The sequence below is a fragment of the Phascolarctos cinereus genome, unplaced genomic scaffold, assembly GCF_003287225.1.
Source record: "Phascolarctos cinereus isolate Bilbo 61053 unplaced genomic scaffold, phaCin_HiC Scaffold_5;HRSCAF=322, whole genome shotgun sequence".
Classification (NCBI taxonomy): Eukaryota; Metazoa; Chordata; class Mammalia; order Diprotodontia; family Phascolarctidae; genus Phascolarctos; species Phascolarctos cinereus.
In genome coordinates this window covers 354842335-354986513 of record NW_027555958.1, presented here as the reverse complement: position 1 = coordinate 354986513, position 144179 = coordinate 354842335, and the positions used below count along the sequence as shown (strand labels likewise).

At 39.2% G+C, this 144179-nt stretch overlaps 1 long non-coding RNA gene across 1 annotated transcript; it reads left to right on the top strand.

Moving 5' to 3' along the window:
- The first annotated feature begins 70629 nt into the window (after positions 1-70629).
- LOC144457790 (uncharacterized) lies at positions 70630-138269 on the top strand. The gene is made up of 3 exons (XR_013487296.1): positions 70630-70675; positions 72797-72949; positions 136134-138269. It is a non-coding gene; the product is annotated as an uncharacterized LOC144457790 (long non-coding RNA).
- Positions 138270-144179: the final 5910 nt, after the last annotated feature.

Here is a 144179-nt window from a genome sequence, read left to right as displayed (position 1 = left end):
CCATATCCTGTTTGTAACATACTTTACATATGTTATCTCATCTCATCCTCAAAACCACCCTTAAGCTTTATTATTATTTCTATTTTACAGATGAGCAAACTGAGGCTGAGAGAAGTTAAATGGATTAGCTCAGGGTCACACAACTAGTTCCTGAGATGTGATTTGAATCCATGTCTTCTTGAAAATAAAACCAGTGCAGGATTAGATAGACTTCAGGGGGTCCTTGAACTTGAATGGGAAAAATTACATCTTTATTTCAATCTAACTGGTTTTCTTTGTAATAGTTTGTATTTAATTTCATGCATTTTAAAAATGAGATTCTGAGAACGGGTGTATAAGCTTCACCAAATGGTTAGAGGGGTCTGTGACACACAAAAAAGGTTAAGAATCCCTGTTCTAAGATTATGAATTTTAGAGAAGTTGCCGATCTACCTAGACAGATGGCATTTCTTCACCAAGGATTTCACTATATCAGTGAAATCATAGGTCCAAGTCTTATCCCTATTCTCATTTAGAAAATAAACACGCTAAAAACCACATTGAAATTATTACAGTTTGCACTGCTCATGTGGACTTAATTTCAATAAAAATAGAGAAATATTATTGGTACTTGACTGAAATTAAATGTATTAAATTTTCTTTTTAACTTTTGTTTACTTATTCATCCAAACCCCTAATATGATCTATTTGGACACCCTTCCCTCTAGCTCTCATTTGTTTAAATTCATCAAGGGGATAAAGGGTAAAATGACATTCCTATTTATTAACATTCAAGAGTGGATAAATAATTAATAGCACTGGGAGCCCCTATGTAGAATCTAGACAGCAGGCCCTTCTGGGCTGTCTTACATATTCTTGATTTCACATCTGCTGCTCAACTTTCATAAAGAGCTGTGTATCCCTATGGTGTTGTAGTAATAAGTAATGATTAATGGTAAAAACATCACTAAGTACCAAGTTAAATACTCATTTAAAATTAAATCATATTTTTTAGTAAAATATCTCTGTGTATGCAATACATACAAGCCACATTCTACATAGCAATAATAAAATTTGATTGTTAATTAACAGACTTCTTTCAGTTTAGAATCCTAAAGCCAATGGTAGTTTCTTTTCAATAAAGACAAATATGTTGAAAGGACTGTGGATGTTTTCCAATTAACTGGTTTCTTAAAAATCCAAGTTGAGCTTACTGTTAAATAATACTATGTGTGCATATGGCAATGATAAATTACAATAAGATAAACTTTTAGGAAATAATATCAGGAAGATTTGAATAGTTTTCACTAAGAAAAAAATAGTAACTCTTTATTACTATACAGTTCCAGTATACTAAGTCTCTACTGATCAGTATTTGAAAAACTTTCTAAGACATGCTTGTTGACTAAAGTCTAATGAACTTTTGTGTTCTGAGATAAAAGCAGCTTTCTTCTATGATCTTTTTAAGTGACTTGCCTGGGGTCACACAGCTAGTGTCTAAGTCTGGATTTGAACTCAGGTCCTCCTGAGTCCAGGGCCAGTCCTGTGTCCACTGCGCCACCTAGCTGCCCCTATTTTATGATCTTCTGAAAAGGACTAATGTCTACCCCTTACTACATAGAGAATGTGACCTTCTATCTCCATTTCATCAGAGATAGAAAGCTGAAAATAGATGGATAGATATGAATAGATGTAGATATGGTAGATATAGATAGATGTAGATATAGATGTATAGAGATAGAATTAGATATAGATAGGTAGATAGGTAAATAAATATAGATAATGTGTTTCCTTGCTCTTTATTTCTTCATCTTATTGGTTGTAAAGCAAGTATTGTATAGAAAATGTGTGTTATATAAGCAGAGTCCTGAATCCTAGGACCTTCAGTTGGAAACCCTGGATTTTAGGGGGAACCTAAAATCACTAACCCTTTTTCCCCCATTATTTTTAGCAGAAATACTGCTGCATTTGGATGAAGATCTGGGTTTGAATTAGGCCTCAGGCAGTTACTAGCTATGTGGTCATAGGCAAGAGAACCTCTTTGAGCTTCAATTTCATCTACAAAATGAGGATAGTAATAGCACCTACCTCACAAAGATGTTGTAGGGATCAAATGAGATAATGTCTATAAAGTACTCTGCAAACCTTAATTAACAGCAATGGGTGCCCTTCTGTAGAATCCAAACAGCAGTCCCTTTTGGTCTGTCTTACTTATTCTTGGTTTCACTTCTGCTATTCAGCTTTTATAAAGTGCCGTATAAATGTCAGCTATTATGATTATTTCTACTTTTGTCACCATACTCATAGATACTGGAGACAAAACACTGCTGCATTAAATTAAGTGTTAATGCGGCCATGTTATGTATATGTAGTAGCTTGGTCCTTCATCTCTGAAGACTGGTAAGTGGCATTGCATCAGCTCTCCTAATAGAGTCAGTCATAGCTAAATGAAGGGATTTTCTCCTACTGAGGTCCCATCAACTTTGAAGGGACAAGTTCCCTGGGTGAAAATGAATATGTCTTTTTCTTCATCTGTAAAATGTAATTAGATTCCTTGATGATCTTTAAGGGCCTCCAACTCTGAATCTGTGATCCTGTGACCTCTCTGGGCCTCAGTTTTCTCATCTGTAAAATGAGAGAATTGGACTTCACTGGACAATATCTTAGGGTCCTTCTAACTCAGACATTCTATGCTTCTACTATAATCACATTAAAATTTAGGGGCAGGAGACCACTGTCTATCGATCTTTTGTTCTGCCTCCATCTTTGTATCAGTCTCAGTGTCTCTAGGTGTCTCACTCCAACTCTTTCTCGGTCTTTGTTAATATCTCAGTCTGTTTCTGTCATGTCTGTCTCCCCCCCCCATGAATTTAATTGGTGAAGTCATCTGTCAATCATCGGGCCTGCTGGTGATAGTTCTCATTAATTGTCATATTGACAATGGCTGATCTGATGGTGATTGACAGCTCAAACAGCCAGTGACAGGAGAACCAAGGCACATGGTGGCCTTCCATGTCTTTTTCCTTGGCTTCTTCCTTTCCCTCCTTCCACACAAGAACAGAGTTGAGTGGCAACTTGAAAAGGCTAAAAGTCAGGTTATTGTTTGGGAAAGGCCAGAGCAATAGTGGACATTTCTTGATCCAAGAACAACTGCTTGGTTTCTCCCTTCATACCTAGTAAATAGCTAGGGAGGAGAAGGAGTGAACAAGAATTTATTAAACACAGACAATGAGCCAGGCACTGTGCTAAGCCCTTTACAAATATTATCTCAGGTCCAGGGGGTTTTAATGGTGCCCATGCCTGTGCAGTGTCATCATGGCCCTGGAGCAAACCCTGTTGGTGGAAGGACAGGTGATGCCCCCTTGCAATGATTTTAGAGATTCCAAAAAGCCCACCTGCCTTCCACTAGGCCCTAAGGGACAGCCATAATGCCTAAAACTCTCACCATCAGACTGATATCATTGAGTTGCCATTGTTTGTAGAAGGCTCATGTTAAAATGTAAATATTTCCCTTGGGAAAAGTTGACATATTAAGTCCTTAGCACCTAATAAAAAGATATCCAGATCTGGGAATCATCTGCATAGTGAGGATAATTGAACCCATGGGAGCTGATGAAATCATCCAGTGAGAGAGTATAGAGGGAAAAGAGAAGAGGGCCTAGAACTGAGTCTTGGGATTCATTTGCCACGTTAGTTAGCAAATTTTGGAAAACAGAACAATAGAATACGTTTTATGGGACAGAATAGTAAGATTTAGAATCTGAAGGCTACTTTAGATGTCATTCTAGTTTTCAAATAATTGGAAGTAGTACTTAAAAAAAACCTCACATCTTTCAAGAGTTAGTATTTTGTTGAAAAGGTTGTCTTTGCATATTATACCCATGTCTTTTCATTTTCTCCCAGAATCCTCCTCCTTGCCCAAGTTGGTTTCACCTCCAAGAATATACTGTTCCTTTAACTTTAAAAAATTATATTAGTAGGGTGAAACAATCAATTTAACCATTAACAAGCATTTAGTAAGTGCCTACTATATGTACTATACTCTGGGCTGGGCTTTGGGGATACAAGTACACAAGGGTATGATGTTAAGTTGCAGACCAGGTGTCTCTCATGGATGGAGGGAGTTTCCTGAACAGTGAGTGACCCCAAGGTTCTCTTCTAGTCTCTTTCCTTTTTGATCTATACTATCCCACTTGATGACCTCATCAGCTCCCATGGTTCAGTTATTATCTCTAAGTAAATTATTCCCAGATCTATATATGCAGGCTTAGTCCCTCTCCTGAGCTAGAGTTCTGCATCACCAACTTGTCTTTTGGACATCTCAAACTGGATGTCCTGTGGACGTCTGGAACTCTAAATGTCCAAAATAGAAATTATTATTTTTTCCCCTAAAAGCCTCTTCTTTACCAACTTTCCTTTACTGTCAAGAGCACCACTATCCTTCTAGTAACCAAAGATTGCAACCCAGGGTGTCACCCTCACCTCTTTTCACTCACTCCACATATTCAGCCTGTTTTGAAAGCTTATCATTTCTATATTCACAACATTTCTCATACACTTTCCCTTTTCTCCACTCACACAGTCACCGCTGTAGCTCAGTGGTTCTCATCACCTCTCACCTGAGCTATTGCAGGAGCCTTCTAATTGATCTCCCTGCCTCATATATTTCTCCTCAGCCTAATCCATACTCCACTTAGCTGCCAAAGTAATTTTTCTAAAGCCTGTCTGATCATGTCATCTACTTATTCAATAAATTCTCCTTCAAGATCAAGTACAAAGTCCTCTGGCTGGCATTTAAAGCTATTCATAATCTAGCCCCTTCCTACCTTTCCTAGCCTTCTTTTACTTTTGCTCCCTCCCATGAATAACATGATCCAACTATACAAACCTATTTGCTGCTCCTGTCTTAACGTCCCTGACCCTCTTGGAGACTGAGTTCAAATTCTAAATTCTGCAGAAGTCCTTTTTTTGGTCCCTTCAGCTGTTAGTGTTTTCTCCTTTGAGATGACCTTCTATCTACTCTGTATATAGCTTGTATATATCTAGATATTTATGTATTGTCTCCTCTTTTAGAATGTGAGGTCCTTGATGACAGAAACTGTTTTTGTCTTCTTTATATCCCTAGAACATAGCACAGGGCCTAGCATATAGTAAATGGTTCATAAATAATTGTTGACTAATAGCAAGTTCTCTGCATGAAATCATGGGTCTGATTTTTAAAAAAATGCATATACACACTCCAGCCTGCAAAGAAACACTAGGATATTGTTCTAATCTGATCTTTATCATCTCTATGTAGTATTACTTGTAAACACATATTGACTCTAAGTTAAACGTAGTTGTATAGCTGTCCCTCTATTGTAGTACAGAAAGAACTGGAATAAAAAATTCTTTTGCTTCTTTTTCTTAAAATAAATGTTATTGATGTCTTCTTTTTCTTATATCATCATAGCTATCTCCAGTATCCCTTCTCTTTCCCTCTCATATAACTAATAGTATTTTTTAGGATCAATAACTGATCAATATATTGAAAAAGTTCAAAAACATGTACAATGCTTAATACCTGTGTCACTTTTGATTTGATGTGGTTGTTCTTTCCATTTATGCAGTTGAAATTACTGCATATATTGTTTTCTTGACTGCTTACTTCACTCTGCATCAGTTCATATTGATGGTTCCATGCTTCTGTGTATTCATCACGTACATCAGTTCTTACAGCATAGTATCACAATTTGGTTACCCTTTCCCTAATTGAAAAAATACTGCTATGAATATTTTGGTGTATATGGGGACTTTCTTATCAATCAATCAATATTATTAAGTGAATCAATTAAATATTAAGTGCCTACTATGTGTCAGGAACTGTAATAAGTGTTAGGAATAAAAAAAGAGGCAAAAGATAGTCTTTGCCCTCAAGGAGCTCACAATCTAATGGAGGAGATAACATTCAAACAAATATATACAAAGCAAGCTTTGTACTGGGTAAATAGGAAATAATTAACAGAGAGAAGGCTCTAGAATTCTTATCAATGATTTCTTTGGATTATAAACCCAGCAATGTAATTTCTGGTCCAAAGGGTATTGACATTTGTCACTTTATTTACATAATTCCAAATTGCTTACCAAAACCATCGCACCATTTTGCAGCTCCAGCAACAATGTATTGATGTGTTCATTATTTTACAACCCCTCCAACATTGACTGTTGCCATTTTTGGTCCTCTTTCTCAATTTGCAGGGTGTGAGGGGAAACTTCAGGGTTGTTTTGATTTGATTTCTCTTATTAGTTGTGATTTAGAGCATTTTTTAGAGCATTTTTTTCATGTGATTATGAATACTTTGCAGTTCTTTTGAGAACAGTTTGTTCTATCCTTTGACTAGTTTTTTACTGAGGAATGGCTATTAGGTATTCATTCATTTGTTTATTTGTTGTTTAAATATCTTGGATACCAAACCCTTATAAGAGAAATTTGATACAAAGATTTTTTCCCCATTCAACCATTTCCCTTCTTATCCTATGCACATTAATTTTGTCTGTACAAAATATTTTCAGTTTCATGTAATCAAAGTCATCTATTTATCTTTTGTAATTGCCTCTATCTTTTGTTTGGTTAAGAACACATCTCTTACTCATAGCTGTGAGAGGTATATCATCTGCTTCTCATCTAATTTTTTATAGTATGATCTTTAATGTTAAAATTATATATCCACTTAGAGTGCATTATGGAAGGTATAATATTTTGGTTGAAGCCTAATTTCTGCCACACTGCTTTTGAGTTTTCCTTAAAGTTTTAATTAAATAAGAAGCTTTTTCTTAGGTAATTTATGTTTTCCGCTTATATCAAATACTGGGTTATTGAGTTCCACTGTTTCTGGTTCTTTCTTGTCTAGTCTATTGTAGACTATTCTAGCCTATTTTGTAATTTAAACCAGTTGGTTTTGATGACTGCTTTATCATTTAATTTGAGGTCTGAAAGTGCCATTTCCACTTCATTCCTCTTTCTTTTCGTCATTTCCTTTGATATTGTAAATCTTTTGTTTTTCCAAATGACTTTTGTAATTATTTTATCAGCTTCTAAAAAGTATACCCTTGGTAATTTGGTTAGTACAGTATTAAGAGTGTAAATTAACTTTGGTATATTGTCATTTTTATTATATTGACACAGCCTAACCAAGTTTTGTGTGATCCTATCTGTGGCTCCATAGTACTTCAGTGATTTATTTCTGACTGCTTGAAGTATTTTCTCTTCGACTTGGGAACTCTGGAATTTGGCTATAATGTTCTTGGGAGTTTTTATTTTGGGATCTCTTTCAGGTAGTGATTGGTAGATTCTTTCAATTTCTATTTTACCTCCTGGTTCTAGGATATTGGGGCAGTTTTCCTTGACAGTTTCTTGAAATATAATGGGTAGGCTCTTTCTTTGATCATGACTTTCTAGTCTAATAATTCTAAATTATCTCTCCTTGATCTGTTTTCCAAGATGGTTTTTTAAAATGATATTTAACATTTTCTCCAATTTTTTCATTCTTTTGACTTTGTTTTATTGTTTCTTGATATCTCATGGAATTATTAGCTTTCACTTGCCCAATTCCAATTTTTAAGAAATGATTTTCTTCAGTGAATTTTTGTGCTTCTTTTTCCATTTGGTCATTTCTGTTTTTTAAGATGTTATTTTCTTCAGTATTTTTTTTTGCCTCTTTTAACAATTGTCTTTTTATAATTTTCTTCCTTCACTTTCATTTCTTTACCTAATTTTTCCTGTACCACTGTTACTTGATTTTGAAAATCCTTTTTTAGCTCTTTCAGGAAATCTTGTTGGACTTGTATCCAGTTCACATTTTGAGCTTTGCTTGTAACTATTTTGGCTTCATTGTCATCTTCTAAGTTTGTGTCTTGCTCTTCCTTGTCACTAGAGTAGCTTTTTATGGTCAGATTCTTTTTTGTTTTTGCTCATTTTCCCACCTTATTTCTTGATTTTGAATTTTATGTTAAAGTTAGACTCTATTTCTGGTGTGGGGGTGGAAGGGCATTATCTCAAACTTTAGGCTTTTTACCATTGCTATTTTCAGAACTCGTTCTGGGAGTTTGGAAGTTATTGGTGCTTTCAAGGTGGTATAATCTGGGGAGAGGGTGTGGTCACTACTCTCCTGGTCAGCACTCTGGTCTTTTTCCAAGAAGGATCCCTGAAACTTTAGGACTGGAAATGATACTGTTCTTCAGGCTTCCAGATCCTTTGGGCCTAGAAGGGGTACTGTTCCTCAAGGTCCTTGATCCCTTGTGACAAAATCTATATTTCCTTCCCCTTAGGGTTTTTACTCTCTCTTGACTGAAAGTGCTTCTCTTAGCCCTTGAACTATGATCTGGAAGTGGATATAGGCAGTGGAGTTGCCAAACAGCATCTGTTCTTATGCCCTGTGCTAGCACAGGACTCCCTGGTAATCTCTTTCTAATCAGTTGCCACATCTTCTTATTGTCTCTGGCTTGAGAGCTCCCAAAGCTGCTGCTGCTTCTGTTACCACCATCTAGTCCCACTACTGGTATTTCATCCACTTGGGCTCTGGGTCAGCCTCCACCCCCCATGTCACAGATCTCTCTTTCAGACCTCCTAAGTTGTCTTGGGCTGGAATAATATCTTACTCTGACCTTTTGTAGGCTTTGCCACTCCAGAATTTGATTTGAGGTGTTATTTTAAAATTGTTTGGAGGGGAATGTTGAGAGAGCTTGGCTGAGTGCTTTTTCTACTCCACCATCTTGGCTCAACCCCCAGAAAACTGGCCTTTGTTTTTTTTGTTGTTTGTTTGTTTGTTTGTTTTTAGGATTGAGGAGACCTGAGCATATTTGTAGTAGATGATGATGAGGAGCCAGTAGAGAGAAAGAGATTGATGATTGATAAGAGGAGGGATCATTGTTGCACTGAAGTCTTGGAGAAGAACAGAGGAGCTAAGATGGAAGAGGGAACATAGAGGAACTAACTTTCAATAGAAATAGGAATACCGCTTTCTCTTAGATTCAAAGAAAAGAAGAAAGAATGCTGACTACGTGAAGAAATTTTGAAAAGTGTGGGGGTAGAATTGAAGGATTTCTTGTTGAATGACTCCATATTCTCAGTGAAGAAAGCTGGATCCTGTGAGGTAGACAGAGTGATACAGGACCTTGGAATTATCACAAGTTTGTACCTACAATCGAATGGACTTGTGTTTCTTGGCCTCAGAGGACACAGCTAGGAGCAAATCAGTGGTAGAGTTGATGGATAGGTGGTGGAGGAATGTTGAGGGCCCAATTTGGGTTCCATGTAGGGAGACATTTCTTGGTAATTAGAGCTATCCAAAAGGAGGCAGATCCCCTTTGCTGGATGGCTCTAGGTAGAGGCTTCATGAACATTTATGATGTTATCAAGGGAATGAATGCTTGTTCAGATGTCATTGGCTAGTGAGGTTCATTCCAACCCTGAGATTCTGTGATCTAGTCTAACCCCTTCCTAATAGGGATGAGAAAACGTTTTTTGTTTCTGGCTTTGTATTTCTACACTCTAGCATAGTGCCTGGCATGTACAAGGCACTTAATAAATGCTAGTTGAATTGCAACCATGGCCTGGGATGGTTTAGTGACGTGGCTGAGATCACATAAGTATGTACAAGGTAGCAGAGCTGGGATTTGAACCCAGGTCCTCTGATTCAGGGGCTGGAATGGTTAAAAACTACCTTGGAAGGAGAACTAAGATGGTTGGCATTGGGCAACCCAGGGCTAGGATGAAGATGCTAAGAGTCTGATCGGGTTTGTAGTGAGAGAGGCTGTGAGGATATTAAACAACAGGAACAACAAAACCCCAAACTTTCCTTCCCTCCCTGGGGCTAGCTCTGCCTGCTAAGCCACTTATGGCCTCAGAGCTCAGCACTGAAGTAAGAAAGAACTCTTTTTGGTGAAACACTATTTATTCTTACTCTTCTAAATTGCCCTGGCAAAGGAGGTTGGGGGAAGGGTCGAAGAAAATAGAAATGGCAGTTGTCTCCCGAAAGCTATTCATCATTTCTTCTTGTCAACCACTTCCATTATTGTGGTGAGGATTACTAAACTGTGTGGATCTGTAATAGAGTAGAGGATCCTAGGATAAGAAACAAACAGACTTGACTTACATAGGCCTCCTCACTTTATTATCTAAACTCCATTAGTAGCTCTAGCCAAGTCAGCTGGCAAAGGAAGCCACTGCTATAGATATCTGACAGAGATAGAGCTAGATAGCTTCGGCTCAGTATCTGGAACCGACGTCCAGGTAGGTTATGGAAACTCTTATTAGGAGTCTGCCACTCTCCTAGAACAGGGATTCTTCACCTAGGGTCCCTGAACTTGTCTAAAAAAATAAATAACTGCATTTTAATATAATTGGTTTCCTTTTTAATCCTATGCATTTTATTTTATGCAAAGATATTATTCTGAGAAGGGGTCCATAGGTTTCACCAGATTGTTGAAGAGGTGCCTGACACAAAAATAGTTAAGAACTCCTGGTCTAAAAGGTGCATCCAGATAACTTGAAGTGCCCACACGGGCATATATGCCAAGGAATGCAGAAAATAATTCTTGAAGGCCTCATCTTTTTCTTGGCACCCATACTTGCTCAGCCTAACATAAAACCTACAGTCAAGGCAGCTCTTTACACTTGCACTGTTGTGCATTAATTAAGGGTCTTCCTAGGACCTTTAGTTAATAATACCCTTTCAGTTGTTTCATTAGGTTATTCACTAATGAATGAGCATATTGTATCTTTATACTCAGGCAGGTGTGCAAAACGGAATTTAGATTCCCACATGGGATAATTTAGAGTGCAGGTCTACTTATGGGGTAGTGGATAGAGCCTTGGGAATCAGGAAAGCCTGATTTCAAAATCACCTCCAGACACTCAGCAGCTGTGTGATCTTGGACAAGTTATTTAACCTCTCTCACCCTCCGTTTCTTCATCTGTGAAATGGGGATAATAAAAGAACCTACTTTCCAGAGTTGTGAAGATTACATGAGATAATATGAGTAAAACATTTTGTAAATATTAAAAGTGTTATGCTGATGCTGCATATTATCATTATGGCAGGGGGATGGATTTGATGGCTTTTTATGGTCCTTTCTAATTTGAGGATTTAAAGGTTATATCTGTTCAAAGTCATGAAATAAACTATTTTTTAATTGATTAAATCTTTTGGTGAAAGGCCTCAAAAGCATAATAAGGCAGCTGACCCCCAACCAGAATTCTACTCTAATGCCTTATTATGATGTAGATGTGATACTTACCAAATGTGAATTCTGGCAAGTCCTTCCAACCTGGAAAGGCTTTTAGTGCAACTCGATTATATATTTGCATACATGCAAATTAGCTGGTATTTTCCATTCACGTGTAGGCTATCATTCTAAATTTTAACATCATTATTACACATTAAAAGTCAACCAGAGTCAATAATAGTACTGAAGGCCAGCTTTGAAAACTGGTAGAAACCTAGCAAATCTTGGTGAAGGATGAACATAATAAAGATGATGATAATACTTTAACATGTTAATATATGTATCAAACCAGTTTGGGAGCTGCCATCTTCAGGCCAGGTTGTAACTCCCTATACTCGGGTTCATTGGCTGAAATCTCTAAGGGACCTCAGAGACCATATAAGTTGATGAGGAAGTCGAAGCTGAGAGAGATTAAGTGATTTGCCCAATATCACACATCCCATGGGAAGTATTGGAGGTAGAATTTGAACCCAGGTTCTCTGACTCCAGAGCCAATCTTGTTTCTGATTTTTACCTCCTTAACCTCTGTGGTTCTTGTCCATGTCTTTCTGTAAACCCTCCATAAACTACTCTTTGCACTGGAGATCTTCCCCTGGATATTTTTTTTTGTTTTTTAACATTTCATTATAATACTATAAATCAATCAACAAGTATTTTTTAAAATGCCTACTCTGTGTCAGGCACTCTGTGGAGGATATAAGTACAAAGAATGAAACAGTCCTTTCTTGAAGGAAACTTACATTCTAAATGGGGAGATAACAAGCAGATATAGAAATAATACAGCCTAAATATAAAGTGACTAGATAACTAATATGTTCAAAGTAGCTCAGGAGAGAGGTCACTAGTAGTTGAGGGAATTAGGAAAGACATTACACAAAAGATGGTGCTTGAACTTTATCTTAAAAGAAAAGGGAGAGGAGAAAGTAACCCTGGTGGCTTTGCATAGCCCTCCCTCAATTCAATCCAATTCACTTGCAAGTCATGGAATCACCTTCCTGATATCATGGTCTTCTTTAAGAATGAAGGACAAACAACAACCTGTGAGTAATCCAAGCTGCCTACTGGGAACCCAACTAGCCAGTTCCAGGTGGGCAATGCAGCTCCCTCCTTCTTCCCTTCCCTCCCTCCTCTCCCTCTGTCCACATAGGGTATCATACCCTTCCCTGAGGGTGTTCTACATAAAGGAATGTAAATTTTGATGGCTGAAACCTCACAAGATATTTTGGGGTTTACAGGCTAGATTTCTTTCTTAAATACTGTGTCTTAAACCCAATTCACTCTGGCTCTCATTGATTGGTCAGCAATAGGTACCAGCCCAAGCCCCACTTAGTGGTCATTGTTTGGCCTTGATGGCTCAGAGTGAATGTAAATATAATTTTGGTTTTGGTCAGAAACCCAGAGGGTCTTCCCTGCCCAGATTGATTTTTTTTTTGGATTAGGTAAAAGAGGCCATTCTTTGGCTCATTTCTTACCTAGCCTTAATCACTGAATGGGTGTTGCCTCAGTCAAAGTGAGAACTGAGAAAAACCTTAGCTTAGAAAGGGAGACCCATTAGGAGGTTGCTGCAACAGTATAGGTGAGAGGTGATGAGGGCCTGAACTAAGGTGGAAGCTGGATGAGGGCAAAGAGGAGGTCTGATGCAAAAGATGTGGTGAAGAAAGAAATGGCAAGATTTGGCCACTGATTATGCAGAGTAACCGTGAGACACTGGAAGGATGGTAGTGACTTGGAGAAAAGGAAGGACATTTGAAAAGAGGAGAGGGTTTAAGGGGAAAGCTAATGAGTTCAGCCTGGAATATGCTGAGTCTGAGATGTTCCGGGATAATCAGTTTGAAATTTACAATCATCAATTAGACCTGGATACATAAATATGTATAGCTGCTACCACCATAAATATGTGTGCATTTATATATATATATCTATATATATACCTATATATATCTATATATATATATCTTTCTCTTTTCTCTCTGTCTCTCTCTTTTGTCTATGTCTTTCTCTCTATTTCTCAATCACCTGAGAACTCAATCATCTGAGAGCTCCCAACCCATGGGAGCTGATGGGGTTACTAAGAGAGTGTACTAAGATACAATGCAATGCAATACAACATGAAATACAATATAATACAATACACATTTATTAATCGCCTACTATGTGCTAGGCACAGTGCTAAGTGTTGGGGATACAATTAAATGACAATCCCTGCTCTTAAGGAGAGTAAACAGGTGAGTGAGTGGATAAGACAATACACAAAAGGAAGCTGTAAAGGGTTAGGAGTGGGGCAAAACAATGTTCCCAGCACAAAGGCATGATATTAGTAATGGCTGACACCAAGCTGTGCAACTGTTGGAAATGAAGAGTTGGATGGGCTTCTTGAGCCCTTTATTTAAATATGGACTTTGGGAAGAGAGTTTTGTTCTACCCTCCAGCCCTTCATTCAGAGGGGCAGAGCGAACTGTGAGGTGTGAGTACCAAAACTGATGAAATCTCCGAGATGATGAATGTCCTGGTGATGAGCTTTTCCTGGAAGGGGACAGGGATTATGAGGGATAAGTAGGGTGTTGAGAAAGAAGAGAAGGCCTAGGATAGAACTTTGGGGCACAAGGTTAGAGGATGTGATATGATGATGAGTTAGCAAAGAAGACTGAAGAGAGGTCAGACAGGTAGGACTAGAACCAAGAGAGCACAGTGCCATGATAACCCAGAGGAGAGAGTATGCAGGATGACAGGCTGGTTAACAGCATCAAATGTAGCAGATAGGTCAAGAGGAATTGGGATAGCTAGGTGGTGCAGTGGATAGAATGCCAGGACTGTAGTCAGGAAGGCCTGAGTTTAAATCCAGCCTCAGACACTTAACTAGCTGTGTGACCCTGGGTAAGTCACTTAACCCTGTTTGCCTCAGTTTCCTCATCTGTAAAATGAGCTGCAGAAGGAAATGGCAAACCACTCCAGCATCTTTGCCAGGAAATAGGGGCACAAAGAGTTGATCACAACTGAAAACAACTGAGCAATAACATAAAAGTCAGGGCTGAGAAAAGAGTACTAGACTTGGCAACCAAGAGATCATTGATAGCTTTGGAGACAGTAGCTTCAGTTGAATGGAGAGGTGAGAAGCTAGATTTTAATTAATTAATTAAGGAGTAAGTGAAAGGAGAGTTAGGGAAGGCATTGAGTGCAGACAGCTTTTTCACAGATTTTGGCTAGAAGAGGTAAGATACAAGAGGATAACTTGAGAATGGTAAGGTATAGTAGAATATAAGAATATATGAAAAATGTATGCATTTGTTAGCATGGAGAACTTCTGATATGGGCACATCCTGCATTGGTACAGATTATATCCCCACTTTGACTTAATTGATAAATCCTAGGTTTTTGCTTGAGGGACATGGAGATCAAGTAACTCATCTAGAGTCACTTTGTCAGGAGCAGAATTTGAATCCAAACCTCGCTGACTCTAAGCGTACCCACTCTATTATGTCTTGCTACCCCTATGTGAAGGTAATAATGACAAAAATAATAAATTAGTGTTTATATTGTAGGAATTTATTAATTACTGATATATCCTGCCTTCAGTCTTCAACAGAGTGGGGCTTGTCCCACTGCATTTATGCAAATATCTATGCTTCTGTTGTGCCATATCAATATGTATTTATGGAATGGTAGTATATTGATATATTGTGTATAACTGTATAGCAAAGATAAATCACTAACATATAGATTTGATATTTGTATGAAGGTAGCTTTCTGTATACCTTTATTTAATAAGTAGATGCACCTAATACTTATGATAGGACAATTAAACTGCCATTTAGGCAAGAATCCAAAAAATCAAATGACCTTTAATCCTTATCCTTGCCTTTAGGCAAACAGATTGATACTCTGCCAGAGCATAAGCACGAATGTTCTACTTCTCCAACCTAGGGCTTGAGGACCATTCAAGGACACACTTTGGTCATTTGTAGTTATAATAACACAAAGAAGAAAATGGCCCCTGAATTGTCTGAATTTAGGGGCCTATACAAAGCTTTGTGGTCAAAGATGTCTCAGTTTTACTGGTAAACCAAGATCAGAGGAAGAAAGCATGTTGATTAGCATTGCTGCACAAGGGTGTGGAGCAATGTGGACCCTTTACCATTCTCCTTTTCCCCTTGAAACCTAACTGCTTGCCTTCAGAAAGATGGCCAGTGAATTTATCTCTAGTGTGACAAACCTGACTGGTCTCAATATTTTTTGGCTTTTTTGCTTTTTTACATAGCTTTTTGATAAAATACATTTTATTTAAAATGTTCTTCATTTCAACATTTAACTGGAGAAAAATCTATTAATTTCCCTGTTCCTGTCACTTGCCCAATAAACAGTTATTCATTATTCCCTTCTTTCCATAGAAAAAGATGCTGGTCCTGACATCCATTGAGTTTTTGGCCAGAGTAAGTCCTGACATCCCAGGTACACATGTTACCATCTAAGAGTTATGCATTAAGAACCATCCTGAATGAATAGTATCCTCAAAAGAGATTACAAATATGAGAAACTCAGAGAAACTTGTATGAAGTGATGCAGAGTGAAGTAAGTAGTCCCAGAACAAGATACATAAGAATTACAAAATATAAATAAAAAACAACCCAAAAGGCAACTGAACGCAGGATAAATCCAGTGACCAATACTGAATCCAGAGGTGAGATTATATTAGAGATGCCAAATACAACAGAGAGTTGCTCAACAACAGTTTGCTCTACTGTTGTTCTTTGTTATCAGGAAGGGTGATGGAAGGTGAGAAATAATATACAGAAAAATTATTGAAGTGTAAAAAAATAATGATATTTGAAAAATTTTTTTTTTTAGGCAGTTGGGGTTAAGTGACTTGTCCAGGGTCACACAGCTAGTAAGTGTCAAGTATTTGGTCTGAGGCCTGAGTTAAGCTCAGGTCCTCCTGACTTCAGGGGAAAATTTTTAAAAAAGTATATTGTCCTGAGTGATAGTTGCATGAGGTCTCATGTTTAGATGTAGCTGATTCAGCCAGGTTTTCTCTGAAACAAATGTTAGCTTCAAAATCTGAGTCCAAAAGACCGAAGGCAATTCTGCAAACAATTTAATTCAAATTAATTCAGTCCAGTCATGGTGTAACAGAGACTACTAGTGGATCGGTAACAGGAACTACCTATATTCTCATAGATACATTAATTGTGTGGAGGAACCATGCTGATGTCTAGGTTATGGAATAGACTCTATCATTGTGCAGTTTTTTTTTTTTTTGCTGTCTTCACAAGTTTTATGTGTATGTAAATCAACTTATATCCATTCGTAAATTTATATGTATGTGTAAATCAATTACCTAAAAATCTAATTCAGTCTTTTTTGGGGGAGGGAAGTGGGGAAAGAGGGTTTGAACCTGTGATTTCATCAATAGAGTGAACTCCAATTATGGAGATTTTTTGTAATGATGTTGATGGACAACTCTTCTGTAATTTATAATCTTAGAGAGCTGCCTGGTTGCATTGAGGAATTCAGTTACGTAGCCAGTATGTGTCACCGGTAGGACTTGCATACAGGTCTTCCTAATTCCAGTGCTGGCCCTCTATCTGCTATGCCTTTCCAATTCAGTCAGTAAGCTATATAAAATAACCTGGCCGGTGTAATCATTATTTCCTCATAATATTCTGGAGGTACTTCTAACAAGTTTGAAACAGTAGCAATAATGACAGCTAGATTTATATAGCACTTCAAGATTCACAGAGTTCTTTCCATGTGTGACCTTGTTTGATCTTCACAACAACCCTGGGAGATAGGTGTTATTATTTTCTCCCTTTTATAGAAGAGGAAACTGAGGCCAGTCAATGATGAGTGACTTACCCAGCATCACACTGCTAGTAAGTGTTGGAGGCAGTATACGGACTCAGGTCTTGTTCCCAGGCCAGTATCTTATCCACTGCTCCACCCAGATTTCTCTGTAATAATAGTTTTAAGGTTTGCCAAATGCCTTACATATGTTCTCTTATTTGATCCTCACAGCAACTCTGTGAGGTAGGTGGTATTATTATCCCCCTTTTACAGATGAGGAAGCTGAGCTAAGTTGGCACGTGCAGGACCACATACCTAATAAGTGTCTGAGGCAGGATTCAACTTCAAGTCTTCCTTAGTCCAAATGCAGCACTCTATGGACTGTGCCATGTAAGGGGCCTAGATCAGCACTTTCACATTTTGATGGGGATACCAGTACTGGGAAACAACAAACAAATGTTGCCCTTCTCTAGATAAGAAAACCTAGAGTCAGAAAATTAGAACTGGAAGGGACCTTGGAGGTTGTCCAGTCCAACTTTATAATCTTATAAAATGAGAAACCCAATGCCTTGAGAGGCTAAGTGAATCATTCAGATTCATGTAGCTATTAAGGAGAAGAGCCAGGAATAGACTTCAGGTTTTTTTTTTTTTGGTTAGGCAATGGGGTGAAGTGACTTGCCCAGGGTCACACAGCTAGTAAGTGTTATGTGTCTGAAGTCAAATTTGAACTCAGGTCCTCCTGACTCTAGAGCTGGTGCTCTATCCACTGTGCTACCTAGCTGCCCCTAGACTTCAGATTTTCTGACTCCATCGCTTGTGTGGTTTCCACAACATAACATACCATGGCTTCCTTTTAGAAATGAAATAGGTTTGTTTTTATTTCAAATTGAGTTCTGTGGAAAGGCTTTGTGTGTATTTAGGAAGTTCTGTGTATTGACCTTAGGCACAAACAACTCAAACTGGCTTGACATTAATAAGTCTTTTTTTTTTTTGAAAGACAATGGGTCTTTCAAGAAAGTATAAACCTAAGGGTTCTTCTTTATTGTCCCATTTATTTTGCTGTGTAACTTTGATAAATGATTTCAAGGACCTTGTATCCTTGTCTATGAAAAAGCAATGACAGCAATGGTAAATTGGAATGAGTATTGGATTTGGACTTGGGATCTTGTGTCCAAATCTTAGCTCTGTCTTTGAGCAAGTTTGTTGGCCTCTGTTTGTTTATCTATAAAATGAGTGATTTGGCTTCAGGCATTCTTAACCTGGGGTCTGTGAATTAAAAAAAAATTATCAAAATATTTCAATATAATTGGTCTCTTTTGTAATCCTATTGGATTTATCTTACGCATTTAAAAAGATTACTCTCGCTGGGACCTAGGACATCACCAAAAATTTCATGATGGAAAGTGCTATCCATATCCAGAGAAAGAACTAGAGTTTGAATGCAGATCGAAGCATACTATTTACTCTTTTCTTTTTCTTCTGTTTTGTTTTGTTTCTTCTTTCTTGTGGTTCCTCTTATTGATTCTACTTCTTCTTTATAACATGACTAATGTGAAAATAAATAGGAATGTATATATATATATAAAGCCTATACCAGATTTCACTCTGTCTTGAGGAGGTAGGTGGGGAGGGAGAGGGAGAAAATTTAAAACTCAAAAGCTGGAAGTGATTGTTGAAAACTAAAAATAAATTAATTTAAAAATTAAAAAAAAAATAAAACAGGGGACACTAATACCCTTCAGAGAAAAAAAATACTACTCTTAAGGAGTCCATAGGCTTCACCTGACACTGCCAAAGGGGTGCATCATTACAAAAAATGTTAAGTCTGTTGGATGGATGGCCTCAAAAGTTCTGTCCTGCTCAAAATGTATGATTCTAGTGGAGCTCTTTAAAGAAGAGATGACATAAAAATCTGGGCAAAAAGGTAAGAACCTTTACCCAGTCTTAGTGTTTCAGATGCTCCAGTGAGTGGTGGTGTTGCCATTTTATCATTTGCAAGTGACATGACCAAGATTTCCAATTAATATTGTTTGTGTGTGGCTTCACACATTGAAGAATTTCAGTCATTCTTCAATTCTGTCTCATACTCTTTGTCATAGGCTGGAGGCTTCTTAAGAGGTGAAAAAAAACTCAGCTGTATTGTGTTAAGCTTAATTAAAACTTTACAAGCCATTTAGAGAGTGAGACAGCAGAAGAACCAGTTTTTGTTTTGCTTCCATTGGGGCTAATATGTTTACCCTTCTGGTACCAGTCATTGGGGTTTGGGTTGAAAGACCTGGTCAGGAATGTTTGCTCCGAAGTTTCGACAGGCAGGAAAGGCTTTGGAAGCTGCTCTGCCACAGGTTGAGACTGAGAGGCAGCTTAGGAGAGGATTAATTACAGCTGATGATGAGTTGACTGACTGTGTGGACTTTCAGGGTGGCCTCACTCTGCTTCCATCCTCACATCTGATTTGGGGAGCTCTCCTTTCTTAAGTACTGATACCTACTGAACTAGTAAACCTTGGCAAGAAGGGAGGCAGCCTCTGGCCCACATAAAGAGAAATCTGCCTTTGGGGATACTACCTAAGGTGGATATTTTGCCCTCCCAAATGAAAGAGAATATACAGTGTTGTGCAGTCAGGACCAGCCTGGAGAGAGGTTCTAGCTATTTGCATACTTGTGCAAAATAACAAAAGCAAATGCATCGGTCCACCTGACCCCACTGACTCACTAGCTCTAAATGAAGGTGGAAGTGGGAGTGGCAAATAGATGGTTGGATCATTGAGGCACACCTCATACTTGTCTCCTCCTTTGCCAGAGGGCAGGGAAGTCTGGAGGAATCCAAGGACTGGACTGAGGCACTAGTTGACAGTCATAATTGTTTCAATTGTTTCCTCTATTATTAAAATAGCAGCACCAGGGGGAACCTGCTGTCAAACCTTTCGGGGTTTGGGTTGTTTTTGACAAGTCAGGCTTGGTCTGAGACTCCCTTCTTGTGGTCCATAAACCAAACTGATTCTGTCTAGTTCTCATGAGGTCTAGTTAGAACCGTCACTGTGCCTAGTAAGCCCAATGACTGTTTAACCTGCTGCATTTTGGTTTATACGATCCTTTCTTGGGGCTTGGGGGTGAGGCATTACAACCTAAATTGTCCCCCACCCCCCAAGCATTGTGAGTATGGACTTTGAAATAAATAGCAAATTTAGCCATGACATAAGGGAGCTAGATTCTCATTTAAAGTCTGTTGTCACCTTTCAGTCATTTAGTCAGTAAACATTTATTAAGCACCTACTGTGTGCTAGACACTATGCTAAGCACTGGACTTGCTGTAGTGAAAAAAGCTTTGGACCTGGGGTTGGAAGACCTGGATTCAAATCCCAGTTCTGATGTTCATTAGCTGTGTGACCTTGGGGCAGATTGTTTCAGCCTCTCCAGCTTCTGTTACCTCATCTGCAAAATGGGCCTAATAATACTTTTATTACCTACCTTACAAGGTTCTTGTGAGGCTCAAATGAGCAATGTGTGTGTGTAAAACACTATATAATTTTTATTACTTTTGTTATTGAGCCCTTCCCTCCTATTTCTTCATAAATAGAGATACTATAATAATATTTCACTTTCTTCCTATTTTGCAATTCCTGTATTAAGGAAGAACAAGATATGTGAATCCTTTCAAGGTCCTAAGAAAAAAAAATTATAACAAATCTAATCTATTTTTTTTAGCAGTATTATCTTTATTATACCTTTGAGTCCTTCTTGATGAGCCAATAAGATTTATTGAGACCCCACTATGTACAAGACAGTCTGCCAGACACTGGGGGATACGTCAGTGCTACAGTGGTTCTGTGATTTCATCAAGATAGGTGTATCCTAAACCAGTAAGGATTGAAACCCATCCATACATTTTTTAATCCTGTTTGATTCTTTTTTAAAAAAATTAATTTATTTATTTTTAGTTTTCAACATTCACTTCTATAAGCTTTTGAGTTTTAAATCCCCCCATCTCTCTCCCCAAGATGGTGTGCAATCTGATATAGGCTATACATATACATTCCTATTAAATATATTTTCACATTAGTCATGTTATAAAGAAGAATTAGAACCAATAGGAGGAGCCACAAGAAAGAAGAAACAAAACAGAAGAAAAAAAAACAGCAAATAGTATGCTTCAATCTGCATTCATATTCCATAGTTCTTTCTCTGGATGTGGATAGCATTTTCCATCATAAGGCTTTTGGAGATGTCTTAGATCCTTGCATTGCTGAGAAGAGCTAGGTCTATCAAAGTTAGTCATCTCATAATGTGGCTGTTGCTATGTATAATGTTCTCCTGGTTCTGCTCACTTCACCCAGCATCAGTCGAGACAAGTTTTCCCAGGTTTTCCTGAAGTCTGCCTGCTCATCATTTCTTATAGCACAATAGTATTCCATTACATTCATATACCACAACTTGTTCAGCCATTCCCCAATTGACGGGTATCCCCTCAATTTCCAATTCTTTGCTACCATAGAAAGAGCTGCTATAAATATTTTTGTACATGTGGGTCCTTTTCCCATTTGTATGATCTCTTTGGGATACAGCCCTAGAAGTGCTATTGTTGGGTCAAAGAGTATGCACATTTTTATAGCCCTTTGGGCATAGTTCCAAATTGCTCTCCAAAATGGTTGGATCATTTCACAACTGCACCAACAATGCATTAGTGTTCCACTTTTCCCATATCTCTAATATTTATCATTTTCCTGTTTTGTCATGTTAGCCAGTCTGATAGGTATGATATGGTATCCTGTTTGATTCTTATTCATCATCTTTCACAGATTATCAGCCAAATGGAGAGAGACAGTTAGGTGGTGCAGTGCATAGAGCACTGGGCCTGGAGTCAAGATAGACCCGAGTTCAAATGTGGTCTCAGACAGTTACTAGCTTTTTGACTCTGGGCAAGTCATTTAACCTCTGTCTGCCTCAGTTTCTACATCTGTAAAGCGAGGATAATAATAGCACCTACCTCCCAAGGTTGTTGTGAGGATCAAATGAAATAATATATTTTTTAAATTTTTTAAAAGCAGAATCTTTAAAAATTTTTTTCAAATTCTCCACTTCCATACCCTCCCCCAAGGACAAGAAAACCAAAATCCATTACAAATATATGTACATATTATATACACATACACACATATTTTACATATATACATATACTCATATTTTATTTATATATGCATGCATGCAAACATACATATGTATGTATGTATATATGTATATATGCTGTATGTATGTGTGTGTGTGTGTGTGTGTGTATGTGTGTAGTTTTAACAAATATTGGAAGGGATGTAGAAAAATTGGGACACCACTGCACTGTTGGTGTAGTTATGAAATGGTCCAGCCATTCTGGAGAGCAATTTGTAACTATGTCTAAAGGTCTATAAAACAGTGCAGATCCTTTGACTCAGCAATACCACTGCTAGGTCTATATCCCAAAGAGATCAGAGGAAAAGGAAAAAGATTTATTTGTACAAAAATATTTATAGCAACTCTTTTTGTAGTGGTAAATAGTTGGAAATTGAGAGGATGTCCATCAATTGGGGAACTGCTGAATAAGTTGTATTGAATTATTGTGATGGAATACTTTTGTGCTGTAAGAAACGACAAGCCGGATGGTTTCAGAAAAACCTGGGAAGGTTGGATTTGAACTTAGGTCTCACTCACTCCACCATATCCAACAGCTCTATTCACTTTACCACTTTTATTGGACTCTTTTATTGGACTATGAACCCCTTGAGAGCAGGGATTTTCTTTTGCCTTTCTTTGTATCCCCAGTGCTTAACATTGCCTGACACATAATAGGTGCTTAATTAAATGCAGTTGATTTACTTATTTGAAATATTCCTTAATGCTTTCTCCCCTCCAATCTCTTCATGTAAATCTCACTTATTTTTCAGGAGTTAGCTAAATTTCCACTTCCTCTATGAGGTCTTTTTTGAATATCCCAACCCACTGTAATCTTACCCTCCTAGAAATTCTTGTAGTATTTGTTGTCTGGCATTCATTTTGTACTTAACCTATGCTGCCTTTTTATTGCTGTAGCTGTCCTTTTATTTGCATGTCTTGTCTTCTCAACTAGATTGCAAGCACTCTGAAATCAAGGACTCTGTATTTTATTTTTGTGTATTCCCCAAATATGATGATTATTGGAGTTTATGGTCCAACAATTGTTATGTAGAATAAGGTAGGAAAAACCCTATAAAAATTAAAATGCAGTTTCCCACAGAAAGGGGAATATATTACATTTGGCTGGGTTAGTAGCTTCTTAAATAGTTACCAGGCACTGCACTTTAGGTTTCTTTAATGTAAAATCAATCTTTACCCTGACAGACAGTTGGGAATGCCAGATACTTCAAATCTGGGCTACCTCTGTTTGCCTCCTACCAAATAAGGCTTGTAAATAGTCTATTTGATAAGAATTCTTCACCTATCTGTATTTGTGAAAGAATTGATCTGGTTCTCTTCTAATTTTTTTATGGTGTGAACTTTTTTATAAAAAATTAAAAGAGCATGAGATTAGATATCTTTAAAACTGGGGAGAATTATTAACAGGGAATAGAAGAGATCATAAAAAAGATTACATAAAATTAAAAAGCTTTTGCAAAAATAAAATCAACGAAAATAGAATTTTAAAGAAATGTAGAGTGGGAAAATATACTTGCATCAAATATCACTAATAACAGTCTAATATCTAAAATATATAGAGAATTTACACAAAAATATGAGACTAAGAACTATTCTGCCAGTAAGCAAGTAGTCAACAAATATAAGTAGTTTTCCAATAGCAAATTACTGTGACTATGTGAAAACATGCTCCAGATGATAAATTAAAACATATAACTGAAGTTTTACCTCATACCATAAGAAATGGCAAAAATGACCAAAAAAAATGGGAAGTTTCAACAAACATTGGTCTGTTGAACGACAGGCACACTAATAAATTGTTGGTAGAGAACTGTGAATTAGTCCAACTAGTCTGGATATCAGTTTGAAATTATAAATGGAAAATGACTAAACTTTCTTTTTTTTCTTTTTAAAAATTAATTTATTTTTAGTTTTCAACAATCACTTCTATATACTTTTGAGTTTTAAATTTTTCTCCCCTTCCCTTTTCGCCTACCTCCCCAAGACAGCATGCAATCTGATATAGGCTCTACATATACATTCCTGTTAAACATATATTCACATTAGTCATGTTGTAAAGAAGAATTAGAACCAATAGGAGGAACCACAAGAAAGAGGAAACAAAACAAAACAGAAGGAAAAAAAAGAGCAAATAGTATGCTTCGATCTGCATTCAAACTCCATATTTCTTTCTTTGGATGTGGATAGCATTTTCCATCATGAGATTTTTGGAGATCTTTGCATTGCTGAGAAGGGCTAAGTCTATCAAAGTTAGTCATTGCCCAATGTGGCTGTTTCTGTGTACAACATTCTCCTGGTTTTGCTCATTTCACTCAGCATCAGTCCATATAAGTCTTCCCAGGTTTTTCTGAAGTCTGCCTGCTCATCATTTCTTATAGCATGATAGTATTCCATTACATTCATATACCACAACTTGTTCAGTCATTCCCCAATGGATGGACATCCCCTCAATTTCCAATTCTTTGCCACCACAGAAAGAGCTGCTATAAATATTTTTGTACATGTGGATGACTAAACTTTCTATCCCTAAATATCCCACTATAGGGCATATACCATAGTGAAATTAAAGACAGAAATAAAAGAAATGTATACCAGAATATTCATAGCCAGGCTTTTTGTGGTAGCAAAGATTTGAGGATGCCTATCAACTAGGGATTAATTGGGGGAGAAAAAAAAGGAAACTGTTGTTGCTAAGTTGTGTCCAACCCCAAGTCTTTGGGATTTTCTTGGCAAACACACTGGAATGGTTTACTACTTCCTTCTCCAGCTCATTTTACAGATGAGGAAACTGAGGCAAACAGGGTTAAGTGACATGCCTAGGGTAACACAGCTAGTAAATATCTGAGGCCATATTTGAACTCAGGAAGGTGAGTTCCTGACTTCAGGCCCAATGCTCTATCCATTGTGACACCTAGCTACCCCCTGGAAAAAAACTGTGTTACAGGAATTTAATGTAGTATTATTACGTGATTAAAAAATGATGAAAATGAGAAATTTAGAGAAACCTGGGAAGATTTAGATGAACTGATGTAGAATGAAGACAACAATGTGCACAATCACTGCATCAATGGAAATGAAAAGATCACCCAAAGGAAGTAGAACTCTGAGTAAATGAAAAACCAGTGATGGTCCCTGAGACCACATAATGTCATATATTTCCATCCTTTATGACAGAGAAAGAAGGAAGACTATTGGGACAGAATATTGTATATAGCATTAGAGGCAGTCACTGTTTTGGATATTTTTGTTTAATTGTTTTTCTTTGTCACAAGTGGGAGTTCAATCTGGAGTGGGAGAGGATTGATATAACTGTGATATAAAGATGAAAGATATCAATAAAACATGAAAAATAATTCAAAATTTTATGTACAATCTTCTTTTTCTATTTTATGCATATGGAAATGCTCATTTTATTTAATGTTTCTTAAGAATAAATTTTTTTTAAAAATCTGCTTGGAACTTTGTATTACCCAAACTTTGTGCCTTCCCCAACTCCCAGCATTGTATTCTCTAAACAGCAGATGCTGTAAAATGTTTGTTGAATTAAGTAGTTGTTGATTTTGCAGTATGTTAAAGAATTGAAAAATGTATATTGACAATATAATAGATGTGCTAGTATAATATGCTTTGTATAATGTACAAAGGAGAAAACTACCCAATAGTTTTTATTTTTTAACATCATAAGAGGAGGATTCTAGACAAAGAAACAGGTTTAGGAGGAATCTCAGGGAAGTGGAATTTACCTTGTAATCAAGGACATTGAAGTGTAGTTGAAGAGATAGTTGCAGCAGAAATCATTTTAAAGAGCTTTGAATAGGTTGTTTTGGATAGGTTCAAGGGAGAGTGTTTGACAAGGGCAGATTAGGGAGATGCCTCTGAATCAGAGGCTTTTGGGCTTCTCTTGTGTTTTACCCTATTAGCAGGGATTCTTTCTAGTCTGCATTTATGATGTCGTGGCAGGCAACAAAAAAATTCTTGCCTGTCAGACCTGTGTAGGCCACATGAAAGCAGGTCATTATTTCAGTCATGTTATGTTAATGCAAATTCAAAATAAGAAGTATATGTATAGTTTCCCCTTTGTTTTAAAGTAGTTAGCTTATACTTACATAACTCACCCCCAAAACCATTAATTATAATGCATAGTCACATGAGGATAAGTACGCTACCAACATTTTAATGATTACTCTGACTTTTTATTATATGTATGCCATCACAAGTATATATACAATAGGTGTAATTTTAAATTGTGTATGGACCATTTCAGGTGTGGATTGACTAAAAAAATTCCTGTTGTTTCATGTGGCATACCCAGAATGTGCCATCTTAGGGTATAAGATCTTATATCATCTCATCTAGAAGGTCAAGTTAGTATACCCATCAGACTTACTGGGAACCATGAAACTAGGAGAGGGTTTTAAATAATAACATCGTCCATGAAATATTGAGTCTTTTCTTTTCCTTTGCCTGGTGTCCTCTTACATTCTAATAAGTGGTGAAGAGGATGATGTTCTTTTGGTGTGCATAAGTGCAGTGTGACCTGGCATCTCTGAGTCCAGTGCTTATGCAGGTCAGGTAGTTCAGAACATGCCAACTATAGGAGCCAGTTCTGGAGTGCTGTAACTAACTCTGTAGTCTTTTTGATATGCTATCCTCCAAGATATGCCTTAATATGCCTCCTGTAAGAGGAATAATTATGATTACTTAGAAGGAATGCTAATGTATTGGAGACATGCCAACAGAAGTAGAATCACACCCTAAGTCCTCAATCTTTTGGGATTTGCAGGAAGCTTAAGAATGCGTAGAGAAGGAAAGATGGAAGATGCATATGTAGGGAATTCTAAGTAGGAGCTTCTGGGTTGGTGACTGTGGGAATAAGGCTGTACCTTGGAGTGGCTTGGGATACCATGTATGAGAGATGAGATCGTGGTTCAGGAGCTGGAAAGCTGTGTTGAGAGAGTCTGGCAGTAAGGCCAACCATACATCTGACTGATGGAGGTATAGCTTACTAGTGCCATACTGGCTAAGGACCCATTGCTATCTGCTGGAGTCATGCTAGAGGTTAAGGAGAGGTGCTAACTTGGTCTTGCACTAGAAATATTGGTCCATGCAACAGAACCATGATTTCACTCATGATAAAGGATCTTCACTAATTAATGCTGTGAGTTTGTGGAAATTCTGGGTGGGAGAAACAGAGCTTACTGGGATAGGCTTACTATTGTTCTACTGAGGACTTGAATCCAAAACTTTTACATACTTGCAAGGGATCTAGGCCGCTTGAGAAAAAAATAAGCCAGATTCTGCCCTTTCCAGGGAAAACTCTGGTTGGGGGAATGATTCATCAAGAATTATTTTAAGAGAGAGGGTCCTGAATTTGAATGTTATCTGTGTTATCAGAGGCTACACTTACTATTCTCTTTTTACATTAGTTGTATCTTGACTATCTCACCAGTAAAGCTACAGGGGGTGTGGATGACAGCCAACTCAATAAACATTTATTAAGTGCCTTCTCTTTTTCAGGTGCTATGTTAAATCCTAGGGTTACAAAGACAAAAACCCCTACAACTCCTTGCCCTCAAAGTTTACATTGTACTGTGGAGAAGGGGTGACACGTACAAAGATAAGAAAATACAAAACATATGCGAACTAAATAGAAAGTATGAAAGGTAGTGAGGGAGAAGTATTGCTAACAACTGGGACAATCTTTAAGGAAAAGAGGTTTTAGATAATATGTTCCATGGAAGGAACTAGGAATTCTTAAAACACATGAGTGAAGAGGGACAAGAAGATTGCCGACTCTTTCTGATTCTTTTGGGAGCCTCCTGGAGTTCTCTGAGGTTCTCTCATCTCTAGGAACACTGCTGTTTTCTTCCAGGCAATGAGAGGCATGAAGTGTCTGGCAGGCACATCCTGCTGAAGTGGAGAAGAAGCAGGCTACATAGACACCCCTTGCCTCCAGTGCAAAAACGAGGGAGCACAAGGGAAGAAGTGGGAGGAGTAGTACACTCCTAGTTTCCAAAAATTCCAGACTTAATAGGAAAGCCTCTCCTGAGCTCATACCCTCTCTGATAGTCTCAATCTTCAAGACTAAACCAGCAGGTTTGGGGTTAGATAGGAGCACACCAGGGTGTAGCCCATTTGTGAGGGAGTCAACTTTTCAGTGAATAAGGAACTGTGTAAAATAGGCCATGAGGTCAAAGGTAAATAGGAATAAATGATGACTAAACCCATTGGAAGGAATTTAGTTATATACTCTTGAACCCTAGGGGTAGATAAGATTCTAGTTTGCTGGAGTGCAGCACGCAGTGCAAGGCTGTGTGGAGTATAGTTCTTCTCTGCAAACACAGGGCAATGCTAAGCACATGGCTTTCTGGATATTGGCTTCTCTTGTCCTTGTTGATTGATTGGACAATCGTCCAGTGGGAGAGGAGAGTGAACTAGCTTTAGCCACTATTAAGAGTGTTGGATTTGGAATTAGAGGACCTCGGTTCATATACCAACTCTTTCACTTGCTTACCTGTTTGATGTTAGACAAGTCATCTCAGGCCTACCTGGGCATCAGTTCCTTCATCTCTAAAACAAAGGGTTTGGTGACCTTGGGTAGATCATTTATCCTCTCTGGGCATGTTTCTCCATCCGCAAAATGAGAAAGTTGGTTGAAATTACTTCTAAGGTCCTTTTATGTCTAAGACTATGTTCTTATGAACCTCACAGATGCTCTAAGGGAGAATCAGCTTAATCATTTTATAGCTAACATTAATTTTTAAAAGCTTGGTTAAAGATCCAGAAGAATATAGTAGGGTTAGGACTCAATTACTAAAAGAATTTTAGATTTTGAAAAATCTGGTTTTGACTTCTAGACAAGGCAAACTCTCCCTAAACAACATTGTCTTTAGTCTTGTCTTTATTTTTAAATTAAAATTTATTTTTTATTATGAAGGTAATAGACATCAATGAAAAATGTTAATGTAGAAAAAGAGGATTGCGTATGAAACTAAATTTGTTATGTATAATTTTTTAAAAGTGTATTTTAGTTTTAACATGAAGCAACAGAGCTACCTTGCTTGTCTTTGTACCCTTCTGAATTTTTCTGTGCTTTTCTGTGTGCTTTTTTTTTGGTGGGGAGGAGGCAATTGGGGTTAAGCCCAGAGTCACACAGGTAGTAAGTGTCAAGTGTCTGAGTCCAGATTTGAACTCAGGTCTTCCTGAATCCAGGGCCGGTTGCTCTCTCCACTGTGCCACCTAGCTGCCCCTTTCTGTGTGCTTTTAAAAATGTCTCATTGAGGGGCAGCTAGGTGGCACAGTAGAGAGAGCACCGGCCCTGAAGTCAGGAGGACCTGAGTTCAAATCCCACCTCAGACTAAACACTTGACACTTACTAGCTGTGTGACCCTGAGCAAGTCACTTAACCCCAATTGCATAAAAAAAAAGAAAAATGTTTCATGGTATTCTTTTCTTTCTTTCTTTTTTTGCATCACTGTCATTACCCACTAACTGCCTCCCCCATGAATTACCCCTCCTCAAATAGATACCCTTCCTTGTAACAAATAAGTGTAGTGAAACAACAAAAAAAAATCAACAAATTGGCCATTAAAAAAATGTAATTATATTTTATTCTGAACCTCAAATTCATCACTTTTATTGACAGGAGGTGAAAAACAAGCTTCACCAACAGTGTTTTGATGTCACAATTGGTCATAACAAAATTCTTTCTGTTCTCTTTTACATTATCGTAGTCATATAAATTGTTCTTGTGGTTCTGCTCATTTATATCTGCATCAGTTCATAAAGATTTCCCAAGTTTCTTTGAATCTATCATAGTTGTGATTTCTTATGGTACAGTAATTTTCCATTACGCTCATATAGCATAATTTGTTCGTATCTTCTCCAACTGATAAGTGCTCACTTTATTTCCAGTTCTTTGTTACACCAAAAAATACTGCGATAAATATCTTTGTACATATAAATAATTTACCTCTATCTTTGGATATAAGACCTTAATTAGATATATTTGCTTTAAATATTTTTCCCATTTAACTGTTTTCCTTATGATTATTTTTTAAGTTAAATGTTATTTTGATCAAGGGAAATCTACCTTCTCTCTCTTCCTTATCCCTCCCCCAACTGAAAAAGAAAGAAAAACAAACTCCCTGTTACAAATGTGTAACAAATCAAATTCCTGCATTGGGCGTGTCCAATATGTGTATGTATGTATGTGTGTATATATACACACACATACCTATAAGTGTGTATGTGTGTGTGTGGGTCTCAATCTACACTGAGTCCTTAATCTGTCAGCATGTAGGTAACTTGTTTCATCATGAGTTCTCTGGAATTCTAACTGGTCTTTGAAATGATCAGAGTTTCTAAGTCTTTCAGAGCTGTTTGTCTTTACAATATTGTTGTTATTGTATAAATTGTTTCCTAGTTCTACTTGCTTTGCTCTGTGTCAGTTCAGGCAAATCTCCTCAGGTTTCTCTGCAATCATTCCTATCATTTCTTATAGAACATTTTAACAAATTAATTTCTTATAACACAGCCCTTTCACCATTTTTTATAGCATTTAGATGCTATGCCATTTGATGTATGTATGTATCTATCTATATCTATATATGTGTATGTACATATATGTGTATATACACATACATATTTGGTATTGATATTGAATCATTGTCAGTGGTACCTTTTAGCAAAATGTGGTTTCCCTGTTTATTCCTTTTAGTTAAGTCTATTTTTACTGTAGCTTTGCTTGAGAACGTGATTGTTACCCCTGCCTTTTTTTAAAATTTCAGCTGAAGCATAATACATTTTGCCTTGGTCTTTATTTTAATTCTGTATGCATCTGAAATTATCACTAAAGCAAGTTAAGAAGTTATTAGCTGGTCAGCTTTTGACAGAGTGAACTCCAGCAGATGTGTGGATAACTGAAACCTCCCCATCACTTCACTATCATGCCTCTGTGCCAGGATTGTGATCCCTTTCCCAAAGACTTCTATTTCCTCTTTCAGTCATTATGTTCTGTAGTATGCTTCCGTGACAAAAATAATTTATTTCTCCATCCTTTAACTTTCACCCAAATATTCTGTTATGAATATACTTTCTTAATATTCAGTGACACCCTTTTTATGTATCTTCTTTCTTTCAAGTTAAGTTATAGCCTTTCAGAACCATAGTCATCTAGTTACATGGTTTCATCCTATCAAGTCTCAGTGATACTTTTGAAATCAAAACCTGTAGTTTCTTTTGTATGTTATCTACACTTTGGGCATCTGTGTATAAACATTTGAGGTCCTGGGTTTTACTACTGGCTTCTTTCTTGGATTTTGCTTCTATGTATTTCCTAGGTGTCTCAGCTACTATTCTTTCTTCTTTGTGGCTGATCTCTGTAGGAGATTATACATATATATATAGTCTTTTCCTTCTCTTTTAAAGATTTTTGTGTAAAGCCTTTTAAAATGAAGTTTGTGAGACACCTGGCAAATATATTCTTACCATTCTTGGTTAGGTGGACTCCATCTTGGGTCAGGAATCTTTGAACTCTCTATTGTAAGTTGTGATGTAGAAATGCAAATCTTTTCTGAGCCATCTGTTCATTTCTCAAATCAATTTTTTCTCTTCTACATCCCTTGCTTTCAGTAACAACAGTGAGGAAGACACAGCCTGTGCTTCTATGGTGTTCGGTCTGTTGCCCAAGACTTCCTAGTCATTGGCAATATTTTTTAACTTAAATTTTTTTTTATTTGGAACTTTATTTGGAACTTTGAATGGGTATTTCTATATACATAGTAAAACAGAAAAAGAGGATTGTATATGAAGCTGTAGGTCTCTATTATGTACAGATTACTGTTCTTTTAAAGTGTATTGTAAGATCAAGCTATAACTTTCAATGCTGCTGACCTGTCAGATTGATCTTCCTAAAACACAAGTTTGACCACGTCAGTTCCCTATTCAATAAACTTTGGTGGCTTCCTAGTGCCTCTAAGGTGAAATATGAAATCCTTTGTTTGACTTTTAAAACTCTTCATAACCTGGCCCCTTCCTACCCTTTCCAATCTTCTTGCACCTTACTCTGTCATCCAGTGACACTGGCCTTTTGGGTGTTCCTTGCAGAAGACCCTTCACTTCCCAACTTTGAGACATTTTCACTGACTGTTTCCTGTGCTTAGAACTATCTCCTGCTTAATCTCTGTCTCTTGGCTTCCCTGGCTTTCTTCAAGTCTCAGCTAAAGTCCCATCTTCTGCAAGAAGTCTTTCCCAGCCTTTCTTAGTCTAAATTGCCTTCACTGAGATTGTCACTAATTTATCCTGTATATGTCTTCTTTGTACATGGTTGTTTGCATCTTGTCTCCCCCCATTAGACTGTGAGCTCCTAAAAAGTGTGACTATTTTTTGCTTTTCTTTGTATCCTCAGCACTTAGCTTAGGGCCTGGCATGTAGCAACTTAATAAATACTAGTTGAATGACTGATTGTCTAATCTTTCTGGCCTTCCTTTTATTCTTTTCTCTCCATCATCATCAACAACAAGAACAAAGATGCCTCAGTGACTCTCTTTTATTTTTCTTTCTTTCTTTTTTGCTACCCTATTGCTATTATCCCCTCCTAATCCTGACTAGAAAAACAAGACCTTGTAACAAACATATATAGTCAAACAAAACAAATTATCACATTGGCTATGTCTGAAAATGTGTATCGCATTCTGCATCTTAAGTCCATCACTTCTGTGTCATGAGTGGGGTAGCAAGCTTCATCAGTTCTCTGGAATCATGGTTAGTCATTGCGTTGATCAAAGTTCTCAGGTCTTTTTAAGTTGCTTTTCTTTTGTGGTAATTAAAAAGGTTTGAAAGATATAATTTCTGGGTAATTTAATCATTTTATTAATGAAGCCAGCACATTATTAATAAAAGGATGGTCATTTGGCCATTATTAATCAAAGGATGGTCATTTGGCCATTATTAATCAAAGGATGGTCATTTGGTCATCTCCCTTAGACCAAAGACAAAGAATGGCTGCCAATTCACATCTTCACCAACATATATTAATATTCCTATTTCCCAAAGCTCCTCCAATAATTGTTAATTTCCTTTTTTTTTAATCCTTTCCAATCTGATGAATGCAAAGTAGAATCTTACAGTTATTGAATTTGCATTTCTCCAATTATTAGTGATTTGGAGCATTTTTTCATATGGCTATTGATAGACTGTATTTCTTCCTTTGAAAGCTACCTGATAATATCCTTTGAGCATTTGTCTATTGGAGAATAGCTCTTAGTTCTATATATATATCGAATGTGAGACCTTTATCAGAGGAACTTGCTATAAAGATTTTCCCCTAGTCAAATTCTTCCCTTTTAATTTTAACTGTATTGGCTTTATGCAAAATCTTTTGAATTTTATGTAATCAAAATTGTTCATTTTATTTTCTGTGACCTTCTCTGTTATATTGGAAACACCCTTTAGGTTCTTTCTGTAAGTGTCATTTGTGAATCACAAGTTAGAAATTGTCATCTGTTTTGATAAGTTTTGGGAAGTTTTCTGTTATGTATTGGATACATGCCCCAGGAAGACTCTAAAGGAAGACTATTTTGTTGTTTTTATCAAATGGACAAATAGCTGCCTCAGTACCACTGAGAAGAGACTTACCAATTACTACTATTTCTCTCATCTTCCTCTGCCCCTTACTGTGTGATTTCTAAGCTGAAAACTCTTGTGGCTCTGTTTCATTTTTGGAAGGACAAGAAACTTCTTCCTTTTTAGCGATCTCCTCTTAAGGAAGAGCCTCAAATCTTATTTTAAGCTCTAATTGTGTAGTTGTCCTTTTCCTGATGTTTTTAATGGGTCTGTTTTATATCTTATTACTTTATTGAAGTTATTGTTTCAGTTTTTGGTTGTATCTTTTGGGTTTTCTAAGAAAAACGTATCTATAAAAATGATAATTTTATTTCTTCTTTGCCTATGTTTATTCACTTATTTTTTTCTTGTCTTATTATGATAGCTAGCATTTATAGAAATATAACAAATAATAGTGTTAACAATGGATTTCCTTGCTATACCCCTGATCTTATTAGAAAGTCCTCTAGTATTTCTTAATGACAGATAACGCTAGTTGTTGGTTTTAGAGAGATACTCTTCACGGTATTTAGATATATACTCTTTACCGTTTCCTTTTTTTTTTAAACATACTTGCTTTTCACTTTCTCTCAGATGAGGACGTGGCTTTTTACTGTACTGAGAAACTTGGGACCATTAGAAATGAGTGCCTCATTCTCTCATTGTCTTCGTCCCAGAACACATTGACATCATGTCCCACACTCTCTTCTTCCCCTCCAAAGTCTCTGACAAAGAGGCGGTCCTTCTGTTTGCCAAGGCTAGCTCCTCTATGTGCATACTTGATCTATACCCATTCTGTCCCTTCCACTAGATTGATACTTCTCCCATTTCTCTTTTGAATCTTCAACCTCTGACTATATACTGGTTCCTTCTGTACTGCCTACAAACATGTCCAAGTTTCCTTTATCCTTAAAAAATACTTTGTCAGGCCCTTTAATATTGTCAAGCTGTTATCCTGCATCTGTCTTCCCTTTCTTAGGTACATTCACTGCCCCCACTTCCTTTCTTTTCATTCCTTAACCTTTTGCAATTTGATTTTTGATCTTATCTCTCAACTGAAACTGTTCTTTCCAATATTACAAAATCATCTTATAATGACCAGATCGGATGGGCTTTTCTTAGTCTTTATCCTTCTCTACTGATCTGCTGCATTTGACATTGTTGACCACCCTCTCCTACACACTGTCTTCTCTTTGTGTTTTCATTAACACTACCCTCCACTGATTTACCCTTTACATCTCTGACTGTTCCTCAGTCTCCTTTGCTAATCATAATCCATGGTATCCCCCCAAACTATGAGACTTCCTCAATATTTTGTCCTGGGCCTTCTACATTTCCCTCTTCTTCTTCTGTTTCTTGGTGATCCCATAAACTCCCATGGGGTTAATTATCATTTCTATGTAGATGGCTCCTTGATCCATTGGCTTCAGTTTTCTCTGAGTTTTAGTCCTTTATTGCCATTTGCCTGTTGGTTGTATCTAACTCAGTTTATCCAAAACAGAACTCATTATCTTTTCCCCCAATGTGACCCCTCTTCCAAATTTCCCTATTTCTGTTGAAAGAACCATCATCTTTCTAGTCTCCCAGGTTTAAAACTTCAGCATTTTCCTCAAACCTTCATTTTCCCTCATTCCTCATGTCTAATCAGTTTTCTCATCTCTCTGTTTCTACCTCCACAACATCTTTTGCATCCCACCCTTACTCACACAGCTACTATTTTAGTCCAGGCCCTTATCACCTCTCACCTAGATTTTGCAAAAGCCTCTCAAATTTCCCACCACTCCAGTCCATCCTATACATTGCTGCCAAAGTAATTTTCCTTAGGGGCAGATCTGACCATGTCATGGCCATGTTCACCCAAATCCAGTTTCTTCCTATTGACTCTATGATAAAAATATGAACTTTGCTTAGCTTTAAAAATTTTTTCACAACTTGGTACCACATTATATATATCCACTCTCACTGTATATTTTTTCTTTTGTTGCACACTATAGTCAAACTGACTTTTTTTCTATTCCTTATGAAGCACATGCTCTGAAGTGCTCATCCCGACTCTCATTTACCTTAACAAACTGGGTACCTAGAACTTAACTACTATACTTTTATTTGTTATATATTCTCCTTTTATATTTTTATTTTGGTAATTTGTTTTTCCTCTTTCTTTAAAAAAAATCAAAATGGCTAGCAGTTTGTCTATTTTATTAGTTTTTCCCCCCCAAACAGATCCTCATTATAGCAATTTCATGTTAATTTTCTTTTCTCTTCTTCTTCGTCTTTTTTTTTTGCTTAATATCCTCACTCTAAGTGGGATTGGTAGTTTTTTGAAGGACAGCCTTGTGATACTGGGTGATACACACACACACACACACACACACACACACACACACACACACACACACACGCACGAACTGTGTGACCCTGAGCAAGTCACTTACAAAGAGTTGGGCATGGCTGAAAATGACTCAGTAACAACAAAATATATACATATGTATATGTATATATGCAATATGCATATATGCATATGTATACATACATACACACATACATGTGTGTGTATATATATGAGATGACATTGCATACATATATGTCATATATATATGAGATGACATTGAATATGTGAGGGAGAGAGACACTCTGAAGAAAATGGAGGGACAAAGAAGGAGTTTGAGGGAGATGGGTGAGAGAGAAGGTACAGATCTGCAGAGAGCTTAACAAGATCCACTGGAGCTACAGGCTTTTATGAGAAAAGCCTGCCCCACAACATGTCTCTTGGTTGCTAGTGTGCTAGTGTCTGCACCTCCCCTCTCCCCCTCCTTCCCTACACTGGTAAGAACAATGACCTTGTTCTCTCTTTGGTTAAGCTAACATATTATCTCACTCTCAAGTTGAAGTTGAATTTGTCATTTACTCTTGTGTATTCTATCACCTACCCTAACTTACATAACTTTCCCAGTTTATGTTTATGGGTTATTTGAATAAATATGTTTGCTCACTATCCTATCACATGTGGGAGCTTGTCCATGGGAATAATTTTACAATAATTCCTATTTGCTCTAAAGGGAAGGGTAACAACTTACTTATGGTCGGTTTAGCTCCCTTCGGCCAAATGCTTATACCCAAGAGACAACCACAGAAAACTAATAAGCATGTTTTTCCAAGTAAGCCATAAATAGAAATTTAAGAAATTATACAGCTTAAGGTAGAAGATAGCATCCATAAGGGTAAATGGTCTCTTTAGTTTTGGAGTGGAATAAAAGCTCAGCTGCACCAAGGAGAGAATGAACTTATCAGAGAAGTCTACTCTTAGAAGTCTCTACGGGTACAGGTGGTAGGAATCAAGGGATGTGATGTGCTTTCCCCACATGCCTGCAGCTCTGGGACCTCTCATTAGCCCTGTGCAAGTTTGTACCTTCTCTTACTCCTTGTCTCTTGTAAGCTCTGCTTCTATGCTTTTCTTTCTCTCTAGGATCTTTGAAGTCTCTCTTCCTCACATGTACTGTGTGCAGCACCACAGGTTTAGAGGTCTTTCAGCGAGTTAGAAGTCACATCTCCATATGCACACACTAAGGAGCACACAGTATCACAGGGCTGTCCTTCAGGCTATGCCTCAAGTAGGGGTTTTATACTTTGATAAATTTCCTTATCTGAAAAATGGGGATAATAGTAGCACCTGCCTCCTGGGTTGTTGTGAGGATCAAATGAGATAATACATGTAAAGTACTTCGCAAACTTTAAAGTACTATCTATATGTTTGATAGCTCTTATTATTATTAATAACGTAGTTTCCCTGATAATTTCTTTTTATTTTTTTATAATTTGATTTTTTTCAATGAAAAACAACAACAACAACAACAACAACAAAACTGTGCCCCCCAACACTTGTCTTCTCCCACTGGAAAAATAAAAAGAAAAGAAAACTCTTATAGCAAATATGCATAGTCAAACAAGAGAAACTCCTGCATTGGCCATGTCCAAAAAATAGAGGCTTCATTCTGTATCCTGAGTCCATCACCTCAGTGTCAAGAGCTGGGTAACATCCTTCATTATGAATCCTCTGAAATCATGGTTGGACATTGGGTTGATCAGAGTTCTTGTGTCTTTCAAAGTTGTTTGTTTTTACAGTATTGTTATTGTATAAATTGTTCTGGTTTGTGCTTATTTTACTTTGCATCAGTTCTTACTATTCTTTGCAGGTTTCTCTGAAACCATCCCTCTCATTATTTATCACAGCACAATTGTGTGACATTCCATTCACATACCAGGGGTTCTCAAAGTATAGTCTGGGGACCCCTGGAGGTCCCTGAGACCCTTTCAGGAAGGCTGTGAGGTCAAAACTATTTATATGATAATACTAAGATGTTTAAGTTCTACACTAAAAAAAAAAACAAACAAAAACCAATAGATATAACCTACATAAGCAAAAACTCTTTTGGAGGAGTCCTCAATAATTTTTTAAGAGTAAAAAATAGTTCTGAGACCAAAAAGTTTGAGTGTGGTAGCTGAAAGATGAAATGACTAAGGAAACAAATGTTCAATCTTCCAAGCTTACCTATCTATCTATCTATCTATCTATCTATCTATCTATCTATCTATCTATCTATCTATCTATCTACCTATCTATCTATCTACCTATCTATCCATCTATCCATCCATCTATCTATCTATCTATCTATCTATCTATCTATCTATCTATCTATCTATCTATCTATCTATCTATCTATCTGTCTATCTGTCTGTCTGTCTGTCTGTCTGTCTGTCTGTCTGTCTGTCTGTCTGTCTGTCTATCTGTCTATCTATCTATCTATCTATCTATCTATCTATCTATCTATCTATCTATCTATCTATGTATCTATCTGTCTATCTTTTTGGTGAGGCAATTGGGGTTAAGTGACTTGCCCAGGGTCACATAGCTAGTAAAAGTCAAGTGTCTGAGGCTGAACTTGACATATTGATTTATTAAGCAGTGCTTAACGATTACATAACAAATCAGAACCAGGCCCCCTTAGCATTGGCACCGGACCCCAAATACAGGGACAGATAGACTTTTATGCATTAAAAACAATCAAGACAAATTAATTAAAAGAAAACAATTATCCTGGATACAAAATTAGGTGGTCTGATTTCTAATTGGAGGAAAGGTCAGGGAGTTTCCAAGTAGGGAAGGAGAGAGTAAAGAGATGCAATTCTCCAAAATCAGAAAAAGAGGCGTTTCACTCCCAGCAAGTGTCTGTATCCAATCAGAGAAACATGGAAGCAATAACTGATTGACCAATATGGGGCTAGTTATCAGATAAGACATATGGGTTGTTTGAGATATATAATTGTGAGAAAATTTCTTACAGCAATCTTCAGATCTGACTGAGTTTCTGGTCAGTATAACCCCCTGTCCTTAGTTAAGAGTCTTTAAGCACCAGGTAGAGGTGATCCAAATTCCCGGCCATGCAGGGCAAGGTTCAAACAATGCATAAGGTTTTCTCCCAATTCCCACAATTGAATAAAGTTTTCTTACAAGACAGAAATTGGACTAGACTCATAGTTGAATATAAAGAGAACTGAGCTAGCTTCTAAATCAAGTCATAAGATAAGAGTAGGTGTAGTTCACCCAATTCCCACAACCACTTGCAGTTCTAATCCCCTCAATTCTCTCATGAGAACTTACTGCTATAATTGGTTTAAATGTTCCTCAATTGATTGACATCCCCTTAGTTTCCAGTTCTTTGCTACTGTAAAAAGAACTGCTATAAATATTTTATACATATGAGATATGAGCCTCTTTACTTGATTTCTTGGAGTATAGGCCTTGTAGTAGTATTGATAGGTTAAAAGTTATATACAATTTAGTAACTTTTTTGGACACAATTTCAAATTATCTTACAGAATGTACTAATTATAGTTCTACCAATAGTATGTTGATGTGTCTATTTTCCACAGTCACTCCAACATTTGTCATTTTACTCTTTGGTGCTTTTGACAATCTAATGGGTATAAGGTAAAACTTCACAGTTATTTTCAATGCATTTTTCTAATCATTAGCAATCTGGAGTATTTTTATCTTTTTTTTTTTTTTTGGGCAATTGGGGTTAAGTGACTTGCCCAGGGTCACACAACTAGAGTAAAATGTTTGGTCTGAGGCAGGATTTGAACTCAGGTCCTCATGACTTTAGGGCCGGTGCTCTATCCACTGCACCACCTAGCTGCCCCTGGAATATTTTTATCTAAGTATTGATAACCTGCATTTCTTCACTTTAAAATGACCTATTTTTATCCTTTGATCATTTATCAATCTTTTTAAACCTTGTCTATTTTTATTTTTGCCTTGTCTGATATAATTAGCATTCCTGCTCTTTTGGATTCACCTGAAGCATAATGCATTTTGCTTTAGCCCCTTCAATAAGTCTTTACTTAGCTTCTTTTCCACTTTCACTAGTCTGAAGATAGGGCATTAATTTAGGAGAGTAGTGGGATATTAGGTTGGAAAGGTAAATTAGAACAAGATAATTGAGTACTAGCCTAAAGGATTTGGACTTTATCATATAGGCTGTGATGAACACATCAGGAGTTTGATAGGATAAAAGTGATGTCCATTTTACTGTCAAAGTTCTCAAAAATACTTACTACCTCTGATTCCTCACTACCCATCTACTCTTCAGTCCCCAGAGATCTGCCTTCCATCCATACCACTTTCTGGAAACTGGTGTCTTCAAGATCACCAAGTACCTCTTAGTTGACAAATTTGTTGTCCTTTTCTTAGTTCTATCTTAGACTCATAAGATTTACAACTTGAATAAGGTGTTGTAGACATCATCTGGTTCAATCTCATCATTTTAAGATTATAAAACAATGAAAAAAATGAAGTGATTAGCTGAAAGTCACAGAGCTGTGATATGAACCCAGGTCATCAAACTCCAAAACCAGGACTTTTCTTATACTACACTACCTGGCTTCACCCTATTTGAGCTTTTTCTAGAATTTGACATGGTTAATCACAATATTCTCTTATTCCTTGTTTGACTTCCAAGACACCCTTCTTATTCTTTTCTTACTTCTCTTACCATTTCTCTGTTTCATTTGCGATTTCCTGTTAATCTTCTCTGTAAATGTGGTACCTCCCAAGCATAAGTCTTTTCTTCTTTACATTTTATTCCTTGGTAATCCTATCCATTTCATGCTTTAATTATCATCTCTATGCAGATGGTTGATAAGTGTTATCTTTTGACCTGACCTCTCCCTTAGTTTCTATTCTTAGATCTCCAGTTGTCTACTAGAAGTCTCCATTTGGATGTTGCCTTTTCAAACTCAATATTCCCCAAACTGAACTCATTATTTTCCATTTAAAACCTGCTTCTGAGTTCTCTCTATGGCATCATTTTTTCTTAGAATCATTCCTGACTCTTCCTCTTTTCTTACTTCCCATATATAGTCAGTTGCCAAATCCTGTAATTTCTATCCTCAAAATATCTCTTGCATTCATCCCTGCCTTTCTATTCCTACTATCACTGCCCAAATTCAGGTCCTTATTACTACTGATAGAAACTATTGTCATGGCTTCATAACTGGTCTCACTATATCTAGTGTTTTCACTCTTTAAACCATCCTTCACATAGCTATGAATAGCTTACAAATGTGTGGATCTGATTATAATGATTCCTGACTCAGAAACCTTTAATGATCATTGCCTCTTTAATAATATTCTATCCTGGCATTTGATGTCTAGGTGATCTGAATACAGACTTCCTTACCAGCCTTAGTTCATACTACACACACTCTCTGTTTGAACCAGTCTAGGCTTCCTAGCTTCCACTGACATCATCCTGCCTTCTCCCACCTCTGTGTATTTGTACATGCTGTCGCCTATGCTTAGAACAGATCCTCATCTAACAGTATCTGTTGAAATCTTTCTTTCTTCAAGGCACAGCCCAGGTGCCACCCTTTCTGTGATGCCTTCCTTCAGCTAGACGTGATTTCTTCTACCTCAGATCTTTCATCCCAGTATGTTTGTCCTTCCTTGTGCACATATCATATCAAAGTGGGGTGTTTGGGTGCTCAGAGAGAACTAGCACTGCTGGTGTGAGGGCTTGCTGAACCCATTTAAGGGCTGCTTATCCACTTTTGGTGTCTATATACTCATCTGGGGCTCTAAGAAGCTGTAGCATGCCCAGCAGCCATATGCTGGTAAAACTGTCTCAGCAGATGGTCTAAACCAGGTTGAGGGTAACTGACAGGCCTCAAACTCATCAGTGAGTTAGGGGGATATCTACCTCAAGCATATGAAGACTTCTCCTGGCATGGGTGGATGAGAACAACTTGTTCCAAAGGCCATGAAGGCAGCTGAAAGTAGGTATTGTAGAGTGCTTAGAGCTTGGTCAGACATCAAAGATGCCAAGGTCATCCACTGCAACCTGAACCATTGCCAGTTTCTTGATTTTTGTCTTGCCACTGGACTTTGATGATGCTGAAAGAGATAACTAATGACTTTGTGCAACTCTGCTTCACTTAAATCCAATTGATGCACAAGTCAAGACATCATCCCTTGATGTCACTGATCTTCTTCAAAAATGAAGGATGAACAACAATCATTCAAATTAGAGTTACTTGTGTACATGTTTGTCTCGCCTAGATTTCAGTAATCTCCATGGCAACAGGGATTGTGGAATATTCCCAGAGCCTAGAACTGTGCCTTGTACATAGTAGGCACTTTAAAAATGTTTGCTGAATTAAATTTATCCTAAACCAATTTATTTTTCCTAAATTATAAGACAATATATAATGTTCAGGAGAATTAATGCATCATTTTTTTTTTTGCACAGGCAGTTTCCCTTTTTTTTCTGTCATACACAAGCACTTCTCAAATCTTGAATCCACAAGTTTTGATAAACCTTTCCCAATGTCTTTCATGAAAACAATATGGAAAGGCAAGCGATCTGCAAAGGTTTTGATTTTTGAAGTGCAAAATTATACTGTTGATAATTCTGACACCTGGTGGTCATTTGAAGAACTGCAATCTGGTCTGAAGTGGAAGGCTTGCATTTATTGAATTCCATTTTTAATAGTGAAATTTTGCCTCTAAGGGAGCAGGTTAATTTAAGGTAGGAGCATTAGGATATAGAAGGAACATCATATATAACACTGAGTCTAACCACCATAATTTACAGATGAAGATGTAGTTTAGAATTTAACAGTGTTTTAAATTTTACTGTAGGTAAAATTCTTATACATTCTAAATAATATTTTTGGGGCCCTGTTATAGAATCATTGAGTCTAGGCCATATTTCAAATGGGAAACTTTGGAGTTCTCCTTAAGTCTTCCTCTTCTTATCTTCATTACATTTACTAAATATTACTTTTCTTTTAATCTTAGGATCATAGAATGTTGAGGTGAGTGGACTAAAGTCATACAAATAGAAACTAGCAGAGCTTGAGATTCGAACCCAAGTTCTATAAGGACAGTGATCTTACCCTTATGCCACCCTCTCTTTTATCCCTTTCTTTCTATTATGTTACCATTCTAAGACAGGCTTTTATTGTCCAACATTTGAATTACTCTAGAAATTTCTTAGCAAGTCTCCTTATCTTCAGTTGCTTTTCTAGATTCTCTGAGCTACTACCACTGAATTCATCTGAAAAACTCACTTTCCTCATAGGATCATAAATTTCATGCTGGAAGATACTTCCGAAGCCATCTAGTTCAGCCCTAGTATTTATTTTATGGATCAGAACACTGAGGTTTAGAGAGATTACATGATTTACTCAGGCTCAGACAGGGCTGGGATTACTCAAATTTTGGTTCTGTGGCTCCAAACTCATTCTCTTTATCAAGAACTTTCCAAGGCTGTCCACTCCGTGAAGGATGAAGGTCTGACTTCTCAGCTGGCATTCAACATTTAATGTGGTCTAGCCCTAACCTACCTTCTCAGATTTTCTAATCAGGCTGTAAAATCCTTGAGAGCAGAGACTCTGTTTTACACTGTCGCCCTGACATTCCCTGACACACTGGTCCTGAAGAGAGAGTCAGCACTTTCCTAATAAGTGCTTGTGTGGCTCTCTTAATATTAGATGAACAGGAAATGCTTAATAAATATTTCTTAATCAAATGGATAATAATAGCTGTATTAGAGAGGCTGTGGTATAGTGGCTTTAGAGTCAGGAAGACTTGGGTCTGAATGCTGCCTTTAACGTTATCTGTATGACCCTTGGTTACCTCTTTCAGTCTCAATTTCCTCGTGTGTAAAAAATGGAGATAATAGAACCTGTAGTACTTATCTCCCAGGGTGGTAGTGACGCCCACTCTGTAGCACCCACTCTGGTCTTATGCTTCTAAGTCCTACTTGTACTGGTAGGTTGGGTCCACAGAGGGTAGCTGACCATTACTCACTCTCCTTAGAGATCTAGGGGTAACCCTGAAGGGCTGGGATTTCTAGTACTTTTCCTTATGAGCCTCCATCCAGAGTACTCCCTATTATCAATCATCAGTCAACTAGTAGAACTTTTAACTTGAAAAGGGATTTCCTGAGAAGGTATAGCAAAAACAGTAGTTATAAAAACAATTATACTTCTTCCTTCCCCCATAGTGGGAGATTCTTCTGTATACTCAAGGTCCCTTGGGAGAGTGGGATTAAGCTTAAAATACAAAGGTAATTAGACACAGATGTAGAAAACACATGTTCTCAACTTCTGGCCTAGAAAGGTTTTTTCTCTTTCTGGAATTTTCCTTAAGTTCCTCTTAGCTAGAAATTTCTGCTAGGTTCTGAGTATCTGTGACTTTCTAGAGTCCATAGGAAGTGACTGGTTTTCCACGTCTGTCTGCTGGTGCTTCCTCTGTTATCCTTCCCTTTTACTCTGGTGGCCACTGCAACTGTCTCCAGTGGCCTCGGCTATTGACTTTTGTTGTTAGTGGGGCCTCTGAAGGAGCTGATGCCCTGAGCAATGCCTTCCCAGAATCCTCATTCATCCAAAATCAGGAAGAAATAAACACAAAACATTCCTCAGGAGATAAGTGTTTACAAGGTATAAAAAAAAATACTTCTCAAAAGAAGAATTGCAAAGCATTCACAATCATGAGAAAGAATGCTCCAAATTACGAATAGTAAGAGAAATGGAAACCAAACCAAACCAAAACATTGTTGGTGGAGCTGTGAAATGGCATAACATTTTTGGAAAACATTTTGGAATTATGCAAATAAAATGACTAAAAATGTCCCTTACCCTTTGAACCAAAGACTCTGCTACTGTCTTATACCCCAAGGAAGCCATGACTAAGCAGAAAGTCCCTATATACACCGAAATATTTATAGCAGTCCTTTTGTGATAGCAAGGAATTGGAAATGAAGTAGATGCCCACTGATTGGGGAACAGCTAAACAAATTGTGGTGCATGAATGCAATGGAACATTATTGTGCTTCAAGAAATAACGTATGTAAAGAATATAGCGAAGCATGGAAAGATCTACATGAACTGATGCAGAGTAAAGTAAGCAGAACCAAGAAAACAATATATACAGCGACTATAACAATGGAAATCGAAAAAAAACCCCCAAATCAAAAGTGAATGTAACAAAATTATGAAGATCAATCATAACTTAATGAAGAGATATAAGAAGATGCCTCCAATCCACCCCTTTGTGGAAGTGGGAAGTCCGTAGGTATTATATATTGCTCATGGTTTGGAACTTTTTCATTGTATTGATCAGATATGCTGATTTTTTCCCATCCTTTCTTTTTTTAAAAATTTGTCTTTAAAAATACTATTTGTTATATGAGATACTCACTGAGAAGAGAAGGGGGAAGAATACTGAGGATAACAATGATGTGTAAAAAAATAGAAGACATCAACAAAAACTTATTTAAACAAATAAACACAAGAGAAAAGCCCATACGCTCATGGACACATGACAGCCATATTGGAGATAGGGCATCTACTCTTCCCCCAACCCAGTAGCTTGTAGCAGTTCTGCCTCACTCACCATTAATAAGGAAAAGAATCCAAAGGGCTGGCAGAAGGGGAGATTACTACTTTTGTGTGGACACTCAGTCTCAGCTTAGCAACCCATGTGTCATCAGTCCTTCCAGCTCCTCAGCCAACCAGAAGACTCTTTATCACCTCACAGAATCCTCAGTTATTCCTGGCTGGAAGCAGGCTCACCATGCCTCTACATGTGGAATTGGAACGAGGCCAGGGATATCTGTGTACGCTCTGTATAACCCAGCAGGAGAGGTCAATCTCAGCCTGCTGTATGGATTGGGCCCTCATTGGCCATTCCCCAGATCTTTCCTCCCTCCTCCCCTCCCTGTATCCATATATTACTTTGTGAACTTTAAAGCCCCCTATAAATGTCATTCATTATTATTAGGTCCTCGAATGAATGCTGGTTGGATTTGATTGAATTAAATGGTCATTCCTACTCCACGGATAGACAGATTCACAGATATTCATAAATTTACCTCCACGTTCGCAGCAAGTCTGCTGGAAGAGTCCCGATGAACTTCAGTCACTTGATTTTTAGTCCAGTGCCCTAAATGTTAGTTCTCTCAGGTTGCTTCTGGGGCAGAGGAGACTGGGACCTGGTTCCAAAAAAAAAGCTTTGTCATCAAATACTGCTTTTTATTCAAGTCTCTCAAATTACCCACTTGGTCTGTATTCCCAAGATTCACAGACTGTTTGTATTCTCTTACTTACAACTTATTTATGTTTCTAGTTGTTTCACGTGGCTCTAGCTTGTCTTTCCAACTAGATTATATCCTTCTTGAAGGGAGGACTCACTCTTTCTGTTGATTTTGTATTCCCCGTAGTGTCTTCTACAGTGTTCTGCGTACAGATGACAATCAATAAAATGTTTGATGAATAATTGAATGAACATAAATTACAGCCTTATTTATCAATTTATCCAGGACTGCTATGAAAAGGACAGCAAGATTTATTTTCCCAGATTTCTGACCCTATAAACTGAGGATCCAAGAGGCTAAAATATTGCGTAAAGGCTGTATAAAAATAGCCAGTAACAGATCTGGTAACAAAACTGATGAGTGTTTACTCCTAGACAAATAGGCTCCAGGAAATATACCACAATTTAATTACTGCTTACATATTTATAGGTGAATTCCATTTTATTATAGAAAGGAGATGTATTCAGCAACTCATTTCAAAGGGATTTGCTAAACTCATGACCTGGGTCAAAGTCATATGGTCTTGAATTTTGTGCCTGAAACTATGTCCCAACATGTACAGTATCATGTGAGATGTGGCTATCAGGTCAAGCCATCCCTTCTGAATTTTACTGCTGTGTTTACATTCAGACAGCCTGGTTCTCTTACTCATAGATTTATGGTGGGCTATTATGAACAGAAAGAGGGGAGACATGCATGGATTCTGTTGGGGAAAGAATATCTGTAACTGTACCTTCTCCATATATATGAGATGATTGTATGTTTTACACACACACACACACACACACACACACACATTCTCTCTCTACTCTTGTGGTCTATAGGTCATAGAAAGTCTGTTCAAGCAGCTCTGCATTTTTCTACAAGTGGAATCATGGTTCATGCTAATATCTTCTCCTTCATCTCTTACTGACACAATAAACTATTATGCCCTGTGTTTAAGTATATACAGATTGTCTCCTCCAAAAGAATATAAACTCTCTGTGAGCAGCATCTGCTTCATTTTTTTCCTTTTGTCAATAGCACCTAGCACATAGTAGGTAGGCACCTATTTAGTGCTTGCTGATTGACTGATAGTGAGTCCTTTGAGTCTGGTTTTTTTGTTGTTGGTGGTGACTTTGGACCTGTGATTGGAGAACCTCTAATTTAAGAGGAGGCACAGGCTAGCCATGTCTTCATTCTTCTTAAAGCTGCTTTGCTGACTCATTTCCACAGGACGTTGTCTCCAATGCCACAGAAACCTCTGCTCACTTCACCCCTGGACTACTTCTCACATTAGAAGTGCCCTCTGGCCTTGGAGCCTCTCCCTCTGACTGGCTGATCCTTCTCAGAACTTTTGTTTTAAGGAGGATGCCCTAGGACAGCCATGTCTTCGTTCCTTGGTAGGTTGTACTGCTTATTCATCTCCACTGGACTTTTTCCACCATGCTCGGTCTCTTCACAACCCTTCCCTCTCAACCCTGTAAGCTTCTTGAGGGCAGGGACTGTCTTTCAACTTGTATTTGTATACCCAGAGTTTATCAGGTCCCTGGCACTTAGTAAGACCTTAGTATATACATACTGACTGACCAACTAATTAATCTGGTGTGGGGGAACTCCTAGTGTGGATACTCAACTGATAGAGATCTGAAACTCTCTGAGAGGTTAAGTGGTTGGTCAAGGTCACACAGCTAGTTCGTGTTAGAAGTAGGAGTCATCCTGACTCCAAGGCTTCTAGCTACTACACTTTGCTGCCTCTTTTGAATGTGGTCATAGAACAACCTGTCCTATTCAGGGCTTTACAGACAGAGGCTCAGTCCCAGGAGAAAGTACTAGAAAGAATGCAAAAAACCCTCCTCTTTCCTTTATTATCAGAGCATGTGGTAAGGACTGAATCTGGCTCTCCCAAAAGAAGTTTAACCTGAAATACCGGGTTAAACTGTACATATTCATTGCTTCCCCTTCCTTACATTCTGTTCACTTCTTGGACCCTTGCAGTCTGTCTTCTGACCCTATCATTTAATTCAGAGTGCTCTCTCCAAGGCTATCAATGGTCTTTTAATTGCTAAATCCATTAGTTTTTTTTTTTTAATTAAGTTCTCTTTCTTTTTTTCTCTGTAGTACTTGACATGTTGACCATCCAGTCCTGGATGTTCTCTTCTTGGGTTTTCATAACAGGGCTGTCCCTCCTTTTCCTCCCCTTCCTCCTCTTCTCATTATTGAAGCAGTTGTAGAAAGAGCCCCCTGTGCTTATACCAGAGGTCAACAACTGGGGTGGAGTGGGGTGGAAGTAGGAGGAAGGGAAGAGGATTTTCTCCTCATTTCTCTCCATATTGTTAATCTCATCATGTCACTGGGGATACCAGGACCCATGGGAGGCATTTCATCCAGTGGGAAGCAGAGACATACACCCTAGACAGTCATGGATACAGAGGGACAGTTGGCTGAGAGGAAAGGATCTGCAAGAAGTAGGACCTCTGGAAACCAAGAGTCAAGCTATTGTTATTATTATTATGTAGAGTGGGGCAAGATTATACTAGGGCCTTAGAAGCCAGAATAGTTCAATAGATAGTAAGAAAGCCATTGTAGATTTGGGTCAGGGGAGTGATATAAAACACAAAATAGATCCCAGGAAACGTTGCCTTCTGTACATTATTATTCATTTCAGGGGATAACATTGGGTGAATTAGAGATGTTCAAACTACGGATGTGGGTCACCATTTTTTTTTAAAGTGGTAGCCAACTGACCAACAAGCCAGGAATGGCTGCTTTAGGTGGCTCTTGCTGGTTTGCTAGGAAGTTATATCTTTGTTCTGTTGGGGAGCTTCTCGGGATGGGATTTCTGTCTTTCACAGGTATTCAAGGAAGGTCTTAACCAAAGGAATAAATTCTTCAGGCAGCGCTAGGAGACTCTTAGGAAAGTAAACATTGTTGTAAGGAACAATTAAAAGGCTTCCTGTGTAAGACAAAGAACTGAAAGGGTAAGGGAATCCTATTTTAACTCCCAAATCCTGAACAGAGCTGAACTCAGGGGGTTGAGTCTTGATTTTTTTAAGTTCCCTTTCTAGTTTCAGTGGTTAGTAGGATATAGTATTTTCTGCTTAACTTTCTGTTATTAATCAATGTTTAGTGTTAACACATTTGCCCACATTTTACTTGTTAAGTATAAACTATTGGAAAGGGGATAGTTTTGAAATGCATCTTCTTTTTAAAAAAATATTTATTTACCATTTTATTTTTCTGCAATTACATGTAAATACAATTTTTAACATTTAAAAAATTTTGAGTTCCAAATTCTCTCCTTTCCTCCCCACCCCTCTTATTGAGAAGGCAAGACATTTGATATAGGTTATACGTGTGTAGTCATGTAAAATGTATTTCCATATTAGTCATGTTGTAAAAGAAAACATAGACCAAAAGAACCCCCAAGAAAAATAAAGTAAAAAAAAAAGTATGCTTCTATCTGTATTCAGACTATCATTTCTTTCTCTTGGGATGGACATCGTGAAATGCATCTTCTTTAGGTAAAATCAATTTAAGGAGAACTAATATTAACAAAACAAATTTGGGATGATGATTTGCTTTACAAAAGGATTCTTGATGTTATTGAAAGATTCATTTTAGAATCTCTTTGAAGGAGGAGCTCGCTGTCTTAATTGCATTAAAATATGATTTTATTTTCAAATTTTTAGATATTATCAATAGATTTAATCACTACTTTTAGGACCACAACTTTTGTGTAAAATGAGGCATACTCAAGATAATCCCGCTATTGAAATTGATTCATGTAGTGGGGGTATCTTTCACCAAAGTCTTCCTCTGATATTTTAAAACCTAGTAGGTAATTAATAATATTTTTTGATTGGTTGGACACAGAGTGGAGGTAAACTGAGTTCTTGCAAGCTCTGCTGGCACAGCACAAACTCCAGAGGGTTCTGCCAGGCTTTAAATATGGGTCTGTTTGTAGATCACCCTAGATAAAGTTAGAGAGGGTCATTACTATATGGTTGGCCATTGGGGAATGATTTTCTCTGGCTCCAGGAACTCACTAAACCATCTGCTAAGTGGTGGAGGTGTTGCAGTCTGTTTTTGGGAGTACCCGTGTGGATGACAGCATAGATCCTTAATATTTTTATATCTATGATATCATTGATGTAGGAACTCCCTCCAGAGATAACAGTTCTTAACCCTTCCATATCTGAGTACCTGTGAGATTCCTATCTATGTCTCCCGTGGTTGCTAGGGATCTACCCAGAGGCCTTCCTCTGGCTCTTCTGACATTGTGTGGATACCACTAGAACATAATGCCACTGGAATATATAGGTTACCCATTGATTAAGCTTCACTTTCCCTCCCTGAGCAGCTCATTTTTTTTTTCTGATCACACTTTTCTCTGATGACATCCTAGTATGAATATGTGTTGAAAAGATGAAAAATTTGTTGAAGGGGAAGTAAATGGTGGAAAGAATTAGAAAAGAGTGTTAGAAATTCCAGTTCAACATAATTCATAGATGTGTTGGGGTAGAGTGCCTCTGTGTTATGTGTATGTGTATGTGTATGTGTATGTGTATGTGTATGTGTATGTGTATGTATGTGTATGTGTATGTGTATGTGTACCCTCTGCTTTCTGTAGCTCTGACTATGAGAAGCCCATATTCCTCAAGTGTATGATTGGTACATTTCAAGCTATTTCATGAGCCTCCTTCCCTACTTCATTTCCATCTCAGATCACTTTCAGCTCTGCCTCGACACCAGTGTTTTTCTTCCACTCCCTTTTCAGCATCCCTTGATGTTTTGCCTTCCCTTATTGGAATGTAAATTCCTTGGGATTAGGGATTGTTTTTGTTTTGTGTTGTTGTTATTGTTGTTGTTTGTGTGTGTGTGTGTGTGTGTGTGTGTGTGTGTGTGTGTGTGTGTTCTTGCATTTGTATACCCAGTGCTTAGCACAGTGCTTGGAACATAGTAAGCACCTAGTAAATGTTCTATTTAAGACTAATTGTACTAGATAATCACCATTTTACTTCCCCAGGAAATAACTCAGCTAAAAGATGCTGTGATTGATGCTATTTCAGTCAGTCAGTCAATAAACATTTATTAAATGCCTACTATGTGCCAGGCATTGTGCTAATGCTGGGGATACAACTGTGATAAAGAAAGATGGTTCCTGCCCTCAAAAAGCTTACCATTTAGTGGGGGAAGAAAACACAAAAAAGGAAGCTGAAAAGGGTGAGAAAAAGTAGTTAATCAACAAACATTTATTAAATGTTTACTGTATGCCAGGCACTGTGCTAAGTTCTAGGGATACAGAAAGAGGCAAAAGACAGCCCCTGCCCTCAATCTAATGGGGGAGACAACATTCAAACAAATATAGAAAAAGCAACCTATATATAGGAAGAACAGGAAATAATTAACAGAGGGAAGGTATTAAAATTAAGGTGGGGGGGAAGGGAACATGATGGAAAAATCCAAAGCAATGCAGCCTGGGGTGGAAATGAAGGGATGGCTGGTCTGGTCATCGTCCTTCAGTGGAAGTTTTGGGGGGAGCTCTGTACTCTGCCCTCTAGTCAGAGGGGTCCCTGGGCTGAGGGTACTGATGAGGTGTGAGTACCGAGGCGGATGCAGTATTGCAGGATGATAATAGCTTTGCATACTTTACACCTTTTAGCTGAGTCATTTCCTAGGGAAGTAAAATGGTGATTCTTTACTGTAATTGGTCTTAAATAGACCATTTGTTTCCTAGGTGCTTACTATGTTGCAAGCACTGTGCTAAGCATTGGGGATACAAATACAAGAACACACACACACACACACACACACACACACACCCAACAACAACAACAACAACACCACCACCACAAAACAAAAATAGTCCTTAATCCCAAGGAATTTATATTCCAATAAGGTCAGGCACAACATCAAGGGATGCTGAAAGGGAGTGGGAGGAAAGTTGTGTTGAGGAGACTGAGCTGAGAGTGATATGAGATGGGAATGAAGTAGGGAAGGGGGCTCATGAAATGGCAGTACCAGTGAAGGGCTCACCAGTCAGGAAGGCAGTCCCCAAAGTGGAGATGTCTCGAGGTGGGCAAGGGGGCTGGTGAAGAGGCGAGGAGAGTGTTTAACTGAGAGTGAAATGAGCAAGGCAGGGGCCCCTCATGAAATGTATCCAAGTCAAAAGGTTGGCTATATTGGAGAAGGCAGGAAATAAGGGGAAATGAGCCTAAAAAGTCTTTTTTCTTTCCCGTCTCTACTCCAGCATGCAAAGTCACCCACTTAACCATTCACCTACCTCAGCAAATAAAAGCCATTTTTTCCCCCTTGTCGGAGCTCATTAATTAACATTGATTTGTGCTTATTGCTTTCATTAAAAACAAAATCTTATCTAAGCATGACACTGGAATGCAGCATTTTAATGAACAATAAACTTGGAAACATTGATCTGAGGAGAAAGCACAATGTAAAATTGAGCCCATTTCTTCAGATTAATAGCAAAATCAGTAATGAGTCTGAGTTGTTCAGTCTTAAAAGCTAGAAGGGTTGATTCTTTAATGTGCTGTACTGCAGATGTCTCTGGACAAAAGGCTGTGATGATATAATTTCTGAATATTTTATCAGTCACATTCATATTTCCTGTTTGTTACTGATATAATTCAATACAATTACATTCCAATTTATTATTATTATTACATTCAGACTACAATTAGGGTTAGAAGTAAATAGATCTCAGGTTGGTCTTGGAAAGATTTTCCCCAAATCACTGAGCCCACAGCTATAGTCTTTAGGCTGTACAATTTTCATTAGTCTTTCTCACATTTACTGATGTTCTGTCTTCCCATTTTTCTACTGCTTCCTCAACCACTGGTCAAGAAAACACTAACTAGCCAGGAGGTATGTTCAAAGTCTTTCCCCATCCTTTTCCAACATAGATTTGCTTGAAAACCTTCCAGATCCAGTTGTGGTTTCACATCTGATGCAATATGCAGAGCCTGAGGGTTCAAATAAATAATTCCTTTAATAAAAAATATATTCAATAACATCCAGGTAAAGCAATCTACAGGGCAGTAAAAAGTAGCCCACTGGAATGTGAAAGCAGGTAAAAACCATAGCAAAGGTGCTCTTCGGGGTTTTAGGAACTCCCTGCCCAGGTCCTAAAACTGTCTTTATGTACTCCTTGCAGGGTCCAAAGTCATTCCACCTGGAGGCAAAGTTGGCTCCAACTGTTCTGGGTCTGTTTTGTAGTCTTGGCTAGTAGCTGCCGGCTGGTGTTGTGGAAGTGGGGAGGTTAACTCCATCCTCCTCAGCGCCACTAGTGTACTGGCCCACAGCTATCCCTCAAAAAAAAAAAAAAAGGAAAGGCGGGTAGAATATAATCATTCCAACTTGGTTAGTAAGATCCCTGCTTGATGTTTGTTGGGCATTGCTAATGTTTGTGACTCCCTCAAATCCAGTGCAGTAGAGTACGTTGTACGCTGGATAAGGAAGGTCCTAGTCTTCTTGGCTTGGCCATTTTTTGCTTTGTGACCTTAGACAAGTCACCACCTCCCTGGCTTTAGGTTCCTCATCTATAAAATAATGGGGTTGAACTAGACAATCTCTAAGTACCCATCCAGCGCTGCTCTTAACTTTTCTGATGTATCTGGGCATTAAGACATCTTTCCAGTTTATAGCTGGCAATGAATTGCCTAAATCAGATACTGTTTTCTTCCTCTTTTGTAACTTAGAGCTGAAGAAACTTTTGAGACTGTCTAATCTAAATCCCTTGTTTTACAAGGTGGATAAATGATTTGCCAAAGGCCATAAAGTTAACTGGTGTCAGAGTTGGGACTAGAACTTGGGTCTATAATCCAACAGACTTCCCACTGCTGCATCTGAGCAAAACCTTGTTATTGGCAGAAAATATTGGAGCAGAGAGAGATTGTCTGGGAGAAGAAGATAATTTCCCCTATTCCTGTCCTGAGTTTCCGAGCTAGATGGTGCAGTGGATGGAATGCCTGGCCTGGAGTCAGGAAGGACTGAGTTCAGATTTGGCCTTAGACACTAGCCGTGTGACGCTGGGCAAGTCACTTAATCCTGTTTGCCTCAGTTTCCTCATCTGTAAAATGAACTGGAGAAGGAAATGGCAAACCGCTCCAGTATCTTTGCCAAGAAAACTCCAAATGAGGTCACAAAGAGTTGGTTTTGCCTGAAAAGACTGAACAACAAATGTCTTAAGCTTCAGGCTGGCCATGGGCAAAATGATGAATAGCAGCAGTTTGTCTGGTCCTGGCCTCTCTTTTTTTTTTTCTGTATTCCACATCATTTTGTGTTCGTATTTTCATTCTGTTCTTTCAGTGGGTCCTCTCATAAATTCTAATGGAGACCCAGGCTCTCCTGCTGCTCAGAACTTCCTCTTAGTGAGGCCAGTGTGTTAGTAATTGAATTCGTTGTCCCTCCTAGAAGTGTTTGCATTTTCAGGGACCACGGAAGGACTAAAAATAAAGCTGTTATCCAGAGCGAGACCATTTGTGGAGACCAGAAGAGAGTTTTCCCTTTCAACAAAGCTTAAACCAAAGCAATGAGTCACAGAAATTGTTGCAACTGGGTGGGGGAGATATTTTTGGGTTGTAGAAACTCCCTGCTACGCCTCAAAACACAGCACGTCAGTTTCTACCCACTCCACCTACACTATGGTTGGCTTTGCTTAGCCCACACTCACTGCTTCAACTGCTGTTGGTTCAGTGGGAGAGACTTGGATTTGGATTTGAACTTCAGTTCATCTGCTGCCTCTAGTCCTTGTAGACTGTATGAGCTCGGCCAAACCACGTCACCTTGCTGGGCCTCAGTCTCCTTATCTGTAAAATGTAGGGGTTTGTCTAGATGTTACCAAGATCTCTTATAACTCTAAATCTTCTGATTTTGAATTGGGAAAAGAGCCTTTACTTTCTTGTTCCCGGGATCAGGCATAAAACTCGCAAGAATTGTAGCAGAATAAGGCTTTGCAAAAGTGACCTATGGTATCCAGAGTCTGTGAACTGATTCAGGTAGAAGAGAATAAATTGTCCAGGACTAGTTAGCCTATTCAGCTTGAAATGTTTTGCCTCATCTCATCTCTCCTTTCCCTTTTTCCCTTTCCCAAATTGTTGTGGTTAGGGGCCCCTGGTTGAATTTCAAGTCTCTATTTAAAACTGCCTGAAAAAAGGGACAGAAACTTCTTCCCTGATCCTGATCCAGATTTCCTGCTGTCTCATTCACTACACAGGGCCTAGTTGAGTAAACCAACTTCCCTACATCTTGAGTTAGGGGGAATATTGCAATTGTGGGTTCAAGTGTTTTTGTTTTGTTTTGTTTTTGTTCAGTGCTCCAAGTGAGTTCCAAGTGAGTTGTTTCTTAAGAAACAAAAAAAAAGTCTAGGGTTTTATTAACCTTTAACCTGACTTTCTTAAGTCTAGGCAGTCAACAAAATAATAAATGAAGTCCTGCTGATTTCTGTGGTTTAGATGCTCACAATAAAAATTTAACAATCAGCTCTCCTGAACTGGTTTAAGCTGCCCCCAACACATTTCTCCTTAGGAATTACTGACTTCAGGGAAGCAGTCTAAAAAAGCAGAGGGGACCTTGGTTTATAATAATTCCAAATCTGCCACTTACTACCTACATGACCTTGGGAAAAATTGCTTCTTTTTGAGCTTCACTTTCTTTGTTTCTAAAATCACAATCCCTTAGATAATTCCTCAGACACCTTGGGGCTCTATTAGTCGATGCTTCCTCAATTCTATGGGTGACCTAACTATTAGATAGGGCTCCTAGAACTCTCTATTCCTCGTAGTTGGACCAGGTTCAGTTTTGGGGAAGTTCTCTTTCATAGCAGAAGTATGTCTCCTATTTCTCTCCATGCAGAAGTCATATCTGGAAAATTTGGATTTGGCTTGTTTCTAACTCTCCCCCTTCAAAGAACAAGCTTCTGATAAACATTTGAACACAAAGTGTTTTTATTTCAGTATGGAAGGGGCAGAAATGGGACTTGCTTCTAAGTATCAGTTAGCAAGGAAATAGGCCGATCGTCTTGCCCATTTCCAGAGAGTTGGTCCCATTTCCCTGCATAAACAGACTTACATTACCAACAGACATCCTTCTAGCAGCATGAGTGGATTTGGGCATTCAGTGATGGAGTTTCTGTTTCCATTTTGGTTACGTTCCTCTATGTCCTGGGTCTCTGTACTGCACAGCCGTTGTTAGAGCTTCCATGCTCTTCTTGGTTCAGGGATTCTTTGGCTTTGGCCAGATAAACTGAAGCCTGGTCTCCACCACTGTTGTATTCCTAATTGGCACCACGATTCCTGTAATGCTCTGCCATCCCCGTGGGTGCCTGGATTGGTTTTCTCCCGGCAAAGCCTGCTCTTCTCCAGGCAGCCACCTGGGCCTCGGCCCTGAAGCATTGCAGGCCTGTCCATCTAAGATTGTAAACTGTGAAGTTTGAGGTTGTGTTGCTGAGGGTCTCTCTGTAAAACCTCTAGCACAGCACTGCGCCCTTTTGGGGGCTTTATGGGCACTTTGAAATGCGTAGATGCTGCTGCTGATGTTGGCAGTGACCTGAGGACTGATGGGTCCTTGTGCCTCTGCGCTCCAGGATTTGACACCTTCTACAGCCAGGTGCCAAAAATGCCTTTCCTTCTAGTTGCATATACTCTGAAACCATTGTCTGCCAGGCTGTAGCAACTGATGTGTGATTGAGTGTATGTATATTAACATTTTATACAACAGCAATAATTCACATTTATAAAAAGAGGCTTTAATGGTACAGTGGGGAAAATGCTGGTTTTGGAGTAAGGTAATGTAGGCTTAACTCCCAAATCGACAACTTAGTAGCTGTGTGACCTTGGAAAATTCACTTATCCTTTTTGGGTCTCAGGCTCTGCCAGATCTGGGATTTGAATCTAGGCCTACTACACGCATCCAGTTATCTTTCCACTACACTAACTGTTTGAGAAAGGACAATAATTCACTGTCAAGATGATAGATCTAGGCCTAGAAGGGACCTTTGAGACCTTTTTTTTTTTTAGTCCGTGGACCCTCAGATACAAGCTGTGTGACCCTGGGCAAGTCATTTAGCCTCTGCCTCAGTTTTCTCACCTGTAAAATGGAGATAATAACAGTGTCTATCTCACAGATTAGTTGTGCATCCAATCAGATAATGTTCGTAAAGTGCTTAGCACAGTGTTTGGTATAGAATAGACACTTCATAAGTTACCATTCCCTTTTCATCGTCTTTCCTGGACCCTCAAGGCCTTCATGGGTACCTTTCAGGAGGTCTGCAAACCTGATGGGGAAAAAATTACATCTGTATTTTCATCAGCCTCTAACTGAAATTCAGCATTTCCTTCAATTATGAGTGTAGGCCATAAATATTATTCTGAGAAGAGGCTCATGGGAGGTTACCACACTGCCAAAGGTCCATGGCACAAAAAGATAAGCTCTCTTGGTCTAGTCTAATTCTCTCGTCTTACAAATGAGGAAACTGTGGCTCGAGGAGTTTAAGAGACTTACCTAAGGTCACTCCAGCAGTAAGCATGAGAAGTGGGATTTGAATCCATGTCCTCTGACTCTGGAAGCAGTGCTGTTTCCTCTAAGTGCCTTGGAGAGGGAACTAAAGATGGGTGGTTTGAAGTCCTAGATCAGGGGTGGGGAACCTGCAGCCTTGAGGCTACGTGTGACCCTGTAGGCCTCAGGTTCCCCATCTCTGCCCATGTAGATATACCCCAGAGGGGAGGATACATGCCACAGTATCGATCAAAGTCTTCATCTTTGATAGATGTCCTGGATTCATAAAACAAGAAGAGGGCTTCAGTAAAAGGGAGATGTGGCTAAAGGAAGCTGGTCCAGGATGGTGTACCTGGAAGGGAAGAACTTTCTTCGAGGTAGTTTTCTGGACAGTGCTGAGGTGTGCTGCTGAGATAGGCGTCAGGTAACTTCTAAGAACACCGCTTAAACCAGTAACTGAAGGGAAAAAGATGCATAAGATCCAGGGACAGAAAGCACATTGATACCAAGACAAACAGCTTTTTAACTGAAATGAGGGAATGGGGAAAAAATGGGCCTTAGGAATGGGACCTGGAAATCATAAGGATTTGAAGTTGGAAACAATATAGGGATCTATCTAGTCCAGTCTTCAGAAAGACCCCTAATTCCAATCTAGTGTTCTTTCCAGTATATTATCCTGCCTCCCATCTTTTGAAGACCATGCCAATTTAAAATTAGTCATTTGAGATGGTGTGTTGGGCATGGACCTAATGTGTTGACTGAACCTGTCATTCTCTCACATTGTAATGTGTATAGTGTACAGCTAAAGAAGGTGACTGTGTGTAGATGATTTGGGAAAGGGAGATTCAACAATTCAATTTAATAAACATTTATTGATATGTACCAGGCACTTAGCTAGTTGCTGGGGATACAGAGATAAAAGTGAAACAGTCCTTTCCCTTTATGAATTTATACTGAGGGGTATACAACATTGACACAGATAAGTAAATTAAAAATGTATAGATAATAAGTACAAGGTGATTTATGGAGGGCAGGACACTAACAACAGGGGGAGTCTGGAAATCCTCTTTTGGGAGGCGGCCCTTGAGCTGATCAAGGACAACATTTTAGGCATAGAAAGATGCGGTATCCTACTAGACTTGGCAAAGATGTGGATATGGGAGAAAGAAGATGGTATAGCATGTATCAGGAACAAGTACAAACATTTGGCTATTTTGTAGAGTATATAAGGAGGAATAATGAGTAACCAGCCTAGAAAAAATGGATTGGAGCCAGATATTGAAGGGTTTTAAATGACAAATAGGGATTTTTTATTTTATCCTGGAGGCAATTGGGAACTACTGAAGTTTTTTGAGTAGAGTGACATGGTCAGACTTGTGCTTTAGGAATGTCAGTTTAACTGTTATGTGGAAGATGTATTGGAAAGGGGAGAAGCTAGATGTGGGAAGACATCATTTTCTCATTGTATAGATTTAGATGTAGAGGAGACCTCAGAAATCATGTATTCCAATCTTCTCACTTCACATATGAGCAAACTGAGACCAGAGAGGTTAAGTTACTTGCTTAAGGTCACACAAATAATAAATGTTAGAACTGGGACTTGGACAATATTCCAGGTGAGAAATAAAGAGAGCCTTAATTGGGGTGGTGGCTGTGTGATAGATGTGAGAAATATTCATAGGGACCTTAGAGCTCATGAAGTTGAAACCCCTGCTTTTACCAGTGAAGAATTAGAGGCTTAGAGATGTTAAGGGACTTAACAAACATCCCTCACACAAACAGTGAGGGATGTAGTGAAGGCAGAATTAACAACAGCTGGCAGCTGGATTGGATATGGAGGATGGCATTGAGGCAGAGGGGAGAATAAAAAGTGGCTCTGAGCTTGTGAACATGAGTCACAAGGAGAATGGTGGTACCTTATGTAGAAATAGGAAGTTAGGAAGAGGGAAAAGTTTAGGGGGAAAGAGAATAAGTTCTGTTTTGGACACTGAGTTTGACATGCTTTTTTTTTTTTGGCAATTGGGGTTAAGTGACTTGCCCAGGGTCACACAGCTAGTAAGTGTCAAGTGTTTGATCTGAGGCCAGATTTGAACTCAGGTACTTCTGACTTCAGGGCCGGTGCTCTATCCGCTGCGCCACCTAGCTGCCCCTTGACATGCTTTTGAGACATCTGAGTGGAGATGTCTGGTGGGAAGCTGGAGATGTGAGACTGGAGTTTACTTAGGAGTGACATGAGGATTGGACATGTAGATGTAGGAATAATCTGCATATAGATGATAAGTGAATCTATAGGAGCTGATGAGCTCACTTCTAGTGATGAGATGGATATAGTATAGGGAAACCATATCCAGTCATTTATAATAGTCCAAACCCTAATAGCCTTGCTTTCAAATTTTGTTACATATCTCTGGCATTTGCCCTCCTTCTTTTCACTTTCTCCACACTTCACCTAGTCTGGGACCTTATTATATTTTATAAAGGCAGTGGGGTGGTACAGTGGAGAGGGCACTGAATTTGGAGTCAGGAAGATCCGAATTCAAATCCTGCCACCAGCCCTTATTAGATGTTTGACTCTAGGTAAGCCATTTAACCTCTGTCTACTTCATTTTCCTCATATGTAACACGGGGGTGATAATACTGTTTAACTCCCAGAGTGATGTGAGGACTGAATGAAATATTTGTAAAGCATTTAGTTTTATATAATAGGCACTTAATAAATACTTGTTTCTTTCCTTCCTCATTTCTTCTTGCTTGGACTACTATAATGGCCTCCTAACTGGTCTTCCTGTGATCACACACTCCACTTTCCAGACATTCCTTCACAGTGGTACCAAAGTAATCATTTTAATGCACAGATCTAATCCTACCACTCCCCTGTATGGAATTCTTCAGCAGTTCCTTATTGACTATGAGATCAAATAATATTCAGTTTGGCATTCAAGGTCATCCACAGTCTGGATCCAACTCACCTTTCCAGCCTGATTTCACACTACTCACCTTTTTATTTATTTATTTATTCGTTTATTTCATTTTATTTAATTTATTTATTTTTGTTTCTTAAGCCACACAAACACCTAGTAGTTCTTTAATTTCATTTTGCCTTTTGTTACCCTAATTCTAGGAATGAGCCTTCTTCCGTGACTGAAATGCCCTCTCCAACACCTCTACTCGTTGAAGTCCTGTCCTTCCCAGCTCATTTACTACCTCCTCCTTAAAGCCTTGCCTGATTTCTTTAGTATTCCCTCTTCAAATCTCTCATACCATTTTGTGTGCAACTCTCCTGTGCAGTTAAAACTTCTAGAGTTAGTTATATACTTTTCTCATTCTGTCCCCCTCCCTCCTTCATTAGCCTGCACTCTCCTTAAAGGCAAGGACTACCATCTTTTTCTACCTTTTCCCCCTATCCTTGGCAATTAACACAGTGCACTTCAAACTTTTTTTTTCCACTCTAACCCGTGATTTTCTTGGTGTAGAGAACATCCTGCATAGAAATTCCCTCCACAGTGCAGATCACTGATTCCTCTCTAGGCTAGTCTTGGAGAATTGCCTTCAAGGCATTAACCTGTCCATGGTCACACAGCCAGTATGTATTAGAGGCCAGATGTGAACCCAGGTCTTCCTGAATCCAAAGTCTATTCTTATTTACTACACCAGGCAGCCTCTCTCTTAACATTGCAGGTGCTTAAAAAACGTTTGTGGAACTGAGTCAGTATATAGTGTTTATTAAACAACTGATGATCTTCCTGTGCTAAATTCTATATGAAAAATGAATTGAAATACCATGCTGGGAGTTTATAGTCTGATGAGAGAATAATTTAAACACTGACAAATATTGAGAAAGTAATTTCCTCCCTTACTCCCAGCCCTACCCCCCAAACACTCAAAGTAAAGGAAAGATTTAAAAGTAAGTGGGTGGTAAGGAACAGGGACAAGAACATAAAAAGTGAGGGAGGATAGAAGTCATAAAGGATGATGAAAATATGGACAATGATGGAGGAAAGAGGATTGAGAAGGGATAGGAAGGGCAGAGAGGGAACAAGGAAGGAAAATTGAAGATTATACCAACATTCAAGGACTGGTGGAATCAGATGAGGTGATGAAGCTATATTATGACAAATGTATTATAGCAAATATGTGGGCCAAATCATACACAGGTAGAATAGAAGCAAAGATTCAGGAAACTGCTTCCCCGATAAGGGTAGGATGAGGAAGGCATTTTGTGTGCTAGAAAAGCAAATTGTTGTTGGGGGATTTCAGAGAGGACTAAATCACTGTACTATATGAAGGGAAATGATAGCTCTTTTGGTATTAAAATAGTAATTGTCTTAATATTTGTTAAATATAATCTAAGAAAATAGCTTAAAAGTCTTGTCTCCTTGCTAAATTTGAATTTCAAGATATTCAGCAAAATCAGAATCCCTATCTCCTTCCTTCCTTCCTTCCTTCCTTCCTTCCTTCCTTCCTTCCTTCCTTCCTTCCTTCCTTCCTTCCTTCCTTCCTCCCTTCCTTCCTCCCTCCCTTCCTTCTTTTCTTCCTCCCTTCCTTCCTTCCCTCATACACCCCCTCTCTGTCACTATTTGCCTCAACCCACATTTCTTTTTCCTATTTGTGCCTTTGGTCTAACAGAGTTGTGAGAAAAGTAAGCCATAAAGTATTATTATCCTCTTTTCTTACCTTTCTTCTTTCCTCTCCCTTTCCTTTCCTTTTGGTCTTTATTTTCTGTTTCTACCCTAAAGGGCAGCTTAGATTAGGAGCCTCCCAAGTCCTTGGTTAATTTACTCAAGTGCCTTAAGACTAACAAAGCAGTTTCAATTGTAATACTGAAAGGAAAGGTATCACCATTATTTCAGTGCCCCTATAACAGTTGTAAATGCTGATCAGGCCTTCAAAAGAAAATGTAAAGGTTAACATTTACAGTTTGAAGTTCATCTTCCAAGAAACAAACACAAATATTAAGTAGAAGAATTAATGATTAAGTCAGAGACAGCTCTTTACATAAGGCAATAGTAGTAGGGGTTTGAGTCTAGAATCTTGCAGGAAGAGGAGATAAGGGATCCGCCCTCATAATCTTATCCTCACACAACCCTTGACTTGATTCCACTCACATGCATAATACATATAAAAAAGAGAGTTAGAGCTAGGTCCTCCCACTAAGGGAGGTGAAAAAGAGACCTTCTGCTGAAGAAAACACAGCTGTTGCAGAGGAGATAGGCAGGAAAACCTGACCCAGCCCTCTTGTAGATGCTGAGCTGCCACAGAGGCAGCATCACCAAGTGCCAGCCACTCGGGAATAACAAACCCAGGCTGGTAGGCAGGCATTGTCAGCTGGTGTCCTGCCTACTGCCTACCCACATAAAATATTCCATTTGACTTTTCTTCTTTTTTCTTCATTTCAGAACCTCTTGACACCATCACTCACTCTCTCCTACTTTCCCCTGCCTCTGACAGTCAGATGGCCCTGCTTTATCAAGGCCAGTCACTCTACATGTGCCCTTGACACTATCTCCTCCCTACTTCTCCAACAGATAATCTCCAAGTTTCTCCCATTCTTAAACTTCATTATACCTTATCCTACCTTCAAGTTATTGGACTGTATCTTGTCTCCTTTTCTTAGCAAAACTCTTAGAAAAAGCTGTTTATATTTGTTGTTTCCATTTCTGCTCTTCTTACCCCGAGACTTTTTTGTAATTAAGGTTTTGATCCTATCATTCAATAAAAATTACTCTTTCCAAAGGTAGGAACACTCTCTTAATTGCCATATCTGATAGACTTTTCTTAGTCCTTATCCTTCTTGATATATCTGCAGTGTTTCACACTGTTGATCATGTTCCTCGGGATATTCTATTTTTTTTTTTGTCTAGGCAGTGGGGTTAAGTGACTTGCCCAAAGTCACACAGCTAGTAAGTGTTATATGTCTGAGGCCGGATTTGAATTCAGGGTCGGTGCTCTATCCACTGAGCCACCTAGCTGCCCCTGGGAATATTCTTTCTTCTTTGGTTTTCATGGTACTGCTTTCTCCTGGGTCTCCTCCTATGTGTCTGACCGCTCCATTGTAGTCCCCTTTGTTGGATCATCATTCATATCAAGCTCCCTACCTGTGGGTGTTCCTTTAGGGTCTGTTCTGCACCCTTTTTTCTTCTCTCTTTAGGCTTTTAGGCTTGCTCTCTCGATGCTCTGCTCAGCTTCCGTTGGCTTAATTATGTAGTCAACTTACAGTTTTATATATCCATATATCTGTATTTCTATATCTATCAACCTCTATCTATCTGTCTCCAGCCCTTCTCTTCCTCAGTCCTATCTCACCAGCTGCCCATTGGACTTTTTTTTTTTGGTTAGGCAATGGGGTTAAGTGACTTGCCCAGGGTCATACAGCTAGTAAGTGTTATGTGTCTGAGGCCAGATTTGAACTCAGGTCGTCCTGACTCCAGGGCCAGTGCTTTATCCACTGTGCCACCTAGCTGCCCGTGCCCAATGTACTTTTTAAACTGGATGTGCACCATTTAGTGACTTTTTGGTTGTACTAATTCATAGCTCCACCAGAAGTGGTTTAGTGTGTTTATCTTCCCCCAGCCCTTCCAGCAATTGTCATTTTCCTTTTGTTTCTTTGATAATCAGATGAGTTTCTTGGTTCAATCCGTCTACCAACCTACGCTTTCTTCTGTTTGTTTTTGTGTGCAGTTCCTGATCTGATAGAGAGCTTGCTTCTGAATCTTTTCTACTTTTTTTTAAATCATGGGTCTTTCTTGGATTGTTTTCAGATGTTTGCTGGGGTTCCTATGGCAGAGCTGATCTTCTCTCTGAATTTTCATGTTTCTGTCTTAAATGGTCCTGTCTCCCTCTGTGATGGGACCTCAGAGTTGTCTCTTAGGTGTTTTGGATTGTGGCACTTCTTCATATCGATAGCTTGCCTTGAGAAACCTAAGAACTGTTTGCTTATATCCTCTGACCATGTATTTATTTTACAATGGCTCTTGTCCATATGTATTTGTATAAATTACCTATATTTTTGGGTATCTCTTACCCCATAACAATTCTTCATTGTGTTTTCTTTTAATCTTTTTCTGTGTCCACATATTTTCAGTAGTAGGCTCAATTCTTTGTCTCAGTCTTTGGATTTTGGCTCAGTTTCCTGGCAGTCCAGTGTGGGTTCAAGTGTCAGTAGGTCTCTGTCCTTTCCTTTGCATGATCTTCATTGGACAGTTGGTTCCTTTCTCTGATACAGCTCCAGGTAGGGTGGAGATCATGCTGGTGTCCCCGGGGCTCCTTCCTTTATCAACCTTTATCAATCCTTTATCAAGGCCAGTCACTCTACAATGTGCCCTTGATAGTATCTCCTCCCTGCTTCTCCAACAGATAACCACACTCCAATCCTTCCCCAACTTTTGCTGTCACTCAGACTTTGAGTTGGCTGCATCTCCTACTGTGTCTCCCAACACTCTGAGGAGTTTACAGCTAGACTCTGCCTTCCTATGTAGTGATCTGTTGGAATTGTTTCAGTCTTTGCTTCTGTTTTGACAAGCCTTGGCCAGGATCTTACTGTAGGGGCCTAATAATTTGAGCTGATGTTGGTTTGTGATGCTTCTTTCAGAGGACTTGCTGGTTTCAGAGCCATTTGCCTCTGCTGTATTCTGGCTGGGTTCCCAGAGTTCCTGCTGGTTTACATGGTTCAACCCTTGTCCTTCTGCTTGTACCTGATTTGGCACTGACTTTCCTGGTTCGATTCCTCTACCAGCTTATATTCTCTTCTTTTTGACATTTTGTACGTTCTTGATGGATAAAGGGGCTTCCTTCTGAGTTTTTCCTAATTTCCTTATTGTTGGTCTTTCTTGGATTGTTTCCAGATGTTTGCTGGGGTTTCTATGGAAGAACTGGGCTTCTTTATGACCTTTCACATTGCTACCTTAACTGGAAGTCTTTCAATCTGTGACTTTATCAAATGGGTTAGGCAGATTCAGTTGATCACCTCCTCCTCTCCATTTATACACATGCTAGCTATGCAATCCATAGGCAAGTCACACAACCTCTCGGTGCTTCAGGTCACTCTTAAGAGTAAAATTTTTGGCAGCTTTCCCACCTGTATCAGTGGAGGAAGTTTTCTCAGTAAGATTTCTGACTGGGCAGTGGGAAAATCTGTCACTATCAAGGGTCTCCTCCCCTTTTATTTTACCCTTCCTCTGGCCATCTAGAACCCACTGGAGCACCTACTTGACTACTCACACAGCTTAGATTAGATGAGGGTCAGTAACTCTATTTCTTCTAGTGAGACAGAAGACCACTAGGTCTTACCGTCTCTCTCGCAAAGGTCCTCCAGAACTTAGGATCTGTCCTGCCTCCAGACCCTTGGCAATGTCATCTAATCTACTGATACAACCATAGGACCCCTGGGCTTTGCCATCTGCCCTGCTTTTGCACCCATAGGACTTCCATGCCTTTCCATCTTATTTGCATCCCAACTTTCTTTCATGTATTGTCTCTTCCAGTTAGAGTATGAGCTCCTTAAAAGCAGAGAATGTCTTCCCCGCTCCCCCTCTCCACCGCCATTTGTATCACTAAAGCTTAGCACAGGGCTTGGTATATAGTAGATGTTTAATAAATATTTTTTCATTAATTCATCCATCCATCCATCCATCCATCCATTCACTCCAAACAAATCTCAGTTCCACACTTAAATAAATAAGATCAAGGACATACTTATTTCATTGGGATGTGTCTTTATTAGGAGAGTTTTTGTTTAGTATATCCTTTTCAAGTATCCATATCTAGACCTGTAGTTATTGTTTTATTTGTGACTTATTATTATAGTAATTTTGCAGGCAGTTTTCACATGTTTAGACATGTTTTATACATATATATATATAACATGTATGTTTATACATACATAAAATTTTACAGTTTATACATATGGTATAAAGTTGCCCTCTGAAGGCGTGTTCTCCCCACTTAATAAATATTGCTGAACTGCCTTGGTTGCAAAAGGGGGAGGGAAGTACAAAGTCCTTGGAAAAGGTGAAAACTTCTTACTGAAAACCAGTAGTCTTTGAACCCTGTGAGTTATTTCATTACACAGTGTTTGACTGTTTTTCTTGATACTACTTAAAAGCTTAAACTTTTTTAAACTTTGAAAAGTTTTTGGATTCGGTTGTGTGCAGTTGTCTCCATTAAGCCTGCAAAAGAACATTCTGAGGCTTATGTACCTTCCAGTCTTGGCTAGAGAAGAACTTGGGGTTAGGCAGTTTCCCTGTATGGGCCACCAAAGTGATGAGGTTTAGGGGTGCTGGGACCCCAAGATCACAACACGTGGATCCTGTCGGAAAGAATTCGACCCAAGCCTTCTTTCAGCCAAAGACAAGGTTTATTAGAACATCTGTCATATTGGGCAGACTCTTAAGGAGTCTGAATGTTAGTGAGCTATTGGCTAGATTTTAAGAATCTGAGCAGTGACTAGATTTTAAGAATCTAAGTCCAAAAGCACATTCTGGGGTGCCATTTTCATGGCTCTGTAGTTTCCTTAGTTAACAGACTTTTGTACTTACAGCATTGATCAAATTAGACATTAGAGTGATGCCCTTATTAACAAAATCATCTACAAATAAAACTCCTTTATAACCAAGTCAACCATATCTAAAAAAACCAAGAAGAAGCATAACAAAAGCAAACCACAACCCTGAAAACCACACATCAGGGCAGCAGTGTTACAGTATATACCAGTGGCTCAACAGCAACGCTTCTGGCAAACCAGCCCCCTGTGCAGACATTTAAGACAAGAGCACTTTAGCCAGAAGTTTCTATCATTCGTGGAACAGAACAAGGTATTATGAAATCAGCCGAGGTGTTTTTTTTTTTTTTGTTCCCCTGGCTTCCCTTCACCGCTACCTACTTTTCCTTAACTCTAATCCCTTTCCATCTTTAGAAGTGCAGTGCTATTCCCCTTTCCCCCTATCAAAAGAGGAAAGGATTTGATAGGAGCCACTACGCAAGGGTTATTGACTCACTGTCTACCCTTTAGTATATATTGTGTGTCATTGACGATATGACCTTAGCCAGACATTTACATTTTAAGCCTTTTGTATTTAATTGTGGAATGAAAGGGTCTTTTCTCTGGTAAAAGCACTACAAGCATCAGTAAGAAGGAGGGTAGACTTTTTTGATCAGGGGGTGACAGTGAGAAGAACCCTCAGATCATGCTAGAGGGACATAATGAGGCTGATCCCAAAGGTAAATCAGATTTAGGGACCACTTGGTGGCACTGAGGCTGTAGCACTGGATTTGTAGTAAGGAAGATCGGAGTTCAAATCCTGCTTCAGACCTGTGACCCTGAGCAAGTCATTTAACCTCTATCTGCTTCAGTTTCCTTTTATGTAAAATGGAGATAATAATAGCACTTACCTCCCAGGGTTGTTGAGAGGATAAAGTGAGATATTTATAAAATGCTTTGTAAATACTTGGTATTATTTGGCCTTTATTGGTTGACTGGGATGGTAGGAAGTCAGAAAGGATGACCTGTACCCTTTGGAATGTTCCCATGCTCTCCTGAGGATAATAAGCTGAAGGCTAACCCTTATTCTGCCTGCTAGAGCCCCAGAATCTGTTCCACAATCTGTTGAAGTGGAAGAGTGTCATTTTATGGATTTGGGGCTTCTTCTGGACCTTGAGATACACTTTACCTTAGTGCAGTTTGGTGTTGTCTGCCCCTTCTTCCTTCCTCTGATTTCACTGTAGGGGAGATTTAACTTTCCCTCTACTCCCTATAACATCTTGTTCCACATCCCCCCACTTCACCCTACAGCTTCTAGATGTATATTCTGTGTTTCCTGAAACTTTGAACATGAATCCTTTAAGCATGGAATAATAATTTTCTGCTCTGACTATTCTGTCCTGATTTTTGAGATCATACTCTGAGGCCAGCTCTATTATTTATGCCAGTGGTAACAGAGCTTCAGACAACCAAGTGTGTGGTTTGAACCCATTCTTTGGAGAGGTGGCTTGGTATAGTGGATGGAGTCCTGGGCTTAGTCAGGGAGCCTTGAGTCTGAGTGCCACATCAGATTAGCTGTGTGAGCCTGGGCAAGTCAACCTCATTTCTCAACTTCATCAGTAACATGGGGATGATGATGATGGTGATGATGATGATGATGATGATGATGATGATACCTATCTCATCAGGTTGTTGTGAGGACCAAATGAGATGATCTATGAAAAGTGCTTTGCAAGACTCAAAGTGCTAAATAATTGTTGGCTGTTATTAGTAATTCATAGGAGTGGAACTGTAATTCATTTTAGAGGCCCTGAAGCTTCAAACAGAAGGAATTTTCAGGTTGGGATATGTTACATAGGAAGGAGTGGTACCTATTGGCAAGGTCTGATAAACATCTAGAAAAAAAGAGGAAAACCTATGAAATATCAGAAACTCTGCATGGAATAAAGGATTCCTGCAGGCACTGGGGGAAATTCCTGTGATATAACAACAACAACAACAACAACAACAACAATTGGTTGGTGTTATTTAGTCATGTCTCACTCTTCGTAACGCCATTTGGGGTTTTCTTGGCAAAGACGCTGGAGTGGTTTGGCATTTCCTTTTCTTTGTCGTTTTTTTTTTTTTTTGTGGAGGCAATGAGGATGAAGTGACTTGCCCAGCTGGGGTCACACGCTAGCTAGTAAGTGTCTGGAGTTCTCCTGACTCCAGGGCCAGTGGCCATTTCCTTCTCTAGCTCATTTTACAGATGAGGAAATTGAGGCAAACAGGATTAGGTGACTTGCCCAGGGTCACAGCTAGTAAGCGTCTGAGGCTGGATTTTGACTCAGATATTCCTGATGCTAGGCGCAGTACTCTATCCACTGTTCTGCCTAGCTGCCCTAACAATAATAATAGCCAGCATTTATATAGTACAAGATATTTCACGTGTCTCATTTGTCTTATTTAATCCTCATAACAGCTCTGTGAGGTAAGTGCTATTATCATCTCCACTGTACAAGTGAAGAAACTGAAGTTGAGAAGTTAAATGCATTTGCTCAGGGTCATTCTACCATTTAGCATCTGAAGCAGGATTCAAACTCAGTACTTTCTGACTCCGAGCCTGGCATTTGGTACACTATGCCATCTGGCTGCCTCCAATGCAGAGAAGACAGAGGAAGGGAAACAGGCTGTGAGAAAGCAAAGGGTGGGATCTCAAACTAGGAAAGTGCTGCTGAATTCTGGCAAGGTTGCAGAAAACACACTGAGGATCGCAATTCCAAGCATACCTTGGGCCTGGCCAACCACATCCATCTTTGCGCTGAAAAAAAAAAATCATTATTTCTACTGGTACCTTTTGCTGTTGCGACGTATTTGTTTCTAAACATATCCTCCTTCCTTCCCTAGTGAGTCATCCCTTGTAAGGAAGATTTAAAAGATAGAAAAACAGTTAAGCAAAATAATTCATCAACTATATCATGTAATATATATAGTTACCACACCCATAATCCCTAACCTGTGCAATGGAGGGAGGAAGTTGATTTTCTCAACTCTTTCTCTGGGGCCAAGCTTGGTCATTCTAGTATACAGTTAAAATTTTTTTTTATCTGTTTGTAATCATGAATATATTTTTCTGGGTTCTGCTTACTTAATTTTGCATCAGTTCATGCAAGTCTTATGTTGCTCCTTTGAAATAGCCATTTTTATTATATGTTTGCCATCTTTCTTAACCTTTCAGGTGCCTCTTCCAAGGACATTTTCCTGTGGAAACATCTTTGAAAGTAAATCCTTTTTTTTAAAAATTTTTTTTTATTGTGAACTTGACAAACATCAATAAACACAAACATTTCCATATAAAAAGAACAGGATAAGAGAATTGTATATAAAAACATAAATCCTTATTACTTACAGCTTTTTAAAAATATATTTTAAATTTAACATGTTAATGTTGTTCCTTCTGAATTTCCTTCTTCTTCTGTATGTTTTAAAAAATGTTTTGTTACTTCCCTAGTTTTTTATTTTGTACTGAAAATGAGAGGAAAAAGTACAGAAATTTTTATCATAGCTAACTTTGCTGGAATAATGGGTAAAATCCCATTTCAGTCCAGCTGCCATCAAGGCTTCACTACTTCTAATTAGTTTTGTTATGTTTATTTTGAGTAACACATTGCTAGAGACCACACCCTCAGTTTATGGCTGTATGACTTCAGCTAAGTCACCTGCCTTCTCTAGTCTCTATTTCCTCCTTTGTAAAATGAGGGGGTTGAAGAAAATGATCTCTAGCATCTTTTTCCAGCCTGAATGTTCCATGACTTTATTATTCTATGACTATAGAATGAAGTGAGGAAAAAGAATTTTGCTCCACCATTCACAAGTGAAATATAAGTGAAAATAAGTTATTTGAAACTTATAGGTTTCACACCTCTATATTCTTCTTTGGTAGCATCTGGTGAAACCTATGGACACTTTTTCAGAATAATGTTTTCTAAAATGCATAAAATTAATACATAGGATTACAAAGAATACCAATTTTATTTAAATGTTGTGATCAGAATATATATTTTTTAAAAGTTCCCTTTTTTTCTCATTCTAGTGAATTTTATTTTCTAAAGGTATTTCGCTTTGCTGCTGTACAGATACATAAGAAGAGTGAATATCAGCAGTTAGCTAGTCACCTTCCTTGTTTTTATTTTAAAAATCATACTGAATTATTAATTATACTAATCATCTTAGTTCCTAAGGGATCAAGGATACAAATTATAATGATATTATAGGCATTATCCTGTACAGAATTGGAATAAAGAAGACCTGGGTTCAAATCTTGCCTCTTATATTTACTAGCTCTGTGACAGTTGTCATGTCATTTAACTTCAGGTAATGTTTCTGAGACTCATCTACTAATATTAACCTACTGATAGGTTGTGAACCACATATTCTTGACAAGTCATGATATGCCTTATGCCAGTGGTCTCCAAAGTAGAGATGGTATAGCTGCTATGCCTTACGATCAGCCAATCACAGGATAGGCAGATCCCTCTTCTTCCATTTTTCCTTCCATATCCTATCAAGGGGCTTGTCTCCAACCCATCTACACTTACTTACAAGTCCAAAAATTCCTTTAATCTTCTCCTTTCATCTAGTGTGCAGTCTACCAACCTTCTCCTTCTGTGCTAGTCTTTAGTCCCTCAGGGCAATTATAGACTAATGGCTACCCAGGCATCCACAGCAGCAGCTACAGAGGTGGCACTGGGAAAATCTTCCTGCTTTCCCCCTCAGCTTGTGGCCTTGGCAGAAATCCTGAAGAGAACGGAATGCACTTGGGGTGGGAGTATAAAAGTTCTCTTGACCCCAATTTTAGAACCCCTGCTAGGGGGTAGAAGGAGGTGTCATGCACATGCCTTCACCGCAAACCTATCTCTCCTCTTAACTGTTTCATCTTGTTGTGTTTCATTTTATTGTGTGGTTTGAGAGGGTAAGTGGGATGTTTGATGTGAGAAAGCTTGAGAGGAGGATGGCAAAACAAAATAACCATAAAGTGAGAGGCATTGTGTGGTGTACTGTAAAGAATGCTTCGGGACTTGCAGCCAAGATGCTGGCTGTGTGAATAGAAGCAGATCCCTTAACCTTTCAGCCTCTTTTTTTTTTTTTCTGTCAGTAAAATGAGGATAACAAATACTCGAACTACTTCCCTCTTGGGTTGTTGTGAAGAGAGTGCTTTGTATGCCTTCAAGGGCTAAAGAAATGTGATTTGTTGTTATTGTGATCTGTTGGGCCAAAGCTCAACTTTCTTCATCTTCTCCTTACCTATAATGTTATCAACACTCATTTAAGGATCTGCACAATGGTGAGGCGGGTGGCCAGCTTTGGTTTTGCATGATTATTCTTTGTATATATTTGGACAGATCTATGATCTCATCGATTTGGGAGACATCTCTGAGGATTTGGACCATAACTTGTCTGTGACCGCTCAGCCTGGGCAACTCTGATCCATGCCCTCCCAGAAGTTCATCATGGGGGTCCACCCAAAGAGAGGGAGTTCTTCTCTTTATATCTAAGTGAGTTATAATTATTACTTGTTACCAGATCAACAAAGCAATATCACTGTGGGCCATTAGAAGATCAAAAAAGCTTTGCTACTTTTTAGTAATGACATTCACCATAAAAGATTTTATCTGTATTAAGTATCTATAACATGTACCAAGTGTTTTAGTACAAAAGGAATAAAACATGCCCTTCCTACCTTCTGGAAGCTTACACTTTACCAAGGAACACAAAATATTTATAACATGGTGCAACTAAGGAACATATTTATAAACAAACAGATGTCATGTATTGTTGTTCAGTCATTCAGTTGTATCTGACTGTAGGGTTTTCTTAGCAAAGATACTGGAATAGTTTGCCATTTCTTTCTCCAGTGTGTCCTCATTTTACAAATGAGGAGCTGAGGCAAATAGGGGTTAAGTGACTTGCCCAGGGTCACACAGCTAGCAAGTGTCTGAGGCTGGATTTGAACTCAAATCTTCCTGACTCCAGTCCTGGTGCTCTATCCACTGCACCACCTAGCTGCCTCCCCCCCCCCCCTTATAATTTATAGGACAAGACATATTAGGTATAGAAGTGTTTGGGGTTGGTGTTCAGTAAAGATCTAGATATCATCATGTGGGATCAATCAGGAATATCATTGTTGATATCTATATACACTATCTATATGCATTACACGTCTATTCACTAAGGACTCACTAGGTAATACCCATGGGATACAATAGGAGTGACCTTATAGAACTGCTTGAAGCTCAGAGACATCAAGGGATCAGGTCACGGTCACACAGTTAGTAAATGTCAGAAGCAGGTTTGAACCTGGGTCTTCCTAACACTAATCCAGTACTGTTATCTATTTCTTCCTCTGGAAAGTGTTCACAGATCCCAAAGAAAACACCATTTTCTGTATAGTATTCTCTATCCAAAAGCAAACCTCAGTTTATCCAAAAACTCAACCAAGGGCTATTAGTGACACAACTTATGGATGAAGAAAAAAACCATTTCCATTGAAGACTCCAGGTATCTGTTCCTTATAAAATTCCTTTAAAAAATATTCTTGGGCTGAAATTACTATGTATCCCTAAGTCTTAGGCTGATCTGTGGAAAGAAAGGTTTATTAAATAGTCCTAAACTACTTTTCCTTCCTTTCTCATTCTCTAGATTTTTTTTCTCAAGTCTGCTAATACTAGTCAGGTTCTCCTTGTAATATCTCAAAACATAGAATAGATTTAGGCTTTAGTGAGGAATAAATATTCTTGGCATTTTAAGAGTGGCTTGTGGCCCAATGTCCTAAGCTTTGGCTTTACATGGAATGTGTCCAGTGTTGGGGTTGACCCTAAAATTCACAGCTCCATTTGACTCATAATACCCCAACCCAGGGTTTACTCTAGAGTCTGTGTCCAAATATCCACAACTGTGAGTAACAACGTCCCCAGCTCCCTTAAAAAACCTTCAGGTTACTGAATGCTAGTACCAGAGAGGCTTTATTCTATCCACGGAAAATGCAAAGGACTCAGGGGGCTCACCAAAAATGGCAAAAAACACATAAAAGTATCACAATCAAAATAATTCTCTTCCTCTTTTGAACTCTACTTTTCTTTAGGGTTCTAAAGTCCTGTACATCAAAACAGTGTTCTGTGGTTTGGACTCCCCTCAGAATGCACCTTAACTTGGGGTTCCCAGCAGGATGATGCTCCATCCTTTTGGGGAGTCCCATTTTCCCAGAGTTTCTCATAGTGTCTCCTTTTCCTTCCTCCAATAATGCCAGCATATGGATTGTGGCATTTCCTTCCCGCAAGTTAAATGTACTTATTGTTCTTAGATTGTAACCCCCTTCCCATTAGGATGTACCATCTGAATAAGGCAGTTGCAGTAGAGGGTAAGGTCCAGATACCTTGAGTCTTCCTTCTCTGCTTATAGTCTCCATGACTTTAGTCCCTTCCTGATTCTTCTCCTTCCAGCCCAAAGAGCTGTGTAATTATCGTTCTTACTTTTGTAAGAACATTTTTCTGGGGAACGGCTAAATCCCCAAACTCTTTGCCTTAGGATTACTCAAAAGGTGACTCTTGAAGCTGATCTTTTCTAAGGAGTCCTGCCCTGCCACTACTTGGGCAGTGGATAGAGTGCTGGGTCTGGAATCAGAAAGATGTGAATTCACTCTAGCCTCTGACACTTATTAGCTGTATGAACTTGGGCAAATCACTGAACCTTTGTCTGCCTTGGTTTTCTCATCTGTAAAATGGAGATAATAACCTCATTTACTTCACAGGTTTGTTATAACAATCAAATGTGATCATATCTATAAAGCACTTTTCAGATCTTAAAATGTTCTATAAATTCTGGCTCTATCTACACATACACATACACATATGTATATACGTAACTGTGGGCTGCTTGAAGACCAGAGTCTAAAACTCTTGAACTTGAGTCTGCTAGAGAGACAACCCTCAGGAACTCTCACCACTTGGCCCTGTGTTTCCCTGCTCTATGCCTGTCCGGTGGTTGAGAGGTCACTTCACTGCTCCGAGACTGGGGCCAGGAATTAGGCATTGTCAGATTCTTTGCTTTCTGGTGACAGGTACTATCACAAGAAGCTGTTGTGTGTTTCTTGCTGGAGTTCTCTTTCCAACCCCCAACCCCCCATCCCTGATTCACAGAGGCATTTCATACTCAGGATCTCTCTGGAAGAAAGGTCGAAAGTTGAAGGAAAAACAACTCTCTCAGTTCCTTTTATAGACCATCCCAGAGCAGGTAGCTTCTCCCAATAATTACCACAGGAATCCAAGCCAACCAGTTAGTTCAGCTGCAGTCTTTGAGGCTTAATCAGAAGATATCACTAGTCCTCTCAAAGAAGCGTCCACATCCTTCACAGGGAGATGCTCTCAAAGATCCTAATGTGGTCCAGGCAAAAATAATTGATTTAGCATTTACTGCGTGCCAGACACTGTGCTAAGTGCTCAGAATGCAAATACAAGCAAAATATGTGTGTGTGTGTGTGTGTGTGTGTGTAAGTAAACCTTGCCCTTAAGGAGGGCATTTTAATGAGGGAAGACAATACAGAAAAGGGCACTGAAAGGGGAGGGGGGAAGGTACCTGTGAGGTTGAGTAATAGGGAAGTCTAGAAAGTCAGAATCAGAGCTGGGAGAGGTGTTTCCTTGATCAGCTCTCCCTCCCACCCACCCCCAGAATAAACATACTTTGTGGCCCACGGGGAGCATTCATTGTTGACTCTTCATGACTCCATTTGGGGTTTTCTTGGCAAAGATACTGAAGTGGTTTGCTATTTCCTTCTCCAGCCCATTTTACAGATGAGGAAACTGAGACAAACAAGGTTAAGTGACTTGCCCAGGGTCACCCAGCTAATAAGTGTCTGAGGTTAGATTTGAATTCAGGAAAATGAGTCTTCCTGACTCCAGACCCGGCACTCTATCCACTGTGCCACCTAGCTGCTCTTTAGAGAATATAGAATCCCATTGACTTTTTGGGATGCCACATTATACTGCCAACTAATGTTGAGACTACAATCCACTAAACCCCCCAGGTCTTTTTTTTTCCACACCAGCTGCTCTCATGTCATATTTCATCCCTCTTATCATATGTTCGTGGCATTCGCAGCCCTTTATCTTGAAATACAGGAAGCTGCATTTATTTCTGTTTTTTTTTTCATTCATATGTATAAGGGACAGGAGGTGGTGGACATCATTTGGTATAAATAACTGGCCTTATATGTAAGTGTTCCCAACATAGTATAGCTTAAAGGAAAAGCCTTCTGTCCCCAAATATTTTCCTACTGATCTGCCACATCGGTTGCAATTCTACCATAAGAGAGTCACTCCTTTGGGTTAAGGTTTTATCTCCAGAATTCCCTCACTGAAATGTGAATACCTGTAGGAAGAGTAGCATGTTCACCCTTTGTCATCCAGTCATACCTTAGCAATAGGTCTGTTTATGAGATTGCTTTCCCACCTGTTATCCTGAAGGGACACAGGACAGAAATAAGATTAGATAGTTGTGGAGGAAGGAAAGAGGGATATACTCGGAGCAAGGAGAGTAGAGAACATCACGAGGGCACTGGGGTGATGGTACAACTTGAGGAGTGAGAAGGAGTCAGGGAGACCACTGACCAAAGTTAATGCATTTCCTAATTTTCCCAACAGCCAGAACTTTTGGCTCTCCATGGCGATTGTGCCAAGTATGTTTGACTGGCATATGATTGTATCTTCTTTGGGCATTGACTCTGGACTTTGTCTCTGCTGGAAAGTTGCCTTTGATGGCACCTAGAATCCAGAGCTGAAGGTAATTTTTTTTTTTTGCTTTTTGGTGAGGCAATCAGGGTTAAGTGACTTGTCCAGGGTCACACAGCTAGTAAGAATCAAGTGTCTGAGGCCAGATTTGAACTCAGGTCCTCCTGACTCCAAGGCCGGAGCTCTATCTACTGCACAACCTAAGTGCCCCTGCAGGTCATTCTTGATGCAGGACTCATCCCTGGATATCTGGCTTGTTCATGGAGCCTGTCATAGTCCATGAGCTCTGACTGCCAAATGATCTTGCGTATTGTGGGAGGAAAAAACGGGGAGAAGGATAAAGGAGAGATATCTCATAGGACCTCAGATTCAGCACTTAAAAATTATTTTGAGGCCAGGGGAGGAGAAACCAGAGGGATAATCTCTGAAAAAGACCTCTGTTTATTTATGTAGGCTGTTTTCAGTTGAGGCTAGATGTGAGAGTGAGGGAATGGGGCTGGGAGGGGGTCAATCATTGCAGTATATCCTAAGAAGACTCAGAATGACAGATGCTGTGGCTTCATTACCACCAACTGAATCATGAGAGCTGTGGTTTGGCCAGAGAGCTGGGTGCCAAATCCTTAGGTTTCTATTCCTGGCATAGTCACTAACTCATAGAGGCATATTAGATAAGGCTCTTAACTTTCTAGAGACTTTGCTAACCCATCTGGAAAACACTCCTCACCTCTCAGGAGGTGACAGGAGGCTTTATTAATGAGTGATTATGAAGTACTCAGAGGTCTTCAGATAAAAGCTGCTCTGTCATTTGCTAAGTATTTTCTGTGATTAATGGGAGCCAAAGCTGCATACTTCGTGCATGATCATTAAAATATGTAAGAATGAGGATTATTGGTGTCTATGATTTCATATTCAAATGACCTTAGGACACTCATTTGAAGTATCATCCCCTCTCAGTGTCCTCCCTGCTCCTTTTCGCCTGTAATGAAGAGAATTAAGTTTGTTGTATCTGCCCGACTAGATTTTAAATTCCTTGAGGGGCAGGGATAGTGTCTTCTACAATTTTGTATTCTGCACCTGTCAGCGCACTGTCTAATGCTTAGTATTTAGTGTAAATATAACAGTATTTACTGAATGATATGCCAAAGGCTTATCCCTTATGCCATGGTTGGAAATAATTTTCTAGTTATCATGCTTTCTATCTGTCCTCTTTCAAACCCATCCTTCATCTTGCACTAATAATCTTACTGGTATATACATCACTTTGATTACTTTACTCCTGGGTCTTCAATAGCTGCTTTCCCATTGACTACTCATGGGCAGCTAGGTGGTATAGTAGGTAGAGTGCCAGGCCTGAAGTCAGGAAGACTCATCTTCCTCAATTCAAATTAGGCCTCAAACACTTACTAGCTGTGTCTGAGCAAATCACTTAACCCTGTTTGCCTCAGTTTCTTCATCTGTAAAACGAGCCGGGGAAGGAAATGACAAACCACTCCAGTGTCTTTGCCAAGAAAACCACAAATGGAGTTACAAAAGACTCAGACAAGACTGAACAACAACATTGACTACTCAGTAAACTTCTGGTCTTGACCTCCAAACTACATTTCCAGCTTCATACCCTTAGGATATGGTGTCCCAGCTAAATAGCCTAACTTCTCTTTGTCCTCTGTCTTTCTCCTATCTCTGTTCCTCTGGTTGTGAAGGCTTTCACGTCTAAAATAGATTTCCTCTCCCTTCTTCCTTCTGTTCTCCCCCATGTGAAAGCGATCTCTCCCTACTCAGATTTCTTTTGGCCCTTTGCCTAACCCTTTCCTTTGTGCATGTCCCGTTCTCCCTATTTTGCAGTTACTTGTGTGTGTATCTTTCTTTCTATTCGACTGTAAACTTCTTGAGAACAAGATTTATATTCTGTCTGGTAGTAGGCACTTATTAAACCTCTGAGGTCATTTAGTTGAATTGAATTTATTGTACACTAGTCAAGGAGCTCCATCTATTCTATGAATCCCTTACCCCATCAGTAATAATAATTATAACAACTCATAATTAGCTAATAATAGGTCACTCCATGGAGACTGGACTTGCTGCTCACCTGAGTCCTTTATGGCCCAAGCATTGTAGGGATTGAGGGCACCTCCAGTGGGAATCCCTCCAGCGCTTGGCATAGACAGGCAGCTGTCTGGTCAGAACTTATGGTAGAATGAAATCTATGGTTTCATTTGGACCCAGGGAGCAGAACAGGGGATATCTCCAGTTACAGAGACCTTTGAACAACTGTCAGCTATGGCAGAATGCCCAGTATTGCCTGTCCCCTTCTGGCCCATTGATGTTCTGGTCTTTCCATTCCAATTTGAACTTCCCAGTGTTTTTTACACAGATAGGCTCTGGCTTTTACTGGTTGTGTCACTTTTCACAATTTCTATATCTCTTTTATTCCAACAAATGTCTGGACCAGGGGCAGGTGGTTGCAGGAGATTCCCCATTGCATTCTTGGGGCTAGCTGACACCCCCAGGGAGACAAAATGGAGGAGGGAGGAATTGGAAGGAAGATTTCAGAGGCCTGATACTCTCTTTGGAACTGGTGAGAGAAGGGAATAAACATTTATATAGTGCCTATTTGTGTCAAACACAGTGCAAAGCACTTTACAAATATTATTTCCTTTAATCTTCACAACAACCCTGGGAGGTAGGTGCTATTATTATCCCCAATTTACAATTCAGGAAATTGATGCAGATAGAGGCTTAAGTGACTTGGTCCAGGGTCACACAGCTTATAATTGTCTGAGGCTGGATTTGAACTTGGGTCTTCTGGAATCTAGTCCCATCAGTTGAGGGGTGGGGAACCTGCGGCCTCGAGGCCACATGTGGCCCTTTGACTGAATCCAAACTTCACAGAAAAAATCCTTTTATTCAAAGGCCCATACTTGAGGACCTGGAGAGCCACATGTAGCCTTGAGGCTACAGGTTCCCCACTATCCACTATGCCACCTCACTGCCAAGTGACTTTCCCAGGGTCATACAGCTAGTAAGTGGAAAGAATTTCTCATGTTGAAGTGTTTGAGAACAGATCTGAACTCAGGTCTTCCTGCCTCTAGTCCCAGTACTCTATATATTGTGCCACGTAGTTGTCTCATGCTGGGTGATGAGCTCATGTGTTGACTGTTGTAGGGTAGGGAAAACAGCGTTTCTGGTGTCCTTGACAAACATGTGTCTCTTTTTCATTTTTCCACTAGAAAAAAGTAGCATTCACTTTAAAATAAGACAAACTAACTTTTAAATAAGAAATTAAAAAGGAGAAAAAACTTTCTATGTAAAGTACCAAAGGTACCTTTACAAGGTACCAAATCCCTCTTAATTGTTGAATGGGAACCATTCAACACTAATTGTGTTACTGTCATAGAATTCAGGAAAAGTTGTGATCGGTTGGAAGTAGTACATCTGCAGCTGTAATCATTTTATCAGCAAACCATTTTCCATATAGGACTTTAAAGTTTTTTTTTAAACTTTTTCAAGATTTTCAAAATTTTTCAAATCTTTAAAAAATTCAGCATTTTCAAAATGCCTTACAGATATTATCTCAGATATGTGTGTGTGTGTGTGTGTTTGTGTGTGTGTGTGTGTGTGTGTGTGTGCGTGTGTGTGCGTGTGTATGTGTGTGTGTGTGGTTAAATACAACTGAACCCTGTCCTCATTTTCTCACAAGATAAGAGTAAATATTGTTATTGGAGAGAGGGTGGAGGGAGAGACAATCTCATACTCTGGGTAGAGAGCTAGTATCACAATCCAGAAGACCTTGGAGTCAAGAAGGTCTGGGACATGGTCTTTGACATATTTTGGTAATGTGATTGTGGGCAGGTTATTTAACATCTCAATGCCCTAGGCAGCTTTCTGAGACTGTAAGTCTCCTCACCCTAGGTCAATGAAATCACACGCCAGGTCCAAAAGGGGGGAAAAAGGATCTTAGATGATGGTGGAGAGAACTATTCCTTTAAATGTCTTCATTTGGCCTCAGTTGTCAACATTACATCAACCTGTGGGAGAGATGAACTATATGTAGGGAAGTCATTTGAGTCGATTTTATTTTCTTGGCAAATTACGAATGATACATTGTTGATATAATTAAGGGCTGTTTTCAAGGCGCTGCCTCCACCAGGTCCCCATTAGAGAATCCGGTTTCATAAAGTGAGTCACTTGTTGGTGTCCCTTCTGCCCCACTCCTACAGCTGGCGTAACTTAGCAAGAAATTTCTGTATGGGGGTCTTTGATTTCCTCTCTGCCTCCTCCTTTCTCTCCTGCCTTCCATTTCATTGTCTCTGCCTTGAACTCAGATTTGCAAAGAAAGGACAGGAGGGGGCGACAAACCTGCACCTTTCGTAGCTTTCAGAGTCTTTCCTGAAAACCAAATGACGCTGGCTCTTATTCTTTGTTCAGGGACCTTTCTGTCTCAGATGCTTTTTGGCCCAGTTCCTCATGGTGCTGCAGAACATGCTATTTGCAGAACTGCAGCAGGTTCCCTCCCCTTCTGCCCTCTATGCACTTTGAATGTGTTGGGCGGGAGGTCCAGTCTCCCTTGCCAGTGGTGATCCTTGAGAGCCAAACAGATATTTTACTGTCCTTTTTCAGAGGCTCTGCTCCTGACATACTCACCAGAGTAAAGAGTGATTAACTACCAGCACTCTGCAGCCCACCAAGGAGTCACTCTTATCCAGAAGGGGAAACAAGCACCGGGAAGGGCAATGTGATATTTGCTGCCTCATAACCTCTGTATGTTTCAGTTTCCTCACCTGTAAAATGACAGAGTTGGACTATATCCCTTCTGTCTCTGGCTCCTATGATGCTTTGATCTCTGGGAGCTAGAATCTATCCATCCACAAGCCATTACAAGAGGCTTGCTTGTTTAAAGGACCTTAGAGATCATCTCATCCAGCCTCCTCTTTTATAGCTGAAGAAGGGGAGATTATTTTAAAAAAAACTTTTAAATTTTATTTTTAATTTATGGAATAAAGCAAGCATTTCCACGTGATATAGTACAATAAAAAAGATGATTATACACGAAACTGAAAATCTATTATATACAACTTGCTATTATTTTCAAATATGCGATAAAATTATCATGTAAATTTATTTTTTTCCCTTTTTTTCTTCCCTCTCCCCACTCTACAGATGGCTACCATTAGATGCAAATATATATACATATATGTAAAATTATTCTATACATACTTCTATTTATCAGTTCTTTCTCTGGATGCAGATAGCATATTTCTTCATATGTCCTTTTTTTCATGAGGAAGAAAGGGAGATTCTCAGAGAGGAAGGCTCTCAAGGCTGCACTGCTATGTGGTAGCACAATGGGGCAAAACATTCAGGTCTCCTGACCATCTCTTCAGTGCTTTGTCAGCCCCTGACAAAGCTGTAAAGTTAGCAGTATCCTTAGTCTTCCCTTTCAGTGCCCTTCCTTCCTCTTTATGGTTTACCCTCCCCCTCATCTCCCCTTCTCTTTCAGGTTCTGAATAACTTCCTTCCCCTTTCAAAACGTGGTCTCAGGAAAAGACATCATTCACTTATACCTTAGCGTGAAGTTATATCAATTTGTTGCCTTTCCCGGGGTTAACTTCAGTTTAAGCTCTATCTGTAGTCATAGAACAGGACAATAGATTTAGAGCTAGACTAGTCCAAAGCCCTTATTTTATACATGAGAAAATTGAGGCCCAAAGAGAGTGACTTGCCTGAGGTCACACAGGTGGGAAATGACGGAGCTAGGATTTCAGTCCAAATTTTCCAGCTCCAATTTTAATGTTTGTTCCACTATACTACGATGCCTTCCTGGAAAAGGCTTCTATTTGAGAGCAGGTAGAAGAGGTATTTTTTTGGCAAGGGAGGTTAGAAGACCCCCTGAAATCACATTAGGTAGCTGGCTTCTCATTCTACCTATGTCAACTACTTCGGCCCAGACAACCATACAGGCAGAGTCTGGCAGGCCTGTCCTAGCTCAGAGTGTTTGTGTCTGTTTTCATGAGTTACTGATTGCCTGTCTACCACAGGAGCAGTGGACCACCTGCAAGACCACAGCTGCTCATAGGGTGATTCTGCCTGTTAGTGGAGCCCAGTAGAACAGTGCCTGCCCATTCACCGGGCATCAGGTGCTATAAGAACCAGTAGATGGATGCCTTCCATATGTTGGTTTATCTGGCTCCTTCAGCTCACTGAGGTCAGCCAGCATAGCAGCATAGAGCTTGGACTGCACCTGTAGCATGACTGTCAAGACCACAAGATCTCAAGAGCCTGGTTCTTATAGCTGTGTGTCCCCTGCTTTCTGACTCTGTGGGTATCTCGTGTGTCTTTCTTAGCATTAGAGAGTTTAATCACTGTACAGGCTTGTTTATTCATTTCTTCTGAAATGTTGAGTTATCTGGTGTAGCCCTCTGTGGGCTGTCAGGAATTGGTGGGCTTGGGGGACAGGAGTGGTGTTGAATTAGGGGATGCACTGTTAGAGTGGTGGTCTATGTTAACGCTTGACTTACAGACTTGCTGGAGGTAGCACCTGAGAGGTGTCAGGTCACAGTGCATAAAGCATTGATGTTAGGGTCAGAATATCCAATTTGAGGCCCAGCTCTAGAACTTACTAGCTGTGTGACCTTAGACTGAACTTCTGTTTCCTCATCTATAAGATGGGAATAGTATTGCTTGTTGTGAAGAGAGTGCTATGTAAGCCATAGAGCACTATGAAAATGTGAGTAGTGTTACAGAATTATATAATTCTAGAGTTTGGAAATGACCACAGGGGCCATCTAGTCCAATCTATGCCTGATAAAGAATCCCTTCTATAACAGACCTAACAAGTGGACAGAGAGACTTTGCTTGAAGACCTTCAATGAGAGGGAACTCACTACTATGACATTTTTGGAAAGTTCTCATCACCTGCCTCTTTGAAAGTCTATCCATTCCTCCAATTCTGGCTTTTGGAGCAGCCATGGAAAACAACTCTACTTCCTATTCCAGATGACAGTTGAAGACCAATATCCTACCCCTCCTAAGTTTTCTCTCATCTAGGATACATCTCCAGTTCCGTCAGCCAGTCCTCAATAGCATGAAGTCAAATCCTCCCTCCTGTTAACTCTCTTCTAGCTCTCATTGTTTCCTAAAACGTTCCACCAAGAATTGAATGTAATGCTCCACATGAGAACATTGGGACTACCACTTCCCTAGTTCAGAACACACAGCCTCTCTTAATGTAGTCCAAGATCTCAGCTTTCTTAGCTAATGGTTATATCAAACTGCTGACTCATGTTGACTTTGGAGTTCACTCAAAACCTCAAACCTTTTCTTCCTTTTCAGACAAATTACTATGTAGCCATATCCTCCCCATCTTGTACTTGTGAAATTGATTTTTTGTGAACTCAAGTATAAGACTTTACATTTATTCCTATAACTTGTATCTCAGGTCTGAATGTTCTGCCTGGAACACTCTCCTAGTTTAGTGCCCCAGCTCTGGATTAGTACAGGCTGAGTTCAGTACTGGAGCAGCCTGGCCTTTTTTTTTTTTTCTAAATTTTTAGTGAGGCAATTGGGATTAAGTAACTTGCCCAGGGTCACACAGCTAGTGTTATGTGTCTGAGGCTGGATTTGATTTCTGGTCCTCCTGACTCCTGGGCTGGTGCTCTATCCACTGTACCACCTAGCTGCCCTGGAGCCTGGCCTTTAAATAGAGGGCATGCCAGAGTTCCAGGACAAATCAGTTAAAGCTTAGGTATAACTCATGACTAGGGTCTTCCACCAAAAGAATTATTAGCCAGCTTGAGCAGCTGTTCATTTCTTCTACCACAAAAGAAATGCTTATGTCACAAAAGACTCATAAGTATACACTGACAAAACCCTGAAACATGAAACAGTAACCCATGACTCCCATTATTCTTTCCTAGTAGGTTGATACTTGAAACATCAAAACATTTTGTGGGACTGCTGAAGAGCCATTTCATTTTAGCTCGGTACTGTCCAAATAACTCCTTCAAAGTTCATCTCTTCTAACAAGACAGGCCAGAGCATGGAGTCATCCTCCTGATAGTGGTCGGTCAGACAAGTATTAAGTGCTTACTGCATGCCAGGAACTGTGCTAAGTGTTTGAAGATACAAAGAAAAAGAAAAGATAGCCCCTGTTGTCAAGTAATGGATAGTCTAATAGGAGAGAGAACATGGAAACAACTATGTACAGATAAGATATAGGCAGAATAAATCAGCAGAGGAAAGGCACTGATATTAAGGCTCATCTCTTCAAAGATTCATTGTAGCAGTACAGGGAGCACCTCCTGCTGCCAGTTACCTGGATCTTTCCATGACTCCATGATTTCCAAGGCTGGAAATGGCCATCGCAGAATTGCTTTCTGTCTCCTTTGCTCAGGGAAACCAATGCAGAGCAGAAGAGGCAGCCAAAGCCTTAATATACAGTCTTGGGCTCACCTGCATCAGCACATAGTCCTGTTGCCATGTGTGAAGAACTGCCATAGGTGGTGGGGGCCAAGGTAGGATGATGGGGAAGGGGTCTCTTGCTTCACCCCAAGGAAGCTCCAGAGAGAATTCTTAGAGTACTAATCTGGACATCCAGAGGAGAAGAAGGAGAGAGAAAGAGTAGAAGTCTCTGCATATAATTGGGCAGCTCTTGCCTCTCCATGACCAATCTCTTTGAGGTTGTATTCCATCATGGGGGTGGGAGAACATACATGGGGACTAACCAGAAGCTTTTGGTTTTGAATGTCTTTTTAACAAGGGGCCTGCCTGCCAGAAGGTACCAGAGTTTGTGTTTAGGGCTACAGGGTACATGAAGACCAGCAGATGGGGGGGGTCCCTCGATTACCCCCATTACATTATTACCATTATATAATACTCCACCTTTACTTGGCATGAGTTCACATCTCTCTCTGTTCCTGTGCTTCTGTCTCTATCTCTCCATCTCCATCTCTGTGTCTCTGTCTTTACCTGTCTCTGTCTCATCAATAGTCAATAAAAATTTATTAAGTTTCTACTTTGTGCCAGGAACTGTGCCAAGCACTGGGCATACAGAAAAAGCCAAAAGACAGTTCCTGCTCTCAGGCTTGAAATCTAATGGAGGAAACAAAAAGCAAACAAATATGTCCAAATAAGTTATGTATAGGATAAACAGGAAGTAATTAAGAGAAGGAGGGCACTAGAATTAAGAAGGCTTGGGAAAGGCTTCTTGTAGAAGATGGGATTTTAGTTGATATTTAAAGTGAGACTGGGCAGTAATGAGGAGTAAGAGTATATTCCATGTATGGGGGACAGAAAATGCCTGGAACTGAGAGATGGAGTGTCTTGTTTGTGGAACAGCGGGGAGGCCAGTGTCACTGGGATTCAAGAGTATTTGGTGGGGAATAAGGTACAAGAAGACTGGAAAGGTAGGAGGGGGCTAAGTTATAAAGAATTTTGAACATCAGAGGATTTTGTATTTGATCCTGGAAGCATTAAGGAGCCAGTAGAGTGTATTAAATTAGTGGAGGTGGTGACATGGTTGGACCTGTACTTTGGGGAAGTCACTTTGGGGGTTGAATGGAGGATGGATAGGAATAAAGAGAGAGTTGAGGCAGGCCAACCCACCAGTAGGCTATTGCAGTAGTCCAGGTGTGAGGTATTGAGGGTGTACACCTGAGTGGTACTTAGGTTGGATTTCTGAGAACTGGGAGGATGGTATTTATTACCTTTTAGAATAAGAAGGAAGGTAGGAGAGGTGAAAGGTTTTGGGGAAAAGATGAGTTCTGCTACTACTTTATGTGTATGTGTATTATGCACATTTATACACACACATACACATATAGATAAAATGTCTGACCCTGGGTAGGCTCCTAACAAGGGAGGTTCTAGAGCATGACACTAGTCAGGATAGGAAGGGGGAGGGTAATTCCAAATGTGCACCGAAGCAAACAAAGGTATTGTAGTAGCCCCCTTTTTGTTTCATGGTCCTCAAGTGAGTTTTTTTGTGGGTGGTGAGTGACTCTAGGGCTTTTGTGGGGTCTTTCCTGCTATGATACAGCTGTGATGCACTGATTAGTTTCTGGGAGATATGTGGTCATGCTGAAGGCACAGGCACCCCCTCCCCCTCCCCACTGGCTCAGATGCTGTTTCTGAAATTTTCATTTTAGGGTCCAAACCTTGATTAAGAATTATGACATTGTAGGGCAGCTAGGGGCGCAGTGGATAGAATACTGGCCCTGGATTCAGGAGGACCTGAGTTCAAATCTGACTTTAGACACATAAAACTTACTAGCTGTGTGACCCTGGGCAAGTCACTTAACCTCAATTGCCTAACCAAATTTAAAAAAAAAGAATTATGACCTTGTTGATCACATTATTTCACATAGAAAGTAAATTATTCCATGTTGTATATATTCTCATCCACAGTTGATGTGTGGGTTAGTTTTTACCAAACTGCTTTAAATTCTTTAAAAAATTTTTGTTACAAAGGATAACTTACTCAGTAGGGGAGAATGGAGGGATATTTTTGGAAATAAATATGATATAAAAACAAAATAAATCAATAAAAAGAAAATACAATAAAAAAGAAAATTATTCTAGGCCTCCTGGTGTAGTGTAAAAAGCACAGGATTAGGAGTTGGAAGACCTGGGCTCAAAACTGGGCTTAAGCCACTTCAATTCCTTGGGCCTCATCTGTAAAGTGAAGGGAATGGACTAATGGATGTCTAAGGCCTCTACCACTTCTACAGTTGTATGTACGTACATACTCATTTTTCTCAAAGTAGATGTTCTTAGAAGTGGATTGTGAAAACACTGGCTTATTTTTCTGCAAAATGAGGGCAGGTAGGTGGTGCAGTGGATAGAGCTCCAGCCTTGGAGTCAGGAGAACCTGAGTTCAAATCTGACCTCAGACACTTGACACTTACTAGCTATGTGATCCTGGGCAAGTCACTTAACCCGGATTGCCTCACCAAAAAACTCCCAAAAAACAAAATGAAACCCACAGAATTTCTGCCTGAATAAAAGGGGGACACAGAGTTCTTTTTTGATGTGTTTGGTCAAAATAAAAGGAAGATCCTAGATGGGCTAAGGTCTGACACTGTCTTCTCCCTATCTGCAGGCTTTCCCAGGTATACCAGAGCCTCGAGTGTGAGCCTGCACAGCTGGAGCTGAAATGAGCCATTCAGCTCTATTAGAATAAAAGCAGCCCTGAACAGATGGGGCAGACTGCAAACTTTGCCGTACATGTTCTTACCCTCTTTGCCATCACCAAATCATCCCAGCAAGATGACTCATCTCTAGGCAGTGTTATTGCTGTGGCCTCATGAAGCTCACTTGGTTATGGCTGGGTTTTAGCATGTATAAAGCCCTTTGTATCACTGGCAAGTGAGTATTATTTTAGGAGAGGAGAGAATATTTGTGCAGTGGAGAGTGGAGAGGGGACATCTCTCTTTGCTTCTGGAAGTAAGGGGCAAGGAGAGAGGTGCTCCCCACTGTGTTGGAGTAGGAAGGACATGCCTCTGTGCTAGTTCAGTCTGGGTATGTGAATGCAGTGCCTGATACAACTTCATTCTCCATCCTTCCTGCCCTCACCTTCTTTCCCCTCCTTTCTTTTCTTTACTGCCTCAGGGCTTGGTATCACAGACCCTACATGGAGAAGGGTCCCTATTGAGATGGAAGGCTTAGCTCCTGTAAGGTGCCAGAGAGCAGCTCGATTTAGCTTCTTGAAAGCTGGGACTCTCCAACCTTTCTTTATATCTCCAGTACTTAGCACAGTGCCTGGCACAGAGTAGGCACTTAATAAACATTTATTGACTGAGTGACAGTTAAGCAGTGGTCTAGCGTGTGACAGCGGAAGCAGCCCCCAGGGAGCAATGGCCACGTTCCCATTCAGAGAGAATCATTATAAATAGTTCATCTCCACCTCCCAAACACACAGTGTTTCTTAATTACTTAGAGCCCAGACTCAAAGGCAGGTCATCATCTGTAGGATGCATGAAAATGCCAGGCTCTGAGATGCACTAATATGTCTCATAAACCACAATGCATAAATGGAGATGACACACAGCAATTTTTGTCAGACTTGGGCAGGGCTCATCTCAGTCCCATTAGGTGTCTACTTCCCCCCGGTGGGTTGGCATTTGGCTGCCTTGCAAACCATCTGCTCAATTTTCCTCTTTATTTCTTGCTAAAGGGAACCATACTCTCATTCAGCATTTCTGGACAAACTTTTCCCTTCCAGATCAGAAGAAACAATGTGGTAACATGGAAATAGTCTTGGTGAAGATGTCGAAATGATCTATGGGAACTGAATTCTAAAAGGTGGGCTGTGGGTGTTGTGAATGCAGAAAGACTCCAGAACACAAAAGTAACCACACTGCTTTCTATAAAGTCCCTTTTTGTCCAGGGATCATATGATACTTGTTAATAATAATAATGATAGAAAACATTCATATAGTGCCTGCTATGTGCCAGGCATTGTGTGAAGTGCCTCATTTGATCCTTACAACAAACCTGGGAGGTAAGTGCTATTATTATTCCCATTTTACAGTTGAGGAAACTGAGGTTAAATGACTTGCCCAGGATCACACACCTACTAAGTGTCTGAGAATACATTTGAAATCAGATCTTCCTGACTCCAGGCCCAGTGCTCTGTGCACCGTGACACCTACCTGCTTCACCTGAGAACTTAAGAAGGAAGAGGTATCCATTTGTCATTGTCCAATTGTGTTATAGTTAAAAATGAATACATACAGTCCTGCTGTGAAACTTGTGAGTCCAGAGGCTGGAAACCAACTAGAAATTCATCATATGGGAACTGTAGTTATAATCTCATAGGATTTAGAGCTGGGAGGCCCCTTAGAGATCATTTAGTCCAACCCCTTGCTTTATTGAGGAGGAAACAGGCTCAGGGAAGTCAGATAATTTGCTTAAGATACCACAAGGATTGAGGAACAGATTTGGGACCTGAACCCAGGTCCTTCTCACTCCTAATCTAGTGCTCCTCTATTACAACACACAGGCCCAGGCGTAGTCTCCTGCATGTTGATCAAAAGTTCTGTCTTCCCAACAAGAAGTATTCACCAGGTGTTATCAAGCACTCCCCTAAAGCACCAGAAAAAAATGCATTTGTAGGCGATGACTGACTTAGCAAAGCCTCTAAACCTGTAGGAGGTACCCACTGCTTGAAGACTATGAGTTGACTTTGTGAATTCCATTCTACAAGAGATTAGTGCAAAAATATTTTTGTATCTCTCCATAGAGTTTTATGTCACCTGCATTGCCCAAATTATGGTAGGTGTAGGGAGCAGGGAAGATATTGAAAGGTGGTTTATTTTGTACTTAAACTTTAAGAGAGACCCTTTGGGAACACCTCTGTTTAGGGCTCCCAGATTTTAAACTTATGTCACTGATGGGCCATCTTTATCTAATGTTAAGTTGTGTCACCCTCATGAGAGAAAGGAAAATAATAATAATACAACTGACATGTATGCAGGTTTTAGGATTTGCAAAGAACTTTAGACTATGTCACTCCTCTGCTTAATAAATTCCAGTGACTCCTTAATCACCTCCAAGATCCAATATGAAATCCTCTGTTTGGCATTCAAAGCCATTCATAACTCCACTCCTCCCCACCCCCCAATCTTCTTATACCTCTCTCTCTCCTGATTCTCCTCCTATCTATCTGACCATTCCTTTTCAGCCAACTTTTCTGGATCTTTATCCAGGTCATGCACACTTTTGTGAGGGTTATAATTAACTTCTTAAGACAAGTTTCCAGGTTAGGCAGCTAACCCATAGGGCTCTGTACTGGGCTCTCTTCTCTTTTCTCTCTATACTAATTCATTTGGTGATCTCCTCAACTTCTATGGATTCATTTATCATCTCTATGATAATGATTCTTAAATCTGCTCTCCAGCCATCCTCTCTGCTGAAGTCCAGTCTCGCATCTCTAACTTCCTACTAGAAATCTCAAACTGGATGTCCTCCTCTTAAACTCAAAATGTCCCAAACTGAACTTATTATATTTCCCCCCAAACCCTCCCTCCCTTCCCTATTACTACCATCCTCATCTTAATCCCCCAGACTCATAACCTAGGTGTCATCCTTGACTCCTCACTCTCTCTTACCTCCCTGTATCCAATCTGTTGTCAAGGTCTGTCAATTTTACCTTCACATATGCTCCCACTCTTCTCTGACACTGCCATCACTCTGGTGCAGGCTCTCATTACCTCATTCCTGGACTGTTGCAATAGCCTGCTGGTTTATCTGCCTACCATGAGTCTTTCACCCTCCATTTAGCCACTGAAGAGATCTTCCTAAAAATCTTACCATGTCACCCTACTCTTCAGTAAACTCCAGTGGCTCCTTATTTCCTCCAGGAACAAATATAAAATCCTCAACTAAGACACTCTCAATAAGATGAAAATGCATCAAGTAACAGTATGGCAATGTGATATAGGAATTAGAGTGTTAGGCTCTGTATTGGGAAGATCTGAGTTTGAATCCTGCCTTTGCCATTTGCTAGCTGTGTGACCTTGAGCACTTAATTTCCCTGAGCCTCATTTTCTTTTGGTTAAAATAAAGATAACAATACTTTCAGTGCCTACCCCTTGGTATTGTTTGTAGGATCATAGAGTTAGAGTTGGAACTCACTGATCATAGCATCCTCATTGTCGATAAGGAAATAGCCTCAGAGGGGCCAAGTGATTTGCCCATGATCACATAGCTAATACGCGCTAGGGGCATGATTTAGACCTGCTTCCAAGTCCAGTACTCAGTTCACTCTGCCACACTACCTCTTTGTTGTGAAGCTCAAATGAGATAACACATAGAAAGTACTTTGTAAACTTTCAAGGCTTCATAAATGTCAATTATTTGAACTCCAATGTTAGGAAATTCTTGTTGATGCAGTAGAGAGTCAAGAGGAGGCCAACACTGCTGAAGGAGGTGAGTGTTAAAAAGACTATGGTAGAGCTTTAAAGAAATCTGAGAAATGTCATGAGGTCTATTGAAATCTGTAGTTGGACCAGCTAAGGTAATGACCAATGATTGTGCCTCAGACTGTGATCTGAACACTTGAATTCAGGGAGGAATTGGTTCTCCTATATGCAGCAGACAGTTCCCTATTGATAGCATGGCTCCCCTTTGCAACTTGTTTTTTCCCCACCTCCCCAGTCTCAGGTGCCTTCCTTTTTCTGATTCTTCAGATACAGGTCACTGAGTGTAGGAGAGAGGATTTTGGACCACATAGTCCATGAGATAGATCTGGTATGAGAAATCTTTAATACGTAAAGGTGCCTAAAATTAAATTGTAAATGGTGGGTCACCACCAGAACTTTAAGCATCTTCCTTCTTCACCTTGTTTTCTTCCTTCCTTAACTTGTTTCCATCATATGATATGCTTAGCTATGTAGCCTGGATAAATATTGCTCATCTTCCTCCCCAGGGAATCATGTTCCCTGAGGGAATGAATGTTTCTGGAGAACCAGGAGAAGGCACAGCTTCCCCTATCCACCCCCTTCATCTTAGGCAGGGTTGATAATAGCCTAGAGTGGTTTCAATAATCTTACCCAGTTGCCTTAGAGAAGGATTTTTGGGACTTAAAGACAATTAAGGATGCTGTGTCAGCTTCATAACAAGCAAGGAGAGGTCGCTTTGATGGGGTACACCTCTCTCAGGTCTCTAAAAAAGAAAAGACATCAAGATCCCTGATACTGGTGGGCCCCTACTTTCTGATAAGTTTTTATGGGGGAATAAATCAATGGGGTGGCAGGAAAGGAGAATAACTTCAGTGAGAAGAGGTCCCTGCTGTGGTGTTATATCACCAGAGCTGTGATCTATGTCTTAGGGAAGTCACTGAAGATCTCCCTTTCTCTCTGTGGTACTCAATGACAGAAAACACTTTGTTCCAGCAGAACATTTGGCTGTGTCTGAAGACATTGCCTTCTGGGATGTGCGCAGAGATGTGGGAGCAATCAAGGCAGGGTGTCACAACTGATTCTGCCTTTGGGATCTGCCTGGAATTTCAGGAGACGTGGCAAGGTTTGATACCACCAGAGCCACTGTGGAACTGTGGGAAGCCACACCTTCTGGGAACAGCAGGAGACAACATGCTGACTTCCTTCTGTAGGAGGAGCCTTCTGTAATTGACAAAGATGACACCAATATTTGGGGGAGTGGTGCTCATTGGAGTCTGTCTTTATTCTCTAAGTGTCATTTATGGCCCAGGAGGGTTACTTCCCAATAAAGGAAACATGGCTCTGGACTTAATGGACTGCACTTCAGTCTTGGGCAGCCCTTCTCCTTCCCTTCCTTCCTCCCTCCCTTCCTTCCTCCCTTCCTTCCTTCCTTCCTTCCTTCCTTCCTTCCTTCCTTCCTTCCTTCCTTCCTTCCTTCCTTCCTTCCTTCCTTCCTTCCTTCCTTCTTTCCTTCCTCTCTTGCCCTAGAGTTCTGTGCAGAATTTTTAAATAAAGCTTAGGTGTGGTTTATGTCTAGAATCTCCCCCTAAAAGCAATTCATAAGGTCCCTCATGGAAAAGGTACTCAATATACAAAGTAGATATCAGATACGGGGATGGCTTTTTATTAACCCTACCACAAAAGAAATGCTTAGAACTTAAAAGACTGAAAAGTATGGATTGACAAAGACTTAAAGCATGAAACAGGAACCCATTATCTCTTCTGAAAGGTAAAGACATATTTGTGGGATTGCTAAACAGATATTTCATATTCATCTCAGATCTGCGCTGTCTGTGCGGCTCACAAAGTCTGGCTCTTCTGGCTCTTCTTCAAGTTTAGTTTGATAGTCATCTTCTCTTCTGAGAAGCAGAATATTTGTAGGATTTACCTCCTGCTGGGCAGCTAGGGCTGACTCAAGAACTCCTGACTCCCAGACTCATAAGTGTACCATCAGGGCTGGAAAAATTTGTTTTTCAGGATCATTCTTTGGTGACCTGGGCTTGGGAAAGGAACACAAAACTGAAGGGGCAGCCAAGGTTTTGAGGTCCAGTTTCTAGTTCCTCTATGTAAGCACATGTTCTCACTTTTACATTCTTGAAGCCAAGATAGCCACATAGGATGAGTGAAGGCAAGAGAAATCCCCACTCCTTGCTGGACGTCCAAGAGAGTCAGCATCAGCTGGTTCCAACAACCAAATAGGCTGTGAGATATCTTTCCTTGCTCCTTATAGCCTGGAGAGTGTGGGGCTCTTCCTGGCCCTATCACTGATCTATCATCTGAAAGCACAAGCATGTGCCTCTCATCAAGAAGATTCATCACCTCTCTTATAGGTGGATTTTATTTTGTTTTCTGTGAATTTTCCATAAAACTCTCCTTCGATTTTGTGAACTGTGTGCTTTCAAGTGGGGAGTTAGTCTCAGCATATTGGGTAGGGTAATATTTGGAATTCAGATATTTTCTCCTTGTATCTACCCCCTTGGCATTTCTCATTCAGACCTTGTTCCCTACCCATCCTTCTTGTGATTAGCTTTCTGATCCCTGAAATGGCAGATTTAGGACTGTACATCCATCCAGTTCCACTTAGCTCCTGTAGTCTTATAGTACCACCAGGTGAAAAAAACCTGCTATAAGCAAGAACTTCCCTTGATAGGTACCTTACTCTTGTCCTCAACTGAGTCTTGTGCATGCTTGCTGTTTGTTCCCTGGCCGCTTGTCATCCTTTCCCGTGGATCTTAGGTGTTCTTGGATTATGACACTTCATAGGATTTAGAAATGGAGAAGACCTGAGAGAAAATCTGGGGCAGTCCCTTCAGTTTTCAGATAAGGAAACTGAGGTTCAGAGCCAGGATTGAAAACCAGGTCATCTAACTCCATATCCAGTGCTCTTTCAATTAAAGTATGTTGTCAGTCTTTCTGATAGGCAGGGTGATTACAGAATCAGGACTTTCAGCTAGAGAAGGCAGATTGCTTGAGTGTGGCTAATCTTGAGTGTGGCATTGAGAATAACCTTAAATTCAAGAGTTTGGAGATCTGGCTTTCAAGAGAGAAAAGGAGAGTTCCTGAACAGTGTATCCATTGGAAAACAATAAAGAGTAGATTCAGTAAAGGACTGTAAGGGTGGGGTTGAAGCCACCCCATTTGACTCTGATGCTTTGCTTAGGTAAAATATTTTTTATTGAATTCAAAAATAACAACTGGGAGTTAACAGGGTCTGTATTCCATCTTGAATCAATCAAAACAATTGTGTTAGAGACTGAGTCACACCCTAAATAATTTGTATAAAAGGGAGAAGGTATGTCAGAATTGAGAGAAGAATTATTCTGAGCTTCTGGATTTATGAATTTAGAGCAAGTATGGGGAAGAGGACAGAGTCAAGAGCACCTCAGGGATCATTATGTTGCTCCTTAGGCTTAAAATGAGCTAATTATTATGATAAGGTGTTATGCAACTAAAGCCACAACATGGGATCTATATCTTGTCATTCTTTTCCTTTTCTTATCCCATTATTACATGAGTTATTTGGTCAGTACAGTTCTGATAGGAAGGAAGTTGCTGGTCCAGCAGCCCTAAAATATGTTTGCTTTTCAGGGGGAGTTTAAGCCACAGGGTGGCACTATAAGCCTGGGAGGGACTGTGTTAGGCTTCCCCGGGGATGCTAAAGATTTGTCATGTCAAGGTGTTGCCCCTTTTTGGCAGCTCTAAGTTTGCTTCCCTTCTGGGGGAGCCCAAACCATAGAATGGTATTCACAATTTAGTAAGTGCCTACTATGTTCTGAGGATAGTGCTAAGCATTAGGGATACAAAAAAGAAGCAAAAGATAATCCCTGCCCTCAAGAAGCTCACAGTCTAACTGGGGAGAAAACAAGCAAACAAATATGTACAAACATGCTTATATACAGGACAGAAAAAATGAAATAACTAAGAGAGGGAAGGCAGTAGAATGAAGAAGGTTTGGGAAGTGTTTCCGCAATAGAAGATAGAATTTTAGTTGGGATTTAAAGGCAGACAGGAAAGACAGTAGGCAGAATCAGAAGGATTCTAGGATTCTGGTGGAAAAGTGGGACCCAGCAGAAAGGGAGGAGAATTGGGTTGATTTTTTTTATGGGCTACTTAATGTGTTTTCTATACCTGTTTATAGGGTCTTGGGAGTTCTTTTTGCATTGTTTGCATTTTCTGTGGATGAAATAAAAGTTATTTTTTAAAGAATATACATTTGTTACCTTGAGGTCTTGTACAGTATGGAAGCTGGGAAGTCTGTTATCTATGTTTGTGGAATTCTAGATACAAGCTATACATAAACTATATTAAGAGATTTCCCAGAGTAAACTGTGGGTTAGGGTACAATGAGATAAAAGAGAGTGTTTTTTTTTTTTTTTAGGGCAAACTCAAACCTGGGAAGTCCTGGGTCATGGCTTACACCAATAATAACTCCTCTCTGGTTCATTTCTCCATAGAGCATCTCTGTTTGCAAAAAATGATCACAGCCTGTCTTGCTTTGATCCAGCCTAATGGTATTAGAACACATCCTAGTAAACCACCCATTGCTTCCAAGGCTTTTGGACATAGAGTCTTTAAGAAAATAATAAACATAGCAATGTTACTTCAAAGTGTATATGATCTATACATGTATAATAAAGATTAGTTATCAGAAACTAATCCCAATAGGTGCCATTTCATACCTCCTTTCCCCACTTCCTCTCCCCCTGACCCATAGTTATGCCTTTGTCTCTGAAAACTTATAGCATTTGTAAGATCCATAAGTCCAGAAGTCTCATCAGTCTGAGTGTACTGGGACTGCTGATGTTGTGGCAAGTAGGGGCTCTCTATTGCTTCTGCCAGCTGCTCTGCCTATATGCTGCTGTCTCTGATTGGCTGACGCTTGCCTATTTGTAGCTGCCATCCAGTTCTCTCAGCTGCTGCTATTTATCTGTGCCTCTTCGGTTTCCATCCATTGTAACTGCTGCTCTTGCCTGTGATACTTCAAGCAACATAGATCTGCTTTAAGCCAGACAATTTCATCTCTGAGTTGGAAAAATAATGTAGAAGTTCTCTGTCTTGATTTCAAGGTGCTATTCTCTTCCTAATTTATAGGATCATAGATGGAGAACTGGAAGAGATCTGAGAGGTCACTAAGTCCAGTGCTCTCATTATACATGTATCAGTGACGTTGCTAAATGGTTAGCAGTGGAGCAGGCAGACATGAGTCAGTCACTTTAATTCACTCCTCCCTTTCTATGGGCCAGTTTATTCCTCCCTTTGGGAGATGACTATCTCCACTCCTTTTGTGCTTCTCCATTTGGATGAGTTGTTTTCCTTCCAGATGAGGCCATGGTGCTCGCCTCAATGTCAGTCTAGTCAGTTGGTTGTCTAGACACTACTGATCACTCATTTGTCTGGAGTGCCCTGAGATGTTGTAAAAATGAATCAATAACTTTCTCTGTTAACTCTGAGTCCCCAGCCAAAGACTGTGCTGTGCTAAAATACTGCCGTTTAAAATCTATCTCTCCTACCCTTCTGGGTGTTCCCAATCATCCCTATCAATATTTCATTCAAACAGTGACATACACAATTTAGCTATGTTGGTTAACAACTTTATCACATTTGCTTGATTCAGAAAACAAAACTCTTAAACCCACCAGCACAAACAAGCTTTTTAAAAACAAGGACAAACCTGAATGGGGATGGGGTTTGAATCAGTCACCCTTCCAGGAGAGAGAAAGAAAAATGAGGGGAGAAATGAAGAACCACTGGCTCTGGTCTACGCATTAGTTCTAATGTCTCTTAGCAAACATAGTATCCTCTCTGACAATTCTCATGCAAGATTTGTCAGTACTACCTTTGATCTGGAGTCCCTGTGTCTACCCATCATGGTGGCTGACTTCCCTTGACCTCCATGGCTTTTCTTCTTCCTATAAGTCTAAAGGGAGGGTAGGCATGCTTGTCAATCAAAATCAGGCCCTCCGTCAATCTCAAGGTCAAAACGAAATTCCCAAAGGAGAGGATTAAGGCAGAGGAGGCCGGGAGATTTTTACCTGAACCAGTGGCCTTCCATTTGTAGGGTCCTGGTCTTCTTGGTAATGCTAGTAGTAGATTTGTTGTTCATCCTTCATTCTCAGAGAGGACCAGTGGCATCAGGAGGGTGATGTCTTGACTTGCAAGTGAACTGGATTTAAGTGAGACAGGGCTGTGCAAAGTCATCAGCCTCACTCTCTTCTCAGAGTCATCTGAATCTAGTGGTAAGACATAGGTCAGGATGACTGGTGATTGCTCTGGATGTAGTGGAAGATCTTGGTCTTTTTAAGCTAAGGTCTTTCCCAGGTCTCAGTTTGTTTGAGGTAATACTCATTCAGTAGTTAAAGGGTAGGCAAGAATTGAAGCAAAAGATGGCCTAGTTTGCCTTCACAAAAGAATCAGTCTAGGAGAGAAAGACGCTCAGAGTTTCTGGCTAGAACAGAAACAATGGCTATTTACACTCTGAGCCATCAGAACCCAAACAGTGTGAATGAGCAAGTGAGGCTTGGGCTGGGGCCTATTATTGACCAATCAGTGAGAGCCAGAGTGATTTAGGTTTAAAGGCATAGTCAAGTAGCTCCATTTGAATCCCGATGGGCTTTATCAAAGCCTGGTTTGCCAGAGCTATGTTTCAAGAAATCAAATAAAACCACATGAGACAGAAGAGTTAATTGTCCCAGTTTTCATAAAACAAAAAACAATGATAGATTAAATAAGTAGGGAAGACAAAAGTCTAGCCCACAATCCCAAGCAATCAAAATTGCTATTCCTTTGAACAGAGCACCCACATGTGAGGGTATGACTCTCCACACGGACAGATACGGAGGGGGGAAGAGGAAGAGAAGGAAGTGAGGGAAGATACTAAGGCCATACTACATATAGATAGCACATGGAGCACAGAGAGATCAAATTCATCGCTTTTAAGATTGTACCTACCAGTGGCCTTCTCAAACCCAGCAAACTCTGATTGATACTTTTTTACTTTGTGCTTTCAACACAACATTTTAGGAAACAAGTTCCCCCTCTCCCCTTTGGGCGCTATGTCAGCTGTGACATACTCTGTGTGTGGTGCCTCCCTGACTCTTTTGCTAAGTTATGGGAAGAGGGGAGAGTGGATAAAAAGATTTCAATTTCTGGCATTTTTAAAAGAATCTTTGCTGTAGAAGCAACAGCAAAAGTGAATATTGAAGGGAACTATGAACTTTGCCTGTTTTTGGCCGTTGGCAGCAGACAGTACTGAAAGAGGATTGTTACCTGTGGATACTAATTTCTCTTTGATTAATATTGAACAAAATTAACTCTCTATCTTTACAGAGATTCAGGAAACTTTTAAACAGTTTAATATCCCAGAGTCCCAGAATTATATAGCTGGGAAGGATCTCAAGGGCCATCCAATTCAACATGTTCCTGAATAGGAATCTCTTCAACAACATAAGTTGTGGTCATCTCCTCTCCTGTAGAAGATCTCTTAAGATAGAGAGCCTGATAATTATGCCTGACTCTTATGGCATTGCTTTTTCTGCTAGTGTCTCTTTTTCAGTTCCTTCATCATATTATTATTTTAAAATTAGCTACTTCACACAGGCCTTTTACTCAAGAGGCAAGTTTTATTGGAATAACACCTAGATTTTCTTCAGTTTTTTTGAAGTTTGGTTAAAATTAAAAGTCACTGTTCTGTACTATGTGTTAAATTTATGGATAAGGTTTTAAGTCTGTTTTTTTTTTCAGTTCAGAATATGAGGCTGTACTGAAGCTTCCAGGGTTAGTCTAAGAAAAAAAATGGTAGTTTGATGGACTGACAGAGGGAGATCAAGTTGTTTTTCATCTGAGATACAGCTGAGGTGTACAGCTAGAAGGTGCTATGGATGGAGGGCTGGGCCTGGAGTCAGGAAGACCTGAGTTCAAATCCAACCTCACATACTTACTAGCTGTGTGACACAGGACAATCACTTATCCTCTGCCTCAGTTTCCTCATCTGTAAAATGGGGATAATAATGGCACCCTCCTTCCAGGGTTGTTGTGAGGATCAAATGATTCAATAATTGTAAAACACTTAACACAGTACCTGGCACACAGTAAATGCTATGTAAATGTTAGCTGTTATTATTAGCTATTATAGATGATGTTATTAAATTCAGCTCAATAGATATTTATTAAATACCTTCTATGTGTCCAGGCACTGCGTGGTCCCAAGGACTTAAAGACAAAATGAAAACAGTCCCTGTCCTCAAAAACTTATTTTTTCCTGGAGGAGTACCACCAGTACAGGTACATAAATGCAAAGCAAACTTCATTTCATAAGACAGAGTAAACCCAGAAAAAGCAAACAACCAACTAGAAACTCAGCACCACATTAGCTGTACCTGGCCACATATGCAGTATTCTACACCCAGACTTCCCCTCTGCAGTCAAGAGAGGCAGGTGGATTTTCTTGTCTCTTTTTCAGGGCCAAGCTCAGTCATCGTAATTAAGCAGTGTTCAGTTTCATTTTAGAGTTTTCTCCATTTTTATTTTTCTTGTTCCCCGCAACCAGATTGTACACTGAACGGAGAGGCATGAAGTAAACTGGAGACATGGGCCAGGTGGAGCAGTAGAACTGACTCAGTTTATTCATCTGAGGGTACAGGATATCTAGAGAAAATCTAGCCTAACTTCAAAGAGTCCTCCCCATGAGATACCCCCCAGAACATCTTCTGAGGACGTGACAACATACATTTCCTCATTATCAGGGTTCCTAGCTTGGGTTGTGTTTTCCAAGGTTTTCCCAGGCGCCTTGGCGCCACCTGCGTAGAGGAGTGAATGTGTAAATCTAAGGTTAAAGATTGAGAAGGAATGTCTCAGGAGCCTCCTAATCAGGAAGGGGTTGGAGAGCCGTACCTCTTAATCATTGAGCCCTTTCGGGTAGAAGCCTGGGCAGAGGTCAAACTCTGCCTTGGATTGTAAACCCTTATCAGACTCTTAAGATTGGCCCTCAACATTTTCTAGTCATTGTCTATATCATTCCTAGTTCTTCTTACTTCATCTAATGTTAGTTCATGTAAGTCTTCACTAAGTTCATCTTGTATCTACTCTGTGTATCTTGTATTTATATACATGTTGTTCCTCTCATTAGGATGTAAACTCCTCCAGGGGAGGGAATGTTGTTATTTTTTTCTTTGTAACCTTAGTGCTTCGCAGAGTGCTTGGCACATACTAAGAACTTAATAAATACTTTTGATTATGAGAGATAATATCAACTACTAAGGAGGGGGTAGGGGAAGAAGTCAGATGAGCTTCACAGGAACAGCTGAATCTTGAAGATAAACAAAGAAGGAGCGCATTCTAGGCATGAGCAAATACATTGATTCTTTCTTAACAGAATCAATTTTCAAATCCTATTAGTGAGTACGGGGGGGCTATGTAGCTTATGAGGATTCGGTTTGGAAGTGGTGTCAGGAAGAGAGTGAATGAACATCTGATTGGTGAGGTTGCCTTCTCTGGAGTGATAGTATTAAATAGATGAATGCTACTTATTTTTGTAAATTTGTTTAATTTAGAATTTCTTTTTTTAAGGCAATTTGGGGTTAAGTGACTTGCCCAGGGTCACACAGCTAGTAAGTGTCAAGTGTTTGGTCTGAGGCCGGATTTGAACTCAGGTCCTCCTGACTTCAGTGCCAGTACTCTATCCACTGTGCCACGTAGCTGCCCCTAATTTAAAATTTCTTGCTCACTTCGTATATGCCAACATTCCAATGAATCTGTGATCTCATTGATTTGGATATTGCTTCCATCACTGCAGATTTCAGCTAATCTAGGGATGTCCATTCTCTGCGACTTCTAGTCCATTTGCTGTCCATCTAACATTCTGGGAAACAGGGAACCTTTCTTGTTGTATGGTTTTATATATATATTTGGCTAGGCAGTAGGGTTAAGTGACTTGCCCAGGGTCACACAGCTAGTAAGTATCAAGTGTCTGAGGCTGGATTTGAACTCAGGCTCTCTTGACTCCAAGGCTGCTCTATCCACTGCACCACCTAGCTGCCCCCAGTATGGTTATATTTTAAAAGCTTTTTCCCCCCTTTTAAATAAGAAGTATTCCAATGCTGATTTATGATATCTTTGTAGATCTAGTTTACACATTCTTGAAACTGCCAGACAGTTTAGCTATAAAGTCACTGTCATCAAGTATCTGGACACTTAAGCCAACGTGAGCTCTTGAGGAATAGGATTGTTTTCTCTTTGTTATTAATTTTTATAGCACTATAGATAACCCTTTGGTAGCTTAATTGGTATAGCACTAAGAAAATTAATTTAGGTAGCATTTTCATTTTTATAATATTAACGTGACCCAACAAGCAATCAATATCTCTCCAATTACTTAGGTCTGTCTTTATATTTACAAAGAGTATTTTATAGTTGTATTCATTTCATATAATTTCTGTGTGTGTATCATGGTAGACTGACTTCTAAATCTTTTATGTATTCTGTAGTTGTTTTGAATGGACTTTCTTTTTCTATCTCTTCCTGTTGGATTTTGGTGGTAATATGCAGAAAGGTTGATTATTTCTGTGTTTTTTAAATAGTTTTTGACTTCGCTCAAGTTATTAATTACTTCAATTAATTTTTAGTAGAATCTCTAAGGTTCTCTCAGTAGAATATCATATTATTTGTGAAAATCAATAATTTTGTTTCCTATTTGTGCTTACTCCTTCAATTTCTTTTTCTTGTCCAATTGCTATAGCTAGTATTTCTAGAACTATATGAAATAACAGTGGTGATAATGGGCAACCTTGCTTTATTCCTGATCTTACTGGAAAGATATATAATATTTCTCTATGAATTATGATGCTAGGTTTTAGTCTCAGGTAGATACTTTTTTTTTATCAGATTAAGAAAAGGTCCAGTTATTCTGGTGATCTCTAATGTTTTAAGTAGAATTTAGTGTTACATTCTGTCAAGAGTCTTTTTCTATATCTCTTCATATAATCATGTGATTTTAAAAATTATTTTGTTATTAATAAGATTTATTTTGCATATTGTTTTATAATATTGAAGAAACTCTACATTTATAGTATAAATTCAACCTGGTCATATTGTACGATTTAAAAAAATATATTGATGTAACCTCTTTGCTAATATTTTATTTGATATTATAACAGCTATACCCATTAGAAATATTTTTCTAATTTTCTTTTCTCTCTTTTCTTTCCCTGGTTTAAGTATCTATTAAGTATTTGGTAGGGTTTCTTCTTTGCCTATTTTTAAGAAATTAATTAATTAATTTTTAGTTTTCAACATTCACTTCCATAGTTTTCAACATTCACATCCATATTCTTTGTCTATTTTTGCAAACAGTTTATGTAATATTTGAATTAATTGTTCTTTGAATATGTAATAGAATTCACTTGTAAATCCATCTGGTGCTGTTTTTTTTTTCTTTGAGAGCTCGTTTGTAGCTTGTTTAATTTCTTTTTCAGAGACTGGGTTATTTAAATTATCTTTTTCTTGTTTTGTTAACCTGGGTGTTTTATATTTCTGTAAATTTTTGTAAACATTCACCAATTTCAATTAAATAACCAACTTTGCTGGCATATACTTAGGCATCATGGTTGTCAGGTATTGCCTTTATTTTTTCTTCATTTAATTGGAATCCTACTTTTAATCTTTGATATTGACAATTTGTTTTTCTTCTCTCTTTTAAAAATCAGATAAATTTATAATATTAATTCCCTCTCAAATGCTAGTTTTAGTTATCAGTTCATTTCTTTGCTTTCAATTTAAAAATCTCTTTGATTTTCAAAATTTCTTTTTTTGTGTTTAATTTTAAAATAATTATTGCTTTTCTGGGTTTTAAAATTAAATGACCAATTGATTTATCTGTCATTTTACTCTTTTGTTGAAGAAAATGTTTAGAAATATATTTTTCTCTAAGGAAAAACAGGGAACTTAGCCAACTGCTTTGCCGTATCCTCAAAATTTTAGTATGTTGCTCATTGTTACAATTTTCTTTGATGGAACTATCTGTTGTTTCTATGATAATAATAGCTACTGTTTATGTTGTGCTTTAAGGCATACAAAGTAATGGACAAACAGTACTTAGCCCATTTGATTCTCATAATAACTCTGTGAGATAGGTGTTGTTACTATACTCATTTTACAAATGAGGAAAATAAGACAGAGAAATTAAGTGCCTTGTCAGGTTCACACAGCCAGTAAAGGTCTGAGGCAGTATTTGGATCTTCGTTTATTAAGTGCCTACAAGGTATCTTTTTGTTTAGTTCTGGACTGCATGAAGATATCTCTAATTTTTTTTTCTGTTTAGATTTCTGGATCATAGCCAGAGTGCATGAGAGGAAATTGGGGCTCACCTATGACCTTTTACTATCTTAAGCAGTGGACCTCCATAGTAATAAATGCTTGTAGAACTGAATTACCTCAAAATTATAATAAAAGCAATCAGTTCTAGACCACCCATACCTTGCAGAAGAAGAGGCCAACAAGTGCTGATGATTTAGGGAGGGAAGACCCCACTTAGAAAAAAAAAGTGTTGTATAAGTTAAGATTTGAAAGAAGAAAAATCCACAGTTGTGATGGGTCAAACCAAACTTAATTGAAAATGCAAAATCCAGTGGGGGAGAAAGTGAGAGGTGTGAAACAATACAAGGAGGAATCTCAAAGTGGAGATTTTCATGCAGTGTCAGGGAGAACATACTACAAAAGGGAATGGTGAAACATACTCCATTCGATCAACTTGTCCTTTCTTCTCCTTCCTCCAATGAGTTGGGGTGGCTGTGGTGCCAGACATAGGTGTTGTCATACCTGGTCAAAAGAAGTGTTGGATTTCATCATAGGTGTTATAATGATGCCTCACTTTTATGTAGTGCTTTATAGTTTTACAAAGTGATATACATATGTGTGTGTGTGTGTGTGTGTGTGTGTGTGTGTGTGTATACACATAAATGATTTGTTTTTAATTCAAGCTATGCCTAGATAGGATTTTGGTCTTCATAACAACTTTGTTTAGTAGTTAGGGCAGGTATCATTGTTCCCATTTTACAAAATTTCTCCCTAACACAAGCCATTGTGTAGTTAGAATTATATCATTCTTGGACAAAATCCCACAGTCATGTTAAACAAGGTTTCACAGTTCATGGAACAGTTCAGTTAATAGTTAAATGAAGCACAAAAAATGGCCACAACTTTTGGCATGCTCTTGGAGAATCACTTTCCTAAAACCATTTGATCCTAATTTGACTACTCCCTATAATGATTTGCCTTTCTGGATGGTCAAAGGTAGACTCAAGAAATACTTCCATTAAACTGAAGGAGTTAGAAACTTCTTCCTTCTTTTAGTCTGATCATTACCTATTCAAATCAAGACATGAGGAAAAGGGTTCCTGCTTTTAAATGGGATCAATGAAAGGCCTATTGCCCTTGTCCAATCACTTCTCTGATGACTCCAGGGAGGAAGGGAGACAGGGGAGCAGGACATTGTTTTGGAATTGATAGTTAAAGAAAGATTTTCTTTTTTAGATTAGTCCAAAGGCTTTAGAGTAGGATAACTTTAAAAAAACCTTTCTTAATATTTCTAAAAGGATGGGGGGGCAGTAGAAATTAACCTTCTTGAAGGCAAGGCATGAACTCAGGTCTTCTGACTGTAAGTCTGGTGTTCTTCATACCACACTATACTGATTCATTTCACAAAGATTAGATGACTTGTTCGTCCCTATCCATGAAGTTAAGGTACAATCAAGAACTCTGGTGCAGTCTGGTGAACTCTGAGAACACCAGCTTATGCTCAGTTCCAGTCTTGCAAAAGATCCATTTGTTTGCATATCTGCACTGAGTAAATACTTATCAGGCAAGTTGTGAGGAATATTGATTTCATTCATGTTATGGTATGGATACTTCCAGGAGGGTAGTGATCTGGTCTCTTCTGGAGGAGAAGTTCCGATCTGGAAGGTAGCTATGTATCGCATTGCATTGCCATACTCCTAACCATTACTATTAGCTTGAAATTGAGAAGCAGCGCAAAGCTGACTCTCGTATCAGATGGCTTTATTTCTAAGCTGTGCATCTCAGCTGCCAGTCTGCCAAAGCACAAAGCAACTGTTAAGCTTTTTCTTGTTTGTGTATTGGGATCAGATAATCTACTGGCACAAAGCAACTGTGGCATTTAACTTATCGGATCTGATGGAAAGGACTTTAAACCAAAAATGGATGGGGAGGAAGAGAATTGTCCACATTCATGTGCTAAGTCAGGTTCCATAGAGAGTAACAAGCATGAAATAGGAAGAGGGGCTATAGTAATACATATAACTTTAAGTAAATAGTCACAAACGTGCAGCCTATCAATAATAAGGGTAATAAGCAAAATGAACTAGAAATCTTAATAAAGGCAGTAAATTCAACTCCATAGTTATAACTGAGACTTGGTAGGATGTGATGCATGACTTATTGTTGTTGTTCATCCTTCATTTTCTTTTCTTTTTTTTTTTTTGGCTAGGCAGTGGGGTTAAGTGACTTGCCTAGGGTCACACAGCTAGTAAGTGTTATGTGTCTGAGGCCAGATTTGAACTCAGGTCCTCCTGAATCCAGGGCTGGTGCTCTATCCACTGTACCACCTAGGTGTCCCCATTCTTCTTTTTCAAAGAGGATCAATAACATCACAGGATGGTGTCTTGACTTAAAATCTAATTCACATACAACTCAAGATGCATGATTTAAATATAGATATGAAAGGTTATGTCAGATGTAATAACAGCACATTAGAATAAATGCCTATTGTGTAAAAAGCATAGCAGTATTGTATTTCAAGAAGATAGAATCCTGTGAAGAAATCCATGGTCTAGAGGGAAGAAGCATGATGGATAATATTTGGGCAAGGATCGGTGGAGAGGAAAAACAGAACTGATGTTATATAGGGAACTCACTACACACCATTGAGCCAAGAGGAGGAAGCAGAGGAAGAGTTGAGGAAATAGATCACAAAAGTTGCAAGGTAGTATGAAGAAGTAGGGCTAGAGGACTTCAACTCCTTAGGTATCCTCTGTAACTCTCCCTTCACTAAATGTAAAGCCACTAATAAATTAGACAGTTTGCCTGAATAATAATTCTGTTCTTCAGAAAGTGGAACAGGTAATGAAGGCAACTGCTATTTTGGACTCAATTTTAATTCGTAAAAAGGAATCAATTGCAGAAATAATAATGATTGGAACCTTGGAAGGAAGTGATCATGCTATGATAGATTAAATAGGGAAATAGCACAGGCATTCTGATGCACACCCTAGGTTTTAGAAGTTTCCAAAGAATTCTGAGAAAGGATAGATAGGAACTCATGGCTTAAGATTCTACAGGTGAAATTGACTCAAAAGGGTGATATGCTCATAAGGACAAAAACCTAACACAAATGAAACTAGTGAAATGAAACACAAATGAATCTGATGAGAAAGAAAAGCGGAATCTTTTAAAAAATGACTTATGTGGATGCATGACAACTTAGAGCAGCTTAGACTTATATATATATATATATATATATATATATATATATATATATAATATATATATATATTATATATATATATATATATATATATATATATATATAATAAAAGTAAGCATGGGAGATGGAGGATGCTACTCTTCTGAGTACAGAAGACTGGAATAGTCCTATAAGAATGTAGCAAGCACAGAAACTTAAAATAAACTGAGGTAATGATTGCTAAAGACAACAATAAAATTTATTTATTTATTTAGATGTGTTGGTGGTAGGAAGAAGACCAAAGGAGGGGTGACTGTTGCTGAATGGATGAGATAAAACAACATGATGGAGAGATGACAGAACAAAAATGCTAACAGAAAGTTGAAACCTTAGATAAGTAAGGAGGTGCTTATGGAGCACCTAGCTACTCTTAGTCAGTTCAAGGTACAAGGACTAGAGGAAGTGTATTCTGGGGTTCTGAAAGACTTGGGAATGTTATTTCTGAGCTGCTTCCAGTGATACATGCAATTAAAATTGCTGATGTTTTCATAGTTCTTTAAGATTTACAGAGAGCTTTACACATTGCACCTCATTTGATCCTCACAGAAAACCTAGAAGACTTTGATGTTTGACAACAGTTCCTTTGAATAGGATCTGGGATTTTTAGTGGACTGAAAGCTTAATATCTGTCAGTAGTGTGATAGATTAGCCAAAATAGACAATATGACCTTAGGCTATGTTAAGGGAGGAGTAGTGTTCAGGACTAGGGAATGGTGGTAGACTTTCTGTACTCTCCCTTTTTCAGAACAGATCTAAAGTGTTGTTTCTTGAGACAGAGGTATGCTAGAGCCAGCTCATACTGAGAATTGACTGTTAAAATTTCAGTGTAAGATTTTGTACCCCAGAAATTAGCAATAACTACAAACCAGGGCTTGATTTATTGTTGTGGTGATAGTTTAGATTTAAGAAAGTGATGGAGAAAATGTTAATAATATAGATTAAACTTAGATTTAAGTATTTAGAAATGTGTTATGCATACATTCACCCCCCCCAAGCCACTTGTTAAACATTTATCACCATACCACTATTTGACATTTTAATTGATAAGAAAGTGTCCGGAGGAGAGTAAGATCAATGACTTATGAGTACTTGCTGGATATATTGTAGAGGTGTTTCTTATCTAAGTATGGGTTGAAATGGATAGTCTCTGGGATCCATTTCTACTCTGAGGTTGGGTATGATATTCCTAACACCTAGCAGGTATCTTGCTAGTACTTTCTAAGCTCCTAGTAGTAGCAGTAACAATAATAACAATACTGATAATCATCATAATAGCTAGCATTTATATCATAGATGTGTATATGTGTATACACATACATATAAAACACATATGTAGGCAAATCAAGGTTTGTAAGGTGCTTTATACATATTGTCTTATTTAATCCTCACAACAGCAAGGGTTCTGCCTGAGGTCTCTACACACACACAGAGGGAAGGACTTCCAGAAGAGGTGATGTGAGTTAAACCTTGTTATACACATTTCTTACATGTGGTTCACTATTATGGTCTAAGTTTAAGCTTACTCCTCCCGTGGGTGCTCTGTGTATTTGTGGGAAGGAGTGAACCGGGTTCTTAAGAGAAGGTTTTGTATTTACCATGTTATCTGAGAGTAGTAATATCTTCCCTCTGGGGACCCAACCTACCAATTTGAACAGAAGTTGGGAAATGCTGCTATTGTTTCTTCCTCCTCCTCCTTCCTCTTCCTCTTCCTCCTCTTCCTCTCCCTCTCTTTCCCTTTTTCTCTCCCTTCACCCCCTCCTCCTCCTTCTTCCAGTTTATTTTTTTGCCCTGGGAAGTTTTCATTTTTTTGTTTTTTGAAATATAGTTCTGAAAAAACTGGCTTTAGAAAAGCTCATTGTGTTTTAATGGAGCTACTTGACTAGCCTTTGAAGCAAAATTATTCTGGCTTTCATCGAATGGCCAGTCATAGCCTCAGCCCATGCCTCAGTGGCTCACTGTTTAGGTTTTGATAGCTTAGAATGAGTTTTCTGTTCTGGCCAGAAACTCTAAGGGTCTTCCCCTCCCAGACTGATAGTTTTGTGATGGTAAATTGGACTATCTTTTCTCTCATTTCTTACCTAGCCCTTAGTCATTGAATGAGTGTGGCTTCAGACAAACTGTGACCTGGGAAACACCTCAGTTTAGAAAGGCTAAGGGCACACACTGCGTCCTGGTCCAATGCCAGTTGTCTTGACCTATGTCTTGCCACTAGACTCCAATGACACTGGAGGAGAGAGTGAGGCTGACAACTTTGCCATCATGCTGCCTCACTCAAATCCAATTCACTTCCAAATCAAGACATCACCCTCATGATGCCATAGGTCCTCTTCAAGAATGAAGGATGAAAAACATCAACAATACTATAAGACTAGAGAGAAGCAAACGCATTAATTTTTTAAAAGGAGCCTTTAAGCTATTGCTTGGCGAGCTTGCCTTCTATTTCTGGCAAAATTCTAGAGTGTATTACTGAAGTGATTGCTTGTGAGCACTTAAAAAGGAAGCAGTGATCACTATGAGCAACACGTGTTCATTAAGTACTTATGTAAATCAATCACACGGATGAAGGCATAGATAGAATGTTTATCGCATTTTTTGGATGACATGAAGCTGGGAGGGATAGCCAATATGATGGATGACAGAATTGGGATACAAAAGACTCCACAGCCTAGAATGATTTAATTAAATAGGCATAAACATAATTTCCTGAACTTGGATTCAAAAAAAGCAAATGTGTGATTAAAGGATGAGAGACATGACTAGACCACACTTTATAAGCAAAGAGGGGGGTGGTTAGTGAGTTAAAAGCTCAACGTGAGTCAACAATGATGCCCAAAAAACTAATGTGTTCTTAGGCTACATTAAGGGAAATATAGGGTCAAGAATAAATGACATTATAGTCTTTTTGGATTCTGTCCTGGGCAGACTACATCTGGAGGATTATGTTCAGTTCTTGGCATCATATTTTAGGAAAGATAAGCTGGAGAATGCTCAGAGGAGGGTGACTACGATAATGAGAGTACTGGAAACCATGCAGTAAAATGTCTAATCTGTAAAAGAGAGGTTAACAAAAAATTGAAACCTTAGATAAGAAAAGGGATGCTAATGGAGCACCTAGCTACTCTAGCTACAAGGACTAGAGGAAGCGTATTCTGGGGTTCTGAAGGAATTTGGCCATGATAGCTATCTTCAAGTATTTTAAGAGTTGTCATATATGTCAAAGAAGGATTACTACTACTGCTACTACTACTACTACTACTACTACTATTACTATTGCTGCTGCTGCTTCTTCTACTACTACTACTACTAGTACTACTACTACTACTACCACTACTATTACTACTGCTGCTGTTACTACTTGTCCTCATAGGCAGACCTTGGATCTATGGGTGGGATTTCAGAGAGGCAGATTTTGACTTGATATAAAGAAAACCTTCCTAACAACTTCCCAAGAATTATAGGGACCAAGGGGAAAGGTAGTAAGCTTTGGAAGTAGCAAGTTTCCTTTCTTTAGAGAGGTCTTCAAGAAAAGACTGCATACAACTTCTCAGGGATATCATAGAAGGAATTCCTGCTTGGGTACAAATTGTATTTCACAATCTCTGGGTTTCTACTGTAGAACTGTCTCTGGGCCATCCATCCAATTTGCACACATACTTGTAGTTTGAGGTCCCTAGAGGGCTGGTGCCTTCTATCTCTCCCATGATTCTAGGAATAACCTTGAGGGGTTATATATCGAATCCTCTAGTTCAATAATTTCCCATTAACAATCAGCCAGTAGACTCAATTGGTTCTTAGAAAAGTCATTTACACAAAATACACTTCCTGTGTGCCTCCCCTCCCAAATCTGAGGTGCGTTCTCTAACAAAATACACACAATGTCCGTGGGAAGAGTGGGTTCAAACTTAAAGCACAATGACAGTGGGGCATACATGTTGCAACATGTGGCAAAGGGTAGTAGGTGCCTACAAGTCCCTTGTATAGAGTTTTCACGCAACATCCCTAGTTTGGTTTTACAAGATTATCTTTCTTCTGTGGTCCACAGTTGGCACTTTGCTATGAGGGAATCACACTCCCTGAAACTGCTGCCATCTTATCTTTCTGCATCTGTTGGTCTTGTGTGGTTCTCATGATACAGTTGCTTCCACCGCTATTGGCCCCTACCACTCCAGATGACAGTATTACTGTTGACAGACTTGTAGACGTTTTGAAACTTACAAGGACTCTGCCTGAAACATTTTATATTAGGACATTTGTTTGCTTAAGGTTAGGAAAGTAAAAACACAAAAAGCCAGAGGCAGCCATGTGCATGGAAGTTGGGTGAGAAATAAGGGCATTTGCCCTTCCCCCACCTTGGGAAGGCAGCTCAAAGTAGTCTGTCCTCACAGCTGCAAAGAAAAGAGAGCAGTGGAGGGTGGAGTCCCCCTTTCTGTATATAAACTAAGTTCTGGCACCCGAGTCATCAATTCTTCTGGCTTAGAAGTCAATTATAGGACTTTTTGTGTAATCTCCCTAAGCCATATGTGGTAGATTGAAGCCAGGCAGGGAATATCTGGGCATGCTAGGTATAACCCACCAGGAAGGGTAATCCAAGCACGCCCTCTGTCTGTTACACTATGATTTTATCATACTTTGCAACCTGTTTGGTGGCCTCTTGGCATGTTTATTAATGAATGTATTTGTAGGTAATTGGGAAATTCAAAAAAAAATTTTCAGGAGGTTAAGGAAATGTTTCCTCATCTGAGAGATAGTGTGTTTAATGGATAGTTTCTCAACCTTATTATTAGAAATTCCAGGGTTCAAATCTAGCTTTGGGGCCTTTGTAACTGTTTGATCTAGGCTCTCAGAGCCTTAATTTCTTTATTTGTAAAATGGGAATAATAATAGCATCTTCCTCCCAGGTTCGTGAGAATCAAGTAAAGTCTATATATGATAAGATTGTGTGTGTGTGTGTGTGTGTGTGTGTGTGTGTATGTGTTCGTAAAGCACTTTGCAAACCTTGAAGCTAAATGTCAGCTATTGTTATCTGTATAGCAATTTTGACAGATCTGTAGATACATTTTTGAGGACTAAGAAAGACTTTTTGGGTCCCAGTGAAACCAAAGATTTTATGTATATCCAGGGAAAGCAAGCATGAAAAGCAGCTTCCCTTTAGTGTCTATTGGGAATTACATTAAAAAAAAATTATATTTGCATCGTACCTGAAATTGGGGCTAGTAATTGTTCAAAGTCAATAGTGCTTGGGAACTCACAGGAAGGACACTTCTAAGAAGTGGTCAGTTGTAGAAGTTACAATATTTTGCCGATGCTTCTGCCATTTTAACATATGTTCCCGTGCCATTAGAGTCTATCCAGGTATTAGAACTCAGTTGTGTGCAGCTTTTCAAGAGTTTGAGGTCAGAGACTACAAGAACCATCTAGGACTTCAAAAGGTAACTATGGCTGAAAAGTTACCATTTCTCTCCATTACATCTGGCACATGCACATCTTGAACCCAACTCTTATTAATTCCGAACTATGATTCCAGGCTTCCTTTCCTGCCCTTCTCTCCCAGCATTGTAAACTTTGGACCTTACCACTTCTCTCTTCCTTGGCTTTGGATCTTCCCTTGGCTCTCAGACTCTGCTTGTTCTCCTGCCTCATTTGTCCCTGGGTAATCATCTCCCCAAGAGGCAGCATGTCATGAGTCTGCTGTTTGAGTGGCATTTGAAGGAGGAAAGATGCTTGACAGTTTCATGGGGATTAGAGGAGGCAGGAATGTGCTTCAGTGGACATGGAGTCCTGTATTTATGAGAGAAATTGGAATTTAGATATACTATGTTATTCCCCATTGCTGACAGCTAGAACTCTGTAGTCTAGTAAAAATGGTTTGATGGGTTCAGGTCTACTCTAGTTACTCCTGACCTTGAGAAAGCATTATGGGTAAGGTTGGGGCAATACTCAGCAACATTATAGATAGTGGCTGATATCAAACGTTTATTTAATATCTGCTGTATATCTAGCAATATACTAAGCATGCAAACTTCCTAAGGGCAGGAGCCATATCCTGTACTTCTCTTCTATCCTCTTAGGGACAGTGTTCTGCATATTCTTGAATATTTTAAGGGTCTGTGACTTCATTTGTGTGAATACTTCCTCCACCTGCACAGGTTACTTCAACAAATTCAGTAATAACAGAGAACATTTATATGCTTTAAGGTTGGCAAAGCACTTTACATGTTATTTCATTTGATCCTCATGATAACCTTGTGGAGTGGGTGCTATTGTTATCCCTGTTTTGTAGATGAGGAAACAGAGGCTGAAATCATTAAGTTTACAAGTATTTATTAAGTACCTACTATGTGCCAGGCATTGTGCTAAGTGCTGAGGATACAAAGAAAGGGAAAAATCAGTCTTTGCTCTCAAGGAACTCACAGTCTAATGGAAGAGATACTGTGCAAACAACTATTCACTAACAAGATATATACAGGATAATTTGGAGATAATCTCAGAGGTACTAAGGTTAAGAACTGGGGAATGCTGTTTGCAGAAGATGGGTCTTTGGCTGAGACTTGAAGGAAGTCAGGGAAGTCAGGAGGTGGAGAGGAGAGAGAGTACTAGGTGTGGGGAGCAGCCAATGAAAAATGCCTATAGTCAGGAGATAGAGGGTCAATTCAAGGCACAGCAAGGAGGCCAATGATAATGGATCACAGAATATTTGGAAGGGAGTAAGGTGTAAGAAGACAGGAAAAGTGGGAAGGATTACCTCACTAGGAAGTATCTGAGACAGGATTCAAATTCATGTCTTCTTGACTCAAAGTCCAACACTCTACCCACTGTCCCACCTATTGTTGCCAGCAGATCATCTTTGAAAATTGCTATGGTCAAAAAATTTATCACCCTGCAGCCTATGTGGTCCAGTTAGGCTGGGCCTCAGGCAGCCAGCCTGCTATCATGCTTGTATCCTAAGCCTTCTTAGCCTGGTAAGACTTGTGTTTCACTGGCATAGCCTGAAAGAGCCCACGGTCACCCTCATACCATGATGAGTCATCAGAATAGGGCTGTAGTCAAGGTGCTTCAAATACTTCTGGAAATGAAAGCCTGAATTTTCAGAAACGAGGGAGCCCCAGATTCCTAACACCACCCAGAATGACACACGTTGCTGGAATGGGAAATATGTTTACAGAGAATGCCCAGATCTGTTTCTTGCTTCTAAAAAATAAAGGATTATTATAAACACTAATTCCTCATGTTGAAACAGCCAACCAGCTAGATTATGTTTCTCAAATTAACATATCCCCAAACTAGCATTCATGCATTCAGAAGAGCAGGCTTGGAAAATCTCAGCTTGATTGTCATGTCATTTTCTAGAGATAAAAAGAACCTAAATATAGCACTTTCTAATACACCACTGGAGACAGTGCTTCCCATCTGAGGTTCTGGAAGTGCTTCGCAAACAGAATCTCATGAAACCTCTCATTGTCATTGTGATTGGTGGATCTGCAAGGTTATTTCCTGCTAGGAAGTAGCTAGCCTGTTACCTGAATTGGAAGCATCATGTATAGGAGGAATTAGCCAGATGGTGCTAGTGCTATGATACTCTAACCTGGACAGATGATATTGGGACTGCTCTTTTCTGAATTTGTCACATTTTAGGAAAGACACACAATTTGGAGCATGGACTGAGAAGGGAACTTTGACCAAATACCAGGCAATACAAGGATCAGTTGGAGGGCTTGGAGATGTTTATTCAGAAGAAGAGAAGAATTGGGGTGGGGGGGAATGATAACAGTCTTTAATTACTTCGAGGGTTGCCATATGGAAAGGAGGTTAAATTTGCTCTGCTTGGTCCCAGAGGGGCTGAATTTGCAAGAGAAGTAGAATTAAGCTTAATTAAAGCTTACAATGAAAGTTATCCAAAAGTAGGATGGGCTTCTATGTTGGAGGTCTTTAAGCAGAGGCTGACGAGCTCTTGTCAGTGATTATAGGAGGGCATTCTTGGGTAAGTGGAGGTTGGACTCAATGGTCCCTGTTGTCCTTTCCAGCTCCTCAGAGATTCTGTACTTTTGGGAGATATTCCTTGCAGATTCAACCTATTCAGAGATGGAAATAATCAAGAGGCAGCATAAAGTAGTGGATAGATTTATGGCCTCAGACTCAGGAAAGCATGGGTTCAAGGGTTGCCTCTGATCCATTCCTTGGATAAATCACTTACCCTCACAGTGACCATGGCAACTATTTAAGACCATAAAATATCAGAACAGCTGCCAATCTATGTTAGTAGAGGCAGATTTTTTTACTGGAAATTCTCTGTGTGAATGAAATCACAGATTTAGACTCCCCCTCCAAAAAAAATGGAAATATCAGACTTACATGTACATTTCCCTTTGTATAGCTATGGAAAGCAAGGTAAAGAAATAATAATAAATATTTAGCTGATTCAGTAATTGTGTTAACAGTAATTGTTTGGACTAGAGGATATGAGTTCAAATCTTGCCTCTGATACTTGTGTGACATTGTACAAGTCACTTTAATCTCCCTGGGCCTCAGTTTCCCCATTTTAGTTATATTGAGGGAAAAAGGAAAATCACAGAAAGGAAAAGGACCTCTGCTTTGGGTGGATGGACTAATGCTAACTAACAGCTGAGAGAGGGCTGAACTGCTCAAGGTTTATTTTGCTAATTTTTTTCTCTGCCAAGAGGAATGAAACTGTAAAGGACAATATTAAAATGAGTCACAGGAAATTGATACACAAGAGAAGTAAGGAGACAGTAAAAAAGTACCCACTTGACCTTGATGATTTCAAGTTTCTTGGGTCAGATGAACTCTATCCTGTGGTACTGAAAGAAATGGCAGATGAGATTGCTGAGCATCTGTTGGTAATATTTGAATGGTCGTGGAAAACAACAGAGATTGGAAAACGCAAAGATATTGGACCAATTTTTTAAAAATGGAAGAGAACTGTCAGTGAGCTTGATTTCAATCCTTGAGAAAAATCTAGAATAAATCCTTCCAGAGACAGTTGGCAAATATCTAGAAAGAGAAGCAATGACTACAGAGAATCAGCATGGCTTCATCAAGAACAGGTCATAACTCTAACCTCATATCCCTTTTTGGCAGAATTACTAAATTTCTAGATGAAAGAAATGTGGATGTAGTTTACTTGGACTTTAGTAAAGCTTTGATAAAGTCATATCTCATAGAAGCAGCTAGTGGTGTAGTAGAGTACTGGGTCTGGAGTCAGGAAGACCTGAATTCAAATCTAACCTTGGACACTGAATCACTTAACTTCTGTTTGTCTCAGTTTCCTCAGCTGTAGAATGGGGATAATAATAGTACTATATGACAGGGTTGTTGTGAGGATAAAAAACACTTAGTATAGCCCCTGGTACATAATAGGTACTATATAAATTCTTATCCCTCCTCTCCTTCCCTTGCCTCATAGTATTTTTGTGGAGAAGATGGAGAAATTCAGATTAGATAGATTTAGCACTGGTTAAATGGCTGTATTGAAAGAATTGCTGTTAGAAGTTCAATGTCAATTTGGCAGGAGGTCTCTAGTGTAGTACTGCAGAGATCTGTGTCATTTATCAATGGCTTCGATAAATTTGCAGATGACACAAAGCTGGAAGGTCTAGCTAACATGCTTCAGGGCAGAAAGTCAGGATCCAGATAGAGCATTGGGTCGAATCTTATAAGATGGAATTCCATCAGGGTGAATATAGAATCTTACACTTGGTGGTAGGGGAGGGAGAGAGAGAGAGATGGACAGAGAGAGACAGAGAGAGGAAAGAAAGAGAAAGGGAAAGAGAGATAGTGAGACAGAGAGAGAAGAGAGAGAGGGAGAGAGAGGGAGAGAGAGGGAGAGAGAGGGGAGAGAGGGAGAATCATTGATTTCGAGCTGGAAGGGACCTTTTAAGGGTCATGTAATCTAACCCTCTCATTTAACTGATGAGAGGACTGAGGCCCAGAGAGAGATGTGACTTCTCTACAGTTACACAGGTGGCAGAACAATGGGATATAAACCCAGGTCTTCACATTCTAAAGCCAGCCTTCCTTCTATGTACCTCATGGTCTCCAGAGCAGTTTGAGCTTTGGGAGGTTACACCTAGACACTTATCTCAATACTTTAAGAATCTATGATTTTTTATCAGTTTCCTTCTACCAACTTGGATTGCAGCTCCTCTGTGCCTTGAGAACTGTGTGCTCTGTACCCACCCACACCGCTTTTCATTCAGTCTGGTAATGAGCCTTTGAATTTGGCTACCAAGTCCTAGGATAGTAATCAAGTCTGTTGCTGGGCTTCTACTGGAAACCTCTGCAACTTGATGGGGGCTACCAAAGCTTGCACCATGTTATCATAATCCTTTGAGAAGCCAAAGTCCCTTCTATGATGAAAGGAGGTGTCTGGGTAGGACTTAGATCAAAGTGCCTAGAAAACCATCTTGTTTCCTTGAGGAAAAGAGGACTGAAAGATACCATGCAGCCAGGTGAAGTTGGGGGCTTAAGAAGAGAAACCAGGTTTCTATGTTCGGTTAGACAAAACTGAACCCCATAACTATTTAATTGTGATTCATCTACCTGAATGTTATTGGGACCCTGAGCTTCTTTACTCTGTAATAAAGTCATTTCTTGCACCTGACACAGCTGACTGAGGATGTAATTTGGACTTGAGTTTGTGCTCTCAAGAACTGGGTCAAGAATTTTGATATCAAGACTGCATTTTAAGGAGAAAAACCCTGTGTGAGGAAAACACACAGCTTGTGTGCTGACCATGGGAGTGACCAACAGAGAACCTTCTGTTGGAGGGTGCCTTAGGACCTTCGTCCTAAAGCTTTTCTTTGTTTTCTTCTGATCATAACCTTTTCTTAGTGTTAAACTTTTCTCTTGGGGGAGTATAGCAGCTCCTACTGTTCTTCCAATTCCTTGAGATAATTTCAAAAGGACATTATCCAGTTACTGGAAAGATGTCCCATGGGAAGACTGAAATGGAAATGCAGCTGGGCACTCTTTCCACTTCACCCCTGGGATTTTGTCTCATGGCCTTGAGTTGAGATTTCAGTTGGAAACTTGAAATGCAACCAAAATAGTTTCATCTGTGTCACCCAATAATACGGCTCAGTAAACTCTTCATTTTCATTCAATAATCCCTCTCTCTTGAAAATCAACTCTGGTACAAAGTGGGACTAATTCAAATACCACCCATGCGGATGGAGTTGTGTAGCTGACTTTAATATGCAAATAAACGGGACATTTTTAGTCTTTCCAACATGTCAACAAGTTAAGCGTTTCATTCATTTAAAAAATGTAAATAAATGCAGCTGCATCTGGCTATGAGGACAACAAAAGCGGGAAAGTGGTGTGAATCCAAGAGAGAAGATGCTCTAAATGGAGACAGACACCCAGCCTGGAAGATAATTTAAGGAACCTTAATAAATATATTTAGAAAATACTTGCAGCAAAACCTATATATTCAGCTCATCTTCTTTAGTCATAGTTAGCTCACTGAATGCATAAGGACACATTTTAATTTTCTGCAAATAAAGAACTGGCAGTTTACCAAAACCAATTAAATGGTGGAGAGAGGAAATAGCACTCATTAAACAAGCCTCAGTGTTGTTATCCTCCATTCAGGGAGTCCCTGATTTATGAACACAGCTTACAAATGGTGCAAACTTCCCAATGACTGCCCCGGTCAGGAACTCCCTTCCTGTCCAGCATGGTTATATAGATCATCATAGAATGTCAGGGCTATAAGGTACACTAGCGATCTAGTCCAATCTCTTCATTTAACAGAGAAGGAAACTACGAGATGAAGACACTTGTCCAAGGCCATACATCACGTTAGTGGCAGAGCTGGACCTAGAACTAAGGTTCTTTGGACTTATTTTCCACTCCTAGTCTATTTCATTTCAATTAAATTCAAAGAACATTTATAAAGGATCTAATATGAACAAAAGAGAGGGTGGTGTGGCATCAGGACTGGAGGACAGATCTCAAAGTAAGGAAGACCTGATTGAAGTCCCACCTCCAATACATCCTGGCTATGTGACCCTAAGAAGTTCATAGCCTGTAAGTGCTCTGAGTGTAAGTTGCAGAGAAAGTGTCTACCTGTATTAGTAGGGGAAGCTTCTTTGCCTAGAAGTAGGGTTATATCCCTATCCCTATCCATTCCTGTCCTTAGATATAAAACACTGTGCTAGACAATTAGTAATACAGATAGCCAGCATTTATATAGCACCTACTATGTGCCAGGCACTGTGCTAAGCCTTGGCGCATAGTGAGTGCTATATAGACCTTGTTATCATTATTATTGTTGTTGTTGATGTTGCTGTTCTAGTTATACCTTCATAACCTAGCTCCCTCTGTCTTTTCAGTCTTCTTACACCTTACTCCCCACTGTGTATTCTTCCTTCCGTTGACATTGGCCCTCCTGGCTGTGCCACAAATAAGACACTCCATCTGTGAGTTCTCTGGCTCTCCCCTTGCTCCTCATTGCTGCCTATTGGCTCTTCTGGATTTTTTTTGTTGATTCATTCATTCATTCATTCATTCATCCACCCACCCATTTATTTATTTATTTATTGGCTAGGCAATGGGGTTAAGTGACTTGCCCAGAGTCACACAGCTAATAAGTGTTATGTGTCTAAGGCTGGATTTGAACTCAGGTCCTCTTAAATCCAGGGCCAGTGCTCTATCCATTGCGCCACATAGCTGCCCCTCTTCTGGATTTTTTTAACACCAAAATTACAAAAAGCCTTTTCCAACTCCCTTTAATTCTAATGCCTTCCTTCTCTTAATTATTTCCTATTTGTCCTGTATATAGCTTATTTGTACCTATTTGTTTGCTTTTTGGCATCCCCTCTCTCTCCCACGTCACATTAGATTGTAAACTCCTTGAGAGCAAGCACTGTCTTTTGTCTCTTTTTGTATCCCCAGAGCTTAGCATGGTGCCTGGCACATTGTAGATCCTTAATAAATGTTTATTTTTATTTTACTTTATTTTTAGGCAATTGGGGTTAAGTGACTTGCCCAGGGTCACACAGCTAGTAAGTGTCAAGTGTTTGGTCTGAGGCCGGATTTGAACTTAGGTCCTCCTGACTTCAGTGCCAGTACTCTATCCACTGTGCCACCTAACTGCCCCAATAAATGTTTATTGATTGATCATTTTGCATTCTAGTCGAGCTGATCTCCTTGTTCCATGAATATGCTGTGCTCATTCCCGCTGCTGTCTATACCTTAGTTTATATTATTTCCTTTCCCCTGTAATACTGTTCCTTCCCTATTAGGATACATATTCAACTCATTCTTCAAGGCCCAGCTAATGTTCTACTTTCACAATGTCCTTTCCTGACAACCTTATTGAGCTCTCCCTTCTCATATTGCATATATAGGAAATGATTTAATTCTTAATTATATGCTCTCTTGTGATTACTCTGATACTTTGGTGTGTCCATGATTTCATCAGTAGAAGTACTTCTTCCATTGAAGGAGATCACAGACTATCCTTGACTTATCTTGTGCTATTTTTGTCAATATTTTTCCATAAATTCTTCATAAAAGATTTACCCAAACCATTGGTGGCCTTCCTCTTACCCTTTCAGCGTCATGAGAGTCAGCTGTCCTCTTTCCTCATTCTCACTATGTGGTTGACTCATTTCCTTTTTCAGAGATTCATGATGTCTTTTACATGCTAGTTTGCTTATATCCACTGGTATATTTCCATTGCTCTTTGGGCTACTTGTAATTTTAATTCTGTCAGGATTGTGTGGTTCCATTATTTACAGCTCTGTAGCATCACCAAGAGAATGTTTGTATTAAAGATTCAAACTTTTGTTACAGTGAATAGTTGGAGATTATTTAAGGTACTGAGTAACCAAATGCAACCCAGCTAGATCTCTTATATGATTCAGTTTCAGGTCATTTCTTGTTTAGCTGCAGTGCAGTTCATCATTCCTAGATGTTCTGATGGGCTGATTTGATAGGCTGTGTGTCCAGCTGTAGCCTTATGATCTGAGCAGTGTGTGTTCTTCATCTGCCCACCTTCTAGGGTTGTCACAAGGATCAAACGAGATAATTTTTTTTTCTTTTTAAGGCATTGGGGTTAAGTGACTTGCCCAGGGTCTTACAGCTAGTAAGTGTCTGAAGCCAGATTTGAACTCAGGTCCTCATGACTCCAGGGCTGGTGCTCTATCCACTGTGCCACCTAGCTGCCCCAAAATGAGATAATTTTTGAAAAGCATTTAGCCCAGCACCTGGCACAGAGTATGTGCTACATAGATGTTAGCTATTATATTATTATTGCTATTGTTATTCTCACCATTTTCACCATCATTATTATTATTCGTTTTCCCATTGTAACTGTTTGGACCCATCTCTTGCATTTCTGTGGATTTCGCTAAGGAAACTTGGTAATGCTCTGAAGCTTAATTCATCTATAAATCAGAGCATTTAGAAAACCTTGCCACCAATATGACATATTTCTTTTGCTTGGACTCAGCACAGGACATTCTGTGTGACACTGATGAACCTTAGGTGAATTGTCTAATTTTATTTAATAATTATTTCATGGGTGTTAATTATTTGGGAATTCCTTGGAAGCAGGGACCATATCTTATGCATTTCCCACAGTATCTAGCCTAAGACTGAGCAAAAGTAGGCTCAATAGATACTTGCTGATTGTTTTATTGACTGATAATTACCCTCATTATGTCAGCAAGTCAACTGAGGACTGGAAAAAAATTGAATTTTGTTCCCGAGAGCATAGAGTGAATCAATGACCAAGGTAGGGCCAAAACACATATTATATCTTCGTACCACATGTTCCTAATCCGTGGAATTGTGGCTAAAGTTCTGCTATTTCTCTTCAAGATGATTAAGAATAGCAGTCCAGCAATAGCCTTTTTTTTTTGAACTATTGCAGAGAAATATTTCATCTCCAGGGCAACAATAGAGAAATGGTAATAGCTGATGATGTTCATACACATACAGTACTATTTATTTTTGCAGTACCTTACAGACAAAAATTAGTTCTTTATCCACTCTGTAAATCAAGCAGGTGATCTGCATCTTTCCCAGAAGAGAGAATGGAGTTTGGGGAGGTTAAGTAAAATAACTTATGCAAAATCTCATAGTAAAGTAATGGCAGAGATGAGAATTAAGCAGGAATTACAGGTATGTGGTGAATAGTGGACAGTAATGGAATATGAGCCCTGAACTTGGAATCAGAAGATCTGAGAGTGAGCACCTTGCCATAGGCCTGAAATTCTCCCCTTTAGAATTGGCTACTCCTTTGCATTAAGGTATTTCATCTCTGGAAGGCCACTGTTAAAATGCAGATATATTTATAGATAATGAGTTGGTCCAAACCTTTTCCAACATATTGGCCTTTTCTATATTTAGTGGTCATGTGGCACTAGGTAAATCTGTTAACCTTTCTGAAGTTCAGTTTCAGCATCTGTAAAATTCATTCATTCCTTTCCAGACTGCACTCCTGACTCTCCTGAACTTTTTCTACAGTGCCCTAGAAGCCTGGGACATTCACCAGGGAAGCTCACTCCATCTCTAGACTTCACCCCTGGACAATGAAAGTACCTTCTCCTCCCTGTGATTGGCTGGTTCCTCTTAGAACCTCCATTTTAAGGAGAATAGCAAGACCAGCCATGTCTTTATTCCTCTCCATGCTGTACAGAAGTACAGAAGACTCTCTTGAACTTTCTGTGCAATAACCCAGCATCCTCTTTCTTTATCTCTTCCTCTTCTGATTCTTTTCATCTCCTTTTTACGTTTTGTCTTTCCTGTTAGAATGTAAGGTCCTTGAGGGCAGGGACTGTTTTTCTGCTTGTATTTCTATTCCGAGCATTTAGCACGGTGCCTGGCATATAGCAAGCACTTAATAAATGTTGGTTGGCTTGACTTGAATGATTGGAATACAGAGCTCATATACCTCCCTGTCTTCTCTTTTCTAGGTTAAACATTCCAAATTCCTTCAATCAATCATATTATGGCATGGTTTTGAAAGTCCTCATAATTCTAGTCATCCCCTTTTTGAAGTGTTCTACTATGTCAATGTCTTTCCCAAAATAGAATGATCAAAACTGGATACTCCAGATATGGTCTAAATATAGTAGGATATAGCAGGACTATCGCCTCTTTTAACAAGCCTACTGACTGGTGGGCAACCTCTCAAATTCTATAAGCTGTTCTTAAGTCTGTTATACTCTTAAATCTGTTGAGGTGCCAGGACTCATGGGCCCTTTTGGCCTTAGTCTTATTATACCAGCAAGGCTGAATATATGAAATAATTACAGTTTTTCTGTATACAGTAGAAGTATAAATTGGTAATAATGTTAGAAGGAAGGCTGTGGAAGGGATTTCAATAACAATCATGCCCAACTAGGTAAGGGGAACTACTAAGCACTTAGATCATAGAACTTCTGGGAAATCTGTACCTTAGTAACATAAAAATATATAAATGATGACATCTATATGATTAAAAATGCAATCTTTGACAACAATCCTAAACATATAAAGCACATCATTATTTTTAAAAAGAAGATGGCACTAGATTACCACTATTAGGCCTGGTCTGGATTCAAGGTGGACTTCTTATCCCCTAGAACAGGTAGAAGAGTGAAAAAAAAGAGAGAGAAAGGAAGATAAGAAAAGTGGAAAAGAGAATTCTACTCCACTAAGATTCCTATAACAACAGCATGGAAAGGATATTTAGCGAAGATATAGAATTGGTTTAATTGGGTGTAGTTCCCCTACCTCTACATGCTAGGAGCCATGTCAAGCCTGAAGAACCCATGATTCTTTGTACACTAGGTTTTTTTTTTTAAATTTAGGTGATACAGAAAGTTACAACAATGTTAAGTCTTAGTATTCTAGACCAATTAATTTTTACAAATTAAATTAAATTTTTTTCAACAAACAATAATTTATTTTCTCTCCCTTCCATTTCCTTTCCTTCTATTGAAAAAAAAAGGGAAAAATGAAATCCTTATAACAGATGTGTACAGTCAAGGATAGCCAAACAGATTCCCACATTTTCCTGTCCAAATAGAAGTCTCACTTTGTACCTTGAGTACGCCCCCTGTCACTATGTGGTTGGTCTTTGCATTGATCAAAATCCTTAGGCCTTTACGAGTTACTAATTTTTACAATGATGTTATTGTATAATTTTTCCCCTCCTAATTCTACTCACTTCATTTTTCATCAGTTCATATAAATCTTCCCATGTTTTTCTGAAATCATCCCTTTCATAATTTCTTACAGAACAGTTGTATCCCACTACATTCATGTGCTGTCATTGGTTTAGTCATTCTCCAATTGTACTCCCTTAGTTTCTAGTTCTTTGCCATCACAAAGAGTTGCCATAAATATTTTTGTGCATATGTATCTTTGTCCTCTTTCTTTGATATCTTTGGCATACAGGCCTAGTAATGGTATTGCTGAATCAAAGTTTATGCATAATTTAGTCATTTGGGGGAATATTGTTCCAGATTGATTTCCAGAATGGCTGTACCAATTCATAGCTCTGTCAATATTAATGTACTTGTTTTCCCATAGCCATTCCTCATTTTTCTTTTTTGTCAACTTGACCAATTAAGTCTTGAGGATAATGTTAATCATTTTTTAGAGAAAAAAAGTAGTCTAGTGTTATGTGCCAGGGATTTTAGTAGATATTGATTCTACCTCACAGGAACTTAAACTTCCTGATGTTGCCTTGTACAATCCTTTTTGTTTGTTTGTTTGTTTGTTTTGCTTTGTTTTGTTTAGTAATTTTTCAGTTGTGTCTCTTTATGATCTTTTTGGGTTTTTTTTGGCAAAGATACTGGAGTGGTTTATCATATCCTTCTCCAGCTCATTTTGCAGATGAGGAAACTGAGGCAAATAAGGTTAAATGACTTGCCCAAGGTCACACAGCTAGTAAGTGTTTGAGGGCAGATTTGAACTCACATCTTCCTAAAAAACCAGGCTGGGCACTCTGTCTACTGTACCACCTAGCTGCCCTGACTGGCCCTAAAAAAGAAAGAATTGGAAAAGAAAGAAACCATCATATAGATGAACAACCTATTTCTATCCCTTTACTAGTACTAGATAGTTGTGCGTGGACCATTTAGGTCTCTGGAAGAGGTGGGGCTAACCAGAGGGGAAAATTGCTTGATTCTCTTAGAAACCCTGAGTTCTTTTCTAGATTGTAGGGGGAAGAGCCAAACCCTAGGTCAGCTTCAAAAACCAAGTTCCTGGGGAAGGGGAGGCCCATCAGAGGAGAGAGTTGTCTGGGCTGTTTATGGAGTTAGGTATAAGCTCTTTGAATTTTTTCTGTTGGGTTTAATAAAGCCTGCCTTATATTTGACATTTTCTTAGCCTTCATACTTGCCTGGGAGCTGAGGGCCATTTTAGGTGGTGACAGTGGTTAGCACAGTGCCTGGCACATAATAGGTACTTAATAAATGTTTATCTACTGACTGATAAGAGCAAAATTTCTCAAGGGAAATAGAATTATCACTGAATAGCATTCATGATTGAATCTAGCCTGCATGGGCTGAGTTGTGAGCAAAAAAGCTGTATTTTGTGTTTAAAGCAGGCCATTATATGTGATCACACATAATTGGGTCCTCAAGCTTATCAACCAGCTGAGGAGATGAGAGTAACTCACATGGAACTGTTAGAGAATAACAAGGGCCAAGCACCATTAGAGAGTTTACGTGGTTTGGAAAGAACATTGGTCTTAAAGTCAGAAGACGTGAGTTCAAATACTTGCTCCAATGCTTACTACTAATGTGGTCCTGGACAATTAATTTGACCATGGTAAACCTTAGTTTCCTGTATCTGTAAGGGATAGGAGAGGGGACCTGACATTTCAGGTCCCTCCCAAGTGAGGAAGCTCTCTTTACCAATATTGGTTCACAACTTCCCTGCAATTTATAGTCTTAAGGATGTGCTTAAGGCCCAGAGAGATCAAGTGATTTGCCTAGGATCTCACAGCCCATATATATGGGTGGGATTTGAATCCAGGTCTTCCCTGTTTAAAGCCATCTCTGTATCTGCTATGCCAAAGTACCTCTCTCTTCACTTGAAACATTGGAGATAATACCTTCTTCACAGGGTTGGTTGAGGTAAGGAAAGTATTTTGTAAACCTGAAAGGATTATATAAATATGAACTATTAGCCATTTTAAAACACTTCTGGTTCTAGGGCATGTTAAGATGTGTATGAGTTGGTATGCATGGCAGGCATATGATTTCTAGGACCAGGGCAGTTGTTTTTTAAAAATGCAGGGGGAGGTGTGGAATGTATGTCCTAACTCCATCCAAAGGAAGCCCCAGATAAGATGTCCTTACCTTAGGCTTTATCTGTTCTAGTTTCCTGTTCTGGACTCCACATCCAATTCTTCTGTGCTCCACTGAAATTTTATTGCAGGCCACATCTTATTTCAACCTGGCTCAAGTACTTGGTACCAACCCCTTCTACTTATCATTGCCATCTCCATCTCTACACCCTTCTCCTTCCTCTAGTTCTAGCCCATTTGGTGCCCTGTTACTCTATACTGCCCACTTGCACTTAGTAGAGGAACTTGAATGGGTTAAGAAGGACCAAAGACAAAATTTCAAAGAAACAACTAAAAAGCACCTTGATGTGTTCAGGTGCAAGGAAATTCAAACTAAACAAGGCATCTGGGATAGCCCAGCTGCCAGATATATCAAATAGTCATACGTGAAAAACATGGCATCAAAACAAGGATTAAAGACAAGCTTTTAACTCTGGAAAAGTGAGGCACCAGACTTGCCCAGGATTGATTTAGAGCAGAAACTGGGCAGAGGCTGAGACTGCCGTCATTTGTGGAGCATCTCACAGAAAGAAGCCCTGCCTTCTCTATGAATCCCAGAGAGTCAGTGACTCTCTGTTCAACTGAAGAAGTCAGGGTGCTAGACATAGCCTAAGGATTCCCCACTGAGGATCCATGCTCTGTACAGGCAAACATTCAGAAACAAATACGTATATGTTTACAAAAATACACGTATCCATGTGTGGGGATATAATACGTCATTGCATTCAATCTTCTCTCCTCCTATACTGTTCTGGCCACGTACTGATCTGATTTTTCATCCAGACTTATGCTTGAGTATCCTTCATGCACGTTGATTATACATGCAGTGCCATTTTCCAGGGATCGTGGAGGACTGTCAAGGACATTGCTTTTAAAATCCAAAGAGCTGAGTTTGAGTATCAGCTCTGACATTTACAAGTTGTGTGATTCTAAAGAAGTCAGTTTAGTTTTCTGACCTACTTTGTGAAATGAGGGAAAATAATTTTTCAACCATCTACTCCACGAGGTTGGTGTGAGGAAAGTACTTTCTAAAGCTTAGTGAAGCTCTATGTAAAATGAGTCATATAATATATATATATATACACACACATACATGTAGACATATATAAATATATTTAAGAGAGAAATAAATACATATATATAAGAGAGATATAAATACATATAAGAGAGAAAGAAATATATACATATATATAAATACACATAAGAGAAATATAAATACATACATATAAGAGAGATATAAATACACATAAGAGAAATATAAATACATACATATGAGAGAGATCTAAATACACACATATAAGAGATATAAATACATATGAGAGAAAGAAATATATACTTATAAGGGAAATATAAACACACAGAAGTAAATACATATAATAAATATAATAAACATATACCTATAAATACATATAAAGGAGACATAAATACATATATATAGATATAAAAGAGATCTAAATATATATGCATGTAGATATAAGATATAAATATATAGATATAAAATAATAATAGAGATATAAAATAATTAGTTATATTTATTATGGGCATTCTTATAGTACTCTTAGCATCTTAGCATGTGTCCTAAGTCCTGAAGTCTGAAGACGTTGTAGTGTTTAAAGAACAGATTCTTGCTCAACTCCTTACTTTTTCTCACTCCACATATCCAACCAGTTGACAAGTCTTATTGATTCAGTCACTGCATCATCTCTTCCATCTCTTCCTTTCTCCTTCTTCTCAACCATTAACCAAAGTTCATATCTCTAGTCCCTTTCACCTGGACTGCTATAGTAACCTCCTAACTGGCCTCCTTACATTAAGTCTCTCCTATCTGTGTCCTTCCTCCATACATTTCCTAAGGTTATTTTCCTTCAGCACAAATCTGACCATATAACTCCCCTCTCCCCTAAACCCCAGTGGCTCCCTACTGCCTCCAAGATTAAATATAAATTTCTTCGTTTGGCATTCAAAGCTCTTTACAGTCTGGTTCTAATCTATTTTCTAGTCTCATTTATGCCATATTGCCTCTTAGATAGTCTTTAATCCATCTAGTTTGATTTTTTTTGCACGAACTGTTCTATCTCCCATCGCTATCTCTGTTGCACAGACTGTTTCTCTTGGAATGCATTCTAATTTCACTTCTACCTCTGCCCTGTAAACCCCAAAATATCTTGCAAGATTTCAGCAGTCAAAATTTACATTCCTTTGGGCAGAGCACCTGCAGGTAAGGGTATGATACCCTATATGGATAGAGGAAGAGGAAGGAGGAAAGGAGAGCAGAGGAAAAGAGAGGGGAGGGGAGGAAGGGAGGAGTTGCATTGCATTGCCCAACTGGAACAGGTCATTTTGGTCCCCAGTGTACTACTCACAGGTTATTGTTTGCCCTTCATTCTGGAAGAGAACCATGGCATCAGAAAGGTGATCTCATGACCTCAAAGCTTACCTCAAAGACCACTTCCTAGATGAGGCTTTTTCTGGTCCCCCCCCCCCCAATCCTAGTGCCTTCCTCTAATTACCTTGGTTTTGTACATACAAAAAAGTATATGTTATCTCTTCCAAAGAATATAAGTTTCTTGAAGACAGGCCTTCAAGAGCCATTTTTTTCCTTGGTATCTCCAGTACCTAGCACAGGACCTAGAACATATTAGGTGCACAATAAATGTTGATGGTTGATCATCTATCTATTCTCTTTTCCCAAAGGGCCAAGGAAGTATTTGAGAATTATGATGAGACCTTGTAAGTAGAATCTTGTGATTGGTCTCTGGTCTTCTAGTTGTTTCTCTGTGGGCCAGTGGCCATAGTCCAAGTTGTAATTCTGGGTCTCCAAAGATCTTTCATCTGACTCTTCATTCCCAGAAACAAAGCCTTTTGTAATGTCACTGGGAGGAGAGGGGCAGATCTTTTTGGTTGAGCCCAGTGAACTCTTACAGAGGCTGCTTATGGGGCTGGAAAGCACTCTTATCTTTATCTTATCTTCACTAGAAAGCCTTTTTAGAAGCCTAAGGCAAGGGAGACTGTACAAGCATGACACTGACTACCCAGGAGCCCAGGCACATAGCATTCTTTTCTGGAAACAAAGCCAGTGGTGATCATAATCCAGAAATAAGACATTCAGCTATTTAATTAGGGCCTTTGAAATAGTAATTTACGGCTGCAGGGCAGTTAACACCTAATGAGACTAACCCAGGAATCATCTGTCAAGGCTGTGTCCCTGCTGGAGGCTGAATAAACACAGACAAAAACATATTAATCTCAAGAATTGTAAGACTTCCTCACAGTTGGGGATATTCCAGCCCCTGGCTCAATTTGACGAATGATAAGGGAAGAACAGTGGTGACATCCTAACCCTAAATTTCTTTGGAAGCAAAGCAGGTATTTTTCAGATACTCTAGTGAATCTCTCTGGGGGCCATCTCCAGTCATCCTGATCTACTTCTCGCCACTGGACCCAGATGTCTCTGGAAGAGAAAGTGAGGTTGGTGACTTTGTACAGCCCTCCTTCACTTTGATCCAATTCACTTGCAAGTCATGACATCACCTTCCTGATGCCATGGTTCTCTTCCAGAACGAAGGGCAAACAACAACCTGTGAGTAGTACACTGGGGACCCAACTGACCAGTTCCATTTGGGCAATGCAACTTCTCCCTTCCTCCCCTCCCCTCTCTTTTCCTCTGCTCTCTTTTCCTCCTTCCTCTTCTTCGGTCCACATAGGGTATCATACCCTTACCTGCAGGTGCTCTGCCCAAAGGAATGTAAATTTTGATTGCTGAAATCTTGCGAGATGTTTTGGGGTTTACAGGCTAGATTTCTTTCTTAAGGACCACGCCTCAAACCCAATTCACTCTGGTACTCATTGACTGGCCAACAATAGGTGTCAGCAAAAGCCCCACTTAGTGGTCATTGTTTAGATCCTGACTGGCTCAGAGTAAATGTAAATAGCCGATTGTTTCTGTTTTGGCCAGAAACCCTGAGGGTCTTCCCCTCCCAGATTGAGGTGTTTTTTTTTGACTAAGGTCACATTTCTTAACTAGCCTTAATCACTGAATGGGCATTGCCTTAGTCCTGAGACCTCTGAAAGACCTTAGCTTAAAAAGGCCAAGGTCTCCCACTGTATCCCAGGCCATCTTCAGTCATCCTGATTCATATTTTGCCACTGGACCCAAATGGCACTAGAGGAGAAAGTGAGGCTGGTGACTTTGCACAGCACCCCTACTTAAATCCAATTCATTTGCAATTCATGGCAGCACCTTCCTGATGCCATGGTCCTCTTTGAGAACAAAGGACAAACACAACAATGAATCTCCCTAGAGTGACTAGCCTCATAGTGTGAACATGGTTTGATGAAACATGGCCTGGTGAAATGTCCTGATGGAATAAGTGTTGGGGCTCAAAAAACTAATTGCATGCTAGGTTCCATTTAGGGAGTTGGGGGAGGGTCCAAGAAAGAGGATATCCATTGTCTGCTATGACTTAGATTTATATTAATTATGCATGCTCATATAATAATTACTCATTTGCCTACATCATCTCATTTTAGCTTCGTAGTAGCCCTATGGGGGTACTAGTAATATTATCTATCCTCATTTTATAGATGGGGAAACTCAGGCTTATAGGTGTTAAGGGACTTGTCTATGTCACACAGCTGGTAAGTGGGAGAGGCACAATGTGAATCCAGGTTTTCCTGATTTCGAGTCTAGCATGCTATCTGCCACACCATATTGTCTCTTGTTGGATTGGTGATATTATGTGTTGTGTATATGATTACTTTAGCTCTTCCTGATTTGTGTGCTACAAAATCATACTGGGTTAGGACTGAGGAGACTTGGGTTCTAGAGACCTGGATTTGCCTGCTAATTAGCTGTGTGACTTTGCATGAGGCAGTTAACCTTTCTGGGACTTAGTTTCCTCTTCTGCAAAATGAGGAGGTTGAATGATATGACTTTTTTCAAGCTTTAGCCTTCTGTGGTTCTCTCCCAGTTTTCAATCATGTCCAACTCTTTGTGACCCACTTGGGATTTTCTTGGCAAAGATACTGGAGGGATTTGCCATTTCCTTCTCCAGCTCATTTTACAGATGAGGCAAATAGTGGTTAAGTGACTTGCCCAGGGTCACACAGCTTGTAAGTGTTTGAGACCAGATTTGAACTCAGGAAGATGAGTCTTCCTGACTCCAGGCCTAGGTCTTTATCCACTGCATCATCTAGCTGTCCCTGTGGTTCTGTAGCTTCCCTTCCTCCTTTCTCTTGGTATCGTGGCATAGTTTATTTCCAAAACTTATTATAAAAGTGACTCTGAATTCCTATAGCATTTGTGATGTTACTCATTTGGCATTTAGTATGTACTGCCTCGTTGACAGTTGTCTTTTTTATATTTGTGTCTTTTCCTCTCAAATGTTTTCCCCTTTGAGGGCAGAGACTATGTATTATTCATCTTTGTATTCACCTTCGGTACTTTCTACTGAACATGGTAAGTGTTCACAATGAATTCTTTTGGGGTGATTTGTTGACTACAAAGAGAGGCATTTGCCCTGGTTTTCTCTCTGTCCTCTTTAGTCTTCTCCTCATGTCAGCTTAATAATAAAGAGATTGGAAAGTCTGGGAGATTCCTAGGACAGTAGAATCATAGGAGGGGACTATGGAAATCATTTAATCCAACCCAATCATTTTGTACACAAGAAAGACAGGGACCTGGGCACAGTGCAAGAATTTAGGGCAGAGGGGGGCCAGCCACAACCAGCCTCCTCCAGGGTTGATAAATGCCTCATAAAGGTTTATCAAAGCTGAAGGTAATTCGCATAGCCTTGAAGCTAGCTACCCTGGGTAAGCTATGAGTTGAAAGGAATTTATTCATTTCACCCTAACTAGCAAGGGGCCTGGGAAATTTCCTCTTAAAGGAGGTGACTATTGCTTAAAAAAAAAAAGGCCTTGACAGACACCAGAGTGGATCTTTTATGTACACAGTATGTAGCACAATTTCTATTTAATTCTGGAATTTCTAAGTAAGGTTTACTGTGAGATATTTTTGCTAATTATGGTCATGCAAATATAACTCAAGGTCCTCCTTTCTAGGGTATTCTCTTTTTTAAATTAAAAAAAAATTTTTTTTATTATGAATTTAACAAACACCCAAAAGATGAACTTTTCCATATACAAAGTTGAGCACAAAAGAGGATTATGTATAAAACCTTAAATATCTATTCCATGCTGTTTGTTTAAAAAAAAAGTATAAGAGTGGAATTGATTTATTTGTTCAATCAAACTATCCCATCCAACTTAAAGTAATTGTTAAAATGCCCAATCAATCAATTTGTATCATGGGCTTTACACCAAGTGCTAAAAGTATTTGGGAACTAGAATATAATGTTTCACAGGAAGAAGGATAGGCTGAGGAAACTTGGTCATGACCCAGGGTTCAGCTATAAAGTATCAACCTATTTTACAATCAGGGTCATTGGAGAGATTGGAGCTAGTGTGGCTTTCTGGTAAAGCCTCTGAGGACGAACCACAGGAGTGGAGCTTCTGGAGAAAGGAAGAAAGTCTTTGACTTTGGTGTTGACCAGGTCTCAACTCTCTTCCATATTTCTCACTTTGGAGAGAGGAGGACATTGTGAGCCATGAAGAGTCTGGAGGATTTTGGGCTTCCTACCTTCCCAACGATGTTATCCCCAGACTAGTTGATGACAATGTTTGTATTGGAAACCGATGATAGACTAGACATAGAGTCCTGGTTCTACAAGGATGTCCCCAAAGAAACTGCATGTTGTTAAGGTAACTTCTTGAGAATTCTGCCAATGGGTTGACTTCCAGCAACCAGAACCTATGAGTTACCTCTTTGCCAAATGTGCTTCTAAGATTGGATCCACTTTCCCCAGAGTCTATTGATTTGTGGGAGAATGTGTCACAGACTTTTAGGAGAATGTCTTTGTGACAACTGTTCTTACTATCATTCTTGTAAATATTCCTTTCTAAGAAAAAGGACCTATGTGTGCAAAAATACTTACAGCAGCTCTTTTTGTGGTGTCAAAGAATTGGAAATGGAAGGTATATTCATCAGTTGGGGAATGGCTGAACAACTTATGGTATGCAAATATGATGTAATACTTTTGTGCTGTAAGAAATGATAAAGGGGATGGTTTCAGAAAAATCTGGGAAGATTTATATGAACTAATGCACAGTGAAGTGAACATAGCAAGAACAATCTACATAATAGCAAAAATATTATAAAGATAATCAACTGTAAAAGACTTAGTAACTGTGATCAGCACAATGATCTACCACAACTTCAAAGGACTCATGATGTAAAATGCTACTTACCTCCAGATAGAAAACAAATGGACTCAGAATGCAGATTGGGGGAAAAAATTCCTCTTTTTTTATTTTTCTTGCTTTTTTTCCTCACAGGAACACGGCTAATGTGGAAATATGTTTTGCATGACTTCATATGTATAATGTGTATCGTATTTACTGTCTTCTCAATGGGTGGGAGAAGGGATAAATGAAGGGAGAGAATTTAGAATTGAAAATAAAAATAAAATTAAAAAAAAGTAAATAATCCTTTCTAAAAGTGACTTAAAGGTTACTAATGAAGATGATTCTGAATCGATAATATTGAGGAGAATACAACAGTGGTAGTGGCTTGATCTTATGGCATTAGTGAGTCACCCTCCCCCCAACCCATGAGGGCTATCTGGAATCTTGAGGAGCAGATGTTGTCATGTTCTGGGACCTGAGACTCATCTGTGAGAGTTGGAGAAGGGATAAGGATGCTCAGGGCTTATACGGGCTGCAACAGTACAGACACACGTGCTATATGTAACATGACAGGTGCATTCCCCAAAAACACTGTGTTATGCAAAATCACACAATAAAAGCCACAGAGCTTATGGGGGAATTGAGGTTATAGGAACAACACTCAAAAACGCCATCAGTGACATACTTAAAAAAAGACAGGAGCCTAATAAGAATGGTAGCATCGTTTTATACATATTACATAGTTAAGAAATACCTAAGTACAGTAAATGGAGACCACATTGGTGGACTGGTGCTAGTCCTGTGGGCAGGGCTGCGTGAGCAAGTTGGAGAGGCCCACAACTCAAAGACTTGGAGGCTATGGGGGAAGGGACTCAGGGTCAGCCCTTCTCTGCTCACAGCTCCTACTGCACCAGAAGATATACAAGAAACATGGCACTTTTCCTTGACAAAGACCTGAAGTTTGCTTGAGGAAGTGGGTGCTGGGAGGGTTGCAGGGTGTGAGTTATTATGAAGTGGTGTAATTTTTCTGCATTCCTACTTCTTTCATGGAAGAAATCTAGCAGAAGCAAACTTGAAATTCACATTATACTCACAATGTTCTATAATATATTAATCACATTGGAAGAAATTCTCATTTTTGAAACATATTATGGCAGAATTGACTACATAATAATTTGGCCTATTCAGAACTGTCCCATTATCAGCAATTCCTTCTAAACTTCTTTCTGTACTCTTCTGTGTACTTTTAGAAAAAATTGATGGCCTTCATCTTTTTCTTTTCCTTTCTTTTTTTCTTTTTTGGCATCATCATTGGTACCCTTTTACTCCCCCATCCCCACAATTTAAAAGGGGGGGGAAACCTTTGTAACATATACATGTTATCAAATAAAACAAATCTATGCATATAAAAATGTATATCTTCTTCTGTATATTGAGGCCATCACTTCTCTGTCAGGAAGTCAATAACATGCTTCATCAGAAATTCTCTAGGAGGCAGAGCCAAGATGGCAGAGAAAAAGCAGGGATGTGGCTAAGCTCTCCCCAAACCCCTCCAAACACCTTTAAGTGATTATCTAAAACAAATTCCGAAAAAAGCAGAGCCCACAAAAGGACAAGGTGAAATAATTTTCCAGCCCAAGACAATTTAGAAGGTCAGCAGGAAAGGTCTGTCGCACAGAGGTGAGAGTGGAGCGCAGTCCAGTACAGGCCATGGCAGCACAGCATGGGCCCCAGCAAACCAGGAGCAGGCTTTGGGAACTACTGAATCAGCAGGGGCAGTGGCTGCTTCTGGAGCTGTCAGCCCACAGATAGTAAAGGGGTCAAACAGCTGGTCAGAAGGAGATTACAGGGGTCTCTTTGTTAACTCTGAGGCAGGACTCTGTTATTTTTGTCAGGATCCTCATCTCAAGACCACTCCTCTCTTTTTACTATTAGGAGACACCCTATTTTCCAGAACTAAGGTGCAGCAAGCAAGCTTTGGCATAACAACAATTGTTTGTGCCCACCCTCTGGATGAACTCTACTGCAACAAAATCATAGATCTGAATGGTCCCTGAGCTTGGGCAAGCACCAACAGACCCAGACATGAAGCCCTGCTGTGAATGGATTTTTGTCACTAGGCAACCTTGCCTCACTGTTGCTTTTGTGCCTCACCACTGTTGCTACACTACACTGTTTGATTCTTTGTCTAGCCACAAATATACATATACATATGCATGTATGTATGTATGTATTTATGTATATGTGTATATCAAGTTTAGCCTTACTGCCTTGGGTCTCCTCCTAGAGGAGATCCTGAAACATGTGTCTAGTTTTCCTTCTCCAACAGAATAAAGAAAGCTTTTTGCTCATAACCTGTGTGAGCTCTTTGGTATTTTTAGAATTAACAGTGGTTGCAAAACCTCTGTGACTCTTTGGTCATTTGTTTTCAGAGTTGACACTTTGCCCATACTCAGATCTGGATCAAAGTCCTGGGTAGCAGTCCCAGAGTGAGGAGGAGCACTAGTATATCAGAGCTTGTGGTCTCAGTGGAGCAGAGACCCTCTTTACAATTCCAAGACAGAAAAGAGTACTTGTGGTCTTTCATTGACCAGAGCACAGGCCAGGAGAGTAGTAAACACAACTCACTTCAGGTCACATCACCTTGGAAGAACTGAAAACTTACAGGTCCCTAGAAGTGTTTCTGAAAACAACTGCACAAACCCCCTGAAACTTGGGACAGTATACCCTCCACTCTGGAAGCAGAGCCCCACTTTAGCAAAGAGTTTATAAGTCAAGAAATAGGCTGGAAAAATAAACAAACAACAGAAAAAAATTCTGACCATAAAAAATGGCTGTGATGACAAGGAAGATCAAAACACACACTCAGAAGAAGATAACAAAGTTAAAGCTCCTACATCCAAAGCCTCCAAGAAAAATATGAATCAGTCTCAGACCATGGAAGAGCTCACAAAGGATTTTGAAAGTCCAGTAAGAGAGGTAGAGGAAAAATTGGGAAGAGAAATGAGAGTTATGCAAGAAAATAATGCAAAATGAATCAATGGTTTGATAAATGAGGCACAAAAAATATTGAAGAAAATAACACCATAAAAAACAGAGTAGGCCAAATGGTAAGAGAAGTACAAAAATCCAATGAGGAGAAGAATGCCTTAAAAAGCAGAATTGGTCAAATGGAAAAAGGTATACAAAAGTTCAATGAAGAGAACTCCTTAAAAAGCAGAATTGGCCAAATGAAAAAAGAGGCACAAAAATTCATGTAAGAAAAAAACCAAAAAAGTAGAATTGGTCAAATGGAAAAGTAAATACAAAAGCTCTTTGAAGAAAATAATTCCTTAAAAATTAGAACTGAGCAAATGGAAGCTAATGACTTTATGAGAAACAGAAAAAAACATAATAAAGCAAAACCAAAAGAATGAAAAAATAGAAGACAATGTACGATATCTTATTGGAAAAACAACTGACTTGGAAAATAGATCCAAGAGAGAATTTAAAAATTATTGGACTACCTGAAAGTCATGATAAAAAAAAAAGAGCCTAGACATTATCTTTCAAGAAATTATCAAGGAAAACTGCCCTGATATTCTGGAACCAGAAGGTAAAATAGAAATTGAAAGAATTCACCAGTCACCTCCTTAAAGAGATCCTAAAATGAAAACTCCCAGGAATATTATAGCCAAATTCCCGAGCTTCTAGATCAAGGAGAAAATATTGCAAGCAGCCAGAAAGAAACAGTTCAAGAATTGTAGTGCCACAGTTTGGATAACACAAGATTTATCAACTTCTACATTAAAGAATCAGAGAGCTTGGAATATAATATTTGCAGAGGGCAAAGGACCTACAACCAAGAATCACCTACCCAGAAAAATTGAGTATAATCCTTCAGGGAGAAAAATGGACATTCAAAGAAGTTCTGTAGATGTGTTTAATCAGTCAGTCACTCAACTAGCATTTATTACATGCCTACTATGTGTCAGATACTGTGCTATGTGCTAGAGATGAAGAGAAGCTGATAATCAGTTCTTGCTATCAAGGAGTTCATAGTCTAATGGGAGAGAAAACATAAGAATAACTGTACAAACAAAATATATATATGTCTATTTGTGCATGTACATATATATACACATACATATATACACACAAAATGTGTATATATATATATATATATACATATATACACACAAAATGTGTATATATATATATATATATATATATATATATATATATATATATATAAAACATATGTGTGTGTGTGTATACATACATACACACATATCCAGGATAAATTGGGGGTAAATTATCTTGTTTGCCTGTGCTACCATTGATTTTTCTGGTGCCTTTCTTTCCTGTTGCCCATGCGCTTCTGGAGTTCTTGAATGGAACTTGAATGGAAGACATTGTAATCATTATTTGTTCTGGTATTGGGGTTATTTATTTATTTGCTAGAGTAGGTGTGTGAAAGTGGTGTGGTCTGCCTCTGTTCAGGCAGTCTTCTTGGTCAGAAGTCTGTCTTTCCAGATCAGGAACCATAAATCAAACAGCAAAGCTTTTAACAAGGACAAAATAACAAAACAAAACAAAAAAAGGAAAATTGCCTCATGCACAAAAGGGTACAATCTCCCACCAATTTCTGCACCACCAATGAGAGAGAGAGACTACTTCCCAGATAATTCATGTGTGTGAATCTCCATCTCTCTCTTTCTCTCTACTTTTATAGCTGTTGTCCTTCTCTGCTTCCAAAACTGTCATTCTCTTTTTCGTTGAGTTTCTCATGTCATCTGCTGGAGTTGTAATTATAGCTGGAGCTTCTTCCTTTCCCCTGAGATGTTGCTTTTTGTTGGAGTTATTTGCTGCTTCTGTGGCCTCTTCCTCAAAGGGAATGTTATTGCTCTTTTGTGAGACTATCTTGCCAATATGCCTGATCAACACATCATCTTTTATTAGTCAGGTCCACAGCCATGACTGATTAGTACACTGTAGACCATTTTGAACCCCCAAGATCTGAGAAAGGCTTAAGACCTGGATTGGCCAATCAGGAGAAACATTTTGGCCCACTCTGATCTTAATCTACCATAATGCTTTGCATGTTTTGGCATAACAAACATGCTTTGCTTTGCTCTCTGACTGAACTCAAAATTCTCATTTCTTGTGTCAACAACTACAAGGCCAGATGAAGCTGAATAGGTGCATTCTTTTGTTTATGACTACTAAGGACAAGGCACCTGGACTGGACACTGTCTTGAATAGTGGGACTTTTCTTATCTTGGTATTTTATGGACATATGCTATGTTATGTCATGTTAATGGGAGAAGAAACACAGATATCCTGGTTCTATAGTTTCAATTTACATTTTGACATTCTCCTATCTTATTGTATTTATAACTATCCACTTAAGAAATTCCTTTCTCATATCATGGTTAACACATTTGGAGACTATAATTTTGACTGACATAAGCATCCTGAACCAGGAAGGGAGGGAGGGGTGAGAGGGAATTGCTCTGAAGATATAAGGTTTGCTCTGTCTGTCCATTCTTGGGCTCATTTGCATAATGAGCTCCTGTGTATATCTCCATATGTATGTTCCACAAACTTTGATAGAAATAAACACTCACGTGCAGCCTAATTGTGTTTGTCTTTCTAAGAACAAACTTAGTAATGGTTGACAACACAGAAAGATCCTTCAAGATGCTACCAATGCCTTTCCCCCTCTATAATATATGCTTCCAAAGTTCCCCTGATACTTAGCTTGGGGTAAGCAAATTAATTTCACCTCATATTATATTCATGACACCTAGATATTGTTGTTGTTCAGCGTTTCAGTCATGTCTGACTCTTTGTGACCCCATTTGGGGTTTTCTTGGCAAAGATATTGGATTGGTTTGCCATTTCTTTCTTCAGTTCACATGAAAAAAATGAGGCAAATAAAGAGTTAAGTGGCTTGCCCAGGGTCACACATTTGTAAGTGTCTCAGGGCAGATTTGAACTCAGGTATTCCTGACTCCAGGCCCTGATGCTCTGTCCACTACACCATCTGGTTTCCAGACATCTAGAGATAGAGAAATGCAAAAATGATTTAAGTTAGCATTTTAGCAACACTGGAGAGAGCAGGGCATACTTGGAAGACTTTTCTGTCCCTTTCTGCCATTCTCTCTAGGTCTCTGTCCCCCTTATATCCAGATAAAGAAACTGAGGCTCAAAAAGATTGTGATTTGTCCATTTGTTATGATTGTCCATATACAGACAGTGAAAGAGCCCAAACTGAGCTAAAATCATCTGATACCAATTCCCCTTCTCTTTCAAGTACACCTCATTGCCTCTCAGATTCCATTCAGTACCAGCCTTGGGCATTTTCATGGTGGGGGTAGGTGAGTAGCGTTGTGAAGGAAAAAAACCTCAAATATTAAAATGCAGAAGCAAACTATACTTTGGATTATTATTATTAGTGATAATAATGATAATTTTCATCCACATGGTACTTTGAGGTTCACATCCCATATACAAACATAAGGTTTGCATACATTTTCTCATTCAAGCTAAGTACAACCAGTATCATCATCTTTTTTTGTTACTATTTGCTACTTGGTTGAATGACATATGATCAACTGATAGAATTTTTTCTGAGAAACATTATTTAGTTATTTTTTTCATCCTAAATAGTGATTCACTGACAACAGAAACCTGAATATTTTAGGGATGGTTCCCTAGTTGATATAGAAATGGAGACTTCCAAATAAAGCTGGTAGGAACAGATGATCCATTTTTACAGTCACAAATGTGCCCAAGTGTTGTTCAAATCAACCTTTGTCTGGGAAGACAAAGTTGCAATGATAGCAATTCAAGTTTATTACAGCATATTGAGGTTTACAAAGCATTTTCTTTGCAACACCTTGGTGATGTAGATAGGGCAATGTTATTATTATCATCCTTCTTCTATAGGTGAGAAAACTGACCCAGAGAGATGAAATAAGTTGTCATGGACATAGACAAGAAGCAACAGATTCCACATTTGAGCTAAGTGTTTTGTCTCCAAATCCAAGACACTCTTCTCTATACCAGTGGTGTTGGACTCAAATAGAAACGGGGGCCAATAAACCTTACATAAGGATTCCTGTGGGCCACATAATTGGAAAATCACATGAGTTGATGTATTTCTTTTGCTTGTTAATACATCAGCATTTTAAATTGGGACAGTTAAGTGGCACAGTGGATAGAGGGCTGGGTCTGGAGACAGGAAGACTCATCTTTGTGAGTTCAAATCTGACTTTAGACACTTAGTAGCAATGTGACTCTGGGCAAGTCACTTAACCCTGTTTGCCTTAGTTTCCTCATCTGTAAAATGAGCTGGAGAAGGAAATGGAAAACCACTCTAGTATCTCTGCCAAGAAAACCTCAAATGGGGTCAGGAAGAGTTGGACATGACTGAACAACAACAAAGACTCAAGAAGAGGAGATGTGGGTGGGGCGCCATAGTTATATTCAGCTATCTTTCTGGAAGAGAGTGTGGATGTATTTTGGGTAGCCTCAGAGGGCAGGACCAAGATCAATAGGTAAATGTTTTAGGCAGATTTAAATTGAGCTTTAAGAACAGCTTTCTAATGATTGTTGTTATTTCAGTGTCTGACTCTTCATGACCCAATTTGACTTTTTCTTGGCAAAAATACTGGAGTGATTTGCCATTTCCTCCTCCAGCTCATTTTACAGATGAGGAAACTGAGGTAAACAGGGTTAAGTGACTTACCCAGGGTCACACAGCTAGTAAGTGTCTGAGGCTGGATTGGAACTCAGGTCTTCCTGACTCTAGACCCAATACTCTATCTACTGTGCTACTTAGCTGCCCTTTAATGATTATAGCTATCCAACAATAGGATGGGCTGTTTCATAAGACAGTGACTTCCTAGTCATGGGTAATGTTTAAATAGAGACTTGTTAGGAATAATATATGAAAAAGAAGGTTAGTGCTTGTACTAGATGCAATTTGAGATCCGGTACTGCTGAATCCCCTTTGTTTCTACTTTTTTTTTCATTATTCTTCTTGAGATTCTTGGCCTTTTTTGCCTCCATATGAATTTAGTTTTTTTTTTTCTACTTGTATAAAATAATCCTTTGATAGTTTAATTGGTGTGCCATTGATTAAGTAAATTAGTTCAGGTAGTATTGTCATTTTTGTTATATTTATTCATCCTATCCATGAGCAGTGAATATTTTCCCAGTTACTTAGGTCTGTCTTTATTTCTATAAACCATGGTTTGTAGTTGTATTTATATAGTTCTTGTGTATATATCTCAATAGATAGACTACCAATTACTTTGTAATTCTGTAGTTATTTTAAATAGTATTAATTTATCTCTTCTTGATGAGGGAATTCATTGGGCAAAAAGATATACCAAATGATATTTCTAATTCCTCAAATAAGAATTTTTCTAACAATTAAAGCTATTCAAAATTTAAATGTGCTGCCTTTCGAGGTAGCCTTGTGAGGTGGCAAGCTCCTTGTCACTGGATATGTTCAATCAGAAACTGAATCACTACTTGCTAAAAGTACTCTAGAGTGAAGAATTCATATATGGGTTAGGGAGTTAGACTATATGACTTCTAGGTCCCTCCCAACTTTAAGATTTTCTGTGCTTCACAATTTGGCCTATGGCTGATGCCAGAAGCTTCTGACTCTGAGATATAGATGTCAACATAAAAGGGCATTTTCAAGTTAAAAATCAGTTAATTATACTGCTGTGAACTACCAAAATAATTCACAAATGTTAATTTTTTTTTGTTTCATTTTAATTAAAAAATAAATGCATTTAAATGAAAAAGTGCCTGACAGCTCACCAGTTAATTATCTGAGTGCTGAAAGCAGCCTTGCTAATGTGGTACTTAAAGTATCTTGATAAAATTCACCGCCAATCATCTCTGCCAATATGAATAACAGTGCTATCTTCACTTGTAATTTAAACTGCCAGAAAAAAGGAACCTCAGACTAGTAAGAAAGGAGGCAGAACAAGTCCCCTTCTACTTGGGACTTTGCAGACAGTCTTTTCTTGCATCAAAGAATGATTCTTTTAATAACACCTTCTATTTCCTACTTCTTTTATTTAAAGGTGATGAAGGTATTTTATCATGTCACCTAATCATTAGCTCTCTCTACATAATTGTGATAGAAACCCTAGTCTTCCTTTTCCCCAGAACTATCATCTTCTTCTAGTCTGACAGTTGGGCTGTAAACTCCTAAGGAACAGCGCCTGGGCCTCTGCAGTTGCTCTATGGAATACTTCAATCTCAGCATCACATGTAATTCTGCTAGGCACTGTGTGAGGATACAGAAAGATGAGACATGATTCTCATTGGCAAATGGAAAAGATACATAAAAATGACTAATGATAGGCATCACAAGCACCAGTGTTTTGACTCTCTCCACTCACATTGGCCAATGGTCCTTGCCCAAGCACCACTTCATGATTTTTTTTTGGGGGGCCCTGATGGCTCAGGGTGAATGCAAATAATAATTGTTTCTCTTTCCACCAGCAACCCCTGAGGGTCTTCTGCTTCCAGTTGGGTTTTATTTTATTTTATTTTATTATTTTATTATTTTTTCCATATGCATTTGAGTTGAAAATTTTTCTCCCTTTTCCTCCCCTTTCCTCCCCCCCACCCTCCCCCAAGACAGTGCACAATCTGACATAGGCTTTACATTTACATACCCATTAAACATATTTTCACAGTAGTGAAGTTGAAAGTAAAAATTAAAACCAATAGGAGGAACCATCAGAAAGATGAAACAAAACTCAACAGAAGGTAAAAATAAGTGATAGCAATTTGACTTCCATAGTTCTTTCTTTGGATGTGGACAGCATTTTCCATCCTGAGGCCTCTGGAGATGTCTTAGGTCCTCGTAATGCTGAGAAGGGTTCAGTTTAAGAATCTTAGTCATTGCAAAGTCCTCTTGGTTCTGCTCACTTCACTCAGCATCAGACCGTATAAGTCTTTCCA